At 39.0% G+C, this 121,896-nt stretch overlaps 6 protein-coding genes and 1 non-coding gene across 10 annotated transcripts; 5 read left to right on the plus strand and 2 right to left on the minus strand.

Annotated features, from left to right (window-relative positions):
- The first annotated feature begins 2,605 nt into the window (after window positions 1–2,605).
- Window positions 2,606–2,678, plus strand: trnar-ccu (transfer RNA arginine (anticodon CCU)). Its single transcript has one exon. It is a non-coding gene; the product is annotated as a tRNA-Arg (tRNA).
- Window positions 2,679–3,068: 390 nt separating this feature from the next.
- Window positions 3,069–7,131, plus strand: LOC127530654 (uncharacterized). The gene is made up of 3 exons (XM_051937936.1): window positions 3,069–4,673; window positions 6,302–6,972; window positions 7,090–7,131. The coding sequence occupies exons 1-3, from the start codon at window positions 4,652–4,654 to the stop codon at window positions 7,129–7,131; spliced, it is 735 nt and encodes a 244-aa protein (XP_051793896.1). The 5' UTR covers window positions 3,069–4,651.
- Window positions 7,132–30,711: 23,580 nt separating this feature from the next.
- On the minus strand, window positions 30,712–40,026 carry LOC110965690 (microfibril-associated glycoprotein 3-like). Its single transcript, XM_022214824.2, has 3 exons — window positions 39,875–40,026; window positions 37,874–38,129; window positions 30,712–34,202 (listed from the first exon to the last, which is right to left on the minus strand). Exons 2-3 carry the CDS (start codon window positions 38,088–38,090, stop codon window positions 33,496–33,498), a joined length of 924 nt encoding a protein of 307 aa, XP_022070516.2. The 5' UTR covers window positions 38,091–38,129; window positions 39,875–40,026; the 3' UTR covers window positions 30,712–33,495.
- Window positions 40,027–48,314: 8,288 nt separating this feature from the next.
- On the plus strand, window positions 48,315–64,418 carry fam114a2 (family with sequence similarity 114 member A2). Its single transcript, XM_022201809.2, has 14 exons — window positions 48,315–48,571; window positions 49,844–50,086; window positions 51,699–51,798; window positions 52,441–52,542; window positions 53,268–53,386; window positions 54,398–54,532; window positions 54,689–54,853; window positions 56,144–56,267; window positions 56,363–56,442; window positions 56,662–56,751; window positions 60,479–60,603; window positions 60,685–60,757; window positions 62,183–62,236; window positions 62,912–64,418. The coding sequence occupies exons 2-14, from the start codon at window positions 49,868–49,870 to the stop codon at window positions 63,011–63,013; spliced, it is 1,488 nt and encodes a 495-aa protein (XP_022057501.2). The 5' UTR covers window positions 48,315–48,571; window positions 49,844–49,867; the 3' UTR covers window positions 63,014–64,418.
- Window positions 64,419–65,717: 1,299 nt separating this feature from the next.
- cnot8 (CCR4-NOT transcription complex, subunit 8) lies at window positions 65,718–72,212 on the plus strand. 3 transcript variants are annotated; one of them, XM_022201806.2, is made up of 7 exons: window positions 65,718–65,835; window positions 67,347–67,555; window positions 68,823–69,016; window positions 69,162–69,323; window positions 69,839–69,983; window positions 70,102–70,212; window positions 71,483–72,212. In XM_022201806.2, the coding sequence occupies exons 2-7, from the start codon at window positions 67,439–67,441 to the stop codon at window positions 71,609–71,611; spliced, it is 858 nt and encodes a 285-aa protein (XP_022057498.1). In that variant the 5' UTR covers window positions 65,718–65,835; window positions 67,347–67,438; the 3' UTR covers window positions 71,612–72,212. The 3 variants fall into 3 exon arrangements, with proteins under 3 accessions (XP_022057498.1, XP_051793993.1, XP_022057499.1); XM_051938033.1 differs by lacking the exons at window positions 65,718–65,835; window positions 71,483–72,212 and adding exons at window positions 65,869–65,997; window positions 71,097–71,463; XM_022201807.2 differs by lacking the exon at window positions 65,718–65,835 and adding an exon at window positions 65,876–65,997.
- Window positions 72,213–73,947: 1,735 nt separating this feature from the next.
- On the minus strand, window positions 73,948–111,331 carry gemin5 (gem (nuclear organelle) associated protein 5). Of its 2 annotated transcripts, none has more exons than XM_051937943.1 (28): window positions 111,053–111,331; window positions 109,912–110,066; window positions 109,170–109,351; window positions 107,348–107,499; window positions 107,130–107,228; window positions 104,869–105,001; window positions 103,198–103,363; window positions 100,302–100,514; window positions 99,150–99,235; window positions 98,077–98,159; window positions 94,753–94,889; window positions 92,315–92,388; window positions 90,869–91,050; window positions 89,339–89,478; window positions 88,284–88,455; window positions 87,991–88,194; window positions 87,453–87,509; window positions 87,245–87,370; window positions 86,203–86,295; window positions 84,885–85,022; window positions 82,232–82,379; window positions 78,437–78,556; window positions 78,126–78,336; window positions 77,745–77,984; window positions 76,737–76,899; window positions 75,383–75,890; window positions 74,553–74,640; window positions 73,948–74,196 (listed from the first exon to the last, which is right to left on the minus strand). In XM_051937943.1, the coding sequence occupies exons 1-28, from the start codon at window positions 111,192–111,194 to the stop codon at window positions 74,032–74,034; spliced, it is 4,377 nt and encodes a 1,458-aa protein (XP_051793903.1). In that variant the 5' UTR covers window positions 111,195–111,331; the 3' UTR covers window positions 73,948–74,031. The 2 variants fall into 2 exon arrangements, with proteins under 2 accessions (XP_051793903.1, XP_051793902.1); XM_051937942.1 differs by having other exon boundaries at window positions 86,203–86,298.
- A 193-nt stretch (window positions 111,332–111,524) lies between these two features.
- Window positions 111,525–121,351, plus strand: mrpl22 (mitochondrial ribosomal protein L22). The gene is made up of 7 exons (XM_022209828.2): window positions 111,525–111,599; window positions 111,704–111,740; window positions 115,274–115,409; window positions 115,581–115,646; window positions 116,892–116,969; window positions 118,449–118,518; window positions 121,085–121,351. Exons 1-7 carry the CDS (start codon window positions 111,575–111,577, stop codon window positions 121,291–121,293), a joined length of 621 nt encoding a protein of 206 aa, XP_022065520.1. The 5' UTR covers window positions 111,525–111,574; the 3' UTR covers window positions 121,294–121,351.
- Window positions 121,352–121,896: the final 545 nt, after the last annotated feature.

A 121,896-nucleotide genomic window follows, 5' to 3' on the forward strand; every position in this document is an offset into this window, starting at 1 on the left:
GAACCTGTATTTCACAGAATATCGATTCCTTTACTTGGATGTTTTACGCTAATTAGATACCCATGTTTTAGGTTGTACTAGGAACCTTGCATATATAAAGGCTAGCATTTTCTAGCTTGAAGAACATTTTACAAATACTAAACCTTTAACCTTAGTTTGACAATTTATAAAAACGAAAGTTAACTGGATTCCCAATTATCTTTGGTATACTTTTGTCTTTGATGTGATTCCAGGTTTTTATTAGAAACCGGCACATTCCTGAAGAAAAATGCTTTGAATTGCTCACCTTTTCACACAGTTTCCAGGCCTACACGTGATAGTTAAAACACAGGGTTTTCAGTGGACTTTGTTTATGACAGGTTTCATAAAAATCAGTCATTTCTTATTCATGTTGCAGAAGTATGTCGTGTTTTCTGGTCGGTTTACGGTGCGTTGTACTTCATGTATAATTGAATATCTGTAGGAGGATAATGGCTGCATCGTATCGCCTTTTATAAAAGAAGAAGACTCGTCAAAGAGAATCCTGCATGTGCAAACATGTTGCATGTCTTGTCCATGACTGTTAAAAAAGCAAATTGTAACATCAAAAGGTTTTGTCCTTGTTCCGGGTGCGGTTGACTTCATCGCGGTTGAATTCCCGTTTTAATTGACACATCTGCTGCAGGATCTAAAACGAAATGCCACATGAGCTGATCAAAGGAGAGCTCGCCCACTTTGATTAAGTCGAGGCAGACCTGCAGTGCTTTCATCACACGCTTACTGACTGCCTTTCTGAAACACAAGCTCTGTTGGGGACTTTATCCTCGATTTATAAAGAGCTTCCGTTTACATATTCGCAATTAAGAAATATCTATGTAGGGCGCAGGACCTCATTACTGCCATATTTAATAGTGTTGGCATCTGCATAACACTGAGAAAGGTAAAGGCTCCTTAAGGAAGCATTTAACTCCAACATAATGATGAATAAATCCAACACGGAGCTCAACGTGACAGAAGAAAATCGCTCTTCATCTCTGGTGGTTTCTCTTCAGCTTTAGTCTCCATTGTTGAACCAGTTCATAGCTGTGGTCCAAACTGAAGGGAGATTGAAACAGAAGGTCGAGGTGGGAGAATCAAAACTTCTGCCACCTTCAAACCGAAATAATGAGATCATGTTTTTGAGACAGGAACAGATGAAACAAGAAGCTCAGAGTTAAAATTCTCCAGGTCACGGTAACCCTGTCACTTTATCACTGCTTTTTCGAAAACAACATGAGTTTTTTTTTTTGTTTTCTGCATTTTAATTTCCTACTGGGAAGGAAGAAAAGCCCAAAACCAAATAGTTTTAGCAGCAGTTTGCCGAGATTGAAGAACCAAGAAGCAACAAAATTTGTCCGCTTCAGATCCATTTTTACCGAAAACTTTACCCCTCATAAATTATTAACAAACAACAAGGGTTTGTTTGTTGCCAGTGGGATTTGAAACTGATCTGCTGTGTAGTTTTTACAGGAACAAGTGGACTCGTGCAGCTTGAAACCTGCTACGAAGGGTCAGTAGGACGTCTCCAGGATATATTTCAATCCACTGTTGAAAAGAAAAAGGCAGATGAGGGGAAAAAAGAGGAATAAACTGATAAAAATGCAGCTTCTGAGCATCATATCAGTATTCAGAGCACGAGCCTCCCTCAGGCCACATTCATAAATATGTTATGAGCGGAGCCTGACGCTACTATACAGTCCGGCAGTGATGGATATTCGGGGTGAAGGGGTTCTTGTGAGAGCAGCATGTAAAGGATGACTGAGCCGGAGTTAGTAACGCACCATTAACTGACTCCTCATGATGCTCGCTGCCTGGGAAGAGAAGGAAATCTGGCCGGTCGGGAAATCAATACAGCGCATCAGTATGAAGGAGGGGAGAGGAGGTGTCCGCCATATACAGATTAGTTTGGAAACAGTGCTCAGCAGACACACAGGGTTGGTCTGGATGGATGCATTAAACTGCTTTGTTCTGTGCATGTTGATGTTGTTGGCTTTGTAGGCCGGCGGAAACAAACCTACAAGCAAACATACAGCTTTGGAGATGATCATTAGAACACTGTGACTGTTTTCTGCATCGTCTTCATGGGGTTTCACTGTGGTTTCTTCAAACTAAAAGCTGTTTTCATGATTCAAAGCTTAAAAATGGCTCAAAATGACTTGAAACTTGAAACAATTATTCAAAATGTGTCAAAAATTACCAAATTATGTCCGAAATGGTTAAAAAAAACGATACAAATCTGTCAGAAAAAATCTGAAACTTGAAGTCAACTAATACACAAAATGTGTTAACAGTTATGTAGTTTGTCCAAAATGATTTAAAAACGTGTACAAAGTGACAAATAAAATTGTCGAAACTCACTCAAAAATGATCCAGAATAACTCAAAATTTGTTGAAAATGACAAAAAGTTGTCTAAAATTGTCTTGTCCACAATGACTTGAAACTTGTTAAAATTGACTTTAAATTTGTTCACAATTACTCTAAATTTGTCCAAATAGATTAAAATTTTGTGCAAAATGGCTAAGACACACAAGAAAATAATTTAAAACCTGTCAGAATTGAAAGAAAGCTTGTCTAACTCACTTGATAGCCCCAGTGGCCTAATGGATAAGGCCCTGGCCTCCTAAGCCAGGGATTGTGGGTTTGAGTCCCATCTGGGGTGGTGGCTTTCGTAAATTTCCGCGCTGTGGGATTAATAAAGGTTTAATCTATCTATTTGTTAAAAACTGCAGACTAGATAGAAATCACTTGACACTTGTCAAAGATTTGTCCAAAATGACCTAAAGTTCATCCAAAATGAGAAAACGTGTTAAATAAATGATTCAAAGCGTGTCCAAGGTGACAAAAATGTCCAAACTTCCAATCCAACTTTATTTCTAAAGCACTTTAAAAACAACACTGCCAACCAAAGTGCTGTACAGGTCCTCAAAAATGGCCCAAAATCAGTTGAAAATTTGTTTGAAATGACAAAAACTCACTAAAATGACTCAGAATGTGATGAAAATGACAAAAAGTTGGTCAAAAATGACTTGGAACTTGTCAAAAATGGGGAAATAAAAAACATTTAAAATGTTAAATTGTCAAAAAAAAAACTTGTCAGAAATTACTCAATATTTGTCACAATTACTTAAAATTTGTTCAAAAGATTTTCCAAATTTTCCAAATTTACTCAAAAATAGTTCAAGATAACTCAAAATTTTCTAAAAACAGTGAAAAATTGACCAAAAATGTCTTAATGACTTGAAACGTCTTAAAAATTATTTGAAATTTGTTCGTGATTACTCAAAAGGTAGAAGAAAATCTGTCCAAAATTATTCAAAGAACTTCTTCAAAGCATTTTCATTTTTAATCACTGTGATTACATTCAAATGAAATTAAGTGTTCAAGGTTTGTTGTTTAATCTTGGTAAAGGACAGAACTTGTTGTAGACAGCAAATGACCACAAAGATGCAAAGACATATTAGCTTATTTATCTCTCCTAAAGCCTCTGATTGGTGAATTAAGAAGAACCAAACTTAACAAACTAAACTGTGGGCATTGTGGATGGACTCTTATTTTGAAAGGGAACTGATTTTAGAGGGGACGTACAGTTTTGTGGACGGTTCTGGCTCCTTATGAGACCCAGACAAGGTCAACTGGAAGAGATTTCACCACATGAATGTGACACGATTCGATTCCTGGAGGAAGTTTTGGCTCAGACTTCAGGACGACGGTGACCAAACCTGGACTCGATCCTGGAAAAGGGCGTCCGATCCTGGAGCTTCATGCTGGGTCTGGATGAAAAGGGAGGCAGGAGAACAGAGGACGGAAGGAACCTGGCTCAGTTTCATTGTTGGCCTTCAGTAAACTTCTGACTATAGAACAAGAAAACCTCTTTCAACACTGTCCAAAGGAGAAAAAACAAAACAATAGTACCGTGTGGAATGGAGCTGTGCTGCAAACAAAACCAGGAGGCATCTTTTCTGTTTTAGAGCACAATGGACAATAATCAGCATGCAGATGGTCTTTTTTCTAAGTTACAGATGCTGATGATGTCGTTTCAAACACATTTTAACTTTTTTGTCTGTTTAGGTTTTTGGTGCAGAAAAGTATTTCACACTTTTTTTCACACTGACAGATACAGTGGTTGTTAAAAGTATTCAGACTCCCTAAAGTTCTTCATCGTTCTTTGCTGCCATTTGCTAAAATCATTTAATTTATTGTTTTCCTCAGTGACGTACACGTAGGACCCAATATTTACCGAAAAACACAGAATTGTAGATATTTTTGCAGATTTATTAAAAAAGAAAAACTGAAACTTCGCATGGCCAGAGAGTATTCAGACTCTTTGCTGTGACACTTTTATATTTAACTCAGGTGCTGTCCGTTTCTTCTGATCATCCTATAGATGCAGACCTCCACCAATCGGGGCTTTATGGCAGAGAGATCCAACGGAAGCTTCTCCTCAGTGCAAGACACATGAAAGCCCATATGGAGCTTACCAAAAAACACATGAAGAACTCCCAGACTATGAGAAATGAGTTTCTCTGGTCTGATGAGACCAAGATGGAACTTTTTGGTGTTAATTCTAAGCGGTACATGTGGAGAAACCAGGCACTGCTCATCACCTGCCCAATACAATCCCTACAGTGAAGCATGGTGGTGGCAATAATAAAATGTTGGTTAAAATTCATAAATAGTTTGCTAAACTAGCAAACAGATCGCTAATAGTAATAAGTAGTTTGCTAAATGTAATAAATAGTTAGCTAAAAGTACCAAACAATTGGCTAATAGTAAAAAATATTTGGCTAAATATAACAAATTGTTGACCAAAGTCATAAATGTTAGCTAAACTAGCAAACAGTTGGCTAATATTAAAAAATAGTTAGCTAAACTGGCAAACGGTTGGCTAATAGTAATAAATAGTTTGATACATGTAACAAATAGTGAGTTAAACAAAGCAAATGGAAGGTCCAAATGTTAGCTAATACCTAAGCCAGCAAACAGTTGGCTAATAGTAATAAATAGTTAGCTAAAACTAGCAAACTTGGCTAATAGTGATAAATAGCTAGCTAAACATAAAAAATTGTTGGCCAAATAGATAACTGACTATGTAGTTAATAGTTACCTAGACATAATAGTTAATAGTAATAAATAGTTAGCTAAGTTAGCAACAGTTGGCTAATAGTAATAAATTGTTAGCTAAACTAGCAAACAGTTGGCTAATAGTAATAAATTGTTAGCTAAACTAGCAAATTGTTAGTTAAACTAGGAAGCAGTTGGCTAATAGTAATAAATTGTTAGCTAAATTAGCAAATAGCTGGGTACTAGTAATAAATAGTTAGCTAAACTAGCAACCATCCATCCATCCATCCTCTATACACCGCTTTATCCTCATTAGGGTCGTGGGGGATGCTGGAGCCTATCCCAGCTGACTCGGGCGAAGGCAAACTAGCAACCAGTTGGCTAATATTAATAAATTGTTAGTTAAACTAGGAAACAGCTGGCTAATAGCAATAAATAGTTAGCTAAAAGTGACTAATAGCTAGCTAAACATAGCAAACTGTCAGGGCCTCCTCCTCTCCCCGTCCCACCTGGCATCCCCAATTCCCCTTTTCCCATCTGTCTCCCCCTTTCTCTTCCTCTTTTGCTCCTCTCTCCCTCTTATGTTCCTCTCTCCCTCCTTTGCTCCTCTCTCTCTCTTTCCCTCTCTTCTCAGCGCTGCAGCCACACGGCTGCCTCCACTCAGGTGATTAGCCACCTCCTCGGCATCCACACAGCTGTGGCTTGTACAACTGATTACACCTCTGCAATAAAGACCAGCTGATCCTTCTACGGGCTGCTCAGTGCTATAGTGGTTAGCACTTTCGCCTTGCAGCAAGAAGATCCCTGGTTCGAATCCCGGGGTGGGCCTGGGATCTTTCTGCATGGAGTTTGCATGTTCTCCCTGTGCATGCGTGGGTTTCCTCCGGGCACTCCGGCTTCCTCCCACAGTTCAAAAACATGCTGAGGTTAATTGAGTACTCTAAATTGCCCGTAGGTGTGATTGTTCATCTGTGTATGTAGCCCTGCGACAGATTGGCAACCTGTCCAGGGTGTCCCCTGCCTTCGCCCGAGTCAGCTGGGATAGGCTCCAGCACCCCCCGCGACCCTAGTGAGGATAAAGTGGTGTATAGAGAATGGATGGATGATCTTTCTACACCCTGCCAAATTGTTGAACTCAACTTCCCAGCCAGTTACTCTCTAGCCTTTGATGCTCTCTGTTTAAACCGCATTTAACGTGTCTATCTCTTCTGCCTCGCCTAGATCCAGCTGTCCGGATTCCCTCCCGCCGTGTCCTCCCCGACTCCCCTCCTGGACCCCTCCGGCACCAAGTTCCCCCTCCGGACCCCCAGGTCGGCTTCCCATCCTCTTCCGCCGTGTTTCCCCTGGGTTCCCCTTTGGACCCCTCCGGCACTGAGTTTTCCCTCCTAGATCCCCTGTTCGACTTCCCCACCTGCGTTCCCGGACTCGCCTGTCAGCCCCCTGCTCCGGCTCATCTCCTGGCCCCCACCGGCTCCACTCCTACCTTCGGCTTCCCTCCTCTGCGTCTCCCCCGAGGCTTCGGAGCCGTCAGACACCTCCCGGGCCATCTATCATCGCGACGCTCCTGGATCGTCAGCGCCTGGCGTCTCCACGCCTCCTACGTCCGCCTCCCCCACCGGCTCTTCGTCCTCCACCTGCCTCCGGCCGCCAGGGATCCATCCACCACAAACCGCCGCACTCTGGTTCCCCCCAGAACCAACTGTGACCGCCGATCCCAAGCTCCGGAGCCCCTGACTCGGACTCACTCTGCCATCATCCTCCCACACGCACCCCGGCTCCTCTCACCATCTCCATCTCCCCTTTTCCCTGCAATAAACTCCTTTACATCCATCCCTGCCTTGGTATTGTGGTTCTCTGCTCGGGTCCTGTCTCCTAAAACCGTGACACAAACGGTAGGTCAAAATGTAATAGATAACGATTATATAATGAATAGTTAACTAAATGTAACGAATAGTTGGCTAAAAGTCATAAAGTCGGTAGCAGCATCGTGGTGTGAGGGTGTTTTTCAGCTGCAGGGACGGGATGACTGGTTGCAACTGAATGAAAGATGAATGCGGCCGAGTAGAGCTATCCTGGAAGATACCTTTTCTAGAGTAGGCAAAAACCTGACCAAAATGACAAAAAAAATTCCAAAACTTGTCTAGACTGATCCAGAGCCCTATAGATAGTAAGAGTTGCGACACTCCCATAGGGTGCCGTTGTACGCTTTCTTTCGGTCTACTTCCGGGTTGTGGAGGCTTGTTTAGTTCCAAGCACCGCTTCGACAGTGATATCCACCGTTCATTTGCACTGCAGGTCGTTGAGTATATGTGGAGGTAAGTTGATGAAATGCCTACCTCTTTTGAATTGTCAACTGCCTATATTTTATCAGAGGCTCTTTATGATGCATATGCTGAGCTTTATTTGTATTTGCGCAGCGTAATTTTATATATTTTTATCTTGGTAGACGACGGAATTTCTGCTACTTTTTTCAGCTCGACTCTGCTGTTAGCTGTGAAGTTATCTCCAGGGATATACTGATGGATTAATTGTTGATGAGTGGCTACCTCTTTTTAATTTTAACGTCTTTATATTATATCAGAAGCCCTTTGTGGTGCATACATTTATCTGTATTTGTGAATATTGGCAGATGACCGACTTTCAGGCATTGCCTTGTGCTTGTTAGCTCTTCTTTGAAAGCTACCTAGCTACATCGCTACCTCTTTTTAATTGTCAAGACTACGTCCTTTATATGAGACCCTTTATAATGCATAAACTTATACTTGTAAGTATTTAACAAATATATTTATTAATATCTATCGTATCTATCTATCCACCAGTATCCCGAGAGCCCTCACTGAAGACACGAAGACCCTCATTGTTTCTCCCATTGTCAATAAAACATACTATTTCATTCATCAAAGCATAATGAGTTGTTATTCTTGAATATATATTTTGTGTATGTCTTAAAATGGTTATAGTGAGTCAACTCCTGCCTCATCAGAAGTGGCTGGACACTATCTGCTGAATGGACTGTTGTTACTCTGCTTTTCAATAACTCCCAGACTACGGGTAAGTGAATCAGAGAAATATAGACATTGTCTGGAAATACAATAATCCAGCTGGGCAAAAATTAACATCTTCAATCATCTTACATTTCTGTGTAAAAGTCGATTTTCCATGCTAACACGAATGTGAAACATTCCCTCCCAAACCCCAAAAGTGTCTTTAATATGTCACCTTACGGCTCAAAATGTAAAACTGACATTTACATACATACTCCAATGAATTAATAATCAAACAAGTACTTGGAGGTGTGATTTTATTCCTTTTTTACCGTGAAATCGCCGCTCTCAGTCCCATAGAAGGAAATGACAGCGCTGCCTGTTTGGAACTCTTCAGGTTTACATGAACCACGTGACCGCCCCGCTGCCAGAGCAGGAGTGTCGCAACTCTGACTATCTCTAGGGCTCTGGACTGATCCATAGGTTCACCTTTCAACAAGACAATGGCCTGAAACACACAACTAAAATAGTAAAGAAGTGGCTTTAGAACAGCTCCGTGACTGTTCTTGAACAACCCAGCATCTCTGGAGAGACCTGGAAATGTTTATCCACCAACGTTGACCAACCAACCTGACAGAACTGGAGATGATCTGCAAGGAAGAATGGCAGAGGATCCAAATCCAGGTGTGAAAAAGTTGTTGCATTGTTCCCAAGAAGACTCGTGGCTGTATGAGCTCAAAAGAGGTGCTTCTACTAATCACTGAGCAAAGGGTCCGAATCCTTTTGGCTGTGTGATATTTCAGTTTTTCTTTTTTTCTAAATCTGCAAAAGTGTCTACAATTCAGTGTTTTTCTGTCGATATGTAGGGACCCACTGTACAGGTAAAAGCCAGAAAATTAGAATATTTTCATAAACTTGATTTATTTCCGTAATTGCGAACAAAAGGTATAACTTTTACATTATATGTAATCATTGCACGCAGACTGATGCACTTCAAATGTTTATTTATTTAATTTTGATGATCATAGGTGGCAACAAATGAAAATCCGACATTCCGTGGGTCAGAAAATTAGAATATTGTGAAATGGGTCAAGTTTGAAGACACCTGGTGCCACCCACTAACCAGCTGATTAACTCAAAACACCTGCAAAGGGCTTTAAATGGTCTCTCAGTCCAGTTCTGAAGCTTACACAAACATGGGGAAGACTTCAGATTTGACAGCTGTCCAAAAGGCAACCATTGACACATTGCACAAGGAGGGCAAGACTCAAAAGGTTATTGCTGAAAAGGTTGGCTGTTCTCAAAGCTCTGTGTCCAAACACATTAATGGAGAGGCAAAGGGTAGGAAAAACTGTGGTAGGAAAAAGTGTACAAGCGACAGGGATCACCGCGCCCTGGTGAAGATTGTGAAAAAAAACCCATTCAAAAATGTGGGGGAGATTCACAAGGACTGGACTGCTGCAGGAGTCAGTGCTTCAAAATCCACCACCAAGAGACGCATGAAAGACATGGGTTTCAACTGCCGCATACCTCGTGTCAAGCCTCTTTTGAACAAGAAACAGCGCGCAAAGCGTCTCACCTGGGCTAAGGAAAAAAAGAGCTGGACTGCAGCTGAGTGGTCCAAAGTTATGTTTTCTGATGAAAGCAAATTTTGCATTGCCTTTGGAAATCGAGGTCCCAGAGTCTGGAGGAGGACAGGAGAGGCACAGGATCCACGTTGCCTGAAGTCTAGTGTGAAGTTTCCACCATCAGTGATGGTTTGGGGTGCCATGTCATCTGCTGGTGTCGGTCCACTCTGTTTCCTGAGATCCAAGGTCAACGCAGCCGTCTACCAGCAAGTTTTAGAGCACTTCATGCTTCCTGCTGCTGACCTGCTTTATGGAGGTGGGGATTTTATGTTCCAACAGGACTTGGCGCCTGCACACAGTGCCAAATCTACCAGTGCCTGGTTTAAGGACCATGATATTTCTGTACTCAATTGGCCAGCCAACTCGCCCGACCTTAGCCCCATCGAAAATCTGTGGGGTATTGTTAAGAGGAAGATGCAGAATGCCAGACCCAAAAATGCAGAAGAGCTGAAGGCCACTATCAAAGCAACCTGGGCTCTCATAACACCTGAGCAGTGCCAGAAACTGATCGACTCCATGCCACGCCGCATTAATGCAGTCATTGAGGCAAAAGGAGCTCCAACCAAGTATTGAGTACTGTACATGCTCATATTTTTCACGTTCATACTTTTCAGTTGGCCAACATTTCTACAAATCCTGTTTTTGTATTGGCCTCAGGTAATATTCTAATTTTCTGACCCACGGAATGTCGGATTTTCATTTGTTGCCACCTATGATCATCAAAATTAAATAAACATTTGAAGTGCATCAGTCTGCGTGCAATGATTACATATAATGTAAAAGTTATACCTTTTGTTCGCAATTACGGAAATAAATCAAGTTTATGAAAATATTCTAATTTTCTGGCTTTTACCTGTATTTATGTCAGGAATGGTGGAGGAGGAACCCAGGCGCAGAAACCAACAGGCAGGTAACAGGAGTAAGTGGTGAAAATTTGGGTTTATTTAACCAAAATCCAGAGCTCAAAATAGCAGAACAACAACACAAGGGAAACGTACTCACTACAGTGAATAATCCTCTCCAAAAGGGAGGAAATAACTTGGCAAGTCCAAAAAACACCGAGTCTTAAAGGGAATGAGTCCACAAGAGAAAAACTAACAAAGTCCAAAAACTGCAGGATCCAGGGGGAAACAAATCTTCAAAAATCCAAAGTTGGGGGGAAACCAGAAGGCGAGAGAGGGAACCGTGTATGCGACGGTCTGAACTGTGACGCTCCCACACACAAAGAGAGGAGCAGAGGATATTTAAACTGAAAGGGAAGGCAGGTGAATCGTGTTTGCTGATTGCTCCACAGCTGAGTCTCATAGTACAATTAGCTGTCCTGCAGCAGGCGATCAGCTGGGAGCGAGAGAGGGAGACAGGGAAACAAAAACCAGGCAGGAGCTGCAAAAGCATCCAGCCAGAGGCAGGAAACAAAAACCAGTCAGGAGCCGGACGGCTTCCTGACAATTTAACATGAATACTTTCCCCAGGTTCTGGTGTACATCAGTAAAAATAACTGTTTGTGGGTTCAATTCCATTAAAAAGACAGAGAATATTGAATTTTATGGCACTGAAACTGTATTCAGGCATCCTGTGAAGTCAGAATAAAATGGAAAAGACAGTTTATGTCGACATACCATGATACCAGCATCTGTCCTGAGTTGTTAAAGATAATTTATATTTTTGTGTTTTTTTTGTCTCATTTCCAGTAACAAACACACAGAAATTACACTTTGACCACAAACCTTTTATTCTCTGCGATTCTGACTGTCTCATAAACTGAGTGAAAGAGAATGAACACGGTGATTCCACAGCAGCATAAAATGAAGCAGGAAGCGACAGCGTATAAAGTCAATGAACATAAACACAGCGTCTGTGAAGAACGTAATTAAAGCACTAAATCATCTGATCAGATACGATTACCTGCTAAACTGTGCATCATAACCCACACGCTGAGTAGAGACTGAGATTTATGCCATCAAAAGAATGTTCAAAGCTACAAAGATCTAAATCAATAAATTACAATCTTTATTTTACCACTATGCATTTTCCCTGAATCGATTATTGCAGTGCAGGAAATCCACATCATCTACGTGACTCAAAAATGGTTCAAAATGAGTTGAAACTTGTTGGAAATGGCAAAAACCTGACCAGAATGACAAAAATATACCAAAACTTGTCCAAAATGACTGAATCAATGTTTGGAATGACAAGAACAAAAATGCCTTAAACTCTGTCCAAAATTATTTGAAATATGGTAAAAATGACTTGAAATTTGATCGCAATTGCTCAAAATTTGTCCTACTTGACTCAAATCTTGTCTAAAATGGTAACAACATGCAAAAAAAAAGACTTAAAACTTGTCCGACGTGACTCAAAATTTGTCCAAAATAATCAGTTTGTTCAAATATAGAAAACTTGTTGAAAATTATTCAGAAACATATCCAAGGTGACAAAAAATTGTCCATTGTAACGCAAAAATGGTCCAAAAGCAGTTGAAACTTGTGTGAAATGACAAAAAAAATTACAAAAATGTCCCAAAACTTGTTCACAATGACTTGAAATCTGTTCGCAATTGCTCAAAATTGACTTAAATCTGGTCTTAAATGGCAAAGATGTACAAAAAAATGACTTCAAACTTGTCCTACATGACTCAAAATTTGTCCAAAATAATATAAGTTTGTCCAAATATTTAAAACTTGTTGAAAATAATTCAAAATCTTGTCCAAGGTGACAAAACATTGTCCAACATAACTTAAAAATGAGTTAAAACTTGTTTGAAAGTACAAAAACTTGGCCAAAATTGTCCAGCATGACTCAAAAGTTGTCCAAAATGACCTAAAGTTTGTCCAAATTTAGAAAATTGGTTGAAGATGATTTAAAAAACTTGTCCAAGGTGATAAAACATTGTCCAACCTAACTCAGAAATAGTCCAAAATGAGTTGAAACATGTCTGAAATTACAAAAACCTGGCCATAAAGACAGAAAATTTGTCGAAAATGATTTAAAAACATGTCAAAGGGGACAAAAAATTGCCCAAAATAACTCAAAAATTATCCAAAGGGAGTTGAACCTTGTTTGGAATTACAAAAAGTTGACCAAAGTCACCAACAAAAGTCATTAAAACAATGTTTAAAGCTTGAAAATTCTGATCTAAATCAATAAAGTAAAATCTTTGTCTTACCATTCTGCATTTTCCCTGAATTGATTATTGCAGTGCTGGAAATCCACACATCTATGGAACTCAAAAATGTTCCAAAATGAGTTGGAACTTGTATGAAATGACAAAAATATTCCAGCTTGTCCAGAATGAATTTTGTCAAAAATTACTAGATATTTGTTTACAGTTACTCAAAATTTGTCTTACTTGATTTAGATCGTGTCTTAAATGGCAAAGATGTGTCAAAAAATGACTTAAAACTTGTTCAATGTGACTCAGAATTTGTCCAAAATAATCTACATTTGTCCAAATACAGAAAACTTGTTGAAAATAATTCAAAAGCTTGTCCAACTTGGCAAAACATTGTCTATTGTAACTTAAAAATGGTCCAAAAATGCATTGAAACAAGATTGAAGCTACAAAACATGGCCAAAATGACAGAAAATTTGTTGAAAATGATTCAAAAACGTGTCCAAGGTGAAAAGAAATTGTCTAACATAACTCAAAAATTATCCAAAGGGAGTTGAAACTTGCTTGGAATGACAACAATGTGACCAAAATGACCAACAAAAGTCATCAAAGTAAGGTTTAAAGCTTTAAAACTCTGATCTAAATCAACAAATTACAATGTTTATCTTGCATCTATGCGTTTTCCCTGAACTGATTATTGCAGTGCAGGAAATCTACATCATCTACCAACATGAAAATGAAATCTCAGTCTTCTTCAAAAATCTTCAAAAATCACACATTCTGAGGCGTTTCTGTTTAAACAGCTGACACATATCCACACTCCAAATTGTTTTCAGCATCTCGTCTGTTAAAGAAATCTACACCAGAGAGCTCCCGGCAGATTTTTCTATTTTTTATGGAGAAAAGTGCTTTTCTGGTGCATCGCTGTAGACGGTTGGAACGTGACAGCGAACGAGGCCGTCGGCTGTTTAACGGTGGGTGGTTTCGCTTAAGATTTCTGTTTACACAAGCTGTTGCTCCCATGTGGCGCCTCGTCTCGTACAAAAACAAAAAGAAGAGTGTTAAAAGAGCTGCCAAATGAGCGCCGTTCATCCGTGGAACCCGGAACGATGAAACAAAGCCATTACGGCGGACGAGACGGTCGCTCCACCGCTGTTGAACATCCATTTGAGCTCCGACGGTGTGATTTGTCACTGAATGGATGAAAACCTCCAGTTAAATGACGTCCCAACACTTAGAAACCCAACCTGCCATATGGAAGAAAAATGGACCGACGTTTTACCGTTTCTGCTCTTAGCTCCTGTGAATCAGTCAGGAATTACTAACAGACCGAGGCCTCCGAGGCGTTTCACTACAGTCTGACATGAAATAAGACGTTACAGAAACTGTCAATGTCATCAAGAGCAGCCACTCTGGGGAGCTAAATGAGAAGATGAGTGAAGGAAACCCAAGGCTGTGGATGGTGGAGAAATGAGGCGTTAAAACGACAGGACATCTCACGGGTACGACCAGAGGAAAAGACATCCGGATAACACAAGGACGTTCGCTTTTTAATCCTAAAACTCGACCTTCATTTCCTTCTCATCCGCCGCCAGCTTCCCTGCAGGAGTCCGCTCTAATAGTCCTGATTTAAAAAAAGCTGAGTTTTGAAGAGGTTTACTGGGTTTTATGGTTGATAGTTTATTCTGATCTGAGGGTTTAATTAAAAGTTTTAAATCTGTCTTCTGGTTGTAAAAGGATTAATTTAGCCAAAATTACTCAAAATTTGTTGAAACTGACAAAACATTGGTCAAAATGTCTTGAAATCTGTGCAAAATGATTTGAAATTTGAATGAATTAAAACTTGTTTGAAATGACTTGAAAGTTGTTCACAATTACTCAAAATGTGTCCAAAATGGCAAAAACATGCCAAAAATGACTTGAAACTTTACAAAAATGGAAAAAAACCTCAAGATTTTCTAAAATTGCAACAATAAAAAATGCAAAAAATGGCTTGAAATTTGTCAAGGAAAAACAAATTTCTTAAAAGTTTGTCCAAAATTATTCAAAAATGTTCCAAAATAACTCAAAATGCTAAGAGGTTGAACAAAAAGGCCTTAAAATTAAAATTGATCTAAAGTGACTTAAGACTGCTAAAATGGCAAAAGCTTTTAAAAAATGACCCTGAATTTGTCAGAAATGGGAAAAAAAACTTCATGATTTGTCGAATAAATAAATAAATGTCCAAACCTACTCAAAAAGATCCAAAATATGTCAGAAAATGTTGAAAGTGGGAACAAGTTTACCTAAAATGTCTTGAAAATTGTCCGAAAATGACTTGAAACTTGTCAAAAATGACTCAAAATTTGTTTACAATTTTTAAAAATGTAAAAATTGTCCAAAGTGACCAAAAAATGGTCCAAAATGTGACGAAATTTTGTGAAAATGAAGAAAAACTGACCAAAAATGTCTTGAAATCTCCCAAAACTACTTGATACTTGTCAAAAAAATTGCTAAAATTTTGTCTCAAATGGCAAAAATGCGCCAAAAAATGACTAAACTTCGACTTAGTGAAGCAAAATCACGTTCTTCCCGTCGTATCATGTGACATCATGGAACATTGTGGGAACGTTTAGAAATTCTGTGTTACCTCATCAACATCTCCAAAACATCGCCAGAACATAGTGCAGGAATGTCTTATAAAGAACGTTCTGTCGTTGGAGGTCTCGATGACATCCAGAAAACATTTTTTGAATGTTGCATCAAGAACATCCTTAATGTGGAAACATTTTACAGAAGAACGTTGTACAATGTGTTCCCTCAACAGAAAGGCAAAATGTTCCACCTTTAGTATGTCACATTACAGGAACTTTACAGCAACACTACTTTCAAACATTAATTCGATAGCAGGAAATGTTGCCGTTTTTAGACACCAAGATGTAGACACATGACATCCATCCAAATTATGTTTAAATATTTAGTGTGAGATGTTTGCCGTCAGTGACTTTGTGAGTTCTTTGACCCACAAACATCAGCAGACTCTTATCTGTGCTGCTGTTGCTCTGACAGGTCTGTACTGCTTCTGTCTCCACTTCCTGTTCATTTTGGTGCCTCTTGGCCTTCACTTTGGTCTTCAGTCAGCCAGATTGACGTCATACCACTCATTCGGACGGTGAAGAAGGTTCCATTATGCCCCGTCTCCGTGTGTTTACAGTAATCGCCCTGTTGTGTTCCACCGCAATTTAGTGATTGTGAATAAAAAGGTCTGCTTGCCCTGCACAGTTTACCCAGCAGTGGTTCCAACAACCTGGAATTAGAGCCGAAAAGCCTAAAATCACCACTTTGGCCCCCGCGGTCGTCATTACGGCTCAAATCCAGGGTGCCGCAATGCAGACGAAACAATAAAAAGCCATTAAGCTGCTAAAACCTCACCAACTTTACTGCTCTGAAGTTCCCCTGAAGCCTTTTCAGAACAGCAGAGGTGCAAACAACCTTCATTTTAATTAGTTTAACAAATGCAAGCGATGCTTTTTGATTTGTTTTATTTGTGCTTGTGCTGCTTTTTAAACACACTTTTCTCCCAAACAGCTCACTTCCTAATGGCTGACCTGCTAATGATTTCAATAAGAAGTTTTTGACTTCATAAATTGTAGCATAGCATAGCATAGCATAGCGTAGCGTAGAGAGTAAGATAAGATGCGCTATGCTACGTTACATTACAATAAGATAAGACATGCTATGCTACGATATGATATGATACACTATGCTATGATAAGCTATGTTACGCTATGATATGCTACAAAAAGTTAAGCTATGCTACACTACAGTAAGCTCATGCTACAATATGATACAATAAGATAAGATATGCTATGATTCACTACGTTACAATAAGATATGCTATGCTACGATGCATTAAGATACGCTATGATTTGAAACAATAAGATTAGATACACTATGCTAAGCTACATTAAGATATGCTACACTAAGCTACGCTATGATAAGATACACTACATTACAATAAGCTAAGATATGCTAGGATACTATGCAATAACACAAGATATGCTATGATATGACACATTACACTAAGCTATGCTACACTAAGCTATGCTATGATAAGATATGCTATGCCACACTACATTACAATAAGATATGCTATGCTATGATATGATAAGATATGCCACACTATATTACAATAAGACTAGATATGCTATGCTATGCCATGCTACACTAAGCTATGCTATGTTAAGCTATGCTATGATAACATCAGATATGCTATGCTACACTATGCTACAATAAGGTAAGATATGCCATGCTATGATACAGTTATGTATCTCCATTCTATTTTTATTTTATCTGATTGCTCTGTTCTTATTACATGATTGTTTTGTTTTTATCTGTTTTATATCTTTAATGTAACACTTTGAGATTTTACCTAAATGAAAAATTATTATTATTACATCATTAAGGTTCAAATCCAGCATGCCGCAATGCAGAGGAAACAATAAAAAGCCATTAAGGTGCTAAAACCTCACCAAATTTACTGCTCTGAAGTTCCCCTGAAGCATTTCAAAACAGCAGAAGTGCAAACAACAACACATGCACAGACAACATGTCTGCACCGTGTTGCATGGTTAAAGACTGAGCACATATGACTGTATAATTGACTTGCCATGACCTAAATATGACAGAGCATGGAGGCATGTTGGCGAGCAATAAATGCCCCGCAGCCTGGGACTCCTCCGAATGCTTAGGCTGATTGATGTAAATAGAAGCGCAGCTAAAATCCTCTATTTGAACAGAAACTCTCCGTCATTACGGTGAAGTCTTACTCCGAAGAGGAGCTCATACCACCTGAAGACGGAGGAAGAAGATGGTCAATAAATATTTCATAAGTTTCATTATTGCATATTTATAGTGCGCCTGCCGCTCAATAAATCTGCCTGAGAAACAATCTTTAACCCGGCAAAGTCGAAGCCGAGTGGTGTGATTTACCTGCCAAGCGGAGGCCTAAATGCCGGCGTAACGACTGCAAGGACAGAGCGTCGTTTTGCTCGTCTGCTGCCGTATGAAGCTGGAGGGCATCGGGACACAATAAGCACAACAGGGAATGAAAGACCTAGTAAACGACAAAGAGTTCAGGCTTCCTGCTGTGGGTGTCGAAGCGCTCAGCGGGGGAGGAAAAGACGAAAATTACACGGAAATCTGCTTTAAAAAATGTCAATGAAAATCGCCTGCAACCCAAAACGCACATTAGTTATCATCATGTAATGTGTATGAGGATTTACAAAGTCAAAAGTTCAGTTCTCTAAGAGAAATCCTTTTTTTTTTAAACATTTTTTTGTGATTTGGATCAACAAAGTGTAGAATTAGTCATTATCATCAAAACAAAACTGCACAAATGTCAGTTTTCTTGGTGAAAGGAACCTAAAATTGACATTTTGTTGGAGATACAAAACAAACAGAGATGAGCTTGTTAAAATCTGATATTTAAACCTCGTCAGATTAAAAACAAAACAGGATTCTACATAATATTCTTTAAATATGAATTGATTTTTTGACTTAAGAGAAAACACTCAGATTAAAGGTCAAACTTGATGTTTTTTGTTAAATGAATTTTCTTATAATTACTTTAACAAGTGAAAGAGATGCTTTTTGATTAGTTTTATTTGTGCTTGTGCTGCTTTTTAAACACACATTTCTCCCAAACAGCTCATTTCTAGTGGCTTTTGACTTCATAAATTATAGCATAGCGTAGAGAATAAGATATGCTATGCTACAATACGATAAGATTACACTATGATACGATAACATTAGATACGCTACCCTATGTTACACTAAGCTTTGCTATGCTAAGCTATATTATGCTACAGTAAGATTAAGATAAACTAAGATATGTTGCGCTACAATAAGCTAAGCTATGCTATGCTACAATTAGCTAAGCGATGCTACGATGTGATAAAATATGCTATGCTATGCTACATTACAATAGGATCTGATGTGTATATTATGATGCAATACGGTATGATAAGATGTGCTACACTACAATAAGCAAAGCTACAGTTAGATAAGCTATGATAAGATACACTATGCTACACTATGTTACAATAAGATAAGATATGCCATGCTACAGTGCAATAAGATACATCACAGTAAGATATGCTATGCTATGCTACATTACAATAAAATATGCTATGCTACATTACAATAAGATAAGATATGCTATGCTACATTACAATAAGATAAGATATGCTATGCTACATTACAATAAGATAAGATATGCTATACTATGATGTGATAAGATACGCTATGCTACGATATGATATGATACGATAAGATATGCTATGCTAAAATATGCTATGCTAAACTGTGCTATGCTACAACAAGATAAAATAAGAAAAGCTAAGATACACTACACTGCAATAAGCTAAGCTATGCTAAACTATGCTATGCTACAATAAGCTAAGCTGTGCTACAATATGATGCAATTCAAAAGATGTGCCATGCTACGATAAGCTGTGCAAAGTTATGTTTGCTACGCTATGCTACAGTTTGTAAAGTCAAAAGCTTGTTATTAAAATCATTAGCTGGACAGGCATTAAAATTGAGCTGTTTGGGAGAAAAGGGTGTTTAGAAAGCAGCACAAGCATGAATAAAACTAAACAAAAAGCATCTCTCTCGTTAAACTAATTAAAAACCACCAATGACCTTTAGGTTGACCTCTAATTGATGTGTTTTCTCTTAAGTGAAAAAAATCAATTCATATTTACAGGATATTATGCAAAATCCTGTTTTATTTTTAACCTGATGAGCCCCTGAACACAACACACAGAGGTTTAAACATCCGATTTTAATGCTCATCTCTGTCTGTTTTGCATATCCAACAAACTGTCTGTTTTAGGTTCCTTTAACCCAGAAAACTGACATTTTTACAGCTTTAGTTTGCATTTTGTTGGTCCAAATCGTCAAAAAACATGCCAGAAAAAGTAGTTTAGTTTAGTTTCTTTACACAGTCTGCAAACTTAACCGCTATTAGTGAATGTTCCATTTAGGAAATGCTAAATTTTTCTGATAATCCACTTCTTTTCAGATTCAAAATAAGCACAAAAACACACGGATGGAGTCAAATGAGGATGAAATTTGAAGAACTCCAACAATAGGGCCGCCGGCAGGAAGTGAAGCCTGCTGATTGTAAAATTGGTTAAATGATGAATGCTAAAATAGCGGCATTACATGTACAGTCGACTGCTTTTAAATTACAGGCTGGAACAGAGAGCAGGCGTCACCAAACCATTACGACTGCCTCTGCTGATTTGAAGAATGATAATGGAAATAAAAAAAAGGGACCTACAATTTCTGCACAACCCACAGCCTTAATTTAAGGCACGACTCCCATAATTCAAGAAATTACAGCCTGCAACAAGGCTCTGTTCGCTGCTTTTGGGAATCAAATTGCTCTCAGTGCAAAGAACAAACCTGAGGAGATGAATGGAGGCAATTTAGTGCTCTGGTTGTGTTGTTTCTAAGAGTGCACTTTCTACAGTTAAATGATGGGTTATTATCAGTACCTAAAAGCTCTGATTAGGACTTCAAGCAAACACCTCAGAGTTTTAGTTTGTGAGTTAAAAATGTAATAATTTGATCTGAAATATCACAAACAGAGTGAGAATAGAGTTCTGTTAAATGTATATGTGTGAATTCAGCACTTTGTTGATGAGATTTACTTTCATATGCATCTGTCTGTCCAACAAGTATTAGAACAATCGGCTACTTATCTTATCCATAAAGAAAGGATAACATAAGATACGCTATGCTGCGATAAGATGAGATAAGACTAGACAAGATGGGATAAGACACAATACGATATAATGCGATATGATGATATGCTATGCTATGATATGATAAGATATGCTAAAATAAGAGAAGATAAGCTACGCTAACTATGCTATGCTACAATAAGATAAGACAAGCTAAGATATGCTATGCTACAATCAGCACAGGTATGCTGCGATAAAAGATATGCTTCAAGATACGCTATGCTATGCAATGTTATAGTAACATATGCTATGCTATGCTACACTATGATAAGATAACATGAGCAAAGATACACTATGCTACAATAAGCAAAGTTATTCTACGATACAATATGATACAATGTGATACGATACAATAAGATTTGCTATGCTACGATATGATGCGATAAGATATAAGATATACTATGCTACAATATTATTCTATGCTAAACTAAGCTATGCTACGATAAGATAAGCTAAGATATGCTATGCTACAATGAGCTAAGCTATGCTAAGCTATGGTACACTACAATACGTTATGGTACACTAAACTATGTTGCAATAAGGTAAGCTAAGATATGCTATGACAAAATACGGTAAGCTAAGATACGCTAAGCTACGTTACAATGTGATATGACACGCTACGATAATATGAGATAAGCTAAGATATGCTTTGCTACAATAAGCTAAGCTATGCTGCAGTACGGTAAGATATGCTATAATAAGATAAGATACACTAACATACACTACGATAAACTAAGCTAAGCTATGCTACAATAGGATAAGATGTACAGTGAACCCTCGCTATAACGCGGTTCACCTTTCACAGCTTCACTGTTTCACGGATTTTTTTAGTGCATTGTGTTCTGCATCCTGATTGGCTAAGGGACTGACCAACGTGAACAGTCTCCGCGCCTCGTCTCCTCTGCCATACAGGCCAGCGCTGCCTGCTGTGGAGCGCTGGATCATTTCTCTCCTTGGTCTCCATGTAGTGAGACACCCTTAACGACGGAGCCGATGGAGCAGCCTTATTCTTTTCCCCCGCCGTCAACCGGGCAGTGGACGTGGTCCCCAGCCGTCTCTGGCCACCGCAGCCGCATTCCCCAGGATAAGAGCACCGGCACGAGCCTTCCCCACCCCCGACTGCTCCAATTGATTCAGCCGGCCCGCTCTCTGAGGCAAGAGTACCGCCGCGGCGTCCACCTGGCTGCAGCTGCAGCTCTCCCCCAAGTGCAGTGTTGTATAATAACTGTAAAAAATAAAGCTGACTACTTCACGGATTTCGCCTATCGCGGGTTCTTTTTGGAACGTAACCCCCGCGATAAACGAGGGTTCACTGTACTACGATAAGATGAGATCAATTCTTGTGCCAGATATTGCTCAGACAAAACTAATGACATGAGAATGCCATAAAGTAGAAAAGCAATAGGACATACATATGACATGTTACTGAAATAAAATAAATCAGCTAAAATAAGGCTGGAATACAAGAGCAAAATTAATGAGGTTAAAGGAGATACCACACACGACAGCAAAATGAATATTGCACAAAACATCAACAATGATGTAGACAAAAGTAAAATATCACAGGTTCAATACAAACCTTGCATTGAAAATGGAATATTGTACTTGATAATTAAATATGACACATTAAATTGAAATATTACACCTGAGAAATGAGAATATGAAATATAGCACAGAACATATGGCAGTGAGAATGGTCGAATAATTAGAATAAGCGAAATAGGAATGGTTAAGTAATGGTGGTTGACAGTCAGACAGTTTTCTGGTGCAGAGCTCCATGTGATCCATCCTCCTGATTCTTCAACGTCACCACTCCCCACTCCCACTCTCTCCCCTCCAGATGTTGTCTCTCTGCAGCACCAATATGTCAGAGGATGCAAGGAGCCGTCGGAAGCCGTGACCCCAATACCTTCACCCCGCTCCCCCGCCACACCGCCGCAGACATTATTTCCCATTAGTCCCTGACAGCTCGGCCATTTGTAGCAGCGGGACCCTGCAGGAAAGCAGGTCAGCGACGGCGACCGGCCCGTCGTTAGCGCATGTTCTGTTCTCTAGCAGCGGCCTCTGACCTCCCCTCCACCGTCCACACGTCTGCTGGAGGTTACGTGGAAATGAGGACGGTTTAGCATAGAAGCGACTGTACATAGGCTGCTGTAGAGGACAGTTGAAGCAAACAGTAGGCAAAACTGAGAACAGCAGCTCCAAAATGATAAGATAAACCAAACAGAAGCATCTACAAGCTGATTTTCAGTGGTTGTCCATCCTAATTTAACTTGTTAGCATGAGTTTATTGGCGCCAAACACCGACCACAGCCATGAGAGATGGCACTGTTGTTTCTTTTGCAGATATTTTGCCATAAACTAAAAAACTAAACATTGGAATTTCACCCCTTTAAGTAAGGCATCACCAAAGTGTAGTAGCATTCATCATCAGGGAATCATGAATTTTTGGTAGTCCAAGTTAATTTCATCAGATAAGTAAAAACTTTGATGCTTTACAAAAAAAAACTGGATCTGGGATTCATTCATGAACATCTGTGGGACATTTTCTACTATTTCATTCAAAATTTGGTGGGAAACATTAAATTGGTCATTTATACTGATTTAAAGATTACTTTCTGGTGGAAGTTAACTTTTTATGTTGTTAATATCCCCTGTAGTTTTTTTTAATGCTTATCATGAGAGAAAGAAGGAAGTCAGTACCCCAGTGTACCAGTGACAGCCTCAAAAAGAAAAGCGTTTTTATACAAACCCAAGGCACCCATCCTGTCCGCCTTTAAGGTTGAGCTTTTGGTGTCATTATTCTTTAGCATAGAGTAGCTTCACAGCGCCTGTGCAAAGTTTTAGCTGCACTTTAGACAAAAAAACGCTTGCCAAATCACACTACTTGGCTAAAAAGCTGCAGTCACCACCTTCCATGTATATTTTTGTATTGTTTTGTCATGATGTGGATCCAGGTTCTAGGATATTTTTAGACGATAGTTTTCTTGCTAATCTAAAAATTTGGGGACATGACTTAACTTGAACCCTGACTCCATCCAACACCGACTTCCTTATGAGCATCATATTGGCATTTGTGGTCTACAGACGAAGCTCAGTGGTGTTTCCAGCTGTTAGCATCTTGCTGACGGTACATTTCCACATTTTTGAGGAGTCATGACGTTTGCCAGCATTGAATGCTTAAATGATTAGATGATTAACAGGTGACCTCCAACAAGAAAACATGTCAGGCTCTGCCCTCTCACACCTGTGCAAACGTTAGCTGATGGGACAAACTTACACTGGATCAACATGGCGGCTCCTTTGGAAACGTTAGGCTATGTTACGGAAACAGCTAATAAAATGTGTTTGAAGTGAGAAATAAAACACACAGTTGTAGAATCTGTCTTTGATTTAAGTTGAAGTAAAGCACTGTTTCTACTGAGTGTCATTTAGGTTTGGAGATAACAGTTTGCTTTTTTTTTAAATTGTAATAATTTTAAATTGCACTTTCCCCCCTTTTTAAGTGGATTCTAATGTTAGGGAAAATGTCCAAATTATTCTTGCTCCTTGTGTGTCTGATGCATTCACGTTTCTTAAATTGTTCTGCTGCAACTCAACTGTCATTCTTTTCAAACAGGATAGCAGAAAACGATAGGTCTTTTAAAAAAAATCAGGTTTTACATTTTGTTAAAACAAATACAGATGTTGGAATAATTGGAAACTCAAAGCTGACTTTCATTAAAATTCAATTGCGGTGATGCAAACTGTTCACTTGAGAGGAATCACATGATTTAAGTAGATCTACAAATTTATTAATTTCACTGCTAACTTTCTTTTAGCAAATATAATTAAATTGGGTGTTATTAATTGACATAATTAATTTAAGTTGCTCTAATAATTTGCATATTTCTGTGTAGACAATGAATGGGAAGTGTTGAGATGGACTCCTGGCTCATCCAACAATAAGCAGTTAAGTGCTAAACGTCTTCAGTTTTGTGAATTTTTTTTTGCCACAGTACAATTTAAATGGTTGATATATATAAAAATCAGCCCCTATATTGTTGTCCTTAAGGAGGAAATTAAGTGAAAAGATCAAAACTGTGTCTGTTTCAGGCTGTAAACTTGTTTATTTCAGCTGTAAAGTTGAACATTTTAACATGAGGGTCAATGAGGATTTATTCACTTTTAGAACAGCCTCTAGTGGCCTTTAGAGGAACTGCAGGTTTTGACACATTTAGTGCAAACTGCAGGTTTCAAGTGGGTTTGTTGTGAAATCGTGTTTTGTTTTGATGCAAGTAGTAAGAAAAGTATAGCAGAGAAAGAAGGAGAAAAGCCTCGAGGGTTTGTTTGTCCTTCAGTTTAGTAGGTCAAAGCTCAGAGGACGATGCTGCGTTTGGGATCTTGCCAGCGAATCGGGAAAATAAAACACAGCGAGCCAGAACAGTGGAGCTAATCACGGCTGCTCTCAGCTAATGAACAGATATGATGAGCTCTTCTCTCACTGTGTCATCTAATTCATCATCTACCGTCCTTGGCTCTCTTTTTTCTTGTCTTGTTCCTTCTGGCTGATTGGAAATAAAATAGAATTAGCAACAATTTTCCTCTAAGCCGATTTTATGAGCAATTTAAATTCAACAGGCTCAAATTTACTGCATGTATTTATTCACTGTACGTAGCTTCAGGCCTCAGTCTGGACAGATTTTCTCTTCTTTCTCCCTCCAACACACACACACATATCCTTTTTAGCCTAATCAATTCATTTAGTTTACCTCAATGACACGGCAGCCTGATGGAAATATCCTATCCTTAAAATCTTCCTTCCCCCTCTCCTTAAACGTCTGCTGTGGCTCAGCATGATGAATGATCGCTCGGGCCAATCAATTCTATTTAGATAAGCTCGCCTCCAGAGAGGACAAGAAAAGGAAGAAGGATGGATTTTTTGAGTTATTCAACACAGAGGCCCAAGGTTATTGTTATTTGGGATGCTCGCCAGACGGATATTTCACAGGTAGGGCGGTCTGGCTCACTGTTTTCCACCAGATTAACCTCCAGGAAAACGCTATACACACCAAAGCATAGTGCAGGATAAAGCTGCAATGCGTTTACACATATAGGTGGAAAATGCAGGAATAAAGGGCAGCAATTCCTTCTAAATGTGCACAGAAATTAGCAAGAAAAGTGCTGATTTGTATAAAATAAGAACAGATTTGAAAAAGGGACAAATAAAGCTGATTATAAATAAACAAAACCATGAGGAAAATTAGCTTTTTTATCATTAATTCACCAAAAACTCAACCAATGTCTTATTTTTCTGTGGCCTCTACTCTTGAAATTAAAGTCTGGCATCCGTCTTTTTCAGTTATCTAACAAACTGCATCGAGTTTGGGGAAATAACTTTTCCTCGAGATTGAAAATATGTTGTTAATTACCAACATTTACTGCCTGCAATTATCCAAGCATGTTAAAGCTGCTGTCCGGAGTTTCCGTTTGTTTTCAATTTATGTATCATTTTTTAACAAAGCTTAAATGTGTTAGTCTAGTTCGATACTATAATATAAAGTTAGTATAATGCGATATGAAAATTTATTCCTGAGCTCCGCCTTCCTCTCATAGACCCCCATGTTATTCCAAAAAGCGCCGGTCGCTGACGACCAATCAAGTTCGAGCTTCAGCTTTGTCATGCTGTCAATCAACGGTTACGCGCACAGCAAGCAAGCCCATGCAGAGGTGGGCGAGCTACGCACTACGCAACCGCGCGCACATTTGTTTTGCTTGTGGAGGAGAGAGCATCAGGGCTCAGCAACTTCCAGAAAAGTTACCAATCCCACGGCTTGTCAGGCCAAGAGACTGCAGGACGTTTTTTGGCTCGGGGTGCTCGCGTCGCTCCCCGACCACGGCCTCCATAGCCCGCCTGACGGCTTCGTTTAGATGCCCGACCTCTGGAGGAAGATGTTGGGGCGTCTGGGACATACTCTTCGTCAGAGGAGTCATGCAATTCTGAACTCTAGATAGAAATAAATAAACAATGTAACACATATACACGCGTAAATGCACTAAGTTTGATAAACAACGTCATCCAGAGGGATACACGAGCGTAATCACATATTGAAACTTTACTCGTTCGTCCTAGCAGATTCATGTTATTTTGGTATTAGGACAAGTTAGACTCAATACAGCATTCTAACGTAATTCCTTTATTATTTACTAAATGTACTAAATGTAGAAGAGTGGAAAACAGCAAAACAGGCGAGATGCTGCAGCACTCCGGGCACTTCTCTCATGTACTGCGCGCGTGCACAAATAAAGGGGCGAAATCAGAGGGAGGGAGGGTGGGACCAACAGTGTTTTGGGAGACGCTGCGATTCAAACTCCAGACAGCAGCTTTAAGATAAAGTAGAGGACTTAGAATTCTGGACTCAAAGTGAAGGAAACTTCAATTATTTGGCCAATTTCATGACTTAAATTCAACTTAAATTCAGATTTAAAGAAGAATTTTGAGCTCAAATTACACACAATATAAAGTTGACGCAACTACACCCATCAAAATAATGTTACGTAATAAGCAAAATTATTTTTTTTTAGATTTTACAATCGTGCATTTCATAATTTTGTGAGAATTGGTTCCTTGAACTGCTTTTTAAGATCTTCTTTAGCAGAAAAAAGACCTTCATTTGCAGAATCTTTTGAACAATGTTTCATCTAAATCAGGGGTGTCAAGATCCGTTCCTGGAGGGCCGCTATCCTGCATGTTTTAGATGTTTCCCTCTTCCAACACACCTGATTCAAATGATCAGGCTCGTTATCAGGCTTCTGCTGAGCTTGATGATGAGCTGATCATTTGAATCAGGTGTGTTGGAAGAGGGAAACATCTAGAACATGCAGGATAGTGGCCCTCCAGGAACTGATCTTGACACCCCTGATTTAAATCCTTGAAGTTACACAAAGTGTGAGAGTTTTCCTGCATTGTGCATCATTTCACAGTTGGTCTGAGGTTCTTCTCCTTGAACGTGGTCTTCAGTCTGAACCAGACCACCTTTACTGTGCCCAAACCAACTCAAACTCATCTGTGGGGATCACATTATTCCAAGATTCCTTCTCTCTGCCTGAATGTTCGCTGCTAAACTGTAGGCTTTTCTCTGCTATTCCTTCTGGACAGTAGCGTCTTCTTCCTGGCTCGTCTCCATGCAGGTCAGATCTTTCTGACTGTAGATGCAGAACTTTGACTCCAACAGTTGCAGAGTTACCTGTGATGAAGCCTTCTTCTTGCATCAAACACTTGGCTCGTGGGCTGAATCTGCCCTCGACACCGACGGTCGTTTGAAATCTCCAACCCTTCGCAGAGGAAGACTTCAGTTCAAATACGGTGGAGATGTTTCAACTCCTGTGCCAGAATCATCAGCATCACCTGAGTTCTTCTTCCTTGAATGCCTTAGAGGGCTCTTCAGCTCTCTTTAAAAGCCAGACGCTCAAAGTCCAACGTCTAAATAAGACAAATCCGACCTGTCAGCCACTAAAGAGCCTCTAATCAACTCTAATTTGAACAGCATTGATTGGAAATTGTGATAAATGTTCAGCTGTTCTGAGATTTTCCACGTGATTGATCTATTTTTCTTGTTCATAAATGATTGCAAAACGTTCATTTTGTGTGTCCGACTGTGCCGCATTTAAATGCAGGCGGTGTTTCAAAGGGGATCAAGTGTTTGCTCAAATGTGCTGAAAAAGTCAACTAATCCTGAGGGACGTATTTATTTTACTTTTTTTTTCTCCATGCGGCTGTATTTATACTTTCCTTTCTCGTCACTTTTATGTCTCGCATATGGAAATTTCTGTCGTTCTTTTGCTTTTTAATTCCTTTTAAGGTTAAATTGTGCATAAAAGCCTCAAAATGCTTGTATGATTAATCCACACCAGTCAGTATGCAATATATGTGAGCTTTTATGTTGTAAAATTAGATTTCGGTTTTCTTATTATGCGAAAAGTTGAACTCCTCAATACAAGGAGTCCATGTGCATCACATCTTATGGAGCTGCATGCTGCATTTAAAGCTGTAATGTCTCTAAACCTGCTGGTTCAAACAAGTTTTACGCAACTTCTAGTGTCAAATTTTACACAGTCACAATTATACACACGTTAAACTAACATCTGTAGCCTGAAAATGAGGGAAATTTGACATTTAAGGAGGTAAATCATGAAGATTCTCTCTTCAAATGTAGTGATAGAGAGTTTATTGCATATATTCAGATGCCTACAACTCTATTCTTGATGCACCAGATGTAAAACCAGATGTCTAAAGTTCCAGTACAATAGCAGATCGAGTAACAAGTGCAGCAGCTCGACAAACTATGCTCAATATTTCAGCCCAGGCAGATGCTGAAATATTCAGTCAAAGCAGCACTTTGCCCCTGAGATGTGACACTCGAGCTCTCAGCAGTAAATCTCCAGCTGCTGGTATCAGGTCTTCATCAACACCTGTTAATATTCACACCTAGCAGTCAGCAGGGTTTCAGGCTCCACTGATAGAGAAAATACAGACCCATGTTTAACTCAACAGTGCCTCCATGTGGCTGATGGAGAGAGTTAACTGTAGGGGCAGAAATAACCAGACAGCCTGATATGTTGCTACATTTCAACATGAACACAACATGAAGCAGCTTGTAACTTTGCACATGTAAAACCAGCATATAGATCCCAATGAACACCAGTTTTTACGGTTCTACCAACGAGTTCACATCAGCATATTTGTCAAAATTGCAAGAAACTCGAGCCTTTCCTTGCCAAACTTTCCACACATCAGATTCTACTGATGATAGAGCCTCAGAAGTTGGAGAAATGTTGACTAAAGACTGTATTTTAGTAGAAATATGGATCCATCCATATATACGTATACACTTGGAGGGACTTTCTGGAGCCACAGTACCAGCCTTGTTTGAAAACTTTGCAGTGTTTTACACTTCCAAGGGTAAGTAATTGTTTGCTACTTTAATTTTTTCGAATTTTGCATCATTTGGTGCAGGTTTCAAGTAACTTCACACCATTGAGTCATTTTAGGAAGCTTTCAAGTGAACATAGCAACAACTTAGGACCTAGTCTTGCCAAACGTTTCACCCATCAAATTCTGTAGATGTTAGAGCCTCAAAAGTTGGTGAAATGTCGACCTAAGACTGGATTTTTAGCAGGAAACATTGAAAACATCCATAAATGTACACTTAGAGGAACTTTATGGGATCCCAATACCAGCCCTGTTTGGAAAAAAATGGCACTTTCTTTGTTTACATTTACCAGTCAGTAATTTTTAAGTGATATAATTTTGGACAATTTTGTGTCATTTTGTGCAGGTTTCAAGTAATGTAAGACCATTTTTGAGTCATTTTAGGCATGTGTCAAATCAACATAGCAAAAGACTGTGACTTTACCTTATCAGACCTGCCACACATCAAATTCTACTGTTGGTAGAGCCCTTAGTGCTTAGAGGTGTAATGTCAACCAAAGAGTGAAATTATGCACAAATATACACTTGCAGGAACTTTTTGGGGGCACGACACCATCCATCCACCCATCCATTCTCTATGCACCGCTTTATCCTCAATAGGGTCGCGGGGGGTGCTGGAGTCTATCCCAGCTGACTCCGGCAAAGGCAGGAGACACCCTGGACAGGTCGGCACGACACCATCCTGGTTTGTAAATGTTTCATGTTTTCCTATTTTTCAAGGGCCAATAATGATTTATTATTGTAATTTTGGGTGATTTTGAGTAATTTTGGACATGTTTTAAGTCATTCTGGGTAGGTGTCAAGTTGCTTTGGTCAATTATGAGTAATTTTGGACTTGTTTCAAGTAATTTAGAACAATTTTGAGTCATTCTAGGTAAGTTTCGAGTCAAAATAGCAAAAATCTATAACATTGTCTTGCCACACATCAGATTCTACTGATGTTAGAGCCTCAAAGGTTGGTGAAATGTCGACCAAAGACGTATTTTAGTAGAAATATGGATCCATCCATTTATATGCACTTACAGGAACATTCTTGGGCATCAATGGCAGTTTTATTTCTACAATAAATTTAAAACAGTCCTCTGCTGGAGTCATTCAATCATTTAAATCCACTAAAAACATTTTTGTCTGTGTTCATGGCTGTGTCAGTTTGATTTCTGGAGATATTGAACCTTGAAAATTTCGTCTCAGGTAAGATGTGTTTATGAGGATGAACATGCAGAAATTCTGAGGTCTGAAGACAACTAAAACTCTCAAAATTCAGCCAAAATGTTTTACAGAACTTATTTTTCAGATCCAAAAACCAAAGAAGTAAACTGTGAACAAAATATGAAAGAGAGGAGCAACACTGGGATCAGAAATAACAAAGTTTACAACATAATCCACGTGTTTGATCGTGTTTATTGTTTATTATCTGAAATTCACTGCTTTCAGTCCACAAAAACGATCTTCCTGGCTCCACTTTTCATTATTCAGACACCTTTAAATGTGAACCCATTTCACCCAGAAATCCATAAAGTATCTGCAGCACATACAAAACAGTCCCAAAAATCTCTTGTTCAACTGTAATTTTCAAGTTTCAAGTCACAGTTTTTGCAGCTTATAGACGCAGTTTTCTTAGACATCCTACTGAGACACAGTAAAAAATAAAAAAAAAGCTGTATATGAAGGTTTCTGAAGGTTTGTTTGGCCTCTAATTTGAATTTCAGGCTATAAAAGAGATTACAAACTGATTCTGTCAAACAATTTACACATTTCTATGCTCTGTTTTTACTAGAATATGGCAAACATTTCAACTTTACCTAGAACATGGTCGATCTATGCATTCACAGTCATATATGTGCAAAACTCTCAACAAAACAATAAATTAGAGAGTTACTAGTTGTCTTCTATACTTGTTCAAGTCTCATAAAGTTACAGTCTACTTGTGATGAGCGTCTACGTGCTAAATGTGCCAAAAAAACAAGATGAATCACCATAAATACAGACACCAAACTTCATCATAATAAATGAAAGTCCCTGATTCTCGACAACCTCCACCCAACAAAATATGATCGATCGCACCTGAATATTTATGAGCACAAAGTTTCAGACGTTTTCCATCACGGATGGCATGCCGTGGAGCTCTAATGTCAATTTAATCACACTGTTATGTCACCGTCTCACAGAGGTGAAAGTCGCAGGTAGATTTCTGGTCGCTTTGTCCAAAATTCTGCCTAACATTTCAGATTTCTTCATTTTAAATGTAGACTTCCTTTGTTGTCACTCTAAAGCCAAACCCAACCTGCAATTAACCGCCATCCTGATCAACAAAAGCCGACACGGAGACGATAATAAAGTGCTATGGGGATTAGTTGACTTCATCCCGTGAGTTTTAAATGACTGACAGAAGCGCTGACACGGAAACAATCAACACGCTGATAAAAAGGATGTTTCATTGCAGCGTTCAGCTCTGTAGACTGACTGTCAAAGTGAACAGAATGAAAAGCAGCAAACGACGTCTGAAGGAGGATAATGAGCCCTTAAATCAGAAAGACTCGGCTAAAGAGGGAAACTAGCACTAGTAACAACAATAAGAATAAAATACATTGCCTGTCAGCAAACTATCATGTAAATGCAGTGTCCCTGGTTAGAATATGACCAAAAAGTCCTGTGGAATCTTCTTCAGTCTCCTCAGGGTTCTTCTTAATCCTGTTTTTCAGAAACAGTTTTCTGATTCTAGAAAGTAAACCTGGACCTGATGCAGTTCCTTCAACATCACTGCTAAAGAATAAATATGAAAAACTGGAATCCACTGCAGGCATGAGGAAGATGAAAATAAATGTCAAGGAGCGAGGAAAACTGGAACAAACACAGATGTGGTCAGACTTTTTAAAACAAGATTCAGAGAAACAATTCAGTAAGAGCAGAATCTGTTTAGATTCTCATTCATCCGGGTCACTATAAACCAGAAACTTCAACAGACAGTAACAGGACTTCTCTTTTAGGTTCTTGAAGACCTTCTATCGGGAAGCTTCTTCAGTTCTAACGGATGGGGATGATTGGAGACTTGTGGATGAAGGTGAAATGTCCCCAGATTTCAAGGTAGTTTTATTTCTGGAGATCTTGAACCTTTAAGATGGATTCTCATCTAAGATGTTGTTTTTTGAGAGTAAAAATATAAACGCTCCCAGGTTGAAAACATATGAAACTCTCCAAATTCAGACAAAATCTTCATCAGTGAAGCAAGACTGTTATCTGAAATAACAAAGTTGTTTTCAACTGAAGTCTAAACTCTGAACGATAACCAGCCTCACGATTTTCTAACGATTTCCTGACCAATAACTAACTACCTAAGACAAATTTGTTCTTGAACTTGGTTTGAGGACATCAAGACACCTTTTGGTTTCCTGAACCTCACCAATGTTCTCCTCAGAAACTGTCTGAACCGACACTTTGATGTCAACACAATCCCTTCTGACTGAGGATGATTGAGGCCTCCTGGATGAAGGGAAAAGTCTTCAGGAACTTAAAAGAGAAGTCCAGTTGTTTTCTACTGAAGCTCCTATTACAGTCAGAATCTCTAAATCCTAAGTAATGACCAACTTCTATGATTTTCTTGTAATTTCTTGATCTTGCTTTGTGTCTCTGATGGGACTCACACAGATTATACGTTATTCGTGAAACACTTGTATTTGAACGTGGTTTGAGGACATTGAAACACATTTTGGTTGCTTTAATATCACCAATGTTCTCCTAAGAAACCACCCGAACCGAGACTTTGACATCAATGCACTTAGTTCTAACTAATGGATAAGGACAACTGAAGCCCGAAGGTCAAATATCTTCAAGAACGTCAAAGTCAGAAGCTCTATATACTAAATGATAAAAAAGCCCCTGGTTTTCTAAAGATTCCATCTGTAACTCGCTTTCTGTTACTGAGACAGATTATATGTTGCTCTCGTACGAAACACTTGTTCTTGAACCTGGTTTGAGGACATCAAGATTCATTTTATCCTCACCAATGTTCTCCTCAGAAACTGTGTGAACTGACACTTTGACGTCGATACTGCCACCATCGTTTCCTCGTCTTTCTTTTGACATCAACACCTCCTCTTCCTCCTCCTTCTTGTCAGAACTTGGTGGACAGATCGCCTGAATGTTTTCTGCCTCCACCGGGTCGGACGCTGGGTTTTCCTCGGTGGACGTCCTGCAGTTGAGGATGAGCGGCGGCAGCGGGACGCTCCGAGCCAGCTCCTCCATGTGCCGGGCGAACTCCATGGTCTTAAACTGCGTGACCTTGGCGAGCTCCAGCGTCTTGGCCGAGGTGATGATGGGGATTCGCTTGGCGACCTCGAAGGCCTTCTGCAGCTTCTCGGCGCCCTCGGTTCGGAAGAACTCGTTGATGGCACTCTCCGTCTTCTTCAGGTGGCTGCTGACCATGAAGAGCCGGGCCACGTTGAGGATCATGGTGATGGTGAAGGCCACCAGGCACACGACGACGTAGTAAAGCCCCAGGCCACTGTCGGTGTAGGCCACTCGGAGGGTCACCGTGTAGTTTCTGGCACCGCCGGCGACGCAGGTGTAGCGGCCGCGGTCATCGAAGGAAACCACGGTGATGTTCAGGTCGGCTTCTTCAAGCCGCCACTTCCCACCTGCAGCCGAAACACAACAGCAGAGTTTCAGTTTCACCAGAAACTTCGGAGACGTGAGGAGACTTTCTCATTAAGGAAAGAAAATTTTCATCACCTCCTCAATCAAAGTGTTTGTTGTGCCGAACCAAAAACATTTACACAGGCCAACAAACCCAGTTAGCACTCATTAGATTTAAATTTAGCTTAATGTGGTTTGAATTCTTCCACGGATAATCGCACTGATGAGATGAAAATGGTTTTATATATTACATTTGATTCAACAAACAACTGTGCTGTATTGTTGTGTGTTATCATTGAATTAGCTTCCTGCATTGTGTGTCAGAGTTTACTGATGGCCTGGAACTACAACTAAAACTGCATTCAGCTGCAATTATGTGCACTTCCCGTGAATCTGCACATCTACAGACTTTACTGAGGGAGGTGCCCATAAAAACAGAATTAGTCGTGTATAACCCCCAAAATGTGCACAAACCAAGCGTGCATGGTGCAGATGTTGTTGCTTATTGCACATCTGTTTGTATTTCTGTCAAACATCTGCAACACATTTGCATACATTCACTGATTTCCCGACCTTTGCTGATTTGCTAAAATGTAAAAACACTGTAACTGAGAACCAAACTGAGCAGCTGATCATCAAATCAAACTGTGACTAAAATTAAATTACTTGGTAATGAAATGCATTGTTTACAAGTAAGAAAAAAATGGATAAAATGTTTTTGTTTTCCAACCAAATTAAATGCTGTTGAAATAATAAATACAGTGGTGCACAGAATTTTGTGAACCCTCTCCAGCTTCCTATATTTATGGGGAGAAAAAAACCCCGCAGAATAGTCTAAAACTGAAATCATTGTTTTTATCCTTTAAATCTCTCTTTTTCGATTACATTTTACTGTACAAAACAGAATCACAACTTCAAGATCAATTCCTAAACTGAGATAAACATAAAGTATAATATTACTTTTTTGTTTATTGTATTATTGCACCTAAAGTCAATAAAACGGAGAAAAAATGATAAAAACTTCAAGGTCAATTTATAAAATGAGACAAAATAAAATAAAATAAATGATGACATTTTTATAATTCACATTGGTTTAAAAGGGCAAGCATGAAAACAAGTTCAAAGTTAAAGTTCTAAAATAAAATAAATATCAAATATTACATCGTTTAATTATCTATTATATGGTATAATTGTATCAGTTTAAAAGTCAATGCAAACAGAATACCTTCAAAATCAATTTCTAAAGAAAGCTAAAAACAAAACATCTCATTATTTAATTATTTTGTATATTATTAAACTTGCATTGGTTTAAAAAAATACACAAACAGGACTTCAATAATTATTTTAAAATAAGATACATTTAAAATATTATATTGTCTAAAATACACACGTGGACAAAATTGTTGGTACCCCTCAGTTAAAGAAGGAAAAACCCACAATTCTCACTGAAATCACTTCAAACTCACAAAAGTAACAATAAATAAAAATTTATTGAAAATTAAATAATCAAAAACAGCCATTACTTTTGAATTGTTGATTAACATAATTATTTTAAAAAACAAACTAATGAAACAGGCCTGGACAAAAATGATGGTACCTCTATAAAAGATTGAAAACTATTTGACCAGAGTGACATGATTAACTCAGGTGTGTCATTTAATTGACATCACAGGTGTTTCCAAACTCATAATCAGTCAGTCTGCCTATTTAAAGGGAGACAAGTAGTCACCCTGCTGTTTGGTGAAAAGGTGTGTACCACACTGAACATGGACAACAGAAAGCGAAGGAGAGAATTGTCCCAGGACATCCGAAAAAAATGATAGACAAACATCTTAAAGGTAAAGGCTATAAGACCATCTCTAAACAGCTTGAAGTTCCTGTGACAACAGTGGCTCATATTATTCAGAAGTTCAAGACCCACGGGACAGTAGCCAACCTCCCTGGACGTGGCCGCAAGAGGAAAATTGATGACAAATTGAAGAGACGGATCGTTGGAATTGTATCCAAAGAGCCCAGAGCAACCTCCAAAGAGATTAAAGGTGAACTCCAAGGCCAAGGTACATCAGTGTCAGATCGCACCATTCGTCGTTGTTTGAGCCAAAGTGGACTTCATGGGAGACGACCAAGGAGGACACCACTGCTGAAAAAAACTCATAAAAAAGCCAGACTGGAATTTGCAAAAATGCATGTTGACAAGCCACAAAGCTTCTGGGAGAATGTCCTTTGGACAGATGAGACCAAACTGGAGCTTTTTGGTAAGGCACATCAACTCTATGTTCATAGACTCAAAAACCAAGCATACGAAGAAAAGAACACTGTCCCTACGGTGAAACATGGAGGAGGCTCAGTAATGTTTTGGGGCTGCTTTGCTGCATCTGGCACAGGGTGTCTTGAAAGTGTGCAAGGTACGATGAAATCTGAAGACTATCAAGGCATTCTGGAGAGAAATGTGCTGCCAAGTGTCAGAAAGCTTGGTCTCAGTCGCAGGTCATGGGTCTTCCAACAGGACAACGATCCAAAACACACAGCCAAAAACACCTAAGAATGGCTGAGAGAAAAGCGTTGGACTATTCTAAAGTGGCCTTCTATGAGCCCAGATCTGAATCCCATTGAACATATGTGGAAGGAGCTGAAACATGCCATTTGGAGAAGACACCCATCAAACCTGAGACAACTGGAGCTGTTTGCTCATGAGGAGTGGGCCAAAATACCTGTTGACAGCTGCAGAACGCTCATTGACAAATACAGAAATCGTTTAATTGCAGTGATTGCCTCAAAAGGTTGTGCAACAAAATATTAAGTTATGGGTACCATCATTTTTGTCCAGCCCTATTTCATTAGTTTGTTTTTTTTTAAATAATTATGTTAATCAACAATTCAAAAGTGATGGCTGATTTTGATTATTAAATTTTCAATAAATTTTTATTTATTGTTACTTTTGTGAGTTTCAAGTGATTTCAGTGAGAATTGTGGGTTTTTCCTTCTTTAACTGAGGGGTACCAACAATTTTGTCCATGTGTGTATTTATGATACTATATAAATTGTTTAAAAAAAACAATGAGAGGAATATAAAAGAATCATATTATTTAAATATTTATTTTATTTTCATTAATATTTGTTTAAAGAAAAAAACCAAAACAACTTAAGGATTAATTTCTATAATAAGAATTATTTTAAAAAATAGATTATTTATTAGATTTCTTTATGTTGGATTAAAGAAAACAAGAAAACTGCAAGATTAATTTAGAAAATAAGATAAATGTCAAAGATTAATTTCTATAATAAGATAATTATTCTTAGTAGAAAATAAGATATATATATATATATATATATAATATTGTATTATTTGAAATATTTACTATATTATTTAATTCAAATTGTTTAAAAATCAAGACAATCATGATAACAGCTTTAAAATTAATTTCTTTAACAAGAAGATTATTAATTATATATATATATTATTTATTAGATTATTTATGTTGATATAAAGAAAAGAAGAAAAAAGATTAATTCCTAAAGCAAGAATAATATAAAATGATAATTATATTATTTCATTTATTTTGCATTTCACAAAACAGCAAACACACTGTAAAAGCTTCTAGACATATTTCTGAAGTGAGTTAAACCTAAAATATTCTAGAAAACATGTCAGACGTGCTCCAGCAGCTGCTACCTGCGTCGTGGGCCAGCAGAGCTCCTTTAGGATTAAACCATTTCACTTCCTGGTTGCCGTCGGTTACGTTGCATTCGATGACGACGCTGGACCCTTCCTTCGCCACGACGTCTCTGCTGGAGGGAAAACTGACCTCCGATCTGTTCTGAGCTCCGTCTGCCGTCCAGGAACCGAGCAGCAGAACCCAAACCGGCAGCAGACTCTGGAGCTTTGACATGTTGGAAAGAGTCTCAGCCTCAGCTCAGACGAGACAAACCTGCAAAACCAGAAGATTCACCGTTTAAAGAGGCAACGCTTCACCTGATGCAACCGCAAGGATTTAAGCTAAAACACACAATAAACCTCAAAATACAACACTGTAGTGGAGAAATCTTTGGTTAAATTTAGATAGAAGTATAAAAAAGACCAAATTTTCACTATTACTGCTAATAGAAAAGAACACAATCTTTATTGTCAGTGTTAAACAGCAACAAAAGTACATATAAGTAATTAAAAATATATAATGGCAAAATAAAACAAAAATAGGACTACACAGATTTTATCCTTACGTCATATTTTAACTACAATAATACAGATCTTATTAATCACAGAGTTTTGCCACTTAGTCGCTGTTAGTGTTCCATATTTATCTCTTTTTAGTAACACATTACTAGCTGTTATTCTGCTCTGTTTTGCTTTTCCAGCTTTATATTTATATTATGGATGTCATAAATGAGGTCATTCCATATAAAATCACATTAATCTGATAAATAATAACTTTGTCGTCATTTTGATTCCTTGAGAATTTTAAATATTTTGAGGATTTATGAAAGTGAGGGTTAGTAATAAGTGTAAAAATGCTCCTTTCATTGTGTCTCTAACAGTTCTGACCAACCACCTACCACACATGCTGATATGAGCCTTAAAGTTTACCCACAATGCACTTTGCTCCCCTAAACTTGCCCAGAATGACTCAAAAATAGCATGAAATGCATAAAAAACAGGTCCAGAATTACACAAAACTCACCAAAATGATTAGAGATGCCTCCTTAATTACGCAGTTTTTTACCCAAAATGACAAAAACTTCTCCAGAATGATCCAAAATTGTCAAAAATGATCTCAGTGTGTGTAAAATGCTCCTTCCATCACCTCTAATAGCTGTGACCAACCTCCTACCAACATGCTGATATGAGTCTTAAAGCTTATCCAGAATGCACTTTGTGAAGTTTTCTCTGGTGAATGATCAGAAAACAGAAACACATCCAGGAAACCAATGATTGTTTCTATGACTCTATGTCATAGACATTAAACTGTTCACACCAGGATCCATCCCATAATACTGATGATCACACCTGGTTACAGAGAAAATTAATAAAAAACAGACTTGTCTTGAGATTGTGACACCTGGATGGATGTAAAACTGATTTAGGTCATTTTTGATGCTCAAAGTTGATTATAGAAAAGAAAAAACAGATTTAGTGTTTAGATTGTTACACCTGGATGAAGGTGAAACTGATGTGGTAGCTCTAAAAAGTGCAGAATAATAATGCAGATTTAAAAGCACTGATTGTTTTTTGTTGTTTCCTCTCTTACAAAATGCAGCGGTGCTTTAAAACATACTGTATAGATAAACTCGAATTGATTTACATCATTTTCTCTGACTGCAGTGATTCTTATCAGAAATGAGGCCCAATAAAAGCAGAGCTGAGTCCCAGGTAAACTATCGTTAACACCCAGAGAGAACAGAGAAAGCAGCTGGATCATTCACACCGATGCTAATCAGAGTACTGCAGTGACCCTGGAGGAGAAATAACAAGAAAACTGAGTCATTTCCTCATAATCTACAAACCTTCAGTCTGTAACAGAGATTAAAGACTAAATTAAAAACCTTTATTAACTCAGTGTTGTGTCACAAACAAACCAGCCTTTTATCTGCTGTTTAAATGTAACACATAACTGTTTTAAATAAAGATTTTTGTCATCAAAGAAGAGCGAAGAAGAGCTGAAAATCAATAAATTACCTGAGAGTGACGCCATTCCCACCTGCTGAGACCAAAACTAAAGAATCCTCCAGCGAGAAAACATCAAAACCTTCCTGTAAATGAGCTGGTGTTTGTGATATTTGAAGTTATTTGTCGGCAGGTGTTTCAGGAAAACAAACAGGAGCGGTACGATCCCCTACTTCCTGGTTCAGGTGGGAGTGAGGGGGCGTGGCCTGCTGCCAACGGCAACAACAGAGGATGTTTAACCTCTTCAGACCTGAGCTTTGGTTGGGCTTGCACTTTAGATTTCTTCTAGTTATTTCGGATAAGGAGTAACCAATAAACATAATAAATGGATAAAATCTAATATGTGATTGTTATGTTTGTTATATTTTTATATTTACCTTATATGTATATGTTTATATGGTTGTTGCTATTGTTGTTGTTATTATTCAAAATTTTATTATCATTGTTATTTGTATTATTGTCATTATGATGATCAATACAATCTTTTTTGGGGAAAAAAGAGTCCAAATATGTGGACTCAGATTTACTTTTACACATTATTAATAACCTTTATAATTAAACAAATGTGCTCAGCTGTTTGTTTTCAACTGAGGAAGAGCTGATGTAATCTCAAAATAAATGAAATAAATTAATCTAATATATTCCTCCACTAACTACACATATTAACTATACACATTATTCACTCTGGACAGACTCTCTGTTTTACACACAGACACACACACAGAGACATGTGTGTGTGTGTATATATATATGTATGTATATATATATATATATATATATATATATATATATATATATATATATATGTGTGTGTGTGTGTATGTATATATATGTATGTATGTACACTGTACATGGTCTGCAGCAATGCTTAGGTAGGTGGTACATGTCAAAGTAACATCCACATTCATGGCAGAACACAGGGTTTCCCAGCAGAGCATTACCCAAAGCATCACACTGCCTCTGCTGGCTGGCTTTCTTCCCATAATGCATCCTGGTACCATGTGTTCCCCAGGTAAGCAACGCACACACACTCCGCCATCCACATGATGTGAATGAAAACGTGATTCATCAAACCAGGCCACCTTCTTCCATTGCTCCATGGTCCAGTTGTGATGCTCACGTGCCCAGTGTTGGTGCTTTTGGACTGATCTGTAGCTATGCAGCCCCATACACAACAAACTGATGCTCTGTGTACTCTGACACCTTTCTATGACAACCAGCAGTACCAACAGTAGCTCATCTGTTCGATCGGACCACATGGGTCAGCCTTCGCTCCCCTCATGCATCAGCGATCCTTGTCCACCCATGACGCTGTCACCGGTTCACCACTGTTCCATCTTTGGACCACTTTTGATAGATTCTGACCACTGCAGACCAGGAACATCCCACAAGAGCTGTGGTTTTGAAGCTGCTCTGACCCAGTCATCTAGTCCTTGTCAAACTGGCTCAAATCCTTACGCTTGTTCATTTTTCCTGCAGCCTGAATATGTGCCCTTAGAGCTCTGATCAGTGGATCTGAGATCCTTCTTGGTCATAGTAGTTTTCTAAAGGAGCAATGAAATGTGACACTAAAAATCTGCTCTAATTATTAAAGAATCAGTCGCAAAACGCTCTTATTTAAAATACAGCTGAGAAACGTACTTTTTCATGTAGTTAATCTACTGTACTATGTGGTTTCTAAGCTGTGGGAGTACTACTGTTCTTTTTTAATTTGAAACATGTACAGTGCAGTGTTCTGTTTTCTATAAATGTGAACGTCCTGTCAGTGATAGCAGTAAATGATGGAGATTTAAATCATTAGAACGTTGTTTTGGCCATCGATGTCAGTTTGTAGAAATTTAAGTTAGAATTTCCAAACTACAGTTTTTTTCTGTATATTATTACAAATTGTATTTACAGTACTAAACAGTCAACTCTTTATGTTAATTGTAGCACTGTAAAAATCCAGCAAAATACTTCAGGACTAAAATGTTAATTTTTCTTTTTGGAATAAACCCAAACTGCTGCTGGCCTTCATGCTGAACAGAACCTGGTGATTTTTTGGAAGATCCAATCTTCAAATGATCTGATAAAATGCTGCGCTAAACTTCTCACAACATGGAAGCTCAAAAAAGCATTGAGGCTTTATAAAACATGACTGTGAAAAACAACAACCAAGAAAGAGGAAAAAAAATGAAGTTTACAGGCTTTCCCTTTAAACTTTAGAGATTTGTTTCTGTAATTTTGATGCAGACAAAAACCAAAATATAGAAATGCAAGAACTTTATAAACTTTATAAATTCTGACAAAAACATTTAAAAAATAGAACTTTAAATAACAAAATTTTCATCTTTTTTAAAAGAAAAATAAGTCTAAGACTTCGTTTACTAGATCTAACTGTTCACTAATGCAAGTATATTTGTAAAATTAACATAAAAAGAAGCATTGTTCTGTATTTCTGCAAAGATTTATGTGTCAGATGAGATATCTGTTATAGTAGGTGGAATTGTCATGACAAAAAGGTTGAATAAATGTATTTTCATTCGCCTATAAGAACCAGTAATCTGTCAAAATGTCGTTTTATTTTATGTATTATCTATCCATCTCTCTGGAATCATCATCTCTACACATTTCTTTCTTTAAATGATGTATTTTAAATTAGAAGGAAGCACCACTTGGTAAAATAAGAAGAAATTAGTGATGAATAGTGATTGAGAGACTTTTCTGACAGACAACTGTGCATGACAGACATTTTAGTCCTTCATTAATAGTTTTTATCCGTGTTTATTATGATCCTAAAACCAAAATGCATCTGTTTTTCTGATAGCATGTGTCAAAGGCAAATGTATTTTCCTCACTGCTTTCAGGTAAAATTGTTATTTTTTGCTGTAAATGTTGTTTTTTGTCCACATTCCAGAACTCATGTCACGGAATGGACTGAAGGTCCAACAGATTTATCAGCAGAGACACCAGTCAGAAGACATCGCCTGTCCTCACTGAAGACATACGACCACCGCTGATCTGCTCTTCAACTGCTTGGATTGCAGCGTGCTTTACATTTCAACATGTCTGTTTCAACCCTGGACAACCAAAATGTGCAGCTGACAGGATCCTCATGTCAACCAGGTAAGAGACACTAAAACCCAACATGAGTGAAAAGACTTGGATTCATCTGGAGATGTTGAAATGTGATGAAATATGTGTTCATAAGTGGTCTTTAGTGAAGAAATGAGTATGACATTATTACTGATGAAGGTGAAGATAAGTGTGATTGTGTGCAATGGGTTTTTGTGCAGTAAACTGTAGCCTAGAAAGGAGCTGTCTGCTCTGTAAAAACTGTGGCTTAGATCCTACCAGGGAAAAAATGAGGCAACATTTACAAGCATTTTTAGTAGTTTAGTCAACTTCTGTCTGTTTTGGTTTAGGAAAACTCAAAAATGTGGATTTTACTGTGTTCAATTTTTTTTTAGTATAGCCTTGAAGAAAAAAACAAAAAAATGAGTTTAACCAACTTAATAAACAGTAAGTTGTTAACATCAAACTTAATAAATTAAGTAAAATTTCTATGCATATTTAAGAAATTGATTTGGACAAATTCATGCACTCAATCTTATTGATTTTAAATAAAAATTCTTTTGCATGTTTTGAAAGTAAACACTTCATAGAATTATTATTTTTTAAACTAATCAAATGTGGTAGATTGAAGAAAGAGATGTGTTTGTGTCCAACATTTATTTATCAAAAATATTTTCTGCAACTTCACAGTTCTAAACCATTTACATACAATTTTCTTTTTCAAAGTAAAATTGATCAAAGTAACCTGTGACCTGATCCTAAAGCGCTGAACACAACACCTGAGTGTTTTTAGCAGAAGTAAATATACCCAAGGACATGGTAACAAAACAAGGTTTTTGATTTTAAAATGTGTATTAGAACAGTTTAAGAATTTAGAGAGTACAAATTCTGACCTGCAGCTGATTAAATCTTCACAGTGAAAACATTTATCAGAAACTCCACCTGCCTACAAGGACAATTAACCAAGGACCAATTAACTTGTTGGTAGGTGCTGTCCACTGAGCTCCACAGCTCTCTCTGAAACATCAGTACCAGTAGAACATCAATAAACAACCAAACAACAACGACAAACATATGATGTTGCTGAACAGGAACTAAAACCAGCTTAGGCAAGAAGCTTGTTTCTGAGCGTCATGAATTTGACTGTTGGTTTTGGGCGCAGTGAGTCCAGTCCAACAAAAAGTCTTTGGAAGACCTCAAATGTCTTTGAGACATTAAAAGTCTCATCCTTTATTTATTTACTTATTTTTTTTCCAAAAATCACCATAAAGTATAAACTGATTGACACAAATAAAAACCAGTGAAGTTGAACATCAGGCTGAGCACAAACTCTAAGTAGAAAACAAAGAGTCCAGCTGAGGATCAACCCAGTGAGACAGTCTGAAAACAACAGACCTGAGACGATGTTTCATTAAAAACGGATCATGATGTAGTTTGAATCTGTTGTTGTTTTAATCATCACTGTTACATCTGTGATATTCTGATGGATGCTCCTCATTTAAATGGCCCAGGAATCATCAGTGTTAGTTGTGTGTTTGTCCCTGCTGTTGAACACATTTTTCTCTCCATGTTTGTGTCTCAGGTCCTGACAGCTCAGTCTTCCAGCCCAAGGACCTGCTGTCTGGTATAATCGACGACTACCGGTTTGGGTTCTTCAAGCATCGCGGGTGCGTAAGTGACGTCGCTCAGTGCAGAGTGGCGGACATCGACAACGACATCGTGGCCATGAAGATCTTCAAGAAGACGGCCAGAGACTCCCAGCAGCTCAAAAGAGAGGTACGGCCTCAGTCTTAGTCTCACACATTTCATCACATTGCTAACATGAACTGTCTCTCATCGCCTGTCTGATGTCTTCTGTTTTCTCTCCAGCTGGACGTTCTGAAGAAGATCCGAGGCCTTGACCCCGTCCATATTGTTCGCTTCTTTGAGAACTTTCACCACAAAGGACACACCTGTCTTGTCTTTGAAAACCTGGACAAGAACCTTCACCAGCTGTTGAAGGAGAGACATGGAAAACCTCTCCCACTTCATGTCATCAGACCCGTTGCTCAGCAGGTACGTGGATTTGATGATTCTATCACCAAACAATGTCTACTGATTTACAGAACATATCAAACCAACATCTGAACATGAAAATTCACTCTTTGTTTCCTCTTCTGGCCCTGCAGCTGCTCTCTGCACTCCACACTTTGAAGACTGCTGGCATCATCCACACCAGCATCAAACCACATCATGTGATGCTGGTGAAGCAGGAAGTGCAGCAGCCTATCAGAGTAAAGCTCACTGGCTTTGGTTCAGCCATCCCAGCTGCTGAAGTCCAGAGCAGGTCCATCATGCAGCCTGCTGGATACAGGTGAAGATTTGTCTTCCAGATTCAGTTACTGCTGGTCTGATCTGATGTCACCAACAGTCATGAACATGCAAAACTGTCATTTCTGATTGCCGTCTTCCTTCCTCAGGTCTCCTGAAGTTCTTCTGGGCCTTCCCATCTCTGAGGCAGCTGACATGTGGTCTGTGGGTGCCGTTCTGTCCACCATGTTCCTCGGCAGCCCGTTGTTCCCTCAGAGGTGTCAGTATCACCTGGTATGTCCTCCAGTGTTCTAGGATTTAACAGCACAGCTTAATGCTGAAACTCAAACAGATGCAGGAGTATCTTTTATGCTGATGTAGCTGATATTCTCTGTTTAGATGAAAACTCTGGTGGAGGTTCTGGGTCAGCCGGAGGATGAGCTGCTGCGTGAAGGCATCAACACCCAGCTCTACTTTACCTCCACAGAGAACATTTGGACACTGAAGGTATGAACGCCTGTCCTGAACATATCTCCTTTACATTTGGCCAAAATTCCCACACTTGTTTTAACTTATCAAACACATTCTGTCACTTTCCAGACACCTGAGGAGTACAAAGCCGCGACCGGTTTCCCGCCTCAGATTCTCAGATGCTTCTCAACCAAGTTCAACAGTCTGTCTGAGCTGGTGAAGGTAGGAGCTCCTTGATGCTCTCAACATAGAAATTCTGACCTGAAACATCTGTGCTGTTTTGACCAACCATTCTTTGTCCAAATGCAGCTGTTTCCAGATGAGGAGACAGATGACGACAAACTGAAGTTTGTCAGCCTCCTTGAGAAGATGCTGACTCTTAATCCGAGGAAAAGAATCTCACCCAGCGATGCTCTGAAGCATCCCTTTCTGACCCTCAGCATCAAGGACAAAGGTGACAGCAGCTCTCAGTAAGTGCTGGCTGGATGGATGCTGGATGGTCTAGTTGATGAAATGTTCTACTAGTTGTTGGATTTGTTGGATCTTTTACTCATTCACTTGTTGTGGTTCTCCATCCAGTGCCCTGGTCTCAGCAGCCTCTGTGAGCGTCCTTCCAGTGGCTGCATCTTCAGATGAAGCCGCCTCCTCTCCAGACCACGCTGGCAGAAATGACACCACTCCTGTTGTTGCTGAGGCCTCAGAGAGCTCTGCCAATCTGGACAATCACACAGCTTCTGCAGAACAACAGTCTCCAAGAGGAGATCCAGATGAAGCTGCAGTCACCTCCGCTTCATCCATTGTCATTCAAACTGGCCTGCATGAGGCCATTTCAGCAGAGGAAGGTCCAGTAGAAACTCACAGTGCAGCTGAACCAACAGATGAAGTGATGGCTGAAGCTCAGGACACCACAAACGCTCCACGGAGGCCTTTGAAAAGAGTCCGTAGATTTTTTGGCAGAGTGTTTAGAACTCTGTGTTGTTGTTGTTGTTGTTGTTGCTCTGCACAAGGTACAGAGTGATTCCATGTTATTGTGGACCATTGCATTTATTGTTTACTGTTTCATTTATTGTTTACTGTTTCATTTATTGTTTACTATTTCATTTATTGTTTACTCTTTCATTTATTGTTTACTATTTCATTTATTGTTTACTATTTCATTTATTGTTTACTATTTCATTTATTGTTTACTCTTTCATTTATTGTTTTCTATTTCATTTATTGTTTACTGTTTCTTTTATTGTTTACTGTTTCATTTATGTACTATTTCATTTCCATTTCATTTATCCCTGCAAAATAAACAAAAACAACAACTGCATCAAATGTCCCGATGGTCTGACTGTATCAGCAGTGGTTTGAACTGCAGAACTAACAGTGGAGTCGAGGTTTAAGCAGCAGTTTAAGGTAACGGACAGATTAAATGTAGCATTTTGTTGGAGCAGTTTAATACATCGTTGTCATCAGAACATGAAAATATTAAAAATTACTTCAGAGAAACTGCCAAATACGTAACACACAGGTGATTCCAGGAAAAAAACTCAATAACTTGAAGTTGTTAAGTTGAAGTTTAAAAACGCAACAAAAGGAACAACTTCAGTCAAATGTGCCTCACTGCTGTAGAACAGTGTGGGATTGACAGCACAGACGGCAGACGTACAACTCTGGTTGACTGTGAGACGTGAGATGTACAGCCATGGCCATAAGTTTGGACACAAGTACCATGATGCTTGTGAATCTTAGAAAATACCACAAAATTGTCACTTACAATATAAATACCAGTCATAGCCATCAACCAAAATGAATTTATATTGTAATTGACAATTTTGTGGTATTTTCTAAGATTCACAAGCGTCATGGTGCTTGTGTCCAAACTTATGGCCATGGCTGTAGAATAGAATATTTTTATTGCCAATTTCTCGATATATCCAGGACAAACAGACATTTCTGTCACACCTTTGCATGTATTAGCACCATACATTTTAAAAAAGGATCATAATGCGATTTAAATACAATTAAGTAAAATAAATAAAAAATATAAAAATACTGTATATATCTTAGAAAATGATAATCATATACTGAACTGCATTTGGTTTTCTTTAGTACTCTGCACAGTGACCATAACTTTGAATCTAATCTAGTATCAAAGCAATAACAATAACAATAATAGCAGTAATATTTCTTGTATTTAAGCAAATATTTTTATAATAAAATTATCATTAGTATTTTATCTTTAATAAATTTGGAATGAATTAATTAATTTTTAAAAATTAAATCCAGACACAGAATACTTGAGACAAATAAATATTTCAGCATTTTATCTTGGTGAACTATTTTTTTAATCGAAATTGATGATTTTATTTTGACGTTTCCGGAAATCTTCTGTCAAGTTGCCAGACGACAGATAGAGGCAGACCGGTTGTATGACTACTGTATATCAAAATAATATCGCGAAACCTGTCACCTTGTGTAAAGTGCAATAATATTTGACATTTCCGCAGATTTTTAAGCAGTGTTTAATTGCTTAAATCTAAACGCGTAATATTTAAATGTCGTATTGTTTACAAAATACTACATACTCCTTTTTAATCATGTTTGAGTCGCGGCGGTCCTTTTATTTTGCAAATCCCAGCCGGACGCTGCACCTCTCAGCACGGCTAACTTTAAAAGCTGGTCTTTGAAAACAGAATGTGACGTGGCTAATCCAGGCGGACAAAAAGAGGCAGAAAAGCAGAGTCTTTGCACTTTTTACTGGAAAACTTGAAGACGTTTTAGGTGATCAATCTGAAGTACAAACCAGGTATCAAAGGACCGTGCTTGTCGTTTATTCCGGGAGGTAAAGTGCTAGCATACTGAGGTAACATCCACTGCTAGCATCAGGACTTTGACAGTTGAGCAAAGGTGAGTTTTGGTTTGTTTTTAGCACAGAAAGAAAGTGTCTGTAGGTGTTTTATCACGAAAAAAATAGGTAAAAATGATTAAAGTGCTAGAAAACAACTGACTCTGCTTTTATACTATAGTTTTGACACGAACGAGCAGCTCACTAAAGCTACTAGCATGTATCAGTAGCATTACTTGTTAATATAGCTAAATTCTGCAAGATGTTACACTGACAGGTCTTAATCTAAGATTATCAACTTCTGTTTACAATATAACTTCATTTTTTTGTTAAATGTAGTTAAAATGTTGACTTTGGGACACACTGTATGTTATCCAGCCACAGAAATGCCTATTATTTGTTCTATTTATCAAAAATGTTGACTGTGGGACTTCCATAAACAGACGTGCTGTATTTATCTATAACATATTTATTATTTTAGCTAATTTGACCCTTGAAAGCCACAGTTTGAGACTCAGAAAACTCTCCCTCTGCACAGAAAACCAACAGCTGTTATCTGGATGTGGCTGAAATGAAAACTGGGAAAAAATATTTAGAATTTGCAGCATTTTCGTACACAGTTAATCCTGCAATTAATGCATCATAAGTCACTGAATGCTTGGATATAATAGCTGAAGACTGATTGAATTGTTGTTAAAGGTGATTCAAATTGATTAATATCTGCAGGTTCACAGAAAAATCTGATTAAACTTAGCTTTTAAATACTTTAATTCAAGTTTTAAATGTGTTTAATTTCTTTAATTTATTTTGTCTTGCTGCGTGTTGTATTTAGCATTTTATTTATTCTTTTTATTTCATTTATTTATTTGAATAATGCTTGAATAATTGACTTGCTTGCTACCCTTAACCTTCGGGCTGCAGCTAAAGAATGTTTTTATTGTTTGATTAATCGACAGCCTATTTCTTTAATGAGTCGATCAGTTATTTGGCCAACAAAATGTCCAAAAAAGTTCTAAAAATGTCAATCAGTGTTTCCCAAAGCCCAAGACGACTTCCTGAATTTTATTTTTTGTCCACAATGCAAAGATCTTCTGTTGTGGAGTAAATAAACAGAAAATATTCATATTTAAGGTGCTAGAATCTGAGAATTTTGACTCTGTTTTGGTTAAAAGTTACTCAAACTGATCAATTGTCAAGATAATTTGTTTTTCACTCAACAACAAACTGATTAATTGTTCCTCGATCCGTAAACACTCAAAGCTCAAAACAACAGAGTGTTTGCAGAAGTATATCCGGCTGACGCTGATATGTTTTGTCCCCGTTTCATTCTGTAGGCATGTTCGGAGACATTTGCTAAGATGTCAGACAGCGAAGCTCCTCGTACAGCAGCCGAAGGCTCGGAGGCTCCAGACGATCAGGATGCTTCTCCTCCTGAAACGCCTGAGAGCTCCTCAGCGACCACACCGGACACCTCGACCGACGTGGCGCCGACGAGGAAAGCCAGGAGGAGACCCGAAACCAAACCTGTAGCCGAAGTTCAAGAGGAGAAGCCGAAAGTGGAGGAGCAGCCGGCAAAGGTAGTAGAGAGATAAACACACAGATAACAACAATAACTAAACCTCCTTACTTTGGTAAAGCTGCACAGTGTTTAAGAGAACGTGGCTTTAATTAGACACACTTTGGACCACATTTCTTCTTGGTCATGGACAGATAAAAATCTCAACAGGAACAATAATACTCAAAATCCCACTGAATATTTTCTGAGTTACAGACCCTTGAAGTACACAGGAAATGAGTAAAAATGCAGACAAAGAATGAATCATGACTACAGATGATTCTGGTTTCTTCCATGTGTCAAATGGTCCTTTAATAGTTCTGACCAGCCACCTGTCAACATGCTAATATGAAGTTAAAATTTACCCAGAATGCACTTTTTTCCCTAAATTTGTCCAGAATGACTCAAAAATTGCACAAAATGAGTCAAAAAAACATCCAATAATAATCCAAAACTCAGCAAAATGAACAGAAATGTCTCCTCAGTTTCTCATTATTTCCCCAAAATGACAAAAACTTTTCCAGAATGACCCCAAATGGTCCAAAATTATCAAAAATGTTTATAAAAGCTCCTTCCATTGTCCCTAATAGTTGTGACCAACCTCCTACCAACATGATATGAGCCTTAAAGTTTACCCAGAATGCACTTTGTAAAGTTTTCTCTGGTGAATGATCAGAAAACAGAAACACATCCAGGAAACCAATGATTGTTTCTATGACTCTAAACTGTTCACACCAGGATCCATCCCATAATACTGATGATCACAGCTGGTTCCCGAGAAAATGAACAGAAACCAGATTTAGTGTTTAGACTGAGACACCTGGATGGATGTAAAACTGATCTGGTCATTTTGAGTCTCGTTTTTGTTGTTTTCTACTCATCTTTGTCATTTTTTGTCTCCATTGAGGGATTTTTACATCACTTTTGTGTCATTTTGTTTGTCTTTGAGACAGTTTTTTCCCTCTGTGGTCACTTTGTGTGTACTTTTTGTCGTTTTGCTTCTCTCTATTGACATTTAGTTTCTTGTTTTTCTTGTTTTGTGTCTTGTTGTTGTCATTTTGTGTCACATTTTTATCGTTTTAAACATCTTTGGAGTCAGTTTTGTCTGTTTGTGACATAAAACTGTGTTACATCCCATAATATTGATGTTCAAAGTTGATTATAGAGAACATGTAAAACTGATTTGGCCATTTTAAGTCTTGTTTTTATCATTATTGTTTGGTTTTGTTTGCCGTTTTTATCTTTCTGCTTCTCTCTTTTGAGCTTTCATGTCTTGTTTCTCTGTTTTTATGTGATTTTGTGTCACATTGACTTGAAATTTTCATGTTTTTATCTGCTGCACGTCAAACGTTGAATGTTTCCGTCGAGGCTGTTGACAGTGGGAGCTTATCTGACTGTCTGTGCTTATATGAGTGTTGAAGCAGCGTTACGTCATTCAGTAATGACCGATGACACTGAGAGCAGCGACATACTAGATAATAACAAAACTGTGAGTTTAAAACAAGCTCCATCTCTTTCAACACTTCAATCAGCTGCAGTGACACCAAAGGTCATTGGTTTTACAACAGTAACAACCTTTTAACCATCCGTTTCTTGCTCTGTTTTTGTTCTTTACCTCATTTCTTCTCTCCCAGACTCCCGCTGAGTCGACGGTGTCTCAGGGCGGTTGGGGATATTGGGGCAGTTGGGGCAAATCCATCTTGTCCACAGCAACAGCTACCGTGGCCACAGTGGGTGAGTTTGACGACGTAACCGTGTTTCTTCTACAGCTTTTCTAGTTTGTCTAACTGGAAAACTGTCCCATAAAAAGACACAACACCAAGTTAGCATCCAGTTTTGTGTTTATCATCTGAAGTCCAAGCTTTTTCAGGATGTTCTTTCCCCTTGTTACATTTTTCTTTTTCTCTGTGGACCAGTACCAACACTGGAACACAAATGGTGGTTCTACCTGCTACAGATACTTTACTTTTGACATTTTTAATTTCCTTCCACGCTTGTCTCCTCTCTACTTTGTTGTTCAGTCGAGTACCATCCCATTTTTGGCAGAAATCTAATGCAAATTGTTTATTTTTGGCAAATGAAGCACGTAGAATCAGCTAAACTTGATTTAATATCAAGATTTTAAGTTTAAATTTGGTTATTATTCTTAAAAGAGCTACATGTCAGATTGATGATGTCTGATGATTAGTTCAAGGACTGTTGGAAAGTAGGAAATCCGACGATTCTTCAGTTCTTACAGTTTCTGGCTCTAATAAATAATGTTAATTTTGTCATCTTTTTTGAAGCAAAACAAGCTTTTCAAACCCAGAGATTAAATCTGTGTTCTGCCTTAAATGTTTTATCACGATTTAAACTCATTTTCTTCATGTCTTACAGGCCAAGGACTCACTCAGGTGATGGAGAAGGCAGAGACGTCTCTGGGAATCCCGAGTCCGACCGAACTGTCGGCTCAGGTGGAGGAGGAAGAGAAAGAGCAGAGTATGATGTTACCTTCTGGACTGAACAGGAGTAGAAACGCAGCACTGAATGTCTTATTGTGGTCTTTTTAACCTGGCGGCTTCGGTGGTTTGTTGTTTTAACAGCAATCCTGCAACAGAACGGACATCATAGAACAACCAAAAGATGTCACAGTTCTGATATAAAAACATTTAATACTCACAGATCAGAGAAGTTCTTTTCCATTAAAGCCACACTTGAGACTTCAGTGGTTGAAAATTTGCCAAAGGCAAACGTTTTTGTGCACAAACGGCAAAATGCAGCTCTAAAGTCATAGAAGTATTAGTTGTAACTTTGTGTCTAAAAATGAGGATCAGAATCAGTTTTTTTGCTCAGTAGGTTTTCACATATCAAGAATTTTCCTCTGCTGAAGTAGATTTTTTTATAGAAAGATAAAATATGTCACAAAGTTTCACAAGACAAATAAGAATTTAAAAAAAGTACCAGAAATGTTTATATTGTGCAGGAATGTGCAAAATGATGTAGCACCTGCTGCGTTTATGTTTTTGTTCAGTCTACAGATGAGAATGAATCATTTCATGGTAAAGATGTACATAATCTCTATTAGATCTGTATTTTTAGCCTTTTTCTACTTTTCCTTGTCATGGTTTTTCCATGGCTCTTTTGAGTCCTGCTGCTGAAACGTGTAAATTTCACTTTTCTTTATCTGATCAGTCAGCGTTTATTAACTCTACATCCGTCCTTAGATTCTTCTTCTGGAGGTGAAGGCGGCATTGAGGCGGACAAAGTGGAGCTGGATGGGTCGTCTGCGGTGGGAAGCGCGATGGGAATGTTGTCGTCGCTCACCAGCGTCGTCCAGAGCACAGTAAGGAGACGTTTAAATTCAGAAAATAAAGGTTTCATCAAAATCACTTTATTATACATGTTTAATTTTTTTAAAAATCACCTAAATCCTCCCATTTATCAAACAGAGAAGCTGTAAAACCATGAATGAATGGTTCAGTTTTCCTCTTTCCAGTGGTGCTGTTAAATAATCCTGTGATATTTTATGGATTTAAGCTAAAATTTTCATCCAAATAATTTTATTGTGAGTGTTTAATTTTTTAAAATTGACAAAATTATGCCTTTTATCAAACAGAGAAACTGTAAAAACATGAACAAATGGTCCGATTTTCAACTTTTCAATGATGCTTTTAATTAATCATGTGATATTTTATGGATTTAAGGTAAAATTTTCATTAAAATCACTTCATTCTACATTTTTGATGAACAAAAAAACCCCAAAGTTTTACCTTTTATCAAACACAAAAACTGTAAAAACATGAACAAATGGTCCGATTTTCAACTTTCCGGTGGTGATTGAACTAATTATGTGATATTTCATAGATTTAAGCTAAAATTTTAATTAAAATCACTTTTTTCATTTTAAAAAATTACCAAAATTACACCACTTATCAGACAGAGAAACTGTAAAAATTGTGTGAATTTCACTTTTTCAGCTAAAGAATGAGTCAAAATCACATTATTATACATGTTTATTTAACAAAAACTTAAATTACACCATTTATCAAACACCGAAACCTTGAAAACAAATGAGCTGATTTTCAACTTTCCCATGGTGCTTTTCAGTAACCCTGTGTGAATTTCAGCTAAAGCTAGCAAAAGACTCCAAACAGTGTTGATTTTTCTAAAGAAACTAAACATGGACGAAGTTGTTTCCAGCAGATCCAAATCACCAAGGCAAAGTTTTTGCTTACTGGTTCCTGAAAATGGAAAAAAAAGTGCAAAATTTTCAAATGGGAGAAGCACTGGATGACCAGAAAGTTCCTGTCAGTGTGTAGAATATGTGTAAATATGAAAGTAAACCTCCTCACAGGGTAAGACGGTGATAACAGGCGGTCTGGATGCTCTGGAGTTCATCGGAAAGAAGACGATGGACGTGATCGCAGAAGGAGATCCCGGCTTTAAGAAGACCAAAGGACTGATGAACAGGAACGCCACTCTGTCTCAGGTGATGAACGACTGAGAAAACCAGCTACAAATGAAAAACTAAGTCTGCTGGGGGAGTGTAGATCCCTTCAGTTTTACTTTTACTGGTTGTTTGACCCAGATTCTGCCTCTTTCATGTGTCGCTGTCTTTCAACTCTGTGTTTTTCTTTTTTCTCAGGTGTTGAGGGAGGCGAAGGAGCGAGAGGAGCAGCAGACGGCGGAGAAAGACTCGACGGACTCGGAGAAGAAGGTGGTCGCTCACTATGGAATGCTGTTTGATGAGTTTCAGGGGCTGTCGCACCTCGAGGCTCTGGAGATTCTGTCTCGAGAGAGCGAAGCAAAGGTACGACGGAAGCTTTTCTGTTTGAACTACGACACGCTGACATGTTGGAGTAAAAGCCTCATGTGTGAGTCGGGCTGAAACGATTCCTCGAGTTACTCCAGTAATTCGCTTTCTAAAGTTCCTTTGAGGCAAAATTCTCTAAATGGAGGCTTTGTTTAATCCACTACATACTCCACCCCAGGTCACTAACTAGTCCAGACTTCATCCTGTACGGGCATATAATTAATAAATTATAAGAGAATGTTTAATTTGACTGGGCGCTATATATTAGACCCTCCAGAAAAACGCGATTATGCGATCGCATGAATTCCAGCATTAATCACCAAAATGCCGCTGATTATGCGGGGGTCAATTATTTCCCAAAAGGCCGCATAATCCCCGCAAAACAGCACATAATTCCCGCAAGAATCTCACATTTCCACGAAAAAAAAGAGAAATATGCGGGTCCCGCTTGATTTCACAATTTCCGCATAAAATGAGAAAACTATAACCGATATAAATGGAGTTGTGAGTTTTTATGTGACGCCTGATGTCATCAGTTCATTCACACACACACTAGAAGCACGAGCTGATGCGGAGCGTGGGGCCAGTGTTGCCAACTTAGCGACTTTCTCGCTAAATGTAGCGACTTTCCAAAGCGTCCTAGCGACTTTTTTTGTCAAAAGCGACTAGCCACAAATCTAGCGACTTTTTCTGCCGTTTTGGAGACTGACAGGAAAACTCGGATCATTCTGCAGCTACTGTCCTCAACCAGCAGCAGGTGCTGCTGTGAGCTTCTCCCCCTCCCAAAGCACAGACTGTCAGTCCAGTAACCCCACAGCAGACCCAGTGTCTGATTAGAGGACGCATCCCTCTGCGGCCAGACGGCAGGTGAATCGTGCATATTTTTGCATATTTCACGACAATACTTTGCAACTTTCTGGAATTTCCCCGCATAAAATGGCATAAAACCTCCGCATATTTATTGGCATAATCAAGGATTTTAGCCCGCGTTTTTCTGGAGGGTCTAATATATGTACAATACACAGTGTACTATACTATATATGTGTATGTATGTACAATACCCCTGTACTGTACTATGTATGTACAAAACACCACAGATGTCCACCAGTGTTCCACCGGGATGATCATTTCTGTTGCACAGCACACTCAGTTCTGCTTTTGATGCTGTAACATCAAGATAGGAATTCGATTAATTGATTAATGGCCAGAATAATCGATAGGATACCCGATCAATTCCTGAACTAGTCGATAGCTGCAGCCCTTGTGCATTCTGGTGTTTCTCTGCAGGTGAAGTCGGTGCTGAGCACTGTGTCTGGAGACGAGCTGGTTCAGCTCAGAGAGGAGCTCGACCACATCAAGGACTCTTTCTCCCTGGTGGAGTTTGACGACGAGGAAGTTGACGAGAAGAAAGGTAGCATCCTCACAAAGCAGATGTAAAACCACTCGTTTAAAGAGGAACGAAGCGGCGTTAACGTCTGGAATACGTGATGGTGTTTGTGATTGCAGATGAGGACGGTTCAGAGTTTGAGAAGGAGTTAACAGAAGCCATGGAGGGTCTCAGCGTCTCATCAGACAAACTCAGCAAGGTAGAAGTCACACGTTTACTGCTTTAGTTATCACGTCTTAGTTTGATTCAGTGGATGAAATACCAGCAGCATGTGGCACAATGCAGCTGGAGAAAACCGTAAATTTCAACCTTGATAACCAGTTGGATAGGGCAGTTCTGGCTTTTGTAATGTCTTCCATCATTATGTGTTCATGTTTGTGTAATCAGAGTAACATGATGGATCTCTGACCTCTAACAGGCCTGTAAAAACGCCTGCAGCCGGATCACTGAAATGAATAAACCAGAGCCAAAAGACGAGGAGGACGAGAAGAAACAGCTCTCTGTAGAGGTGCGTTCATGCTCACAGTAGTCAGGATTTAACTCTGCAAATAAGGATGTTAATGAGTATTTGTTATTTAATTACGGACTGTTGTTAATTTAACTTTCTAAAAATATATTAACCGACAACAAAGAAGTCAAATGACGTGCGAATGCATATAGATCCTCCCACTGAAATGGATGATCGCCAAAGTTCATGGTTTTAAAGGCCAATTCCACCCAGAATGCTAGTTATCACTGCAAACATTTACTGAAGGACTTTTCCACACAAAGTTCTACTTGATGCCCAAATACTTCAAGTTTCAAAGGTTATTCTAGTCAAAATACTACACATGGTTCTAAAGATCAGCTCCATCCAGTTTCTAACAAGTTTTGGATTTAAAGGTTTATTCAAGGCTAAATACTACTTTCTGCCCACGTACATATGGTTTTAGAATAGAATATCCTTTATTAGTCCCACGCTGCTAAATTTGAAAGTGACAGTAAGAAAAGCAAGAAAACACAACTATAAATTAAAGAGGTGAAGTATATACACTGTATATAAAATAAAAACAGAATAACAGAAGGATACTAAGAGAACAAATTTAAGAATATTTACATTAAAGGGGTTTTCTTCCGCTCAAATAGTACTCTCTAACTAACAAGTTATGATGTTAAATGTTTATTTCTAATAATTTGAGCATGCTTGTATCATCTTTGGAAATGTAATTAATGTGCTGAATAGAATTAATTATCATTAACATAGAGTTGTGCTTACCAAAGTCGCATTGTGCCTCCTTTAATGAGCCAACAAGATAAGTCTTGGTTCTTTAGCTAACGTGACAGTTTGCAGCTCCTGAGATGTCTGGTTTTCTCTGCATATCTTTCCTAAACACCATCATTCTACTTATAATCGGTTCTAAAACTTGTAATCTTTTTGTAGCCACCAAGCTGCAACTATTTGGAACACTGAGTCCTAGTTGAGTCTGAAAACCTTAAAATTATTCTCAAAATCACCAAAACACAGACTATAGTTTGTTTGGTTTTTATAATCCTCAAATTCTGGACAGACTGGCTGTAATTAGTGAATATCTTTGGACATCTACAGCCAGCGCTTTGTAGAGGGAAGGTTTGTCTTTAGACGCTCTCAGAAATCAAGAATTCAAGACGTGGAGGCAGATTTAATCCAAAAAAGACAAGTTGACTTGATGCAAAACTCAAGTCTGAACCAGTTAAAATCCTGGCTCTTCCTTCTGTAATCACACAGTTGGAACATTCAACATGTGGACCAATGATGGCTGGCGGCTTCTAAAGACGAGTTAGAGTATGGTGTGTTTCTCACATTTTCACAGCTAAATGATAACTTTCGTGTGCAACTGAAGACATCAAAACAGTTTTTTTACATGAAAACTTGATTCACGTTCAACACTCTACGCTGTGACTGTTGTCTATGGAGGCCAGAAATGAGCTCTCCATAAGCTGTCCAACTCAATAAGTAATGAAAAAACCATGAATCCTAGAAGTGTGGTCTTTGAAAATGCAGCCCTGGGTTCTGTTAAACCTTAATCTCGAGGAGGCGTCATTCAGAATATGGACAGTTGGGATTAAAAAGCAGAGAGCATTGTGGGAGTTTAGCTCGTAAAGGGGCACCATGACAGAGACTTCTGCGGTGGTTAATGCCTTTGGACAGAGCTCGTGTATTTGGATACACACGTGGACAAAATTGTTGGTACCCCTCAGTTAAAGAAGGAAAAACCCACAATTCTCACTGAAATCACTTGAAACTCACAAAAGTAACAATAAATAAAAATTTATTGAAAATTAAATAATCAAAATCAGCCATCACTTTTGAATTGTTGATTAACATAATTATTTAAAAAAACAAACTAATGAAATAGGGCTGGACAAAAATGATGGTACCCATAACTTAATATTTTGTTGCACAACCTTTTGAGGCAATCACTGCAATTAAACGATTTCTGTATTTGTCATTGAGCGTTCTGCAGCTGTCAACAGGTATTTTGGCCCACTCCTCATGAGCAAACAGCTCCAGTTGTCTCAGGTTTGATGGGTGTCTTCTCCAAATGGCATGTTTCAGCTCCTTCCACATATGTTCAATGGGATTCAGATCTGGGCTCATAGAAGGCCACTTTAGAATAGTCCAACGCTTTTCTCTCAGCCATTCTTGGGTGTTTTTGGCTGTGTGTTTTGGATCGTTGTCCTGTTGGAAGACCCATGACCTGCGACTGAGACCAAGCTTTCTGACACTAGGCAGCACATTTCTCTCCAGAATGTCTTGATAGTCTTCAGATTTCATCGTACCTTGCACACTTTCAAGACACCCTGTGCCAGATGCAGCAAAGCAGCCCCAAAACATTACTGAGCCTCCTCCATGTTTCACCGTAGGGACAGTGTTCTTTTCTTCGTATGCTTGGTTTTTGAGTCTATGAACATAGAGCTGATGTGCCTTACCAAAAAGCTCCAGTTTGGTCTCATCTGTCCAAAGGACATTCTCCCAGAAGCTTTGTGGCTTGTCAACATGCATTTTTGCAAATTCCAGTCTGGCTTTTTTATGAGTTTTTTTCAGCAGTGGTGTCCTCCTTGGTCGTCTCCCATGAAGTCCACTTTGGCTCAAACAACGACGAATGGTGCGATCTGACACTGATGTACCTTGGCCTTGGAGTTCACCTTTAATTTCTTTGGAGGTTGCTCTGGGCTCTTTGGATACAATTCCAACGATCCGTCTCTTCAATTTGTCATCAATTTTCCTCTTGCGGCCACGTCCAGGGAGGTTGGCTACTGTCCCGTGGGTCTTGAACTTCTGAATAATATGAGCCACTGTTGTCACAGGAACTTCAAGCTGTTTAGAGATGGTCTTATAGCCTTTACCTTTAAGATGTTTGTCTATAATTTTTTTTCGGATGTCCTGGGACAATTCTCTCCTTCGCTTTCTGTTGTCCATGTTCAGTGTGGTACACACCTTTTCACCAAACAGCAGGGTGACTACTTGTCTCCTTTTAAATAGGCAGACTGACCGATTATGAGTTTGGAAACACCTGTGATGTCAATTAAATGACACACCTGAGTTAATCATGTCATTCTGGTCAAATAGTTTTCAATCTTTTATAGAGGTACCATCATTTTTGTCCAGGCCTGTTTCATTAGTTTGTTTTTTTAAATAATTATGTTAATCAACAATTCAAAAGTAATGGCTGTTTTTGATTATTTAATTTTCAATATTTTTTTATTTATTGTTACTTTTGTGAGTTTCAAGTGATTTCAGTGAGAATTGTGGGTTTTTCCTTCTTTAACTGAGGGGTACCAACAATTTTGTCCACATGTGTAAGTAGGGGTTTACCAGGAGAGTGTTGTTGGATGTACTGGACTAATTTATTGCTACAACAGTGTCTGTAGTTAAAAACACATGACATATAGATAAACATCTGCATTATTTTATTGACTTATCAATGGATGATTGATGACTATTGGTTAAGAAACTTGTTTATAACTGAATCCCCAATTACATACGTAGTTGGAAACCCTTTGTGGTTCTTATTGGAATTGTTTATTTTAAACTACTGACACATTATTACTCGACTCTGACAAGTTTTTGTTGTGTTTTTAGATGAAAATATGTCAACTTGAGATAAAATAAGTTGCCACTGTGGGGTAAAAGGAATGGAACTGCCCCACACGGTTCCCTCTGCAGGTGTTTCCCGGTTTGTTCATCAGTTTGTGTTTGTGTTGAATCTCGTCAGGAGGTTCACGCTGCAGCTATCAGGAGTTTGGCCGAGCTTACGGCGCGATCCATCGAAGTTTTCCACAAACTGGCCGAGATGATCCTGTTCTCCAACAGCGACACGGAGGCCAGCGTCCTGTCTCAGTAAGACCACATGTTTGGAGACGCTGCACCGTGGAATAACTGGATTTGACCTAAACGTCTGCTTTTGTTTTCTGTCCTCAGGTTAACGGTTATCCTGTGTAAAGAACTGTCACTGCTTTCCAAGAAGTTCACCTCCTGTTTGACCACAGCAGGGGTAAGTGGTAGTTTTAACCCTCTGAACCCCAAAACACACCAGCTTTTTTTAAATCACTAAAATTAAACCATTCAGAGAACAGAGAAACTGTAAAAACGTGAACAAATGGTCTGATGTTCAGCTTTCCAGTGGTGCTTTTAACTAATCATGCCATATTTTATGGATTTAAGCTAAAATTTTAATAAAAAATCACTTTATGCCTCAATTTTAATTTAAAAAAGTTGCCAAAATTATCCCTTTAATCAAACACAGAAACTATAAAGACATCAACAAATTGTCCGATGTTCAACTTTCCAGCTGTGCTTTTAATTAATCTTGTGAATTTCAGCTGAAGATTTCATCAAAATCACTTCATTCTATGAACCATTTATGAAACAGAGAAACTGTAGAAACATGAACAAATGATTCGATTTTCAACTTTCCAATGATGCTTTTAATTCATCATGTTTGAAATTTTCATTCAGTCACTTTATTCTCGTGTTTAATTAAAAATTTCCCCAAATTCTACCATTTGCAGTTAGCAGATTTTGTAAAAAAAAAAAAAAAAAATTAAAAATATGAGTGATGATGGATTCAGCTGCATGTTATCCTAAAAAAATGAACAATTATATATTAATAAAACAATGAAATGACCTTGAAATATTGTTGAATAATGTTAAAATACAAATATTTAGACTTAATACAGCAGAAACATGATGGTTCAAGTTGATTTATTAAAAAATAAACCTTTTTTTAATAATATTGTTTAAAAAAGAAAACCACCAAATCACTGCAAAAATCACCATTAAAAGCTAAAGACAGTCATCACAGAAAAGATGAAAAATCACAGAGTAATCTTTGCAAAGAAATCCAGCTTTCTTTTGTTGTCTTTGTAAATATAATTTCCAGCATTAAACTGCGTCACGCTGCATAAAAACATTACCTTTGCTTCTAGTCCTGGTTGTTGTGTTTCTAAAGAGGTTCAGGACTTTTTATTGCAGCTAAAAATGAACCACAGGGAATAAAAAAATGAGACATGAGCACAAAAAAAGAGGATTAATGTGAAATAATAGCACAGTAATAAATAATGGTTGTTTCCTGTAAAAGCCTTTTTCTTACTTTTCTTAAGGAGGGATGTAGTTTGGTTTGTTTTCATTGTCATCATGTAACTTTTATCCTTTAAATGTAATAAAATTTGTGATTTCTAGGGTTTATTTTTAACCATTTATCTGCTTCACCACCAGCGTTTTCCTTTCGGTTTTGCAAAATGTTGAACCAAAGCTTTTAATCTTTTAAGGTTCTAAACGTTGACAGCCAGCAGGTTGATTTAACTCCACAGAGCGTTTATCTTCTGTTTTATTTTTCTTTACTGTCTCAAACATCAAACTTTAATTAATCCCTGCTCCGTTTGCAGCGTTTTCATTTTCCAAACTGTCTGTTTTCCAGTCGAACGAGAAGGGAGACGTCCTGAACCCGCTGATAACCGGAGTCTTTCTGGAGGTTTGTGTCGTTCTCCTCCACACACGGTGTAATTAAATCTGCTCCACCTCAGCAGCTGTTTCCTCCTCTGGACATGTTTCTGGTGGATTTAATTTCAGCCTCATTGCAGTGAACATGTCAGAGGGCTGCATCCGCTCACATTTAGCTTTACTTTATGTGCTTCTTATTGGCTCCATAACAGCAAACTGACCACTGCTTTATCAGTTTTTCTGTTCATTATTCACTCTCTATTATTGTACAAACGCTGCTCGTTCTCTGTGTGATCATGAAAGTAAACAAGAATAAAAGGAACAAGAGATAATGACACTGCTGCTTCAGATTCACTCAGGTAACCTTTTTTAAGGAGGTGGTTTGTTCGTTTTTGCTAAACTCAGTTTTCTTGTATTTCACATGTAATAATTGTATTCTAATTTATTTTACACAGTACTTTATTTACACAGTACCTATTTTATGCTTTATATACTTCTCTTTTTACAGAGGGTTTTTTTTTTTTTTTAGAATTTCTCAGATTTAGATTCAGTATTTGTTCTTTTACTCTCTTCTTGTTGCTCAGTAACTCCATTCAATTCAAATTCCTGGTCTTTATTGACAATAAGGACTTTTCTGGTTCTGTTATATTGCGTTCATGTGTTTTAAATAAAAAAAACATGTTTTCTAAATCTTCTCCCCACTCAGGCGTCCAACAGTGCGTCTTACATCCAGGACGCCTTCCAGCTCCTCATGCCCATCCTGGAGATTTCTCACATCCAGAGGAGATCCGAATCGTCCAATCAGTGACGTGTGCTCGTCCTCAGATCCACCGCAGAGCACCGACTGTCTGTAAAACTGTCTTTAAAAACAACTAAATCACCTGCGTCAGACTCTTCAGGTGGAATCAGCGTGACGCCTGGGAGGAAACGCATCAGTGTTAAATTTTGCTGGTTTGTTTGTAAAACTGAAGGCCTGGTGTTATATTAATGGTACAGAACTTACTCTAAAAGTGCACCACTTTTTTTTTTGGACAGCATTCATGTGCTTTACTTCAAACTTTCAGCAAGTCTTACGAGGTTTATGGTAATTTGTTTAATAACAGCTCAAGAAAGCATATAGAAAGCCATAATAACAAGATATTCTGTCTTTACTGCCTATATTTTTGCTTTTCTGTGCAGATCTTTCTTAAACTCCATCATTTGTCCTCAAACTTTTCATCTTTTGCAGCCACCAAGCTACAATCATCTGAGAACAATGGGTCCTAAATAACTCCGAAAGCTTTGAATTATTTCTCAAAATCTCCAAAACACAGATTGTAGTTTATTTGGTTTCTATAATCCTTAAATTATGGGTAGACTGGCTGTAATTAGAGGATATTATCGTACATCTAGAGCCGACTGTGCCATCTTTTTAAACTCGCCATATTTCTACAGAAGTATCAGTTAAAAATCTGACTTTTCTGTCACTTTTTGGAGCTCACCACAGTCAAAACACTTTGAGTTTTTAGATTAGGAGCCAGATTTAATCCAAAAAGAAAACTTGACTTGAAGCAAAACTCAAGTTTTTCACCTGTTAAAATCCTGGGTCTTCCCTCTGTCATCACACTGCTTGAATATTTAACATTTGGACCGATTAATTCAGCAAAATCAGCGTTTCATGAGTAATATTAAGAGTTCTAAATGTTCAAATGATGCTGCAGTGTCAGAAGCAGACTTGTAGTTTGTTAGTATCGGGCCTAATGACTCATATTTTCACTTCATAAATCAATTACTTAATAGATACTTCTTGTATAACCTCAACAGTCTGCCCTGCTAAAGCTAAATTTCCCCCGTCTGCTTCTTTATTCATGTCTATCCCCTAAAAAAAGCTGCTCCATTACAAGAAATCCTCATTTTCAGCCTCAAACCTTCTGCTTCATTTTCTTTCTCTTTTTCTAACCTTCATCCTTCGTAATCCCTTCGTGTAAATGACAGAACTCACGTCTCCTCTGCTGAGGAACACAAACATTTAGGTTGTAAATTTCAGTGTTTTTAAGCCTCTTCTGAATGTCATCTACTCTAGCTTCAGGTGTTTATCTGAAGAAGAAGCTTCTCTCTGCCATGAAGACAGTGAAAAACGCTACCAGCTGTGTGTTGGAGTGACATATATACAAATATAGTGTACTGTGTGTCTGCTATCTCAGATGGTTTTCAAATAAATGTGTTTTCTTAGAGCTGCCTGTGATTTCTGTGCGGGTTTTATTTACAGCTTTTGTTGTATTTTTTTCTTTTTGTACTTTTAGATTTCAGTTTTGGTTTATGGTGATGCATGTTTTGATGAAATCTAACTTCTCGTGGTGCGATAAATTCCTGTTTTCTGGTGTTCACTTTAAATCCCAGATAAATAAATTCTATTTCTGTTTAGCTTTTTGTCATGTGAGCTGTTTAGACTGGATCTCGTTTGGCAGAAAATAATTTCATTGCCGGAGGAAACATTCAGATATTTAATTTTAGTTAAAAAAAAAATCAAGCAATTCCATAATGTACAAATAACCACGTAAATGTACAACATTGCATAAATCAGTAATATTAGCAAACTATTTGTATTTAAGCACATTTATTAATATAAAGCAGTAATAGATTATGTTTTCTCTTCAGAGTTTTCTAGGAGATATAGCTGCAATAATTAGCTGATTAATGGATCAGCTTTCATATTTTCAATTAATCCTTAACTGTATTTTATAACCAAATAATAAATTTAAAATACTGTTTCAAGTGTTTTAAATGTAAATGTTTTATGAGTTATTTTTTTCTCATTAATTAAAATAAACCGAATGTATTTGAGTTGTGGACAAAAGTAAACAATTTCTGACATTATGTAGGGATTTGGCAAATATTTATGGACCAAACAAATAATCAAGGACAAAGTGAAGCCAGTTTGAATAATCAGAATCAGCTTTAATGGGCGGTTACTAACACAACATACAAAAAAATCCCTTATTTTTAAATATATTTTATAGATATTTTTGTATTGTATATATTAAAAAATATATAAATATATTTAATAATGTGGAATTTTTTCCAATATTTTTTTCTTTCTAGATTTTATTGTTCTATTTTCCTAAAATCTAGAAAAAATTCATACACAGTTTTGCAAAATGACAATTATTTATAATAACTGAATATATATTATATAAAATAATCAGACATTTTTCTTGAAAGTTCATTCTGTAGAAATTCATCATGTTTTATGGGATCATCATGTGTTGTGCTTTTATATCCCTCATTTGTTGAGCAACAACTCAGTTACACAGCTGTCTCTGCAATATAGTGTAATAGAATTAGGATTAATTTAAAAAATCGGTGTAATTTTTAAAAAATATATTAATGCATTTTTTCAATGACTTGAGAAATAAAAACATCAATTCATTGTTTGAGTTGCAGCTGAACCTTTAGATTTTTTTAATCTTTTCCAAAAAAGTGAATAAATTGAAGTCATTCTGGTTTATTTTCTGTCTTTCTAAAACTCCAGTCCTGCAGAAGGCGCTGTGCTCATCTGCGCCTGTGCCAATAAACGGAAAGAGCGACGCTCATGCGCAGGAAGAAACCAGAGCAGAAGAAGACAGAGGCGCTAACAGCTAGCCTACTTGGGTACGTCGAGTAAATTCTCAAGTAAACGTCTTATTTTCCTCTCTCAGCAGTGAAACTCCGATATTTTTTTTGCTGCGTGTGTAGCTGCAACGGAACTCCAAGTAGTGAAACGGCTGAGCAGGTTTCATTTTACCCTCCGCTCCTACGGTGTTAGCTTTATAGGTAACTAGCTTGTTAGCCGCTCATGTTAACAAGCTTTGCTAGTGCTCCAGCCTCGTTGCTGCGTCGTTTGTTTGCGTTGATGCTGAGTCCAATTAAAGCATTCACGAATTGCCAGATATTAATAACCATTCACAACTTGACTTGTAGCTCAGATTGGAGCCTTATATATTTGTTGTCTCAGTTGTGTTAGCTAGCCTGATGTTACAAACAAGCAGCAGCAGAAGGTCCATCATGATACCATGGTAACACAAAGGTAGTTCTATAAAACACTCTATCATCTTCCTATCTGCTGTCAGTGCGATGTGTAAGACTGCCTTGCTGGTTAGTAAAGAGGGAAAACTGCATATTAAAATCTTGATGGATGTTTTATTTCAAGGTTGCATGACTTTTACCTAAACTTACCTCATAGACTGGCTATTACATGTTCCTCACATGAAAACTTGTCACTTTATCCAGCTTTAATTTGTTGGTTTAGCTGGATATGTCCTACTAGAAAACTTCAATTTGTTATCTGCAAGAGTGTAATAGACGTAAGATGTTATATTTCACACTGTGCTGATTAATAGTAGATTGACTGATGACAAAAAGTTGCATTTCTAATCAGAATCCAGCCAGGGGAAGCTTTTTTGTTTTTTACTCAACACTAAGGCAGTTTTCTTTTTAAAAGTCTGCAGTTCACACTTTGTTTTGGCGACATGTGTCAGTGTGCTGCAACTGATTACTGAGTCGGCTTTTCTTTTGTCGTTCTGTTGTTTTTTGTGACTTTACTCTGCTCTATCCAAAGGCAGCAGAAGTAGTAGTACCAAAACCTTCTGATAGTGGCGTAGCAGTGACATTAACAGGGGTGAAGTACTTAGAAGTGAAAGTACCAATACAGTAATGCAAAATTACAAGAAAAAAGTCATCCTCAGAAAGTCTTATTTCTGTAAAAGTGGATAAATTGCTCGAAGTCGTTAAAGTGGAAGTACTGGTTTATTCAGTCTGACATCATAGATCCTGAAACCTTAGAGTGTAAACAGCAAATTACCGTTGTATCTGTTGGACATGAAGCTGGTTTAAAGTATTTGAGGGCTTATGAGATGAATCATGGGATAGGTTTTCAGTTTGTCTGCTTTATTTCTAACATTTGCTGAAATTAAACCATGTGAGAAGTTTAGAGGGGTTCTTAAGAACTAAGAGGAAACTGAGATTAGACCGGCCAGAAGCCACAAATTTTTGAAAATGCTGGCTAACCTTTAACAATATCTTGTATTTTAAAAGCTTTAATACTGACCACTGACTGTTGCACCTTGTCCTCTGTACAGGATGTTAAGATGCAGTCGCTCTCATCTTCTTTCTGTCCTCTGCAGAGTTGTCTTTTTTCATCGCACCGCCCTCCATTGCCGCCTTCACCAGCGCTGCAGGATCGTTGGGGTTTTAGCTCTTCACCTGACCCGCCAACATGCCAGCCGCACTTACAGATTCCAGTCAGATAATCTGTGAGGTCTGGGCGAGCAATGTGGAGGAAGAGATGAGGAAGATCCGGCAGATCATTCAAAGCTACAACTACATCGCCATGGTGAGAGGCTGCCGGCCTTGTTGGTGGTGTTAACGGGGATAACGACCAAACTGCTTCATTCCATCTTTTTAAATAGCTTCTCTAATGTAAAGTTTTGGGCTTAAAGATGTCAAGTTTCTCATTTTAAAAATGCTGAGGCCATCAGCTTTTCTCATGTGCTTTTTGTTAGACATGACAGATATTTTTTGTTGGTTAAATCTCAGTGGAATATTGAAAAACAACATGAGAAAATGTTTGATGGTGGGATAAAAAACATAATTTGTTAAAATGTGTGCATGTGTTTGTGAAGTACACGTTGAAATGAGGTACATGCACTTTTTAAAGGAATAATGCTCATTTTCTTTCTCTATTTTTTAACTGTTTCATTACTTCAACCTTTTTGTAGTTGCTGCAGGAAATTAGCAGATTTGGATGAAGACAAATTCTCAGTGCTTTTCAGTGAATATGTGGAAAAAGTTGTGATTTTTTTGGGCTGTGGAACATCGCTCTGAAGCACTGAAGGCTAGGGTTAAACCAGGGGTGTCAAATGTGCGGCACACGGGCCAAAAGCGGTCCTCCAGAGGGTCCAATCCGGCCCTCAAAGTGTACACATTACAGAGAAGACATTAACTGCAATTTGTAAAAGTATAAATTTAAATAATTTCTAGACCATAACAAGTTATTTTGATCATAAAGTAAAATACTAGATTGCACTTTTGTCATTTTGTGTCTCATGTTTGTAATATTTTGTGTTTTTTGTCTTATGTCTGGTTTTTATCGTTTGTCTCATGTTTTTGTTGTTTTGTGTTTCCTTTTTGTCTCGCTTGTGCTTGTCTCATTTTGTCACTTTTTGTTTTTGCTCTATTCATTGTTTTGGGTCTCGTTTTTGTTTTGTCTCTCATTTTTGTCTCCTTTGTGTCCATTTTTGTAACTTTTTTTTGTCTTTTTGTCATTGTTTCTTGTCATTTGTCTGTTTTTTTGTCATTTTATTTCTCGCTTTTGTTGTTTTGCGTCTCATTTTTTAAATATTTTGTCTTGTTTTTGTTGTTTTTTTTGCCCTCGTTTTTAAAATAAAATACTAAATCACTCAGTTCCAGATAGCTGTAACTAAATATTGTGTTCCTTTGTCGACACTCTGTGATCTGGAAGTTGTAATGTTTAAATGATAAACTGAGGCTGAAGGTTGTTGAAATAGAATTTGTTTTTCTAAACATATTTAAGGTGGTTTTGTAAAACATGTTCAGCTTTCAACAGACGAGTGACATGTTTTGTCTTCACTCTCCACCAGGACACAGAATTCCCCGGAGTGGTCGTGCGACCCATCGGTGAGTTCCGCAGCACGGTGGACTACCAGTACCAGCTGCTGAGGTGTAACGTCGACCTGCTGAAGATCATCCAGCTCGGACTGACGTTCATGAACGAGGACGGAGATTATCCTCCTGGAACGACGACGTGGCAGTTCAACTTCAAGTTCAACCTCACGTAAGTCCAGCACCTGGCCTCCGTTTGTCTGTGCGCGCTCTCTGACTGGATTATGTCAGATGGAAACACCACAGAACCCATAACTCCCCACAGGATGTTTCTGATTTGCTTCTTAATCTAATCTTTATTTCCCTGCTCCTCATAGAGAAGACATGTACTCACAGGACTCCATAGACCTGCTCCAGAACTCCGGCCTGCAGTTCAAGAAACACGAAGAAGAAGGAATCGACACGCTCTACTTCGCTGAGCTCCTCATGACGTCCGGCCTGGTCCTGTGTGAAAACGTCAAGTGGCTCTCCTTCCACAGGTCAGTCGTGTGTTGCATCGCTAATGTCCAGCAGGAAATCTAAAGATATGGATTTAAATTAAACAGAATGAATGCCGCTTTCGTTGTGGAGATTTATTTTCTCCTCAAAATAACTTTGTGAACAAAATAATTGAGGCTATTTCTCTGTTGTACTAGATAATAATGTTTTGACATCTTTGTGGTCTTCTGCAGGTTTCTGAAGAGACATTTAACTGTATCTGTGTTTCATATTTTTCATCTGGTTGAGTTTCCAGAGGCTAAAAATCTGAATGTGAACAAAGAAAGTGAAGCTGAGTTCCATGTGACAATCTCAGACATCTGTTAATTTACCTCCATAGACAGCCCACCTTTTGTTTAAAAAAATACCCTCAAATTCAATGAGTTTCTCTGAAGAAGCCTGACGCTTCCTGATGGATGCAGCTTTAGCTTCATCATTGTAGCTCATTGTTTAATCCCAGGATCATCGGTTCTGTTCAGTCTTCCTGCTCTGAATCTTCTCGTTCTTTCTTCTTCAGCGGCTACGACTTCGGCTACCTGGTGAAGCTCCTGACAGACGCACGGCTTCCTGAGGAGGAGCACGACTTCTTTCAGATCCTCAACTTGTTTTTCCCGGCGATCTACGACGTCAAGTACTTAATGAAGAGCTGCAAGAACCTAAAGGTATCGTAGTCTGGATTCAGACTGACAGGTGTCTGTGTTAGAGGTGTGAAAGAAAAGAAAAGCTTCTGTCAGATCATGTGAAGCCTTCAAAGACACTGAGCGCTGTGTTTGTGTGCAGGGAGGACTACAGGAAGTGGCCGACCAGTTGGAGCTGAAGAGGATCGGGAGGCAGCATCAGGCTGGATCAGACTCTCTGCTCACAGGAATGGCCTTCTTCAGGATGAAGGAGGTACAGCTGCTCTCCTGCTCGCTGGTTTAAACGCTGCTAAAGGTCACTGTGGCATCTGTAGCCTCATCACCGCTCAGTTACATCACCATCCACGCTGCTTTTAGCATCTTTTTCTCATATTATTTTTTATTGGAGTTTTATTTCCATAAGCAGAACAACAACCATTATTATTATTATTGTCAGAAACCCCTGTGCAGTTCTTTTAGCACATGGATAGAAGTGTGAGTTTTCCTGGAAAACATGAACTTGTCTGGGTGTAGATGAGCAAAACCTCCCATCCAGCAGCTGGATGCTGTCAGAGACCGTTTTACATGAAGGACGAAGCGTCACGTCTGTTGAGTGTTTCCTGTTAGAACTGAACCGACACGGAGCTGCTAATCACATTCTGTGACTCTTTCTGAGCTCCAGAAGTTTGAATTTCTTCAGCTCCTACGGCTGCCGGATCGACTTCAGGTGTTTTAGCTGCTGTGAAGGAAACGTCACGTTGTGATGTTTTCATGTTTGGATCTTGAATTTTATGCATTTTTGTCATTTTGGATAAATTTTAAGCTGTTTTGGAGTTTTAATTTGTTTACTTTAGGGATTTTTTAGTCATTCTAGTCAGGTTTGAGGTCATTTTTGACAAATATTTGTCATGTTGGACTGTTTTTCAAATATTTTGGAGATATTTTTGGTCATTTTTTGTATTTTTTTTAATCATTCTGGATATGCTTCATGTAATTTTTTTTCATCAATTTGGCCCTTTTTTAGTCTTTAAACAGATTTTAAGCCTTAACAGTCATTTTAGACTATTTTCTGAATAATTTTGGACACAGAAAGAGCAGAGAGATTCAGAGTAAGTAGAAGCAGCAGTCGTCTCATTAAAACGTGTTTCTTGTGTTCAGCTTTTCTTCGAGGACAACATCGATGACGCTAAGTATTGTGTCGATGTAATTTGTTTACTTCAGACAGTTTTGAGTCTCTGAACTTTTTTTTAGTCATTGCAGTTCGATTTTATGTCTGTTTTAGACAAATATTTGTCCTGTTGGACTATTTTTAGACACATTTTCAGCAATTTCTTGTCATTTTAGAACATTTTGAATGATTCTGGATAAGCATCGTGTCACTTTTTTCATCAATGTGGCCCTTGTTTAGTTTTTAAACCGATTTTAAGCCTGAAGTGTCATTTTGGATCGTTTTCTGAGTTATTCTGGACACACAGAACGAGCAGAGAGGTTCAGAGTAAGTAGAAGCAGCAGTCGTCTCATTAAAACGTGTTTCTTGTGTTCAGCTTTTCTTCGAGGACAACATCGACGACGCTAAGTATTGTGGGAGGTTGTACGGCCTGGGCTCCGGCTCCAGCCAGCCCCAGAACGGCATCTCCAGCTCAGGCCAGGAGGAGACCAACAACAAGCACTGACCGAAGCGACGCGACCTTCAAGTGGATCTCACACTTGTTTTAAAAGCCAACCAGCAGATTTTGTCCCTCAGCAAGACTCACCGGTTCCTCCAAGCTCCTGAGTGACTGTAAACGGACTCACAGTGACTGGCCTTTCTTTTTAGTCGCTTTTTACCGAGTATATGGCCATATATTCACCGACCCTTTTAAAATCTTTGTTTTGCAGCATTAGTGACTCCTTCCTTTGCAGCTTGGGACCAGCTCCTCCACCAAACTGTGATTTTAGACCAAACAGAAGCTTCAGTTCTCCTCATCAGCGGGACTTCCTCTCTTGTCGCAGGGATTTTTCTTTAAGTTAAATGCTGGACGGGCCTGTAAATTAAAATGTATAATTTTGATGAAAATAAAAATGTTTTAGCTCTTTTTCCACATTGAGAAACTTTTAACAGCGTAGAACTGTGCTCGCATGTGTCTCCATGGGCAAACTACTGTCGTTCTGTACGTTCTCGTTCCGCCAAACCAAACTGTCCACGGTCAGGTTTACTGTGGCTTGCTGTTGTTTTTACATCCCACATTGTTTTAAACAGTTGTATATTAAATTGTTTTGTATTCTCAATGTAAACTGCCAAGTATTTCATGTTTTCTTCATCAGGTAGCTGGAAGTAGAGGAGATGCAGCTTTAGGTGATTGAATATTGAGCTTTTAGAGAAATCCTTTCTGGGTGAAATCGTCTGAGCGGGTACAGCATAGTTTTTGTTGTTTCTGTTTACATGAGGTGATTTTGTTGCCTTGCTCTCAGGACTTTTTCCGTGTTTAGACCTTTCTGTTCAGTTTCTTCCGCTGAATTGAGGATCACAGGTGTCAGAATCTGATTCTTTAATCCTTGAGCCTTTTTTCAGGCTTCTAATTGGCCAACGTGGCTTTAGGATTGAAGTTTTTGGATTTGTATCGCACGTTTTGGTTGAGTTAATTGTATTTTTGTGTTTTATTTGGACATAGGGGTTATTTTCTTGTGAGGCACGAAGCAAAATACACATTTTCCCGCAAAGGCACCAAAGCACACGACCGCTCAAAAGCTTGGGGTCACTTAGAAATGTCCTTAATATTGAAAGAAAAGCAGTTTTTTTTCAATGAAGGTAACGTTAAATGAATGATAAATCCAGTGTAGACATTGTTAATGTGGTAAATGACTGTTCTAGCTGTAAACAGCTGATTTTTAATGGAATATCTCCATAGGGGTACAGAGGAACATTTCCAGCAACCATCACTCCTGTGTTCTAATGCTACATGGTGTTAGCTAATGCTGTTGAAAGGCTCATTGATGATTAGAAAACCCTTGTTCAGTTTTTTTTTTGTCTGCATTTATTCTCATTGTTAAACTCCACAGAAGGGCTGTCAACACTTTGAGATTAATGCATATTTTAGTCTTGCAGCCAAATATTTTATTAGTGCAGTTATGTTAGCGCATGGATAAAAGTGGGCGTTTTCATGGAAAACATGAAATTATCTGGATGACCCCAAACTTTTGAACCGTAGGGTAGATGATATTTTCCCCCCCCAATGGCACAAAGTTATATACAGGGAACGTTGAGCCAAACCAAGAAAATTGTCCACAAACTCAAAACTAAGCTGAATAAATCCTGAAAAGTAGATCTGCAACTCCAGCAGAAGTAGCTACGGGACGCCTCGGTTTGACGTTTCGTTGTTACGTCGAAATTGGTTTCGTGGAACTAGTTGGGGAGCGGATGAATACGTCGTTATGCAGCGCTATAGGAAGGCTTTGTTTACATTCTCTGGTTGTACGCCGCCTTCGATTGAGCTACATTTGTTCACTTTTTGGCCTTCATTATGGCTCCCACGTGTGATGGAGTAGATGGAGTTGTAAAATGATTCATACATGCATGAAAGTCGTTGGTGTTCATGACTTTTCTGAAGAACTGATGGATCGTGATGCACAGAACGGCTTTGTTTACGTTTTAGCTGGAGTTCCACCTTATGGTAGGAATGGAACTCCTATTTAAGTCGAGGAGCCCTCTATCTGCCAGATGTTCTGTTTCTGTCTTTTCCTTTTGTATTTGCTTTTTAAAATGTTGCTCAGATAAAAGTAGAAGTGTTCATCTTTGGTAAATTATCCACAGCACAAAGTCTTGAAGCTTTCTGGTGTTCAACATTAGAAAAGACAAACGACCAGTCAGAGGCAGGAAACAGAACATGTGTTTGACTTCCTGCTGCTCGGTCTGAATGTAGCTGAGTTGCTTTAAAGGTCATTAATGCAGATTAGTGAATAACATCCATGTTTAGAAAGTACCGAGCAGTTTGCAGAGGAATTAGTGGACCTTTAACCGTCACTCAGGATGTTCGATCACTGTAATCAAAGACTTTATTTCATCAACAAGTATCTGTACAGGTTAAGTGTTTCTTTCAGCTCATCAGTAAACGGATCAGGACAGGAACCGCCGGGACGCCTTCAGGACAGACGGACTCGTCCCGTACTTCCTCAGCAGATCTTTGGCATCTCGTTGGAGGGAGTCAGATGGAGTCGGTGAAGACCTGCTGAGGTGAAGGAGAACCAGGCAGCACTCCACAACATCTGGGTGAGGAAACATCTGGAAGACAAAGACGAGCATCTGTGACCTACATGCTCATAAAGCTAGAATCCTAAATGCAAAACAGGAGGGTTTAACACATCTGAAATGAAAAAAGATGCATTTCTGATCTAAAAATATTGTCTTAAACCCAAAACACCATCAGGTTGGAGGGGTTGAAACGAGCGAGTTTAAGTGAAGCAGCGCTGTGGCACCAAACTCAGATAATGAAGTCTGTCTACTGTGATCCTAGCATAACAAACCTGTCTGTACTGTTTTCTGTACTCTAGAGCGAAGCATCAAAGCAGAGTTCATGTCAGATTCAGTGAAGTCAAACTGCTCCTCTCAGTGCTTCAGCGCTTGGTAAAACGTCGTACCTTGATTGTGTCGGGCAGCTCAGCCAGCTCCTGCTGACAGCTGGACATCTTGGTGGACAAAGTCAGCAGAGTCTCCTGTTCTTCAGAACTGAGGAGAAGGAATACAGATGTTTGGTTCAGTCGTTAACATCTGCAGAACAAGGCTGAGAGTCTGCTAAATGCTAAAAACAGCGACTAATCCTTTATGTGATCAGCTGCTTCCATAAAAATGAAATTATTATGGTTTCAGACCAACAGGTTGGATAATATTTTTTTCTACATTATGTGGACATTTTTCACGTAAAAATAACTTGTTATTGCTACATAACGGCTAAATAACAGCTTATAAAGTGTTTTAAGCGGTTATTTTGCAGATTTTTGTTTGTTTTCGTCTCAGTAAAAATACTGATTTTTGACGTGGACGTCGTTTCATTTTGGCCTGTTTTTATTTGTGATTTCAGAAGCTATGGAAAAAATCTACAAAATAATAAACTAAGATTTGTTCAAATTAAAGTAAAAAATACTTGAAAAATTTTGTTGAGTGTTTAAACAACTTGTGCATGAACTGTTATTCTCTGTGTTGCACACATTATTACACTTCTGAATGTTTTCATATTTGATAAGAATCATGGCCGTATTTCTGCAACCTGCAACGATTTATTCTGGAAGAAACGTGAATTTCTCTTTGAAATCTATCAACTAGTTGAGTCAAAGCGTCTAATTTTAAACCACAGGAGTCTATCTGAAGAAAAGTGCTACAAACTGTTCTATAGCTCCTGATTCTGGAGTTAAATCTTCAGTTTTCGGTGCTCTGATTATTACTGCAGACAGCAGAGAGAAGATGTCCTCACCACTGGTCTCCATCAGCTGAAACCTGGACGTCCTTCTCTCTGGGAACGTCGTCCTGCTTCTCCCCAGAGTCCGGATGTCCTCCCTGGGCTCGGCTGTGCTGCAGCATCATGATGCTCAGACGCTCCTGGACCTCCTTCACAGCTCTCTGGGAGGCCTGGCAGGCAGCGTGACGCTCTGATAGGAGCAGCGACGCATCAAAGTCCAGCTCATCCAACCTGGTGGCTGGACGGAGCTTCTCTTCTGAAGGACCTCCGTTCGCCACCCCGTCCTTCGCCGCCCCGTCCTTCGCCGCCCCGTCCTTCGCCGCCCCGTCCTTCGCCGCCCCGTCCTTCGCCGCGTCTTCAGGACAGGAAGGCCCGTTGTGGATCTTCTGGCTGCCGGCTGAGTTCCTCCACCAGAACTCATACAGTCGGTGGTAACAGACCAAAGCCTGCAGACCGCTGGCAGCAGCTTCAGCTTCCTCTGAGAGATGAAGCGTTTTGGAATGTTTCTTAGAACCGACGTCACCTGAAAAACACAGAAAGGTCAATAAATAACTGTGTTTATGCTGCAAATAATAACATGGGTCATACCAGAAGTGGAGGACACTTCACATCAAGTTTCAAATAATCCACGTAGAAAATACTAAAACATGCTGCTGTGTAAATGTTCTTGTCCTGAGACCAAATCTAAAGAACTAGAAGAAGTAGGGGTCTTGCTTTTGTTGCTTCCTGTTTCGTTTCTGTTATTTTGTGTCTTCTTTTTGTCATTCTGTTTCTTCTTTTTGTTCACTTTCAACATGATTTTCTTTCAAAATGTGTCATGTGAGGCCTACTGAAGGAAACTGGCCTTTAAAGTCGTACATTTTATCTTAAAATCCAGCTTTAAGAGGTCATTTGGTGTTGAATTTGTCTTGCTTTGACAGATATATTATACTTAAAATTAATGGCACCAACATATTTTTCTCCAGAGGCTCAGTTTATCCCTTTAGTTGAGATGAGAAAACACTTTTTTTTTGGAAAGCTGTATTTTTAAAAATGTTTATTTCAGATGCAAACTAATTATTCTGAGCGATGTCCCACATCCTGAAGTACGTTTGATTTTTAGACAGCAGTACAGCTTCATCTTACTCCACTAAAGCAGAAAAAAGCAGCTCTACATGTTTAGAAAAGAGAGTCGGTCATTTTTGCTGATAAATGACTCGCTGTTGATTCATTTTCTTAAAGAAAGGGCAGCTCAGTTCCTAACTCATGTCGCTCAGCTTAGAATTCCTGCTGTACCATCTGTCACCACAAGGTGCCGCCAAATCGACTCCAATACTAGCTCAACGTTTCAATCGTTTATTCGGTTAAAAAACACCAGAGTCTGACGTACCGTCGGGGAACAGCAGCCTGCAGAGTTCAGCCAAGACGTCCAAGTGTCCGCCGTCTTTCAGCCAAACCAGCGTCTGCCACAAGTCCTTCATCAGCTGATCGTCGTCGTCCAGCAACCAGCTGAGAACAGCTCGGGTCAGGTGGAGGGACGAGTAGAGCAGGATCTGCAGACGGACAGACAGGTTGAGACAGAAAAACACTGTTTTCTTGCTGCTGTCTTTGATCTCCGAGCAGCTTCACGGTAATTTTTGCCACATTTTTCTCCACTGTGGGTTCATTTTTCACTGCAATCTAAAGTCCTGCACCTCAACGGAAACAGAACAACCACAGCCAGAAACAGAGAGAGCTCAGAAATGCTTTTTGTTCAGTATGACGCAGTTAGAATGCCAGAAATCATTAAGAAATGAGAAAAAAACTGAATGAAAGCTGAATTTCTAAAATTACTTATGTCACAAAAATGAAAAAAAAAACGGATTAAACACACAACATTTTTCTAAGTGCCCACAGTTGTTATCAATACTTTAAAAAACTAAAGTGACAATACAGATTACAGACATTTTACTCTGTATATTTGTATTTTATTTCCACACTCTGCGTAAACACAGCCTACAGTTCAGCTGAGAAGTCTGAATTTTCGTCACGTCACTGTTTGTAACTGCTGAGTCACTCATGGCTTTTCAGTCGTGTCATAAAGCCAAGATATTTTTTTTTTTTTTACAGAATCTGTTACGAGTAAACAGTTTATTTTTGGTGAATTTTTAAATGTGCCATGTATAATAAAGGAATTTTGATTAAATGCCACAACTGTTCAGCTTAGATTTGGTTATTTTTCTCCAACAGAACTCAAAGTTACACAAGATTCAATCTAAAAAAAAGTTGTAAATCCAGTCATTAGTTCTGTTTTATACAGTTTCTGGTTGTGATAAATGGTGTCATTGGTGTAAAATGCTCTCCAAGTCATTTCCTATCAATCTAAGCAGAAGTCTTTCTACCATAGTGGGCGCTGTACCTGTCTGAGGGGGACGTTAGCGCTCGGTGCTGGACTCTCCACAGACTTCAGCTCCTGCAGAAGACCTCCGACTCCATCAAGTCCTGAGCCACTGAACTGTTCCTGCCAGACGTCTCTGATCTGGTCCAGGAGGCCGACGTGACGTTTGCCCGGTGACGCCCAGGAATGAGTGGAGACGACGTCAGAGTGGAGCAGAGCCACAGTCAGCAGCTCAGCCACACAGAGATGCAGCCTGTGGACCTGAGAAGATGCAAATGAGTTTTCAGTGATGCTTTACGTTAACGCTGTGATTCCTTCAGAAACAGGACAGTGCTTGTAGACTGTGAATGAGAATAAGAAGTCATTTCCTGCTCATAGATGGATGTTCTTCCTGCTACTGACCAGCAGACTGTCCTGTGAGCTCAGAACCTCCTGAGCTCTGACCCAGTCCTGAGCAGCTGCCAGGTCTTTAGCACATCGCAGCGCCAGCGACTGAGCCAGCTCCACCTCTCCAGAGATCCTGGCGAGGTCGGCCGCCGTGCTCAGAGACAGGACGTCGTTCTTCCTGGAGACCACTTTAGCCGCATCGAAACTGGCGCCGGCAGCGAGGTAACTGCAAAAAGAGACACTTTTAGAGCACGACAGAAAACACAAGAAGACTAAAAAGGCAGGAGATCTGTGAGAGACGATTCAGGAAATACGGTACTTCTGACCATTTAGCGGCTGCAGAGAAATGTCCGTCTTTCTCCAGCGCTGCGGCCCAGCTGCTGTACAACTCCTTCAGGACGGGTTCATCTGCCGGCAGACGGGCTTTAACCAGAGCAATGGCCTCCCTGAAAGAAAACACAGAAAGTCTGTTCTGTTAGCGACTGAAAGAAACAAAGAAAAAACATGATGCTAAAGCTGCTCTGCATTAACTAATAGGGAGCAACTTTAGCTAATGTACGGCAACTTTAACTTTTGAGCAACTTTAGCTAATGTACAGCAACTTTAACCAACTTTTGAGCAACTTTAGCTAATATAGAGCAACTTTAGCTAATTTTAGAGCAACTTTAGCTAATGTACAGCAACTTTAACCAACTTTTGAGCAACTTTAGCTAATATAGAGCAACTTTAGCTAATGTACGGCAACTTTAACTAACTTTTGAGCAACTTTAGCTAATGTACAGCAACTTTAACCAACTTTTGAGCAACTTTAGCTAATATAGAGCAACTTTAACCCTTTAAGCTTCAGTGTACCGCCGGCGGTACACCTACTAATTTGCATAGGAATTTCAGGAATGTCCGACGGGTGCAAACGCGATTATACAAACACTATACGCCGATGGAAAGCTTAGATTCTCATGAATCCGCCGGTATAAACCACTTTCAGATGCGATTACCACAGCGGGTGAGAAAAACACATTTGTCCGACAAAAACAAATATTCATCCATCCGTTCTCTATACACGGCTTCAAAGCACACAGCGCGACTCACATTTCCGGGTTTATTATTACACACAAAAAAAAAGATTCCACAAAAAACGGCCATAATCCAACCTTTTACACACGTGGACAAAATTGTTGGTACCCCTCAGTTAAAGAAGGAAAAACCCACAATTCTCACTGAAATCACTTGAAACTCACAAAAGTAACAATAAATAAAAATTTATTGAAAATTAAATAATCAAAATCAGCCATCAGTTTTGAATTGTTGATTAACATAATTATTTAAAAAAAAAAAACTAATGAAATAGGGCTGGACAAAAATGATGGTACCCATAACTTAATATTTTGTTGCACAACCTTTTGAGGCAATCACTGCAATTAAACGATTTCTGTATTTGTCAATGAGCGTTCTGCAGCTGTCAACAGGTATTTTGGCCCACTCCTCATGAGCAAACAGCTCCAGTTGTCTCAGGTTTGATGGGCGTCTTCTCCAAATGGCATGTTTCAGCTCCTTCCACATATGTTCAATGGGATTCAGATCTGGGCTCATAGAAGGCCACTTTAGAATAGTCCAACGCTTTTCTCTCAGCCATTCTTGGGTGTTTTTGGCTGTGTGTTTTGGATCGTTGTCCTGTTGGAAGACCCATGACCTGCGACTGAGACCAAGCTTTCTGACACTAGGCAGCACATTTCTCTCCAGAATGCCTTGATAGTCTTCAGATTTCATCGTACCTTGCACACTTTCAAGACACCCTGTGCCAGATGCAGCAAAGCAGCCCCAAAACATTACTGAGCCTCCTCCATGTTTCACCGTAGGGACAGTGTTCTTTTCTTCGTATACTTGGTTTTTGAGTCTATGAACATAGAGTTGATGTGCCTTACCAAAAAGCTCCAGTTTGGTCTCATCTGTCCAAAGGACATTCTCCCAGAAGCTTTGTGGCTTGTCAACATGCATTTTTGCAAATTCCAGTCTGGCTTTTTTATGAGTTTTTTTTCAGCAGTGGTGTCCTCCTTGGTCGTCTCCCATGAAGTCCACTTTGGCTCAAACAACGACGAATGGTGCGATCTGACACTGATGTACCTTGGCCTTGGAGTTCACCTTTAATTTCTTTGGAGGTTGCTCTGGGCTCTTTGGATACAATTCGAACGATCCGTCTCTTCAATTTGTCATCAATTTTCCTCTTGCGGCCACGTCCAGGGAGGTTGGCTACTGTCCCGTGGGTCTTGAACTTCTGAATAATATGAGCCACTGTTGTCACAGGAACTTCAAGCTGTTTAGAGATGGTCTTATAGCCTTTACCTTTAAGATGTTTGTCTATCATTTTTTTTCGGATGTCCTGGGACAATTCTCTCCTTCGCTTTCTGTTGTCCATGTTCAGTGTGGTACACACCTTTTCACCAAACAGCAGGGTGACTACTTGTCTCCCTTTAAATAGGCAGACTGACTGATTATGAGTTTGGAAACACCTGTGATGTCAATTAAATGACACACCTGAGTTAATCATGTCACTCTGGTCAAATAGTTTTCAATCTTTTATAGAGGTACCATCATTTTTGTCCAGGCCTGTTTCATGAGTTTGTTTTTTAAAATAATTATGTTAATCAACAATTCAAAAGTAATGGCTGTTTTTGATTATTTAATTTTCAATAAATTTTTATTTATTGTTACTTTTGTGAGTTTCAAGTGATTTCAGTGAGAATTGTGGGTTTTTCCTTCTTTAACTGAGGGGTACCAACAATTTTGTCCACGTGTGTACATCAGATGACACAAGCCAGTAAACTATTTTGTCCAAAACATGTCCTGAAGTCGGTATAAAATCCCCGAATCGGTCGTTTTCAAGGAAATGCACCTCCCGATGCGCGTCCAATATTCCCCGTATTTTTCGTAATTTTTTTTATTTAAAAATAGAATATTAGCGATTTTTTGTACTGAAAACGGCTGGAATTGACTGAAGCTTAAAGGGTTAACTTTTGAGCAACTTTAGCTAATGTAGAGCAACTTTAGCTAATGTAGAGCAACTTTAGCTAATTTTAGAGCAACTTTAGCTAATGTATGGCAACTTTAACTAACTTTTGAGCAACTTCAGCTAATGTACAGCAACTTTAACCAACTTTTGAGCAACTTTAGCTAGTGTAGAGCAACTTTAGCTAATGTAGAGCAACTTTAACTTTTGAGCAACTTTAGCTAATGTAGAGCAACTTTAGCTAATGTGGAGCAACTTTAGCTAATTTTAGAGCAACTTTAGCTAATGTACGGCAACTTTAACTAACTTTTGAGCAACTTTAGCTAATGTACAGCAACTTTAACCAACTTTTGAGCAACTTTAGCTAATGTACAGCAACTTTAACCAACTTTTGAACAACTTTAGCTAGTGCAGAGCAACTTTAGCTAATGTGGAGCAAGTGTAGCTAATGTGGAGCAACTTTAACTAATTTGAGAGCAACTTTAGCTAATGTACAGCAACTTTAACGTTTGAGCAACTTTAGCTAATGTAGAGCAACGTTAACTAACTTTTGAGCAACTTTAGCTAATGTAGAGCAACTTTAGCTAATGTAGAGCAACTTTAACTAACTTTTGAGCAACTTTAGCTAATGTAGAGCAACTTTAGCTAATGTGGAGCAACTTTAACTAATTTTAGAGCAACTTTAGCTAATGTAGAGCAATTTGAACTCATCTACACCACTGCTGCTCAAAAGTTTGGGGTAACTTAGAAATGTCTTTTTTTTTTAAGAAAAGCAGTTTTCTTTAATGAAGATACCATTAAATGAATGATAAATCCAGTGTAGACATTGTTAATGTGGTAAATGACTATTCTAGCTGGAAACGGCTGATTTTTAATGGAATATCTCCATAGGGGTACAGAGGAACATTTCCAGCAACCATCACTCCTGTGTTCTAATGCTACATTGTGTTAGCTAATGGTGCTGAAAGGCTCATTGATGATTAGAAAACCCTTGTGCAGTTATGTTAGCACATGAATAAAAGTGTGAGTTTTCATGGAAAACATGGAACTGTCTGGATGATCCTAGCTTTTGAACAATAGTGTATATGAGTAAAACAAAGAAAAACTATGTGTGAACCTGTAGAGTTTGTGAGAGCGCAGCAGGTCGACGGCCTCGTAGAGTTTGTTGATGGACAGCAGGTGAGACGCTGCCTTGAGGTACTGCTCCTGCAGACACAGCTGCTTAACGAAGGCCTCGACCGTCCGACTCCAAACCCCGAACCCAGCTGCAGGAACAAACACAGCAGAACACAGGTTATTCTCAGTTTGAAACCAGAAATCACCTGTTGAGAGGTGATCGAGGAGACAGCAAGCTCAGACTGGATGATGTTTTTGTTTAATGAACTGGTTACCGTGTCCTATTGAGCATTTAGACCATACCAGAGACCAACATCACCATAAAAACACAATGGCATGGCTAGTACTGGGTGTATTTTGCTGGAAAAAGCTGAATAAAGCGAATGAAAATGAGATGTAGAGGGTAAATATAGCATCAGAGGGTAAATGTAGTGTCAGAGGGTAAATATAGCATCAGAGGGTAAATGTAGTGTCAGAGGGTAAATGCAGTATCAGAGGGTAAATGTAGTATTAGAGGGTAAATATAGCATCAGAGGGTAAATGTAGCATTAGAGGGTAAATATAGCATCAGAGGGTAAATGTAGTGTCAGAGGGTAAATGTAGCGTTAGAGGGTAAATGTAGTATCAGAGGGTAAATGTAGCGTTAGAGGGTAAATGTAGCATCAGAGGGTAAATGTAGTGTCAGAGGGTAAATGTAGCGTTAGAGGGTAAATGTAGTATCAGAGGGTAAATGTAGCGTTAGAGGGTAAATGTAGCATCAGAGGGTAAATGTAGTGTCAGAGGGTAAATGTAGCGTCAGAGGGTAAATGTAGCGTCAGAGGGTAAATGTAGCGTTAGAGGGTAAATGTAGCGTTAGAGGGTAAATGTAGCATCAGAGGGTAAATGTAGTGTCAGAGGGTAAATGTAGTGTCAGAGGGTAAATGTAGCATTAGAGGGTAAATGTAGTATCAGAGGGTAAATGTAGCGTTAGAGGGTAAATGTAGCGTTAGAGGGTAAATGTAGCATCAGAGGGTAAATGTAGTGTCAGAGGGTAAATGTAGTGTTAGAGGATAAATGTAGTGTTAGAGGGTAAATGCAGTGTTAGAGGGTAAATGTAGCGTTAGAGGGTAAATGTAGCATCAGAGGGTAAATGTAGCGTTAGAGGGTAAATGTAGCGTCAGAGGGTAAATGTAGTGTCAGAGGGTAAATGTAGCATTAGAGGGTAAATGTAGTGTTAGAGGGTAAATGCAGTGTTAGAGGGTAAATGTAGCGTTAGAGGGTAAATGTAGCATCAGAGGGTAAATGTAGCGTTAGAGGGTAAATGTAGCATCAGAGGGTAAATGTAGTATCAGAGGGTAAATGTAGCATTAGAGGGTAAATGTAGCATTAGAGGGTAAATGTAGCGTTAGAGGGTAAATGTAGCGTTAGAGGGTAAATGTAGTGTTAGAGGATAAATGTAGCATCAGAGGGTAAATGTAGCGTTAGAGGGTAAATGTAGCATCAGAGGGTAAATGTAGCGTTAGAGGGTAAATGTAGCATCAGAGGGTAAATGTAGTATCAGAGGGTAAATGTAGCATTAGAGGGTAAATGTAGCATTAGAGGGTAAATGTAGCGTTAGAGGGTAAATGTAGCGTTAGAGGATAAATGTAGTGTCAGAGGGTAAATGTAGCATTAGAGGGTAAATGTAGCATTAGAGGGTAAATGTAGTGTTAGAGGGTAAATGTAGCGTTAGAGGGTAAATGTAGTGTTAGAGGATAAATGTAGCGTTAGAGGGTAAATGTAGCGTTAGAGGGTAAATGTAGCCTTAGAGAGTAAATGTAGCATTAGAGGGTAAATGTAGCGTTAGAGGGTAAATGTAGCATTAGAGGGTAAATGTAGCATTAGAGGGTAAATGTAGCATTAGAGGGTAAATGTAGTGTTAGAGGGTAAATGTAGCATTAGAGGGTAAATGTAGCATTAGAGGGTAAATGTAGTGTTAGAGGGTAAATGTAGCGTTAGAGGGTAAATGTAGCGTTAGAGGGTAAATGTAGCATTAGAGGGTAAATGTAGCGTTAGAGGGTAAATGTAGCATTAGAGGGTAAATGTAGCATTAGAGGGTAAATGTAGTGTTAGAGGGTAAATGTAGCGTTAGAGGGTAAATGTAGTATCAGATGGTAATTATAGCTCACAGAATCGACACAAAAAAATAAATAAAGGTCAGAAGAATACAAATCTGAGGCTCTGTTTTGCCAGCAGCAGTTGGGGATTCTTTCTGTAGCAGATGCTCTCTACACTATAACCATCAGAATTATGGAAGGTTCTGCTCCTGGTAGGATCATAAAAGTCAAACCGTAACTTTATAGTGGACACTGTAACTGATGAAGCTGTAGTTTAGAATGTGTGTGAAATCACATTTTGTTTTACATTTTTAAGTGAATGTGAAAATGTGGTTTTTTTTCAGATGATTACCTTCTTTCTGTCTTGCTTTCCAACTCAAGATTACATATGAGTTCTGGTCGGAGGTCATTTAAAAACACAGAAGTCTTTGTCATGGTGCCTGTTGCTAGCTAAACCCCCATAATGCTCTCTGTTTACCAACATGGACTTCCTGTAGTCTGAGTGATGTCTCCTTCGGTCACTATAATATTCATTCAGTCTGTGTCCTTCTGTCAGTAACTGGGTATTTGAGTGTTTACCCGTGGGAGCGATGGACAGCAGGTGGTCGTTGAGCTCTCCTTTCTCGATGGCGAGCTGCAGCGCCCCCTCCAGGTCTCCACTCCACAGCCTCAGGTAGACCACAGAGTCGAAGTGACCGGCCTCCACGTGGCCTTCCTCTGAAACCAACATGAACGGCACAACGGATGAGTCACAACACCTGAAAAACCCAGAGCTCAGTGCTAAATTACTCACTTTTCCTCTAAAGGTATGACACAAAAATGTCATTTAGCTGTTCAATTAATGTCTATGAAGTTAAAACAACAATTCAATTACTGTCCCACCCAATCCCACTCAAGGAGAAAACCTAATATAATAGAAACACCTGATAAAAGAGAAGAAAAAGGGGAGAAATTAGTTTTAAAAACAAGTAAAAAGAAGTTTAAATAATGGGGTGTGGCTTCAGATACTCTGTCCTCTTCATACCAGGGTTACCTGATGTATTACTATCATTAGTTGTACATTTTAGCAATAGTACACAAGATGTAGCATCAAGTCTGCGTTTCTTGACGTGTAAGATGATCGGCCCAGCCTTACAAAATGTATAAGTGGATTCTATCGAAGTGGAACAAACTTTTTCTAACTGCAGAAACTACAGCAGATCTTTAATCCAGTCAGTCTGTACAGTACACGAATTAAAGTTGCTCTTAATGAGCTAAAGTTGTTCTAAAATGAATTAAAGTTGCTCTTTATTATTTGAAGTTGCTCTATACTAGTTAAAGTTACTCTAAATTAAAGTTGCTCTATATTAGCTGAAGTTGCTGTACATTAGTTAAAGTTGCTCTAAATGAGCGAAAGTTGCTCTTAATGAGTAAAAGTTGCTCTATATTATTTGAAGTTGCTCTAAATGAGCTAAAGTTGACCTACACTACTGTTCAACAGTTTGGGGTCATCCAGATAATTTCAAACTCACACTTATATTCATGTGCTAACATAACTGCACAAGGGTTTTCTAATCCTCAATGAGCCTTTCAGCACCATTAGCTAACACAATGTAGCATTAGAACACAGGAGTGATGGTTGCTGGAAATGTTCCTCTGTACCCCTATGGAGATATTCCATTAAACATCAGCTAGAACAGTCATTTACCACATTAACAATGTCTACACTGGATTTATCATTCATTTAATGGTATCGTCATTGAAAAGAACTGCTTTTCTTCCAAAAATAAGGACATTTCTAAGTGACCCCAAACTTTTCAGCGGTAGTGTATCAGCACTGTTTACATCCTCAGTATTTACTACATTGGTACGTACCGACACATCGACATTCCAGGTTGAGGGGGAAAAGAAAACATACCTTCTGCCTGGAACATGCGATGCAGAGCCGCTCTGTCGGTGAACAGACCCAGATGGATGTGATCTCCCTGACCTGGAACACATCCTGCAGGAGCTGCTGGAACAGAAATGAAACCACAATCCAGTGAACAAACCAGATCATGTGACATTTGACTATAGACCCTGATTTACAAGAAGAAATGCAAGAAAAAAAAAAATGTCCAGCTGTCAATATTTAGCCTAAATTACTGAGGTGAAGTAGGGAATGTAATCGTTTCCTTGAAGGATTGTTTCACAAAAAGTGTTTTTTTTCTGACATTAGCACTGTGTTTTATTCCCCCACTGTGTTAATATGCTGCTCCTCAGGCTCACTATAACGTCTTATTCTCTCCTGGTGGGTGAATCTGGAGAATTACGGCCAATCACGGGCCACTTGAGAGGATATAAAAGCTGCACCTTTCTGCAGCATCATGCATCTCATCTGTTACCATGGCAACGGACAATTTAAAACTCATAACCGTGAGGTTTAGCTGTTGTTGCCATCCTTTTAACCAGTTATTTATTCTAAAATACTCACGTTATAATAACAATAATAATAAAAAATGTTTGCGTAGCACTTTTCATGCAACGCATTCAGCTTAAAGTGCTTTAACACTACAAATACAAATCAGAACTTCTAAAAAGAATGTAAAAAAAACCCCACAAAAGTAAAAGCAGTAAATGTAACTACAAGTGCATCTCAGACTGATTCTGGTGGAGTTTCATGAGTTGTTCAACCAAATAAAAGCTTCACATATTTTAATTTATGTATAAGAAGGTTGGAATAAATCTAATATTCACTTTGAGCAAAGACAAAATACAACTTTTCCCACCATATTCTAATTATATGAGATGAACATGTAACATTTCTAATTTTGATTTGGTTTAGTTTCGTAGCAGTAAAAGATTTAAGGGTTTTTGATGGGACTTACGATGCAGTACGTCCTTTAGTGGTTTGTTTGTGTGTTAGAATCTGTCTTTCTTTGTTTTTTCACTCCTGTGTCAGACAGTGAAGCGAGTCTCACCGTGGCTGTGCCTGACTGAAGCCAGAGTGATGCAGTCCTGCAGCAGCTCCTCTTTGGTCCGGTGGTCCATGGATGTACTGAGGGGCAGCATGGAGCGAGCTTTCTTCTTCTTCAGCAGGTTCAGGTCTGAATAAACACACGGATGACCCCATAAGATCAACTAAAGGAACATGTAGGTGTGTTCTTTTTAATAAATTAAAGTACATACCTGGTTTGTCTTTACTCTTTACAGCAGCAGAGGATTTTCTTTGCACCTCAAAAGTGGCTAGAAAAAAGAAGATTAATTTTGAGTCTTGGAACAAAGGTAGCAGCAATGATTTCTAAAATCTGAGTCATTACAACTCAAATCATCACATTTTATGAGCAATTTTCACTTGATCATCTCTGATTAGCCTTTTTTAAATTATAAACTATGAATATTCATGAGGATATCTGAAAATGTCAGCTTGATGTCAAATAAGTTTTAAGGTTAAAGCCTGGTTACAAACTGGTTTCTGACTGTTTAGACTGGTTGTAAACGGGTTTCTGACGATCAAACGGGTTATAACCTGGTTTCTAAATGATTACAGACTGGTTTATGACCGGAAAGACTAGTTCTAAACTTGTTTCTGACCACACAGACTGGTTGCAAACTGGTTTCTGACTGATTTAAACATTCATAGTTTATAATAAAAAAGCTAGAAGTAAATCAGAGGTAGATGATTTTAGATCTAATCCATCCCAGCAGCAGTTTTCTTCTGTGTCACCTGGAGCAGGTACAGGACTGTTGGTAGAGCTGACTTCATCCTCCTCATCCTCAGCAGACACATCCTGACCCGTCACCACCTTCTCTCCGCTGACGGCCTCTCCGTTCAGATCTGCCGGCGCTGCTCCTCCGGTCGCCTTCTTGTTCTTCTTCTTCTGCTTGGTGTTGGTCTTCATCTTCTCCTTCAGATCCGCCATCTTTTTCCCTGAGAGGAGAAACATGACAGATTGTTTTTAAGCTTCTTGGTAATGCTGGAGGTGGTTTTTAGTCGTTCTAACAGACACAGACGTTCACCTTTAGGCGGCTTTGTAAACTCCTGTTTGGAGACGTTCCACTCCTGCACGGTGAAGTCCTTCCCTCCGGTCCAGATCACATCTGGATCCACAGGCGACCAGTCAACGCTCAGCAGATAACCAACGTGACCGCGGTAGTTGGAGACCGCCGCCTCCTCCAGCACGTCCCACACCTGGACAGGAAATAAAAACAAACAACAGCATATATTTACACATTTAAAGTGGAAAAATTAGACATTAGACGAGCTGTGAAGCCAAATCTCAGTCAAATAAACATGTTGCATACAGATTCCAGATGCTGTTCTGTAGTTCTGTGGTTATTTCTGCCTGTCCTTTCCTGCATATAAGAGTGCAGCAGGTTTTGTGTACTGCAGAGCCCCCTGCTGGCTGTTCAGTGTACAGCAGTGTTGGAGGGATTTCTGTGAAATCTGCAACAATTTATTTACCCTGTTGCTGCCTTGGATGGTATTCATCTGCAAGTATTTTATTTGTTTGGCATTTTTAGTTACAAGAAACCAAATATATCTGCTGGGCTTTTGTTTTGACAAAGAAACTAGAGAACACATGAAGCCCTTTAATTAACTGGCACCTCATTTGTTATTCCATCGAACCGTACATGGAGATTTTTGATAATTGTTTTGTTGTAGCGACTTCATTCCCAGGTTGTACTGAGACCTGACGTCTGTGTGTCGGTTGTATCAACGAGTGAATTTACTGCAGTGTTATTAAAGACAACTTCGAGTGCAGTGACTTTTTATGTGACTGTCCTGGTTCTCATGTGCAATTAGGACATTAATTTGAGAGATGATTAAAAGCCTTGGGTGAATAGTTGGCAATAAATATCACATAAAATTCCTTTGTCTGCAATTTATTGGTAGCAAGCACAGCTGTGATTTCTGTTTAGTGTGTTTTTATATTAACTTGTTATGTTTTGGTTAATTTCTGATTTCTGCAGTAAATTCTGATCCTCCTTTGAGCACAAGAGAAGACATCACAGCGTCTACTCGCGGTCTACCTGTGAAATACTCCTATGAGGACAGTATTCTGGATACATACCTGAGCCGTGCCATCGTAGGAGACGGTGACCAGTCTGGCGTCGTGGTGAGGACTCCAGGACATGCCGGTGATTTTAGCTGTGTGTCCAGACAGCCGGCGGTACGGTTCAGTCAGCACCACGGGGCTCTCTGGAGGATTCTCTGCAACAAAAAAAGAAGCAAAAACCCTGATGTTAATACCATCAGAAACAATCAAGTGTTAGCAATTTTCTAACTTTCCTTTACGCTACACTTTGTTATATTTGGAGTAGAGACTTTTGGGTAGAAAGACAAAAAAAAACTGCTAACAGAAAAGCCTGTTCCAGTGGTCTGCAGAGAAAGTTGAAGTTCAGTGAATTTATAACTGAGAAAGTCTAACAACCTGCAAGAGGTCAAAGTTTCAGTTGGTAGACCACATATCCAGTGGCTAGGACTCGTGTTAGCAGCTAATTAAGTCCAATACTGTAATTAATGCACACTGTGGACCAAAAAACATGAAATTATTGGCTGTACTTTGCCAAAGAAACTATCTGTGAGACTAAAAAGTAAGATTAAGATTGGAAAATAACAACAGATTGGGATTATTTGTCTAAATAACCGCAAAGCTAACGGGTAGCTAGTAATGCTAGCTCGGTAACAAGAAAAGGTTAAGTTCCGAAAGTTTTTTCAATTTTCGTATTCAAGTACTATATATTTAAAGTATTCAATGTGTTCTGTTTTGTATTACTGCGACATGGAGCTTCATTGGGTTCAGAAAACATCACTACTTCTACATTATCAGTTTCTTTGTTACTGTGAGCTCAAAGATGGAACTTTTCAGGACGGCTTCCATTTTTATCTTCCTCTGTGATAACAGGGTAAATTTCAGATCTTTATCTTTAATATTGTCTTAGATATTGTTGTTTCAGTTCTAGTTAGTTCTTATCATGTCAGGGGAAAGTCAAAATGATTGGCTGTTCTTTGTGAAATAAACATTCTATAAGACTAAAAAAGTAAGATTAAGAGTAAAAAATAACCAACACAGTGATTATTCCTCATCTAAATAAACAGCAAAGCTAACAGGTAGCTAGTAATGCTAGATTGACAACAAGAAAAGGTGAAACTTTTATCTCTAAATTCAAATTCTACTAAATTTTCAGGTCCGGTATGACACACTTTTGAGTATAAACCAAATGCAAGCTAAAGACAGTCCGCTGAATGCTAACATTTTTGCTTAGTTTAGTTTACTAAAGCCGAAGTCTCATTTTATTTCACTTGGGCTCGAAAGAGAACTTTTTCACTGCAGACAGTTTGAAGGAAAAGCTGAAGGAACTTCAGCTTTTCCTTCATCAGTCTTGCAGTAAATCATGACATTGAACCAACATACACAACAGCTGGACCTCCACAAGTCAAATGCAGCCATCACTGATAGACAAACAAGTGTCATCTGCAAAAAAAGAATGTTTTTTTGCCCAAACTCTAAAATGTGCAGAAACACAAGCTCTTGGAAATAATGTAGAAAGTGCAATGAAATTCCCTGGAGGGACAGAACATTACAGAACGTTCCTCCCACCTATAACGGAGTGGAGATCGTGCACGAAGACGGTGGCGTTGCTGGAGCCCGACGCCAGCAGACCGTGCAGCTCCGGAGCAGAACTGTGGTCGTGATGCCACCGTAACGAGTTGATGATCTTGTGATGCTGCTGGATGCTGCAGAGGAGCTTCAGACTGGGAGCCTGATACACATCGATACACCTGCAGCAGAGACGACGCGGTCAGATATCCGACAGGAAGTAAACACAAGAAACTGGAAATGTACGTGAAGTGTTTTTATAAGACAACCAGCAACATATGAAGGAGATGCAACCAGACTAGATCCTAAAAATCTACAGTTCTGAGGGAAATATCTGCTTCTTTCAATTCCAATTTTGCTTTTCTGTCCCTGGCATTCACAGTACAGAGGGTTTTAAAGGTTTTTAGTCTTGTAAAAAACTGTTTTTAAACATTCTACAATTAACAAGTAATCTGTTGGTGCCAGTAAAAGCTAAATCTTTGATGCTTTATATCTATAAACTCATTGCTGCTGCAACAGCCGCATGTCATACACTTAGAAAATGGTGGAAAAAAATTCAACAGTTTTCATCAGATATTGTTCAAAGTGAAACTGTGTAGATTCCAGACTTGCTACATATAAATTAAAATATAAAAAGCCTTTATTTGTTTTAATTCTGATGATGAACAGCTCATAGCTCATGGAACCCCCCCCCCCCCCAAATCAATCTCTGAAATTGATCTGTGGCTGTGTTTACTGCTCCTTATTTTATAATTTTTCAAAATTTTTGTGATTTATTTTTGATTTTAAAGCATTTGGAGCTGTGTGTGTTGCATGAAAGGTGTTTTACACATACCACTTATTCTAGACTCATCACACATAAAGGCTTTAAATATTTCCATTTATTTGTTTAGTTTTGACAACAGCTTACAGCTCATGAAAAAAAATCTTTGAGATGGATCTGTGGATGTATTTACTGCTTTTACTTCAGTATTTCATCATTTTCAAATTGTTTTTTGTGATTTATTTTTAATTTTAAAGCACTTTAAGGGTTGCATGAAAGGTGTTACACACACATTACTCATTCTAGACCCATCACACATAAAGATTTGAAATATTCCCATTTATTTTGTTTTAATTTTGATGATAACGGCTCATGAAACTCCCCAGTGTCTGATGAAAAATACGGAACTTACCCATCGTATTCTAATTATATGAGATGCAGCTGTGTAGTGCATCATGTCCACTAAATTCTGTCTTAAATCTAAGCTGTCTTTTATTTTCTTCTGTCTGGTTCAGGAGCTTAGATGAGTCAGTGTGACAACCAATCACAAACCCAGAGTGTGGCCCACATAATCGAGTTCAAGAGTTCACACTGAGCAGAATTCATTATTCTGTAGCCTAAAGACCCAACACTGTCAGCGGACAGTCGCTTCCTCCCTGGACTCCCACCGGCCGTTCACTCACCCGTCCTCGTTGCCGATGGCGACAACTTTCCCATCTGGCTTCCAGCTGAGGTCGGTGTGTGGAGACAGCTTGTGCTGTTGGGAAGCAGAGCTCACCTCAATAACCTATTCAAATCACCTCTATTTACATTCAGAAGCCGACGGAAAACCGCTCCATTAAAGCTCTGACAGGAAGTATGTAGATGTACAGTGTTGGTTTCCTGCGTGTTTGTCAGGTTTTACTGAGGCTGACAGGTGGGTTTGAAGATTTCAGAGTGCACAGAATGCAGAAATACCAAAGATAAAGGTGGCAGGAACACTGACGACTATTTCTGTCTGTGTAGATATAAAGATTACTTCAGGGCCTTTTATTAAGAATCGATGTGAAATCTTTGTTCAGGGCTGCAGCTGCTAGATGGGGGTGTGGTGGGTGGCACAGGAGGTTGCTTCTAATTTCTACTTTAGTATGAACTTTTTGAGGGAAATGGTTTAATGTTACATGTTGAAGCAGTAAATAGTTCCACAACGTGCCACACTTTCTAACAGTTGTGTATCTTCAGCTACACAGCTTTGTTGCTGTACGTGGGACATCGATGTCGCAGGAATGTAAAAATGGTTTCAAAAGATTCTTAACAAAAGTGTTTTCAATCCGTGTTGTAGGACTCCATGGTACAGTTATTGCTAATCGTGCTGTATACTGCTCCCTGCTGTCATTTTTGGTTTTATTTGTAAGATTTGATCGGCTTTGTTGGTCCGTCTGGCCTTACATGACCTGTCGACGGGCGGACTAACTCCTTTTATTTTTTTAGTTGTTTTGTCTATCATTTTAGGCACAGAGACTTGACTTCTGTGTGTTAGTTGTGTTCACAAGTGAATGTGTTGTGGTGCTATGTAATATGCAGTGTGACAATTTAGATTAAAGTGACATGATTTGACTGTCCTGGTTCTCTCAGGTTCTGATGTGTAACTAGTGTATTATTTATTATATGATTAGCTCTTTTTGGGTTAAATAGAATTTTGACTTTGCTATGTGAGATTTTTGGCAATAAATATCCAGATTTACACAAATACATTCTGTTTTCTGTGTCTTATTTAATGTGTGTCCTGTGGTACGAGGATAAACACTCACAAAATCCTAAATGTTTCATCAGAAAGTAACTGGACTTCATTTCATCCCAGAGGGTTCTTTAGTTCTAACTGACTGATCTCATAGTATTGATGTGTAATTCTGTAATTTCCACATCCAAAGGAATTTGGACAATCTGAACTAGTACTAAAATGTCTGTCTTCTTTACCGCTGTAACAGTACAAATGTTCCAACTGTGGGCTTAACTAGTGCCTAATCGTATTGTATCTCAAGGTATTTATTTTCATCCTCACATGACTTATTGTTTCAGTGGTGAAACTGCCTGGTGAGGGATCTCATTACTGCATTATAAGTACCTGATAAGTGGTGTCGTATATTTCCTCATCCATCCACAAGACAGATGGTTCGAGAAAGATCTGAAGGATCTAAACCAGAACATCCATCTCTAAACAGAGGAGCACCACTTATCAGGTACATATGGTGCAGTCTTTAGGTTCCTCACCAGGCAGTTTCACCAACACTAACACCTTAAATCAAGCACAGTAGGTCCTCGGTTTACGACGTCCTCGACCTACAGCGTTTCGTGATTACGTCACCATCTACAATAAATTTGTTAAGAAAGTCTTGTTCCATCAATCTGACGTACGCCGTTTGCAATGTTAAAACAAATTTTGCGTGGGAACTAGTTGGCGAGTAGAGCGGATGAATACGCCATCACGCAGAACTATAGAACTATACGAGTAAGACGGCTTTGCTTACATTCTCTGGTTGTACGCCATGTTGGATTGTGCTACATTCATTTTCTTTCGTTTGTGTTGTTTTTTTGGAAACTTTTTGTCCTTCATTACGGCTCCCAAGCATAAGTCAGACTCTTCTGATGCTTCGAAGAAAAGGAAAGACATCTCCATGGAAGTAAAATTAGATATAATAAAATGCTTGGAAAAGGGCGAAACACCGACAAACATTGGCCGGTTGCTTGGCCCAAGTCACACAACTGCCTCGACGACCATCAGCGATAAAAAAAGCATATACTTGGACATTACATTTACAGTTATGTACTTATGTGAGTTCTAAATAACGTTATGTCACACCGGTGGAACAGAATTTCAATGCAAGTCGAGACTCCCTTGTAATTTGGAGGGAGAATAAACACTTGGACTTCCCCATTAGTCAGTTAGAACCAATGAAACATCTTGGATGAGTGAAAAATGTCTTAAACGGATCCTGGATTAACAGGAATCTACAGAGACATGAAAACTGGTCCACTGTGTGCACTGGACGGATGATTCTGGCCAAATTTTGTGAGTGTTTAACACTTAAAACTCAAGATTGCAGCTAAAACAGTCCAGTTCTTCCATCAACATCCATCCCACCTTGATGTTGTTTGTGTCTCTGATGAGACGGTCGATGTCTGAGGCATCTCCACTGAGTTTGGACGGATCGTGCTGCAGAATAACTCCTTCGCCGGCACAGCTGTACAGGCTGTAGCTCGGTTTTCCTCCTGCTGCACCTGAACATCACACAAAAACACATTTATACACGTTTTAAGGATGCTGGCTTGACTTCCTGCTACAGACAAACTGTTTTATAAAGATTGGTTTGGGTTTTTTGGCTCAGCTGCTGGACGAATATTTAAACTCAGCTGTGTTTTCAAGCTGTGCTGCATTTCAGGGAACATCTTTACTAAGGTTAAACATGGAGTCCCTCAGGGTTCTGTCTTAGGACCAATACTGTTCACATTAGACATGCTTCCTTTAGGCAATATTATTAGAAAGCACTGTATTAATTTCTACTGCTACGCTGACGACACTCAATTGTATTTATCTATGAAGCCAGATGAAACTGATCAGTTAGCTAGACTGCAAAACTGTCTTAAGGACAGAATGACCTGGATGACCTGTAATTTCCTACTACTAAATTCAGACCAGACTGAAGTCATTGTATTTGGCCCCAAACATCTTAGAAACTCGCTTTCAAAGCATATGGTTGCTCTGGATGGCATTACATTGGTCTCCAGTACTACTGTGAGGAACCTTGGAGTTATCTTTGACAAGGACATGTCCTTTATCTCACACATAAAGCAAGTCTGTAGGACTTCATTTTTCCAGTTGAGAAATATTGTAAAAATCAGGAACATTCTGTCTCAGAGTGATGCAGAAAAACTAGTTCATGCTTTTGTTACTTCCAGGCTTGACTATTGTAATTCCTTATTATCAGGATGTCCCAATAACTCTCTCAAACATCTACAGTTGATCCAAAATGCTGCATCCAGAGTACTGGCGGGAGTCAGCAAGAGAGATCATATTTCTCCTATACTGGTTTCTCTTCATTGGCTTCCTGTTAAATCCAGAATAGAATTTAAAATCCTTCTTCTGACATATAAAGCTCTTAATAACCAATCTCCATCATATCTTAAAGATCTGATAGTACCTTATTATCCTAGTAGAACTCTTCGCTCTCAAGCTGCAGGCTTACTTGTTGTTCCTAGAATTTCTAAAAGTAGAATGGGAGGCAGAGCCTTCAGTTATCAGCGCCTTTCCTGTGGAACCTGCTCCCAGTTTGGGTTCTGGAGGCAGACACCCTCTCTGTTTTTAAGACCAGGCTTAAAACCTTCCTTTTTGACAGATCTTATAGTTAGGGCTGACTGTGTGACCCAGAGGGGGTCAGCTGGAGTCTTCCTCTTGGACGTCCCTTAGTTCTGCCTCTAGTCATGCTGCTATAGGCCTATAGGCTGCTGGAGGACTTCTCTTGACGCACTGAGCCCTTCTCTATCTACCTTTAGATTTAATATATACCGTTATTGCATTGCACTAACTCTGTTTCCCCCTGTGCTATTTCTCTGAGTGTCCCTGGTCCCAGAGCTGGATGCTTCAGATCTGTAGTTGATGTTCCACCAACTGGTCCAGTCTCCACCATGTCCACTGTGGGATGCTGCTGCTGACCTTCCTCCAGCCCTCTGCTTCCAGCTACTCATTTCCACCAGTCTGCTCTGCATCACCCTCACTTTACTTGATATGCTCTTTTACATAATTTTGAGTTTCCTACCAGCTATATATGTAGTATATTTATTGCCAGAGCCGTACATCATAACAGTAAACTATGAATCAGTTTCAATGTTAGCTTCTACTTTGTATGTATCATCTGTCTTATCATGCATGTATCAAATTGTGTGTTTTATGTTCCCTGTTCCCCTCCCCCTCTCTACCTCTCTACCTCTTTACCTCTTCTGTCCCTCTAAACCCGTCCGGCCAGCAGCAGATGGTCCCCCACATAAAGAGCCGGGTTCTGCTCGAGGGTTTATCCCCTGTTAAAAGGTTTTTTTTCTTGCCACTGTTGCCTTAGGGCTGCTCTGGGTTTCAGGCACAAGGGTTCTGTAAAGCGTCTTGAGACAATTTGACCTGTAATTGCCGCTATATAAATTGAATTGAATTGAATCTTTGATGTCCAACTACATCCTAAATGCATTTCCAAATCTTTTTTACACCCTGCAGCAGCACACATAATATAGCAAAAACACAGAAAACCTGTTATTTGATTGCTTTCTGGTAGGAGAAAGCCTCATTACAAGCTGTTTTAAAGAGATGCAGGCTTGTCTGAAGGGCATGTTTGCAACCAGATCACACACAAATGGTATAAAAATAGTATATTGGTCACTTTAATGTTCTTCAGCAGAAAAACATACAAGAAGCTCATTGATTTAAGGCTTATTCCATCTAAAATCATCAGCAGCTTTCTGCTCGACTACTGAAATTTATTTCATCAAAAACCTGAAATATATTAGTGGAAAATATTAAATATTTGATATATGAAGCTATAACTTACTGTTGAACTTCACTATTGTTGTCAACACTTTAACTGAATTCAGAATATTTTCTTTAACTACTTGCTTTGTTGGTTTCATTTACTATTTGTTTTTAGGTTTAATCTGCTGTTTTAATATTGAGAGTGACGTGATTTTATTTATTTATTTTAATTTCACAAATATCTCTATAAAAATCTATATTTCATGCTATAAAAAGTTCAAATAGGAGATGGTCGAGCTGAAATAGTTTGAAAAATGTGACAATTTGAGATGGAAAAAGCATCTTCAAGGCTTAACTATAAAGACTCAGCATTCAGTGACAGTTAAAAACCCATTCTGATGGTTTCTACAGGGTTCATCTACTTCTACCTAAACTTATGGAAAGATGAAAATGTTTAAGCATGTAGAGGACTTCATACAGATAAAGAAGCAGCAGCTGGTCCGGATTCACTCTGCACACTCCTGGTAAGACATCAGAGTCAATCAGAACTCTGAGGCGAGCTGAACCGGTGCCAGTGCTGCAGGTAAACAAATTAGAGGCTCCTTTTGTTCGTTTAGGAGCCATCAGCAGACCGTTGGCACGGCAACAATTACATTTTTGCAGCCTCAAAGCCGAGTGAGTGATACGCTAATCAAAATGTCATCTACCGACAGCTGGTAAAATTAACTTCCTGCGTCTTGATTTCCCCACAAGCGGCTCGAGTGGAGGGAGGTGAGCCGTAAGTGTTTCCTCGCCTCATTCAATTACAGAGCCGATTACAAGGGGGCGTGCAGAGATGTTTGGCATTTTTTCGCTGAGTCGCTGCTTTTCCGGCGTCCCACTGCCAGTGTTTTTGCTGGGTCAGAGCGTTCAGAGCTAACGGCAGCAGTTGCTAAGAGTTCATTAAGAACTTACCAAACGACATCGGGGGGACTGGGGGTCCCCAGGCCAACGTGTACACTGTTTTTCGGTGATAGGAGCTCGATATCTGAGGAGGCCTGGGAGGAGACGAAGCAGAACAAATGCCCAGTCAGGGACCATTGATGAGGAGAGCTGCAGGAAAACGGGACTCTGAGGCCTCGAGGGATTACGAAGAATCCACAAGGCTCCCAGCAAACGCAAGCAAAGGTTTGACTTTGTGACTTTCAGAAAAAGTTTCCAAAGCCAAAGTTCAACAGAGATCACAACAATCATCTTTTCTGAAGCTGAAAATCATTTTGGACGTCACATTCTAAAGATGCATGGAAAAGTTTTTAGATTAAATTCAGTATTTTCTCACAAAACACAGACGTATCACTGAGGTCGAACAAACACAATTCAATGATAACATCCCAGAGTGTGCATACGTTAAAGTTTACATGTAGTCTGTTGAGCTGCTGCACTGTTTTGGATTTCATTTAGTGTTTTTTATAAGAAAAGATACAATGAGAGCCTCATGTTGTTCAGTTTTAACATCAAGACAATGTGGCAGCAATTCTGCACCAGTATCCTACCAATGAGTCCACATCATTATTTTGTCAAAATATCCAAAATCTGGAACTTTGTCGTGCCATACTCAGCCAACATCAAATTCTACCAATCTTAGAGCCTCAAAAGTTGGTGAAATGTCAACCAAAGACTGTATTTTTAGTCGTAAATATGGATCCATCCATATATATACACACTTGCAAGAACTTTCTAGGGCCACAATACTACCTTTTCCCTCCATTTTCGAGGGCTACAAATTCTAAAAATGGTCTCTCCTGGACCACCTACAATTATTGGATCTGCTGGAAACAATTTTGTCTGTTCTCTCACCAAAGTTTATGGCTGTGGGAGTCAGATTTCTGGAACTCTTTGAATGTCTTCCCAAGTAAGGTCTTTTTGTTAAGGTAAAACTATATGCACCCTTAAGTCTAAAAACCAATGGAACTAACAGTGAAGTGAGCTAAAGAACCAAGAAGACAGTGCAAGTAAGGAGTGGATAACATGTGAAAAAAGGATCTTACTTGTTTGAGAAGACGTCGTAGATTCCAACTTTACCGTCATCTGTTCCAAAGGACAAGGACCCTTCTTTCGTCGGATGCCACGCCAGCTGCGATAAATGAAGAGTTTCTTAGTGCATCTTATCCTAACGGCTTCTTTTGTTTCATCTAAGAATTTAACAGCTCCATGCCTGATATAATTCACGCACTATCATCAAACTCTGGTATAATGGGAGTTGAAAGATTTGAGTAAAACTTAAAGGATGTAAAAACTAATAAGTTATAGCAAGTTTACCAATAGCACTTGAATTTTAAGGTTGCAAATGGCTAATAGGAGAGTCTGTGAGCTTATCAGTAGTTCAGGCATCTAATTTATAAAAAACGACAGTCAGAAAACAGAAAAAGTGACTTTTATTCATCACAAATACAGTTTTTTCTCTCTCATACATCAGCTTGGTAGAAAGTTTAGCTCAGAGCTCGTTATCAGACATTATCAGAGATTGCAGCTGTGATTGCTGAAAGGTGCTATGATTTGCTTGCATCTACTAGAAATTTTGCACTTGTACGTGTACAAGGGTATCCTGGTATCAAACGTGCAACCTTTATTATTAGTAGTGGATTGTCAGAAAGTTGGACTGAGAGCAGCTCATAAGTACAACATGCAATCCTTGGAGAAATTGCAGCTGTGGTTGCTGAAAGCTGCTACGACTTGACGAGCTCTGACATCTAATTTATCACAAAGTCGACAGAAAACAGAGAAAGTGACTTTTGTTCGTCACAAATACACTTTTTTCTCACATATACCAGCTTGGTAGAAAGTTGGGCTCAGAGCTCATAACTAGAATATGCAATTCTTGGAGAGATTGCAGCTGTGATTGCTGAAAGCTGCTACAACATGCTTGCGGTTACTATATAAGAGATTTCGCATTTGTACATGTAAAAGTGTATCCTAGGATCAAACATGCAACCCTTATTATTAGTAGTAGACTCCTTAAACTGAGGGAAATATCACTGTTTTGTTTAGCTCTGAAAATCTATTTCTGAAAACTACATACAGACTTAAATATGAAATGCTATCAATTCTAGCTACATAGTAGGTCATGTAGCATTTCATAAGCATTGGTTCACCACTAAGAAATGATGTAAATATTCTATGATGCTAAATTTACTTCTTACCGCTGTGACCTTGGACTTGATGCCCTGCCAGAAGGACCTGGTGTCGTACTGGTTCTGGGTGGTCAGCGTGTTCCAAACCCGGATCATGTTGTCGCCGACACCCAGCGCCAGACACCCAGAACCCACCGGGGAGAAGCTCAGGGCGTAGACGAACCCACCGAGGGTGGGCAGAGTCCAGCAGCAGTCCAGAGAGTCCAGGTCCCAGCATTTGATCTGGAGGGAAAGTCGAGATGCTAGCGGCTTTTCTGTAAAGTAAAATTAACTTGACCACATGAACATTGCAGGAAGAACTGTGACATTCTGAGAAATATTCTTTTTCACTTTTAGGACACAAACAAGATAAATGACCCTCTCTCATGTCTGCATGTTAAATGTGCAGCTGAACCCTGCAGCCAGTTAGCCTAGCATAGCACAAAGTCTGACACATGGGAAACATGTTTTCACAAATTTTACTCAGTTTATACTAAATACAGTCTTTGGTTGACATTTCACCAACTTTTAAGGCCTCCAACATCAGTACAATTTACCTGCAAACTGTCAAAAAATGCCTCAAAGCTGTCCAAAAATCTATCAAATTTGGGCAAAATGACTTGAAACTGTCACAAAATTGCAATGATGAATAACTGTTGGTCCTTGAAAATGGAACAACGGTGGCATTGACGCCCCAGAAAGCTCCTGCAAATGTTTATATATGGATGGATCCATGTTTCCTACTAAAAATACAGTCTTTGGTCGACATTTCACCAACTTTTGTGGTATGCTGGGTGCACTACAGCCAACAGGAGAGCGCTGCAGAGAGTGATCAGCGCTGCAGAGAGTGATCAGCGCTGCAGAGAGTGATCAGCGCCGCCCAGAAGATCACTGGCTGCCCCCTCCCTGGACAATATCGCCAGCTCTAGCTACCACAGCAGAGCTACAAACATTATCAAAGACCCATCCCACCCCAGTCACAATCTGTTCAACCTTCTGCCCTCTGGTCAACACTACAGAACACAGAAAACAAAAACAAATAGACTCATGGACAGTTTCTTCCCCAGAGCCATCAGTGCTCTGAACAAGAAAACATGAACACAATAACATCACTGGGAACATGCATTATACATGCAATTGTGTGTAATATTCATTTCACAATGAGTCTCTGTAAAGTCACTTTATCAGTATGTAAAATCTAAAGCTCTTGTTTTACTATAATTGCCGTTCTTTCCCATTGTATTTTAACAGCATTTTATTCTATTTTTAATTATTGTTTATTGTATTGTATTTTTATTGTATATATTTTTCTAAGCAGCAAATGGAGCAGCGCTCCCAATGTCACTGTATACTCGATATACAATGACAATAAAGGCTTTCTATTCTATTCTAAACTTTTGAGACTCTAACATCAGTAGAATGTGATGTGGGTTAAGTTTGACCAGACAAGGTTCCATCCATCCATCCATTGTCTACACACCGCTTTATCCTCATTAGGGTCATGGGGGGTGCTGGAGTCTATCCCAGCTGACTCGGGTGAAGGCAGGGGACACCCTGGACAGGTCACCAGTCTGTCACAGGGCTACATATACAGACACACAATCACACTCACATTCACACCTACGGACAATTTAGAGTAACCAATTAACCTCAGCATGTTTTTGGACTGTGGGAGGAAGTCGGAGTACCCGGAGAAAACCCACGCATGCACAGGGAGAACATGCAAACTCCATGCAGAAAGATCCCAGACCCACCCTGGGATTTGAACTGGGGATCTTCTTGCTGCAAGGTTAAGGCTGAAAGTGCTAACCACTACTGCACTGTGCAGCCGACAAGGTTCCAGTTTGTTGATATTTTGTTAAAATGTTGATGTGGACTCATTGACTGAAACACAAAAACTGGTTCACAGCGGTACAAGATGCTTCCACATTGTCTTCATGTGTAATTTTAACATCATATGAAGCTCGTTTTGCCTTCATTTGCTTTAGTAGGAACTATGGACACATTCATATTTATACACTTACAGGAATTTTCTGTAGCCCCCAGCACCAAAAGTTTGCACTTCTTCCCATTTTCAAGAGCCAATAATTAGACATTTGTCTTATCTTGCAGCAATTTAGTAATTTGTAACTGTTGGAAACTATTCTGTCTGTGTCCTCACCAAATTTCACTGCGTGGGAGTTTTATTTCTGGAGACACTGATGCCTTAAAATGACTTCCCCAGCTTTTTAGGGGAATTTCATTCTCAAGATCCAGCCAAAACACGTTTACAGAATTTAGTTTTAGGTCCTAAACAACAAACAAACAAAATATGCAAATAGAAATGTCACTTTCATAATTAGTTTTTATACTTATTAAATTCTCAAGTGTTAATTATTGAGCTTTAGTTGCGCTGCCGAGGCGGGTTTAGCTTCCCTGTTTCCAGTCTTTACACTGAGCCAAACGAAGGTTTGGAGAAACATTAATGCAGCAGCTAATGATTATTTTCAACCCTGATTAACCAGTCAATTATTTCCCTTAATAGCAGATTAGCCGTTTGGTCTCTAAAATGTCAGAACATTCGATCAGTGTTTCCCAGGATGACAAACGTCTTGTTTGGTCCACAACACAAAGACATTCAGTTTACCGTCATAGAGGAGGAAAGAAACCAGAAGACAGTCACAGTCAAGAAGCTGCAGCTCTATTTTCTCTATTATTAATTACTCAAATCAACAATCTATCGTTGCACTTATAATCTAGAAATATTTCACGTCTTGTTCTCCCTACAAAACCATGTTTAAAATGTGGATTTAAAAGAGCCAGTTCAACCAGAATACTCTCTTCTACTAACCAGAGGTTTTTCTGTTTTGCTGTGAAAGTCAACAGAAGTCCAGCTCCTGATTTGAACCCCAAAAATCTCAATCCAGACCAAAGAAAGGCGACCCACCTCTCTGTCCATGGAGGTGCTGATGAGCAGCTCCTTCCCGTCCGGCAGCTGAAAGGAACTCGTGTTGAAGACGATCCTGCTGTGGTTCTGACCCTCTGAAGACGTTCCAAACAGATTCCACCTCTGCTTCCCTGATTTAGCCAAGTCCCACATCATCAACTCACCACTGGAGATGAGAGGAAAGAACTGATTTCATTCACATGAACTTAACACAAAGAGGCCAAAAAGAAAAACTCTCCCATAAAGTGCTTTTTTTTCTTACATTTTAATGTCTTTGTTTGGTAATGTAAATTCACAATCTGACCTAGAGACAATATGACGCTAAATAAAAAGTTGCAAAAATAGAAACTACAAGTTATTTTGCATGTTTCTTTTTATTAGCAGCAACTCCTGCTTGCAACTGCATCACAACGAGACAACATCAAGACTCTTGGAAGTCTGAAAGTGTCTGTAAAATGGTTTTTATACTGCAGTGAAAACATCTGCTGGGTCATTCAGTTCACCGCTGACCCTCATGTGTGTCAGATTTGGTATTTTTGTGCATGTTAGTGAGTAAAACATGTAAAATGTTTGGTCACAGATTATTCAAAGATTCTTAAACAGGGTTGAATCATGTCAATGTTTATGCTGTTTTCTTTGCATAAATCTGTGGGTCAATGCTCAGCTTTGGAAAAATAATCCAAACTAAGTTTTGAGTCAATTTGCACAATTTTGAGTCCTTTGGGACAGTTTTGGACAATTTTTAAAGCATTTTAGACCATTTTTAAAAACTAACTGAGGACAAATTTCAAACCTATTTGGACAGGTTTAGGTCCTTTAGACAATTTCTGTGTCATTTTGGACAAGATTCCAGTCATTTTGGGCTACTTTGTGTCCTGTTCTACATTTTTTTGGGGCAATTTTAGACAGTTTTTAACTCAAATAATGTTTGTCATGTTTTTGGTTCTTTGGGCAATTTTGAGTCCCTGAGGACAATTTTTGAGTCAGGTTAGACAAGATTCCAGTCGTTTTGGGAATTTTTTTTAGGTAATTTCACACAATTTGTAACTCATAGAATGTAGCTAGAGTCATTTATGACAAGTTTTAAGCTACTTTGGCCAATTTTCAGTCCCTGAGGACGATTTTTGAGTCGTGTTAGACAAGATTCCAGTCCTTTTGGGAACTGTTGAATCCTGCTGGGCCACTAGTTCATCATTTTAGACAAGTTTAAAAATATTACAATGGTTTTCAGCTCATTTTGGACAAGTCTCAAGTCATTTTGGGCAACTTTGTGTCCTAATGTAAATTTTTTTAGGCCATTTCACGCAGTTTCTAACTCATATAATGTCGCCAGAGTCATTTATGACACGTTTTTAGTTACTTTGGGCAATTTTGAGTCCCTGAGGACGATTTTTGAGTCGTGTTAGACAAGATTCTAGTACTTTTGAGAATTTTTTAATCCTGCTGAACCATTTTATAATCACTTCAGACAAGTTCAAAAACATTTAAATGGTCTTCAGCTCATTTTGGACATGACACTGTTACTTGGCTAAAGGTTTTCCAACTCATAGTGCTTCAAAGAATTTCATGGAAGGTGGTCCCATAAGGGTTTGACTTGGCTCTGCTGACTGATGACTGAGTTCTACTGCTATCATGTTTAATCCATCCATGATCGATACGACGTGGTTTTACCTGAAGCAGCTCGACACCAGCTGCCTCGGTCGTCCCTTCGGCCAGTGGACGTTCAGCCAGAGTCTCTCTTTGACGCCGGGGTCGACCGCAGAGCCTCTTCTCTTCAGATACGGCAGCTTTAACGTTGTAACGCCTGCAAAAAGATAAACATCGTGGAGTTTTATCTCTGAGTGGGGTTTTAGTCGTACGTACACGCTCAGAGACTAAACCAAAGCATTCTCTGATCTATGTTTGATTAAAAAAAGTTCAGGAAGCTGCTTATTCCTGCTCCATGACAACCACTGAATGCATTTAAAGCAGCTTTATATGACTTGAGATGTTCATTTTATGATTCTGCCTGGATCATCTTTACTGAAGCCTTGCAGCATATTTTTCTGTGATTTTATGACACTGTAATGCATCCTTTGTATCACGTAAAAATACTTAAACCTGCTGAATCTGTTGTCCTGACACGGATGGATTCTTTCTTCTCCTTTCTGTCAGTTAAATAAAAACACAACAACCATTGGGAGAAAAATGACATTAATAGACAGAATAGATTCTTCGCTGCCTGCGGCAAGAACAAAAGTTAAATAAAAACACATTTTAAGAACTTTCCTGCAGGACTCAGCTGATTCTTGACACCTTTTTGTTAAATACTGATGAACTAACCTACTTTAAGCTTTATTACTGCGACTGCTGAGCAATGAAAATCAAACAAAGTACCCAAACGGAGCCTGAAATGAGTTCAGTTTGTGTAGCTGCTGTTTTTACTTCCTAAATTCTACAACTCAGCTCACACCTTACACCTGTTTAGTGTCTTTTATTACATGTGACAAATGTAATAGTTGTACTGTATTAAGCTTAATTTACTTTAATAACAGCAGAAACAGGGTAAAAAATGAGGAGATTAGTTGTGTTTGCTTGCAGCTGCATCACAATGAGACAATATCCAGACTCTGAAAGTGTCTGTAGAGCAGCTAAAACATCTGCTGGGTCATTCAGTTCACCAATTTCTATAAAAAGTTCACCCCTGACCGTCTCATGTTTGTCAGATTTGGTGTTTTTGTGCATGTTATTAAGTAAAATTGGTCAAATCTTTGTTCAAAAATTGTTAAAGAAGGTGGAATCATGTCAATATTTACGTCCTTTTCTTCATGCCAATCTGTGGATCAATGTTTGAATCCATAACCTGTGAAGTGACGTCGTTAGAGTCCTGAAGCTTTGCAGGCTCACTGATCTGTACATGCGGTCTCCAGTGCTTTGGTAGAATAACACAAACCAAGTTTCAAGTCATTTTGTGCAATTTCAGACAATTTTGGAGTCATTTTGTGTAAGTTTCAAAGCATTTCAAACTGTTTTAACTCATAGATGACAGGTTTTAAGTTACTTTGGCCAATTCTGAGTCCTTTTGGACAATTATTAAAGCATTTTAGACCATTTTATATTAATTTAGGGCATGTTTTGGATCTATTTGGACAGGTTTGGGTCTTTTTGCACAATTTTTGAGTCATTCTGGACAAGATTCCAGTCTATTTGGGAAATTCTGAATCATGTGGGACCATTTTTATTATTTTATTAGTTTAAAAACATTAAAATGGTTTTCCACCTATTTTGGACAAGTTTCAAGTAACTTTGGGCAACTTTGTACAATTTTAGGCAATTTTAGACAGTTTTGAATTCAAATAATGCAAGTTGGGTCGTTTATGACAGATTTTAAGTTACTTCAGGCATTTCTGAGTCCTTTTGGACAATTTTGGATACACCTTAAAGCATTTTTGACCATTTTTTAAACTAATTTAGGACAAGTTTCAAGTCTATTTGGGCAGGTTTGGGTCCTTTCGGACAATTTTTGGGTCATAATGCAGCTAGAGTCGTTTATGACAGGTTTGAAGTTACTTTAGGCCGACTTTGAGTCGTTTTGAATGCTTTTGAGCACATTTTAAAGCATTTTTTAAAAATTAATTCAAGTTTAGAGTCTATTTGGACTGGTTTGGAGCCTTCTGGACAATTTTTAAACTGTTTTGAGAATTTTTGAAGCCATTTTTTAATCATTTTACACAAGTTTCACAACATTAAAATGGTTTTCAGCTCATTTTGGACAGGTTTCAAGTAATTTTGCAAACTTTGTGTCCCTTTGTACATTTTTTAAGGCAAACCCTATATAGTGTCTTTTATTACATGTGACAAATGTAACAGTTGTACTGTATTAAGCCATTTTCACATTCATAACAACAAAGATAGGATAAAAAAAATGACGATATTCCTTCTATTTGCTTCACCTTTCCCCCTCGCTGTGCTCCAGATCCTCACAGTTTGGTCTTTGCTTCCAGATGCCAGGTAGCCTCCTTTCTCCTCGGCTGCAGACACTCCGTTGGTTGCTGGAGCAAAAAAAGTCTCATTTCAAACAGTTTCAAATGAGCAAAACACTTCAAAATGAATGAAGCTGCTGCTGCAGAGAGGAACTCCTTGTTTTTTGTAACTGACTGCAGGCTGCTACCTTCACCGTCCTCAGGTCTGCTGTAGAAAACGTCCTCGGTGGCGACAGGTGACCAGGCCAGCGAGTGGATCTCGTCGTCGTGTCCACGGAGACGATGCGTCACTTCACCCTTTTTACTCACATCGATGAGGACGATCATCCCGTCTTTGTACCTGCAAACATCCCAATTACTGTCATCTGTTGTTTGATACATACAGAAGGTTTATGTCGACATTATTATCTTATAAAATCAGAACAATCTCCATTAAAATCTAAGACATTTCAGTCTTTTTAACCAGCCGAAAACACCCTGAAAACAGCAGTAACAGTCACACAGCTGGATGGCAGGCTACCTTCACAAAACTGAGGGCAACAGCCAACAGATGAATTCATTTCACAGACATTAAATAAGGTTTTATTCTCTCTTGCATATGTAAAAACTACAGTTAACCCAGAATATTTGAGCTTTTGCAACTGATTTTAATCAAATTTTTGTCTCTTGAGCACAGTCTGTGGTATTAAACTACAAGAAAAAAAAATGAAAAAGCAGCCAGGATTCATCCATTTTTCACAATTAAAACTAGAAAAGCACTCAGAGAGTGCAGACCTCCGCCAAGGATAGAGAGGAAAACAGGAAACCCATGCAGTAAAGGATCATGAGCTGGAATCAAACCTGCGTCTCTGACACAGTTCTGTTTATGAATCACCTTCTTAACCAGTTGAGCTATCTGGACACCTTGCTCCACTTTGTTGGACGACATACTAACCTGTGATGTTTTTGTCATATTTTGGACCACATATTAAAACATACTAAAAAATTCAAAGTGATCCAGAATCCAGGATCCTTTCCGGATTGCCACCAAAATTAAATCAGCTCTTCCTCTTACCATAGTCTACATCCCCTCAAAATTTCATCTGAATCTGCCCAGGCGTTTTTGAGTTATCTTGCTAACAGACAGACAGACAGACACCGGGTGTCACATAACTTCCTTGGCGGAGGTAATGACATTACTTTGACGTAGTGCGTTTTCTCATCACGTTTCGGATCTATTAGGACAGGTTTAGGTCATTCTGGACAAGATTCCAGTCATTTTGTGCAACTTTGAGTTCTCTTGGATAATTTTCGAGTCATTTTGTGTAAGTTTCAAAGCATGTTAAAATGCTTTTTAACTCAGTAACTCAGTAACAGTTACTTTGGCCAGTTTTAGGTGTTTGTGGACAATTTTGGACACATAAATCATTTGGGACCATTTTTTAAACTGATTAACGACAAGTTTTGAGTCTATTAGGACAGGTTTGGGTCTGTTTGGAAAATTGTTGAATCTGTTAGACCATTTTTAATCATTTCAGACAAATTTCAAAACATTAAAAAAAAATGCTTTTTAGCTCATTTTGGACAGGTTTCAAGTAATTTTGCACAACTTTGTGTCCTTTTCTATGTTTTTTTAGCCAATTTTAGACAGTTTCTAACTCAAATAATGTAGCTGGAGTTATTTATGACAGGTTTTAAGTTACTTTGGGCAACTTTGAGTCCTCTTGGATAATTTTGGAGTCATTTTGTGTAAATTTCAAAGCATGTTAAATTGCTTTTAACTCGTTTATGCCAGGTTTTATGTTGCTTCGGACAATTTTGAGTCCTTTTGGACAATTCTGGGCATGTTTTAAAGCCAGCAGAACCAGGCCATTTAAGCTGTTGCAACCGATTTTATTCAAATTTTCCATCTCTTCAGCACAGACTGTGGGACTGAGGTATTAAACTATCATAAAGAATTTAAAAATCAGCCAGGAATCACCCTTTTTCACAATTAAAATGATATTATCTTGACTTTGTGCGTTTTCTCACCCAACGGCGACACAGCTCCAGGTGTGAGGGGAGCAGCTGAGGCAGAAGATGGTCCTCGGCTCGGGGAAGAAGCTGCTGGTGTCTCCGGTGTTGTACCAGTGACAGATCACGATGCCTTTCTCATCCCCCGACACCACCAGGTTCTTCTCCACCGGGGACCAGTGCACCGCCGACACCGGGTTCTGTCAGGACAAATCCTTATTTAGGTTTCTCAGGAAGGTTTTAGTCTGTTATCATGATGAGGATTCTACCTTCACATCTGATGTCTTAACTCATCTGAGCCCTGTAATGTTAAATTTCTCCTCTGTGACATTAATAAAGTCTATCTTATCTTATCTTATCTTATCTAAAAACGTTCTCTGAATCTGGGGATTAGAAATGTGTTACGACTGATTTCTGTTTTGCCAGCAGTTATTCAAAAATAAACACGGCTTGTATTTTTCAGGTGAAACCACACAAACGTTTTGGCTCCAAGGCATCATTTGGAGCAAATAATGGAAAGTAAATAAGCCCTGCCCTCTCCAACCTTGATAACAGTTTTAAAAATGTCCTCCAGAGAGACACTGAATCGCCGGGCTGCACAAATCTGTGTTTATCAGCATAAAAACTGTTCCTGTCGAGCTCAGACGCTTCAGCTTCTGTCTCCGGTGTCCAATCTCATTATGAAAGCGCAGAAACGTGAAACCAAGCGGCAGACAGCGGCCTGTAGGGGGAAACCGATTCTGAGAAAAGCGACTCCCACCTGATGAGCTGCATGTTCTCTGATTAGCGTCCTCTTGTCCGAGTCCCAGAAGCGAATGCTGCCGTCGGTGGAGGAGCTGACACAGATGTGGCTCTGAGCTTCATGCTGGCAGAAAGAGACGCCGGAAACCAGGTCTTTATGGCCCACAAGCTCACCTGAAGGACACACAAAGATGATTTACAGGTCATAACTACAGCCACTTAGACTGAACAAACTGCTTTGTTTTGTCTTCTGTGACTATGAGAAGTGTGGAAAGTCAGACAAAATCCACCCCAGACATGCATTTGAGTTAACTAGACCGATTACTGGTATTTAACAAGACTTTATATTTGGAACCAATAAATATTTTCAGAAAAATCTGAATGACAAAATCTCCAATATAAAACATACATGAATACCTTTGTCTATTTATGTTTTACATGTTAAATACAAAGAGAACCTTTAATATTGATCCTACAGTGCTGATTGGCTAATAATCGTGACATGTAACCAATCAAATGATGCTGTGGGCAGGACATTTATCAAAACCACAGAGAGGCAGCTGCACATTTTTAAATTACGTATTTTATTGGGAAATAGAGAAAAAAATATACATGGACATAAATGATTGGAAATAAATGCTGAATATTGAAACACATAATCTGTCAACTCCTAATCTGGCCTCTGATTTTACAGGAAATCTGCATAACTGTGTGAGTTTTGCTGCTGTCTGAATTAAACGAACATATTTCATTATGTGTGGAACATTTGATTCGTAGGCCGGAGCATCACTCCTTGAATTTATGAAACAATTGCAGCTCCAGTCATTTGAATTGTTGTAGTTTTGATAAATATCTTGATTACTAGTTCAGTTTCACCTTCAGTTATATAGTTATTTCCAAACACAGACAGTCTAAAACTCCTATTTATTCAAATTAAACTGAGGGAAGCAGTATATTTTGGTGTTTTTGCTTCATATGTGACACAAACAAATAATCACATCTGTGACTGAGTGACTGGTTAATCAATTATCACTTCATTTCATCACTAGTTAGCATTTCAGTCAGACTATTTCATATTTTTTAATGTTGTGAGCAGATTTACTGTCTCCTACCTGCGTTTAAACCTTATTTAAGACGACAGAGACTTCAGGTGGACTCACCTGTGACCCTGCAGGTAGATGCAGACACATCCACCAGGCAGATGATGTTTCTGGCTCCGACCCCCAGCAGCCCCCCGCGGCTCACGTCGCTGCAGCGGGAACAGTACCAGTTGGGGGAGGCGTGGAGGGACCGGTCCGGCATGGCGCCTGGGAGGGTTAAAAATAGATTTTCTCTAATAAAGTCTGAAAACACCACAAAACTCAAACTTCTCACATGTTACCAGAACTGTCGTAGCTACAACATTGGCGGCCGTACGGCTCAGCGTGGTGTCGTAAATTCTGCCGGTGTCGACTACGGAAGCCCATGTGTGCCAAAGCATGCCGAGTTTGCTATTTTTAACTCAACTATTCCATTTTATTACCTATAATAGTGCATATTACTCATGACGAAGTATTTAAATTTAACCAAATTTAAGAAGGTAGCTGCTAAATAAAGACGACAATTGGGAAATTAAACCCAATGCCAGCGCTGTAAACATTTCTACCGTAAAGCAGGTACGGCGGTGTCGTAAAGAATCCAACATGGCGACTGCAATGATAGGACGTGGTGAGAGAAATGCAGCCTAACTAATCACAAACTGGACATTTAGTGACATTAATTAACGATTTCTGTCTGTCTGTGTTTTTAACGGATTCTTTCTTTTATTTTAGGTTTTATTGGGAGTATGTGTGGGCTGTTACAAACGCGGTAAGTGCTTCGATATCATTAGCATCATAGCTGCTAAGCTAACACTGTTACTGTACAGAAGGACAAATCCAATGCAGATCAGCTGCTTGTGTTAGCTGCTTTTGTATCATCTGACACTACTGGTATAGTGTGTAGTGATTCCTGCAGAAGTATTCCACAAGTATTTGCAAACAAGCGGGGAAATTATAAATTGGCTGAAAAAGAGATTTGCTGTTGGTTTAGGTCACTTTTCAGGCTTTGTGGACTGGTTTGGCTAATTACTGTGTCGCTGTGCTAGTAGTACAAATGTTTGGTATTATACTGCTGAATGCTTTGGTATACAGATTCCTGTACCTCACTGAAGGTAGAATCACTGACAGCATACATCAGAAGGAAGTACATCTCATCATCACATTCCCACCTCTGTGCTTCGCTGTCAGGACTCTGTGTTCACTGTGGTGGTCCTGGTCAGGTTCATAACAAACGTGCTGGACTCCATCTGAGCCCAACAACTTTATCTTGGTCTCATCTGACCAAAGAATGTGCTTCCGATGTCCATCAGGCTTCTTCTCATGTCCTTTAGCAAAGCCTCTTCTTGCTAGTTTGCACCACAGAGCAAGCAAGGGTTTGTTTCTTGTCCTTCATCCATACAGGGTGATGACATGAACTGATTTCAGACTGTCTGAGCTGTGAAAGTAATGCACTGTCTGTGGAGTTATTTTAGGAGAATGACCACTATGCTACTAGCTATGATTAGTGGTATTATAGCTCCTTCCATACCTCCAGATTACTGCTGTATCTGTGTTTTCCCTAATTTACCTGATCCCACTGCATCCTTTTCCATCTTGTAAAGTCTTACAATCAGATTTCTCAGCTTCTCTGGCAATTATTTTCCACGTGGAGCCATGATGCAGACATACAGACAGACACAGTCCTTTGGTTAAAAATTAAGACAGTTTACAGCTCATTTTAGAACCATATTATTGTAGTTACGTTAACTGGAAATCACAGGTGGGCTGCACTTTTGTTGCATTGATTTTCTGCTTTTGGTGGTGAAATTTCAGTATAGTGGTTGTGAAATATTTGTTTTTGATTGTTCACAAGAGAAAACAGTCTGCTTAGAAATAATTCAAATACTGTAAGGTGATAAAGTTTCTGCTGCTGTGAAATTTCAGCGAGGTCGAGAGACGATAAGGAGGCAGACACACTGGAAACTCAGATGATTTAGGTTGAGAGTGAGGTTTACTGATATCAGGAGAAATGACACCAACAGAACAGCAGTTCATGCAAGCAACACCAGCATCAGTTCTGAGGATTCCCTCTGATCTTTGGATAGATATTGAAGTTGGGAGAAGGCCATATTTAGATTAAAGACCAATATGGAGACAACTAGTCTGCTAATCACGTCAGAATAGACAACATCTAAACTCCTGTAGCGTCTGCCAGTCTAAAAGCCATTATGACCTTAGAACCAGTGTGGGACCTTCGTCAAAATCCTTGGTCGTCCGTACAGCAAATTACGGACGACCAACTCCTGCCAAATCCAAATTTTTGGTAGTCCGTACAAATTTCTGGTCGTCCGTAATTCGCGGTGTTTTTTTTTAGTTGAAGCAAAAAATAAAATTGATTAAAAAGTCACTTTTTAAAAAATCTTTAATTATATCTTGTGTAACTTTAATACTACACTCCAGTAAGATTTAGATCATCATCCTGAGATCATTATGATCACTTTTAATATGGCAGCTCTACAGAAATAACATTGAACATTTAAATGTAGCATCAAGTCCTCCAGTAGCACTGAGATCATCATCCTGAGATAATTTTTAACATAACAACTATGTACATTATTACTAGTATCATCTATCTAACATTGAAATAAACTTATCTCTGATAAGCAAATATGAGATATTATAATATCATCATCATCATACCAAGTCTATATATCTTCATATCCAATACTAATATCTTCATATTATCATTAAATAGTCTCTCTGACCAACAAGAACAAATATGACTTAGACAAGTTAGCACAAAAATATCACAAAAATGTCATACCAAAAAAGTCCTAAGACCACATCATCCCTGAGAATATTCCTTGATAACAAAACCCAAGCATCTGCCCTAATAACCTGTGTGATCCAAACTGAGACCTGTGTGGAGATGTGGGAATCGAACCTCCAAACATCGAATAATAAGAAAAATCGGAAATGAAACTCTTCATTATCCATTATAGTCCCCTCTGTACTGTCATTCAATGATCGAAGCGAGACCCCTAAGGAAAGTTGGGAACCGAAGCAATAAATGGTTAGAGTCGGAATCGACATCGCTCAACATCCACACGAACCCCAACCGGAAACTGAAACCTGCGCAAAAGCGATGCGCAATGACACAAGATGGCGGCCTCGTGCAGGTTGAGAACCGAGAAGTTATTCGTTGTTTTAAATTAGTAAGAAGTCATTACCTCCGCCAGGAGGTTATGTAATCACCGGAGTTTGTCTGTCCGTCTGTGTGTCTGTTTGTCTGTTAACAGCATAACTCAAAAAGTCATGGACGGATTTTCACCAAATTTTTACAGGATGTCCGGAAGAGCAAAAGTAACAATCGATTAGATTTTGGAGGTGATCCGGATTACCGTCTGGATCCAGGATTTTTTTGAAGGTCGAAGGACACTTGAGAGGGATAGCCGAGGGATGGCCGCCAGGCCTGTACAGACAGAGGTCGCTGGATCGATCCCAGGCGACGGCCGAATTCCGCGCGGCCGGTTCGGCCTGCCCGAGCGAGTCGGGACCGACGGAACGAAACGGCGGCGACGCGTACGGTACCGTCACGTGCGCGCGCAACGCTACCGTTACGTGCGTGCGGCGGCGCCGCCGTCAAAACACTGTGCTGTTACACTGTACATGAATGTTATGCTTTGTGCACAAAGATTCCGGGCGACGGCCGAATTCCGCGCGGCCAGTTCGGCCTGCCCGAGCGAGTCGGGACCGACGAAACGAAGCGGCGGCGACGCGTACGGTACCGTCACACGCGCGCGCAACGCTACCGTTATGTGCGTGCGTCAAAACACTGTGCTGTTACACTGTACATGCATGTTATGCTTTGTGCACAAACTGTTAAAACTAAATTAAATCCGTCCATTACGTTTTGGGTTATGCTGTTAACAGACAAACAGACAAACAAACTCCGATTGGTCATCTGTACAATTGAGCGATGGCCTGGCGGAGGTCTGCACTCTCCGAGTGTTTTCTTAGTTTAATATGTCTTTCTGAGCGGCGGTCGTCCGGGTGGACGAGCAAGAATGTAGATATCGTAATGACGAGTCGTCCGGCCGAGTTTCAGGTCGCTGCGGACGAGCGCGAAGGTCCCACACTGTTAGAAAGGGGAAATCTTCCTTCACACCTGCCATTTTCGTTCTGCTTTTATTGTGCAGTGATTTTTATCAGTGATCTGTTGACAGCGCGCCCCAGTTTTTAGCTTGTATGAGTGTCTGAATATGTCCAACAAAGGCGTACAGTTACACTTTCCTTTATTAGTCACCTTTATATCTTCCACAGATTACAGGTTCTGGGCGGTGGGCCTCTGCAGCTCTCATGTCTCCACACCAGCAGCTCGCTAGAATCAAAGAGCTGGGAGAGGAGGAACCTGAAAGTGTATCCGCCTCAGCTGCCAGATGAACCTCGCAGACCAGCAGTGAGTCTTTCTACCTGTTAATAATACGATTTGGAGAGGTAGAAGATGTTCTGCAGGGTGTTGATTGAAGGACAGTTATGCACTTATTATATTGTTAGCGTAAACTTGTTTTGGTATCTCTAAAAACGGTCTAAAAGTTTGCTTATATTTGTGTTTCTCCACTTTCCACAGGAGATCCACCACAGCAGGAGGCAGATTAAATACAGCAAAGATAAGCTGTGGTACCTGGCTAAAATGGTAAGACCTGCAGGATCACACCGAACAGTCGCTCATATCTGGTACCTCTTGTCTCTGAAGAATATGAAAAAGACGCTTTAAACTGAGGTTAAACACATGGAAATTTAGTGATTCGAATGAAATAAGCAGTTCAGATGTATCTACCTTGATATTTCTTTTTGCTTTCTGCTGTTTTCTTGAGTGCAGTTGGGTTGTGTTTTCATTTCAGAATCAGAATGTTTTTATTGTCAATGTATGAGAACAACGAACCTGAAAGTGCAGTCCTTAAAGTGCATAAATAAATAACATAAAAAAAACACACAACATGTAGACCCTCAATATCTTAAAAAGTTTATTTTAAGTCAGACTGTTAAATAGCAGGAATTTTTGAACATGATTAATTATAGTAATTATTTTTTTAAAAGCTACAACGAATGATATTCTGTTTCTACTTTTTCATTATCATGTCATGATTTATTGTGTTTAATTGATGGGGAAAAAACTGCCCTATCACGTTAGAATTGTCTTCAACTTGTACTTCAAATTGAATCTAATAAATGTTATTCCATTAAATATTTCCTTAACCCTTAGATGCTCCAGTTATTGGACCCTACACTCTTCTGTAAGCGGTCATAATGAGTCATAGGAATCTGTGTGTTTTGATGCCGCTTTGGTTAAGAGTAATAATTTGTATTATTTGTTTGTATTATATTTTTGCCCACACAAGAACGATTTCATGTTTGAAATATGTTTATTTTTCACTTTATAATGGATTTTGAGCATCTTGGTAATTGAAAAAGAACAATATTAGAACAGCAATAAGAGAATGTCAACATCCATTGTGTTGACATTTTTCCATTCTCCTCCCAGTTTGTGCACTTCATCACCTCCTGTATGACTATTATCAGGGATAAAGAGGTTGGGTTAGTGATACAAACGCTACAATTTGTTTTAAAGAATATCAGAATTTCTTTAAGTCTAAAAGGTAACTAAAAAATGAAATGGAATGATATCAAAAACATGTTTTCTGAAATGATAAAAACTTTTCATTACAAAGATATTGCAAGAAAACGGCCTAAGGGTTAATATTAAAGTGTAATACAAAAAGCTGCATCTGTTTTCAATCTTCTGTTTTCCTCTTGTTTTGTTCGCTGTGTTGGGGGTTGTTCAAGCGTGACGCTGCCGTTAGAAAGCCTCCTCCTCTGGCAGATCAACTCCCCGCTGTCCCGGCAGCTGTGCACAAACCTTTATTTTCTTCTTTTCCAGATCCGAGGGATGAGCATCGATGAGGCCATCGCACAGCTGGAGTTCAACGACAAGAAAGGAGCAAAAATCATGAAAGAGGTTTGGAGCTGCGTGCTGACTTCTCTCAGAGCTGCCGTAGGCATTTATAAAAGTCCTCAGCTATCCCACAGCATTACCACACCCTTCTGCTGCTCTTCACTCTGTTGGTTTTCATACCGTTTCACCATCATGTGGGTGGAAAGGCCTGTGATTGGCTGAAGTTTCTCGTCGGGGTTTAGATTTTTCTACAGGATCTATTCAGAGAGAATTCAGACATATGTCACTGCACCATCTCAGACTTTCTTTAGAATGTTCTGATTTGTTATTCGGGACCCAAAATGTAAGTTCTGTAAAAATATTTTGGCTGAATTTTTGCATTTTCACCCTCAAATTGAACCCATCTTACCAAGGAAGCCATTGTAATTTGGTGACGTATATAGACCCTTCTGCATCAGTTTGTGTGGATTCAACATGAGTCCACGTCACCATTTAGGGATGTCAGAATAGCAAAAAACTACAGCCTTGTCTTGCCATATTTGCCACACATCAGATTCGACAGGTTAGAGCCTCAAAAGTTGGTAAAATGTCGACAAAGTCAGTATTTTTATTTGGAAATATGGACTGATCCGTATATATTCACTTATGGGAACTTTCTAGGGTCACCCTCATTAGAAGATTTTGCACATTTTTCCAATTTCAAGGGTCAGTATTTACTCATTATTGTCATTTTGGATACTTTTTATGTTATTTTGCGCATTTTGAGTTATTTTGGACAGATTTCATGTCAATTTAGAAAATTTGTACTTATTTTGGATGGTTCCAAGTCTAAATATCAACAAACTGGACCCTTGTCTTGTCAAACTTTCCACACATCACATTCTACTGATGTTAGAACCTCAAAAGTTGGTTAATATGTGGACCAAAGACTGTATTTTAGTAGGAAATCCTGACTTTTTTTTTACATATTCATATATATACACCTAGAGAAGGTTTCAGGGGCCTGAATACCATTCCTGTTTGAATGTTTTGCACTTTCTTTCATTCTTAAGAACCAATAATTAAACATTTGACGTCTGCTGGAGCCATGCAATGATTTTCACCTGCTGGAAACAATTCTGTCTGTGTCCTCACCAAATTTCATTATTGCAGGAGTTATATTTTGAAATGAAGCTCTCAAAATTCTGCTAAAATGTTTTTACAGAATTATGTTTTGGTTCACAAATAAGTAAACTCTAAACAAAATCTGAGTAGTTGGAGCAACACCGCTCTCTGAGGTGATATGGACTGATGTTAAAGCCAAGAGGAGGTCCAAAATTACAATGTGCTGACAGGCTGGTGTGGAGTTTTTTCCTGGTGATGTTAATAAACACCACCAGCTTTGACTGTCAGCCCTCATGTGAGTGTTTGAGAAGATTCAAGGCACAGTGGCAGGTTTAATGTTAACATTTCCTGTGTCCTCTGCTCTTGTTTGGTCGTTAAATCGTGCATCATCCTCCAGCCAGAAAGTTCCACCTCTGTCCTTTTCCTCGTTTGTTTCAGGTCCTTCTAGAAGCTCAAGAGATGGCGGTCAAGAATCACAATGTAGAATACAAATCCAACCTGTATGTAGGTGAGTGTCTGCAGCCCTGAAGGCTTTAATCATAGAAACAACTGCACATTTTAGATGGTCAAAACCACCTCTGCTCAGTAATGAAACCTCTAAAAAGTCATCTCTGTGTGTCAGAGTTACATGTTTAAGGTTTTCATTACAATAATCCCTTCCTACTTTAATACATCTTACATATAACTAACAGTCTCATCCTCCTATTTCCACTCTGCTCAAACGCTGTAAAACTACTTAATGCCACATACTGACATGATGTAATGTTGAAGCAGTGAAGTAGGTTTGTTATACTTGAAATCTTATATTTTATTTTCAATGCACAACAGTTTCAAGGTGGAAATGTTCAGACATGGCGCTGACTGCTTCCAGCAGATAAAAAAACATGTTAAAGAAGTTGATAAATACTTCATTTTGACCCAGAGATGTTTTTACAGTCTGTCTTTACTTACTGTACACCCCAACAAGCCAGCTAATATAGAGCAACGTTAGCTAATGTAGAGCAACGTTAGCTAATGTAGAGCAACGTTAGCTAATGTAGAGCAACGTTAGCTAATGTAGAGCAACGTTAGCTAATGTAGAGCAACATTAGCTAATATAGAGCAACGTTAGCTAATGTAGAGCAACGTTAGCTAATGTAGAGCAACGTTAGCTAATGTAGAGCAATGTTAGCTAATATAGAGCAATGTTAGCTAATGTAGAGCAATGTTAGCTAATGTAGAGCAACGTTAGCTAATGTAGAGCAACGTTAGCTAATGTAGAGCAACGTTAGCTAATGTAGAGCAACATTAGCTAATATAGAGCAATGTTAGCTAATGTAGAGCAATGTTAGCTAATGTAGAGCAACGTTAGCTAATGTAGAGCAACGTTAGCTAATGTAGAGCAACGTTAGCTAATGTAGAGCAATGTTAGCTAATGTAGAGCAACGTTAGCTAATGTAGAGCAACGTTAGCTAATGTAGAGCAACATTAGCTAATATAGAGCAACGTTAGTTAATGTAGAGCAACGTTAGCTAATGTAGAGCAACGTTAGCTAATATAGAGCAACGTTAGCTAATATAGAGCAACCTTAGCTAATATAAAGCAACCTTAGCTAATATTGAGCAACTTTTACTAATAATATCAACTTTAGCTAGTAGAGCAACTTTAACTACCGAATATAGAGCAACTTTAATAAAAAGCAATTTTAACTAATATAGAGCAACTTAAACTAGTGTACAGCAGCTTTAACTCATTTGGAGCAGTTAAAGGCATTAGAGGAGATTTAATTTCCTATGACTTTGAATGTAGCATGCGCACATACAACCTCTCCCTCACCCCCCTCTAACCTCCCCCCTCTTAACATTTACGAAGAAACGCCCCCCTCCAGAAACTTGCGTAGGACTCGTGAAGTTGTCTTTTACGGCTGGGTCCCCCTGGATCTTTATCTGCCATTATGTAAAAAAAAAAAAGATGAGCAAAACAAGTCGCCAGCTAACTACGAAGCTATACCAAAGCAACACATACAGAAAACACGTAAGTCCAAGGCGGACGTAATCTACGTAACTAGGCCTGAGCCGGAAGATTTTTGATTGACAGGAAAAGGAGCAAACCAAACGCCTCGGTCCGAGCGCATTGATTGGCTGATGTTTTTCAGGTCCTGCCATGTCCACAGTTTTTTGTTTTTTTTTTTAATTCTTTTATAAACCATACATACAAGTCCACTAAAGGTCAGTATATTCATTTTATGTGAATCAGACAAATTAAACAAAAAAAAACCATCCTCCATAATGCCTTTAACTAACATAGAGCAACTTTAAATAATGTAGCGCAACTTTATTAAAAAGCAATTTTAACTAATGCAGATAAACTTAAACTAATGTACAGCAACTTTAACTCATTTTTTAGTAACTTTAAAAAATAGAGAGCAACTTTAGTTAATTTAGAGAAACTTTAACTAATGTGGAGCAACTGTAATTTAGAGCAACTTAAATAATGTAGGGCAATTTTAACTAATATAGAGCAACTTAAACCAATGTACAGCAACTTTAACTAATGCAGAGCAACCTTAGCTAAAATAGAGCAACTTTAGCTCATTTTAGAGCAGCTTTAATTCATGTAGAGCAACTTTAATTCATGTAGAGCAACTTTAATTCATGTAGAGCAACTTTAATTCTTGTCCACTGCTGCTCAAAAGTGTGGGGTCACTTAGAAATGTCCATATTGTGAAAGAAAGGCATTTAGTTGTAGAAGTCTGAGATGCTTCAATGTGAAACAGCTGATATGACAAACAGACAACAAACTTTTCACTTAACAACTTTCTGAAGTGACTTTAACTTCCCCAAACTACTCTGAAGTTCTGCGATGGCTAATAGCAGATTTCATTCATTTCCAAGTGAGAGCATTTAATAAAGTGTCTTATTTAAAAAGCAGCAGGTTCCTGTGGAGTTGCATCAGTTCTGACAGATCATCTCCATCTATGTTGCTCTGACCTGTTTTCACTGTGAATTAAACCTGTGAGTTATTCCGTGCCTTATCTCCCCCTCGCTGTCCGTCCTCTCTTCATCACACCGTCTCCTCCGGTTCCACTCCTGCAGCCGAGTCCTACTCCGGTAAGGGGAAGTACCTGAAGCGGATCCGGTACCACGGCAGGGGGATGTTCGGCATCATGGACAAAGTCTACTGCCACTATTTCGTCAAACTGGTGGAGGGTTCGCCGCCCAGGAAGGAGGAGAGCACCAGCTTGGACCAGGCCAAAGAGTACGTCCAGAGCCTGAAGAGCAGAACCATCATCCACAGCCTGTAGCTTCAGTCGTTTAATGTGTGTAAATCATTTGATGTTTGTAAATAAATACACGAGTGAATCTGTAGCAAAGTCGTCTTTTTATTTCTTCTCCTTCATGTAAAATAGAACAGATTGAGGAGAGTTTTATGAAATAAGAGGTCATTTAACCTTTTTATCTAGATGGAAAGTTTCATTTTGTGGTTTCTTCTCCCAGTCTGACACATTTGCCCCTCAACTGATTTTAGTAAAACACTTGCAGGCCGAGTGATGCTCCAGAGTTTAGAATTATTTTATATTTCTACATAAATATGACTTTACACATCCTAATATTTTCACAGAAGCAGATAAGCACACAAATTAGTCTAATGCTGATAAATGCTCCTGCTATTAAAGCCACCAAGCTTTCATTTGACTTTACTGAAGTTTGAGAAATAGAACCATCAGATATTTCAAAAGGGGTGTTTTAAAAACCACTTGATCTGAATGAAAAGCATGCATCAATCCTGCCATTAGTGCGTCTTCAAAATTAGCAATTACAGTGTGTTTATTTGGTTTCTTTTATATTTAAATAAGAACTCAGCTTCTGGACACCAGGACAGTCAGAACTCCATGCTAATGCCGACA

This window comes from Acanthochromis polyacanthus, chromosome 17 (assembly GCF_021347895.1).
Source record: "Acanthochromis polyacanthus isolate Apoly-LR-REF ecotype Palm Island chromosome 17, KAUST_Apoly_ChrSc, whole genome shotgun sequence".
NCBI lineage: Eukaryota > Metazoa > Chordata > Actinopteri > Pomacentridae > Acanthochromis > Acanthochromis polyacanthus.

Coding starts and splice junctions, on each gene's coding strand:
- gemin5 (XM_051937942.1), bottom strand. CDS start 111,194: ATGCCGGACCGGTCCCTCCACGCCTCCCCCAACTGGTACTGTTCCCGC. Junction 78,557..82,231: donor CGCTCTCACAAACTCTACAG/GTTCACACATAG, acceptor GTTTTCTTTCAG/GGAGGCCATTGCTCTGGTTA. Junction 78,337..78,436: donor TTCTCTGCAGCCGCTAAATG/GTCAGAAGTACC, acceptor CTCTTTTTGCAG/TTACCTCGCTGCCGGCGCCA.
- LOC110965690 (XM_022214824.2), bottom strand. CDS start 38,090: ATGTCAAAGCTCCAGAGTCTGCTGCCGGTTTGGGTTCTGCTGCTCGGT. Junction 34,203..37,873: donor TCTGCTGGCCCACGACGCAG/GTAGCAGCTGCT, acceptor TTTCGGCTGCAG/GTGGGAAGTGGCGGCTTGAA.
- mrpl22 (XM_022209828.2), top strand. CDS start 111,575: ATGGCGACTGCAATGATAGGACGTG. Junction 111,600..111,703: donor GACTGCAATGATAGGACGTG/GTGAGAGAAATG, acceptor CTTTTATTTTAG/GTTTTATTGGGAGTATGTGT. Junction 118,519..121,084: donor CAAATCCAACCTGTATGTAG/GTGAGTGTCTGC, acceptor CCACTCCTGCAG/CCGAGTCCTACTCCGGTAAG.
- LOC127530654 (XM_051937936.1), top strand. CDS start 4,652: ATGGTGGTGGCAATAATAAAAT. Junction 4,674..6,301: donor GGTGGTGGCAATAATAAAAT/GTTGGTTAAAAT, acceptor TGCCTCGCCTAG/ATCCAGCTGTCCGGATTCCC. Junction 6,973..7,089: donor CTAAAACCGTGACACAAACG/GTAGGTCAAAAT, acceptor GGTGTTTTTCAG/CTGCAGGGACGGGATGACTG.
- cnot8 (XM_022201806.2), top strand. CDS start 67,439: ATGCCAGCCGCACTTACAGATTCCAGTCAGATAATCTGTGAGGTCTGG. Junction 67,556..68,822: donor GCTACAACTACATCGCCATG/GTGAGAGGCTGC, acceptor ACTCTCCACCAG/GACACAGAATTCCCCGGAGT. Junction 69,017..69,161: donor AACTTCAAGTTCAACCTCAC/GTAAGTCCAGCA, acceptor TGCTCCTCATAG/AGAAGACATGTACTCACAGG.
- fam114a2 (XM_022201809.2), top strand. CDS start 49,868: ATGTCAGACAGCGAAGCTCCTCGTACAGCAGCCGAAGGCTCGGAGGCT. Junction 51,799..52,440: donor AGCTACCGTGGCCACAGTGG/GTGAGTTTGACG, acceptor CATGTCTTACAG/GCCAAGGACTCACTCAGGTG. Junction 56,752..60,478: donor AGAAACAGCTCTCTGTAGAG/GTGCGTTCATGC, acceptor GAATCTCGTCAG/GAGGTTCACGCTGCAGCTAT.